This window comes from Numenius arquata, chromosome 6 (genome assembly GCF_964106895.1).
Source record: "Numenius arquata chromosome 6, bNumArq3.hap1.1, whole genome shotgun sequence".
Taxonomy (NCBI): Eukaryota; Metazoa; Chordata; class Aves; order Charadriiformes; family Scolopacidae; genus Numenius; species Numenius arquata.
The window spans coordinates 57,383,185-57,522,795 of NC_133581.1; the positions used below are offsets into that span (position 1 = coordinate 57,383,185).

General features: G+C 50.7%; 6 protein-coding genes across 9 annotated transcripts in view; 4 read left to right on the top strand and 2 right to left on the bottom strand.

The window, feature by feature from the left end:
* LIN52 (lin-52 DREAM MuvB core complex component) overlaps positions 1–6,538 on the top strand; it is a 48,353-nt gene extending 41,815 nt beyond the window's left edge. Inside the window, exon 6 of the mRNA XM_074149366.1 lies at positions 3,459–6,538. Within this exon, the coding sequence (XP_074005467.1) occupies positions 3,459–3,514 (56 nt within the window). The 3' untranslated portion in view covers positions 3,515–6,538. The remainder of the gene's footprint in view (positions 1–3,458) is intronic.
* A 42,934-nt stretch (positions 6,539–49,472) lies between these two features.
* VSX2 (visual system homeobox 2) lies at positions 49,473–70,542 on the top strand. The gene is made up of 5 exons (XM_074149837.1): positions 49,473–49,920; positions 51,208–51,292; positions 54,153–54,276; positions 68,981–69,161; positions 70,211–70,542. The coding sequence occupies exons 1-5, from the start codon at positions 49,473–49,475 to the stop codon at positions 70,540–70,542; spliced, it is 1,170 nt and encodes a 389-aa protein (XP_074005938.1).
* A 3,213-nt stretch (positions 70,543–73,755) lies between these two features.
* On the top strand, positions 73,756–84,647 carry LOC141466078 (acetyl-coenzyme A synthetase 2-like, mitochondrial). Of its 2 annotated transcripts, XM_074149798.1 has the most exons (14): positions 73,758–74,274; positions 75,684–75,780; positions 76,700–76,899; positions 77,353–77,528; positions 78,397–78,549; positions 79,857–80,004; positions 80,424–80,561; positions 80,745–80,837; positions 81,233–81,345; positions 81,843–81,969; positions 82,635–82,762; positions 83,296–83,359; positions 83,687–83,808; positions 83,897–84,647. In XM_074149798.1, exons 1-14 carry the CDS (start codon positions 73,959–73,961, stop codon positions 84,071–84,073), a joined length of 2,052 nt encoding a protein of 683 aa, XP_074005899.1. In that variant the 5' UTR covers positions 73,758–73,958; the 3' UTR covers positions 84,074–84,647. The 2 variants fall into 2 exon arrangements, with proteins under 2 accessions (XP_074005900.1, XP_074005899.1); XM_074149799.1 differs by lacking the exons at positions 75,684–75,780; positions 76,700–76,899 and having other exon boundaries at positions 73,756–74,274; positions 83,897–84,637.
* On the bottom strand, positions 84,559–100,019 carry ABCD4 (ATP binding cassette subfamily D member 4). Of its 3 annotated transcripts, none has more exons than XM_074149801.1 (20): positions 99,983–100,019; positions 99,322–99,441; positions 99,074–99,201; positions 98,727–98,866; positions 95,882–95,998; positions 95,466–95,591; positions 94,551–94,601; positions 91,767–91,861; positions 90,651–90,772; positions 89,732–89,823; positions 89,469–89,558; positions 89,385–89,396; positions 88,994–89,190; positions 88,603–88,694; positions 88,355–88,391; positions 87,376–87,425; positions 87,055–87,107; positions 86,660–86,736; positions 85,409–85,524; positions 84,559–85,243 (listed from the first exon to the last, which is right to left on the bottom strand). In XM_074149801.1, exons 1-20 carry the CDS (start codon positions 100,017–100,019, stop codon positions 85,097–85,099), a joined length of 1,899 nt encoding a protein of 632 aa, XP_074005902.1. In that variant the 3' UTR covers positions 84,559–85,096. The 3 variants fall into 3 exon arrangements, with proteins under 3 accessions (XP_074005902.1, XP_074005901.1, XP_074005903.1); XM_074149800.1 differs by lacking the exons at positions 89,385–89,396; positions 99,983–100,019 and adding exons at positions 89,282–89,284; positions 99,601–99,647 and having other exon boundaries at positions 88,994–89,199; positions 99,322–99,446; XM_074149802.1 differs by lacking the exon at positions 89,385–89,396 and having other exon boundaries at positions 88,994–89,199.
* Positions 100,020–111,273: 11,254 nt separating this feature from the next.
* On the top strand, positions 111,274–113,301 carry VRTN (vertebrae development associated). The gene has a single exon (XM_074149794.1). It carries the CDS (start codon positions 111,274–111,276, stop codon positions 113,299–113,301), a length of 2,028 nt encoding a protein of 675 aa, XP_074005895.1.
* An 11,224-nt stretch (positions 113,302–124,525) lies between these two features.
* Positions 124,526–127,815, bottom strand: SYNDIG1L (synapse differentiation inducing 1 like). The gene is made up of 3 exons (XM_074149745.1): positions 127,387–127,815; positions 126,018–126,155; positions 124,526–124,684 (listed from the first exon to the last, which is right to left on the bottom strand). The coding sequence occupies exons 1-3, from the start codon at positions 127,813–127,815 to the stop codon at positions 124,526–124,528; spliced, it is 726 nt and encodes a 241-aa protein (XP_074005846.1).
* Positions 127,816–139,611: the final 11,796 nt, after the last annotated feature.

A 139,611-nucleotide genomic window follows, 5' to 3' on the forward strand; every position in this document is an offset into this window, starting at 1 on the left:
TTGGCAGATCTTGTGGGGCAGCAAACTTAAATCACTCAGTACAGCATTCTCTGTTAATTATAATAGCCTGATACCATTTTTCAGTACATTTCTCTGAAAGAATCTATTCAAGCACTTAACTTCCATTGTAAGCAGTGCTGGTAACGTCTTACGGTGTTTTTTCTATGATCTTCAGTATCCTCTGCCTCTTCTGCAGTAGGTGAGATTAATTTGCATCCAAGCTATTGCGATCATGCCCATTGTTGATTTTTCTATTGTAGTAGATGCACAGCGCAGGCAAGGTTGTAAATCGTGACTTGACACGGAGATTCACGTTTCTGTTTCATGCTGCACAGCCTCTGTAGTGCCTGTTTGCTGGTACAATGAAACCTGTACTCAAGCCCTCTCTTCACTTGAAGTCCGTGGTTAAAGCAACCATGTTAGAGAAAAAATCCCTGAGGTTTTCACTACAGTTTTGTCCAACCTTTTAATTAAAAAATCTACCTCTGCTATGCAACTGGCTTCTGCTGGTCCCTTGGGTAGTTGCTTAAGGCAGGTTTTACCATCTCTCTTAGACTGCAATCAGATTCAGAATGTGGGTGATGGTTTCTTCATTCACGAGCTCTTCCCTCACTCCAGCAAGCTCCAAAAGGCCCCATTGGAAATGATATTCCCATTATTAAGAATTCATTTATCAGAAGCAATATTGAGCAGAGGAGTCAGTTTAATTTTAGAGGCTTTTCTGTGTGAAACCCAAGCTCAAATTGTACTCCAGTGCAGATTAAAGAGGAACAAAGGAGAAGGAATAGCCAAGACGTTTGAACGCACTACCATGTAATATGTATTTGGCCTGTGTTTACCAGGAATACATTGAACTGTGGTTCTTGGGCAGATAAGAGAAGCAGCTGAAGCAGGGAAAACAAGATTGTTAATGTTTGTGGAAACTTGCCCTTAGTTTGGCTGGGATTTTTTTTGTGATATGAGGATGTTATTTCCTGGCCGTTTTCATACATATACAAAGATGTAAGGTCCTTTCTTTCAGTTTGGCATCCTATCTTTAAAAATAAAGCCCCAGTGCAAGACGGAGTATGTGAGGAGAAGAGGAATACAGAATAGCAGAAGGCTGTCTCCTGCTCCTAATGGGATTTTGTAGCAGCATGTGCGAGTTTGTTTCAGAAGTCAGAAATGAACAGATGTTGGTATAAATTACCTCTGTGTCTGATGTCTTGCAAATTAAAAGCGCGGTTGGCATCACTAAACAATTTCACCAGGTTGGGGGGGGAAGCGGGCGGTGATTATTGTAGCAGGTCGGTAAGAATCTTTAAGCTGCAGCAGAACAGGATAGCAAGGATAAAGGAATGAAGAATAAAATGAGAGGTCTGTGAATTAATCAGAAATGTTAACATCTCCGATGACAAGTGAACAGGAGGGCACGTGCTCTGGAGCAACCCCCAACCCACAGTAATTTCACTCAGCGCGCAGAAGGAGTCTATGCTCTCTGCCTGATTTATAGGGTGCAGCCCTCTTTGGGGGAACAGAATTGTCACGCGTTCGTATATCTCCTATATGGGACTTGCACTCTGGAAAACTTTCCACTCTATCAACTACAGTTCAGCGTTGTGCTTTCTCCGTTAAGAGGGTTTTAAAGCCATGCGCTGTTGACGGTGCAAGGCAGGGAGGTGTCAAAGAACTGGTGCTGAAAATCTATTCCTAGATGAAATTTTAAAAAACTTGCATTTTTATTTAATCGTGCTCTTTGCGCATAACCACTTAGTTCCTGACAAAATAACAATCCCCTCTGCCCTTCTGCAGCACCTTCTATCTGCGTGTCGCTTCAGCAGCATTTAAGAGATACAGGCTGTCTTGTGGGTGGGGAAGTGGGGGTACAAATGAGTACTTCTGTGGTAGTTCATGCTATGAATCAGAAGCAGAATTGGGAATGGATCCCAGATGATATAACTCACAGCTGGAGGCATGAACCGAGGGAATACTGCAGGGATCTGCTTGAATCTGCAGCCAGTCTGAAGCATGTTCCACACAGGGCAGTGGAGACTTTGCAGCCTGTGAATATCGATACATACCAGACAGTTCATAATACCACTGATTGTTTTACAGGGATCTTGCTGATGACAATACCTTGTGGTACAATTTTGGGTAGGCAAATTATAATGTAATAATTCAAAGAAGAGCCTTTAAGGCACAAATTCTAACCTTTAGGTAAGGAATAACAAAATGTCTTTACCTGAGGGTGCGTATTGAGTATTTTAGGCTGAACATTTTTATTACATTTTAGTTCTGTTCTAACAGATAATCAGTAATGTCAAAAGAAAACCCAACATCAGCAACAAACCCACCTCCAGTTTTTATGCTAATTGTCACTTCTGTTGTTCCTCTCAGTAGAGAGGTCAGGAATTGAATGGATAAAACAGAAAATGAATTCCTGTCTCCTTCCAGAGTCTCTCTAGGCTAGGTGTGGGAAACACACACGCTTTCATCAATCCTGCGAATAAAAACCTCCAGGTTTTGATGACTGCCAGTCCAGCACAAAGCTTTCACCTTTATTTAAAAGAAATGAAGGGAAGCACTGGTGGGAAGATTGTCTTTCTCCAGGACTCAGTTGCTAATCACGTTGTCTTTGATGCATTGTATTGTTATTGCAAGACAAAGATAGTATTAGGGCTGCTCTGCCAGCTTGGGAGCTTATGGGCTCACAAGTCAGAAATGTCTCATGCAGAAAAGTGGCTGTGTAAACCCTGCTGTAATACAACTACCAGAGATTGATGGTGCCAGGAGTGAGAGAGAGACATATAAACCTTGCCTTGCTGTATTAAACATCGAAGGACTGACAATGCAGAGAGAGAGAGAAGACCAAAGCTCTATAAACCTTACTTTATTACACCATCCATAGATGAACTGCATTGAAGGAATATAAACCCCATTATGTTACAGCATCCAGGGACTGATGCTGCTGAGAGAGGGAAAATGCTGTCTAATTTCTGTTGAAGATCATAGCATCCAGGGACCAATAATCCTGAAATGGAGAAAGAGAGAGTTCCATAATCTCTGACGGATTATAACATCCAGGAACAATTGCTCTGAGACAGAGTGATGGAGATCTGGATTACACCATTCAGAGATGGATAGTACAGAGAAAAGGAGATGCTGCGAGAGCGTAACGCAGTAGGAATAGAAAGCATAGATTGTATGTAATGAGACAGCCTGTGGGAATTATTGCTGAGTTCAGAAGATTCCAGGCCCTGTGTGCATTTCTAGGATGTCAGGAATTCAAGCTGGAATGCGGTTTTATTTATTTTCCACTTAAAATAATTTAAATAAAATAATCCTTACTCACTATTGCTATAAGCACAAATCTAAATTAATTTCTTATCCTATGGCTAAAATCTGTAAATTATACAATTGTTTGGTTTTCTTGGCTTTTTAAATAATATTGATCTCTTTTTCCTCCCTTGTGATTTCAGCTAGAGAAATGACTCGAGGGAAATTCCTGAACATCCTAGAGAAACCCAAAAAGTAGCTGCCACATCTGGAGGATGGACAAAAATACCCCAACTAGATCATTTTATGTACTGCGGATCCAGATGAACCCCAAAACTTCTAAGAAGTACAAGGCTCTTGCTCTAGACCTTCAGAAGCAAACATCTCTTTTTGCTTTCACAGCTCATCTCTTTACGGGGAAGACTTGTTGCATGCACAGGTCACAGGGACCGCAGTTGGTTGCGTTGGAATTAGCTTCATCTGACCGTAAGATGTCCAACAGGAGTACTTGGCCCTGACGTGGTATGGCAAAGTTACCTGTCATAATCAGCTATTTAGAGTGAAGAGCCATACTGTCCTTATCCCGTTGCTCTCAGTGGCAGCACCTGTTTGAAGCACACAGCAGATCTGATGCAGGCCAGTGCGCATCGTGAGGCATTGACCCTTTTGTGTGTCTTTTGTCTTAAATGCGTTGATTTCCCATGGGCAGCTTCTGTGCTGAAAGGTTTGAGCAGAGTTTGGGGTGTAGAGTGACCCATAGCACTGGTTCAGCAGGAGAATATGCTTTTAGTGCAGAAGTTGAGTCCAGTCTGTGCGTTACATTCCAGTTACTCACTGCCCTCAGAGAAGCATATCTGAGAATGACCTCTAGACCTTCAGCGTACCAGGAGCTTCATCTCACCACTAAATGGTTCTCTAGTGAAATCAAGACTTACAGACCGGAGGGGATAAGAGGTGTTACTATATTATGGAGGAAAATATCCCTACAGAAGCTTCGGTCAGTACACAAGGAAGCAGCTTTGTTGGTCCACTGCAACTCTGCTTCTTACAGAGCTGAAAACTGAAAAAAGTTATAAAATGGAAAGGCAGTAATATTTTCAGTTAGCGCTCCAAGAAGGAGCAACAGGATTGTTAGCCACATTGCAAGGATGGTCTGCTAATACAGAACCTTAACAATTCTGAATATAACATTTTGTGGTATTTTTAATTATTTATAAAACAGCAACCTCGAAATTTTCTTCCCCTACAAACCTACAATTTTTAAGACAGAATTTTCTGTGACCTGGTCTCTTTCAGCACACAGTTTTGGGCTTTATTCATCTTACGGTTTAATGTCTTTTCCTTCTGTTAATGTATTTCTGCATGTTCACCCCTGAGAAGAGGTGAGGAGCACGTTCAGACTTTCTATTTTATTTAAGAGAAGAATTTTTTCCATTTCATCCTTTTTCCTTTTCATAGAAAACAACATTTTAAGCATTAGTAAATATGTCCTTTCTAGGTTACAAAATAATATTGAAATATTAGATGAAGAGCAGGGGTTTTTTTCTCCATTTAGAAATGGTATTTTTAGCATGCAGGCTTTTTGAAACTTGTCGTTTCCCAGGCTGCGGTCACATGTGAGAGGAGAAATTACTTGGAAATAGGCTGTCCTTAAGAGCCTTGCATTTTTCTGTCTTTGCAGAGAGAGGAGACTCTTTTCAGGTGCGTGTGCAATAAAGAGGAGGAGATCTTTTTTTTTTTTTTTTTTTCCATCGGATAGACTTCTCTGAACTTTTGCTAAAAAGCTGGTGGCTTTTCGATGTGCAGTCTGTGGTCTTGGTTATTACTGGTGAGAACTGGGCTCGTTTTGGACAGCTCCTGCTACCCAAGTGCAAGCAGTTAAAACCCACGTCCCGGAAAGAACCTGCACAAATACTGAATATTTAAGACTGTCAGGAGTCTGATTTTTAAACTTAACAGATTGATTTCTGTACTTCACATTTTAGGCAGAGCTAAGCTTATCAGCATCTCCATCCCTTGAGAACAGAAGAGTTAAGACAGATGAATGTGAGGAGAAGCTAAAAGTCATAATTCAGAAACAGAGAAAAAACCTGCTGGTGCAAACTGATTTTGATGTAGCTTTAAGTATTAAATTATACATTTTGAATGCAATTTAAAGTTTTTATACTATATACATAATATATGTACACATATTTGACATAATGGGATACTTCATCTGTATCACCAATATGAGTTTGTGCATTTTATAGCGGTTTGTGATCCAACACATTAAGAATTTGAGATCTGAAAGGAGGAGGAATATAGGAGAAGATTTGAAAGCCTGGCATGGAACTGTATGTATATTTTCTGATATGTTCAGTAAGGAATTTCAAACTATAGGTAGTTTTTAGTAACATACATGTGTTTAAAGAAAAAAAGAACAAAAAAAGCATTTTACTATATACAGTACGTACTGCCTTCTACAGGGCAGCCAGTAACATATGCTTTAGAATTGTGGTATTTATTGGCTTTGTACTTGTCATCTGTAGAGATGAGTCAGGGATGTATTTTTTTATTGGTGATATTTATATGTATTTTTGTGTGTTAGCCAGAGAATTTTAATCTGTCTGTTATTGCTTTGTGGTTTGATAATAAACAAATGCAAAGCTTGGAGATTCATCTGGGTTTCCAGAATAGCCCTTTGAAATGCAAAAGCTTTTGCTTAGCCACCTAGGCCATACTCTTCCTCGGGCTTTTCTTCACACTTCTGCACGCTGCCACCCTGGGGTTTGGCCTGTGGATGCTCCGTTCTCATCAGTAAATAAATATTTGGCAATATTCAAATGATACTAAGGGTTTTCTTACCCTTTTGAGTCCTATTTTTTCCCTCAGTGATGTCCTTCTTGATATCCCTGCAGTATCTATCTGTACAAGATAATCTGGGTGACTTTTTGTTGCTGATAACCTTCTGTATTTTGAAACAAACAAACAAACAAAAGCTTTGATAAATTAAATGATGGGAATGAAGAGTGTAAGAAGATCAAGATTTCATAATATTAATTGAGCTAATGCATTGTTTTATGAAGTGTTTCATGTCTTGTTATGTTAAATGTTACTGTGAGGTTCTTGGAAATAAACCCAATATGTATTTAGTTCCTTTTAAATGCCAGTGTTACATATATTCAGTTGTAAAGGCTGTTCACGTCAGTCTTGGAGTATCAAACACTTTGCTGTTTAATCCCACTGAGAAAATTCTTGTTTGTTATATTAATCATTATCAAAATAAAAGTGTAGTTGCACTGGCAATTGAAGAGTGTAATGTTCCATTTAACTCAGTGTTTTGCCATTATAAAAAAACTTTGGAACAATCCTATAACCACAGTTCTCAACTTTGCTTCATGTTTCCCTCAACAAGTCACCTAGAAATAACGGATTAGTGAAAACTGACTGATCCAACTTGAAGGTAATGTTTGAACCTTATTCTGGTTTATCTTACTGATTTTTGTGTTACATAAAAATGTTAGGTGCTATTACAAGTCAAATCACAAGCCCATCTTATCTGTAATCTTCTCTTTGATTATAAACAGTTGTAGACTCAGATGGAAGGATATAAACAAAAGGCTTACACAGAGTGATTTTGCTTTAGGGTAACTTACCCAGCAATCTGCTTTAGATGAATTTGATCCACAGAAGACCCTACCCTCCATAAATTTCTTTTAGTCCTGATTTGCTGTACTTCTGTCCTCTAAAATGCCCCTGAACAGTGAGTTCCATAATTCAGTTATACAACTAAAAGTTTAAGGAAGAAAAAGGGGGAAGGGAGTGGCGGGTGTCATTGTTTTAAACCTGCTTACTCTATAATTCCATTTGGAACATTTCATTTACTTTAACATCAGAAACAATTGTTAGTTTTTTTTCTTCTTTGCTGTCTGTGCACTGGTCATGATTTTTCAGCTTCTGTTATGTTTTTGGTTCCATGGTTATGTTCAGCTTTCTTATGTTCACAATGTTCATTGTCTGTCTTCTGTTACAGCCTGTCCGAGATGGCATAATCAAAATTGCAGTGTGTTCAGTGTGCGAGCGAGCGTACGGTGGAGGTGTATAAGTCCTAATTACAGCTTATATTTTGTTCCTCTGCTGTTTTCTCCCACATCATTGTGGGCTAAATCCTGCTTGGAGTATCTCTAAGAACAGGATCATGGCTTAGATTTGCAGTCTGTGCAGGCAGCTGATCTCATCCGCTGCATCTTCACCCATTCTAACTCAGCTTAGGCAACACTTTTTCCAAATCATGAGACGACAGTTACGCCAACCGCTTCACGTTGAAGAAGTCATACTGGGTAATACCATCATCAACCTATGCAACATATAAAAAAGATAAATTACATCGTTGCCATATGGTCTGAAATCCTGAACTCCCATCCTACCACAAGTTGAGTAACGTTGCATAAACATTTCTGTAATACTTATCAACTAACATGAATTTTTAGACATACGCAAGCAAAAGAGAGACAGCTCTTAACAGAGAAATGTGTTGTTTCTTTAAGTGAGCTATCTGAATACGGCGTGCAAACTTAATATAACATGAAAATAATCCTTCCTCCTTAATGTTGTACCCCCATTTTCATATACCATTCTATACTGACACTTCTTTAAAAGTCAGTAAATACTCAGTATATAGAAGAAGAAGAGAATTCATTGAAAGAAAATTTCCCAGAAGATCCTCTGTGTATCTTCAGCCCAGCAAAATCACAGTTGGACAGAAATATCCCATGGACCAACAAACTCTAAACTGAATCAACATGATTAGAACAACAAATGCAAATGTTGTAAACACATTTCTATAATCGCTATAGTAAAAATGGCCCACCACAGAAATACCAACACTGATGGTTCCTACATGCACGTCCCAGCATGTACATCTGCCAGTGTGGCAAATGCTTCCAAAGATACTGCATATCTAGTGCCAAATACACATTGACCTCATAAGAGATGAACCTTGGTATTTTGAAAAGAAAGGAAAAGAGGAGAGACAGACTGGATCCCTTTATTTTCATGTGATACTGTGATTCTTGGAATCAAAGCTATTCTAGAGATGTGTTATCTCTGCAAATCAGTCCTTATATCAGTGCTTTGAATTTCTTTTGGGAGGATGTGAAATACAAAATACTGAAGTCAGTTGTGGCCAATCATTTGAAGTCCACGTAAAGATACAAAAGCTCAAGTGGCCAGAGAAGTATGGACAGATCCAGTTTCTAAAGAGTGTAATTCACATTCTATATAGAATATGTGCAATAATGCCATTTTTCTTTAGATTGTGCTAGATTTTCAGCATGGTGGGATGTCTTCACATTTTGACTCCTTCATCCACCGAAACTGCCGATTTTTAGACTTGACCTTTTCCGTCATGTCCCTTTGAGCAGGATGACTGACTCCAGGCAGCTGATGCGTGTACAGAATAGGCGTTTTCTTGTTGGGTTTGTGTGGTTGACCTCTGGCTTGCCTGCTGATTCCTATAATACAGATCAGTGATCAGTGAAGCCAGAACGCTCCCTGCCTGTCTCTGTTATAGACACCTCAGGAAGGAACAGAAAAGAGGAAGAGGACTGAGCTTGAAAGCCCTTACTTAATTGCTAGTAGAAAAAATGGGTAATAAGAATGACCTTGCACCTTATTTATTGACCAGATCTCTGGGGGGACAAAGTACTTGACTTGGTTCTGTATCACTTGAAAGGCTGGCTCTGTGGCCAATAGCTGATGAGTAGCTGTAACAATATAGGGTAATTAAATTTTGTGCTTGCAGGCACTTGGATGCCAGCAAAGATTCCTTTCTCAAAATACCGGGCCCATCTAACAATTTTCCTCGTAATTGCAGAATTTTAAAGCTAATTCTGAAGCATCAGAAATTTGCCATTTGCCATCTTCCACTTACTACAATAGCCCAAAACGCAGCAGGTTATGTCGGAAAAGGCAGGAGGAGGGTTCATCAGCTACATGAGAACGAGGGAGAGAGGGACAAGGGACCAGCAGAGAGACCCAAGTGGGCATGGGTGCTCGGGCTGCCTGGTTATATGGACTTTATTTTGTTTTTCTCTCCCTGTATTAAAGTAACTTATTAGTTATAGCTAGTTTTAATTGATTTATATATATATATATATGTATGTATATTGATGATCCTAAATTGCCTTTCAAGGTAATCACCGGCACCTGTCGGTGTCTCATACACTGCATGGATTGGTTTGTCACCCTGTCTTAGGTTTCTCGCCCTGCTTAGCACACCGAAGCCGAAAGCACCTGTAAAACCGGGGGACAAAGCGCTTCTGGCGAGGCCCCTTGTCCTGGTTGGAGGAGGGATCCGCTTGTGGATCAGCTGCGCAGGAGGTAAAGGGGTCTGCAGGCCCTGAGCGTCCTTAACGGGATCAGCTGAGGTATTTTGCTCAAAACGAGCTTGTCGTCAAAAACTAGGGAAAATGTTTTGGTGAAAAATATTTGGTGGTTGATGGTTTCCCAACAAAGTGTCGGATTGAAGGTTAGAGGGAAGTGCGTGTCTGTCTTTGCCTTGTTTTGATCAGGGAGTTTGAGCGGGGGTCTCCTCTCCACCTCATGACTACTTCTGGAAGTTCTCGTGTTTTTAATCATGTTGTGTGCATCTGTAGAAACCCTGTCCTGTGAGACCCACCATGTGTTCCCTTCCACGGGAGCTGACAGGGTCTCCTGTACACCCACGCTCCTTCCCAGCCTGAACTCTGAGGCAGACCCACGGCGTGGCCTCACTGGAGAAAAGCAACGTACCAGGAGCTGCGTTTCTCTCAGGGTAGCCCCCACGAGCCTTAGCACAGACTCGAGGCAAATCAAATGTTTGGTTTTGATGGTGTGTTTCTGCCTGGAAGCGCAGGTACCTGTGTTCCACTGGAGATGAGAACGGAGGAGGCAGGCCAGAGAGTTCAACTTGGATTTTCCACCACGCAGGTGGACGGTGGGTGGAGAAGGCCCATGTCCCCAGCGATGGGTGGCTGCTGCCCAGCCACCGGCCCCGTGCCACGTAGCTGGGCCCCAGCGCCTGGGCTGCTTTTCTGGCTGTTTCTCCCCGTCCCCCTTCTCCTCCCGGTGCCCGGGAGGCGGCTCCCCGTCCCTCTGCGGAGCGGGGAGCGCTGGCTGCCGCTCGTTAGAAGAATTCCCCCAAGTCAGACCTATGGTACGAGCCGTGTGAAGCGGAAGACAATTAGGGGCTTATTAGTGTCCTGGGGAGACGTGTAACTTGTGTTGCTGGGACTTACCAAAACAGCGAGAGTCTTACCGGCAAGCTCCAGCCGAGAAAAGACTGAGGGATTGTCTCACCTAATTACGGGGAATGGGCCTCTTTGTGTTTGTGATTCGGTACGGTTGTCCGATCGCTTTTCTCTGGCTGCTGGCTCAGGCCGAGCTGGAAGTGTGCTAATTAGAAGAGAAATGGACGTAGTGATCCTGTCAGCTCTCGTTACCGGCGTGGACAAAGCCGAATATTATTCTGAGGCAGTGTTTTGTGAGTGTCCCCCTTCCAGCTCTCATTAAGGGCAAGGTTGGTGGACGGGGAGGGGACTCGACCACATGGGTTGGCTAATGGAGCACAGTTACCGTTACTGTGCTAATTAACGGGCTCAGGAGGCAAATGTTTCTCCAACCAGTGGTCCCAGCAGCTGCACCTGGTGCTTCCAAAACCCAGCCATCTCTCTGGGCGAGCCAGGCAAACGCTGTGTGTATGAAGGGAAGGGGATTTATGTATGATGCATCCATCAGACATCCAAAAGTGCAGAAGAACCATTAAAATGGCCAACAGAGAGAGGGAAAGGGCATGGCGGTGCTGCAGCAGCGGCCAGTTGAGCTCCAGCAATCCCTTCTCCCCAGGGCTCCTTCACATAGAGTGCAAAGTGTTGTCTTCAGCCCTGCAGAGGTGAGAAGTGGGCAGCAGGGAGAGACCTGAGGAATTGCCCAGGCCTCCAGGTGCCATCAAGAAATACATCTTCTGTGAGTTGTTGTGATCATCACAGGTCCAGGTGTGGCTGGGAACGGGAAAGGTAGAAAGACAAGAGGTGACTTGGAGGTGAATCAGACTATCCCTCTCTACACTGATGGTGGGATGCTTATGGTCTGAGGTGAGAAGCGACATATACAAATGTATGAGGATGTTTTCTTTTACCACAGACAGGCAGCTAGGCAAAATTGAAATTATTCATGAAGGTTAAGGCAGGTGAAGATAGTGACCAAAGGAGCCATAGGAAACACTAAAATAAAAATAAATGTGCACTTTCATGCCATTAGCCTAAACCTGCTACAGTTGAGAGTAGAGAGAGTGACAGGAGAGATGGAAGACCAAACAGGAGCCAGAGCAGGTCCTTGGTGTCACAGCAGCTGAGATAGCCTCAGCAGAAGGGAAGAACAGTGGGTGCTGAGGAGGGTCAGTGGAAGGTGAGGAGTTTTATTTACTTGTCACACAGACTTTCATTTTAATGCGGAAGTGTTTTTGTAAAGGAACACAGTAACTTGCAGAAGTAATTGCTGGTTGATGTTTCAAAGTTACGGGAATGCATTAGTGATTAAGTCTGATTTGGATGTTATGATCCTTCTAAATGTCCTTAATTAATCAGTGTCTTTGGACTAGATGTAGTAAAACATAATTATGTCTTAAAGCTTTCAATCTGCTTTCTCTGTTTTAACAGTGTACTAATTGCATGCACTCATGCATGCTTGGGTACTGTTTTCAGACATATTTGGTCAAGTGTTAAAGTTACAAGAGTTACCTTTATTTCTTGGGTTATTTGTCCCTGATGGTGAAGCTGTTCCAGCAAGAGGGTTAGCTGGGTCTTTCCAAGGCTCCAGCAGCAGTCTCCTGTCATCATGGATAGAGCTTGAACTCTGCTCTGTGCTTATGCCTCCTTATTTCTCTGCCTCTGATAGCTGTGAATCCAGGAAGGACACTTTCCCCATGGCAGCACATGCACTATGTCCTAGCCCTGTGGTCCTGCAGAGCTATAAAAGCCTTTCCCTTTTAACTGGGGTTCATTTCCTACTGGCTGCTGTGTTGGCTTGAATCTTAGGAGTCTTGATGCAGGGACTGATCTCCAAAGAGGGCTTGAGAAGTATCTTCTCTGCAAAGAGGTTTATTCTGGAAGGAGGAGAGATGTAATCCTCTTACTGAAACCCAGAGAGGGAAGGCAAAAAGCTTTATTGCTCCTGCCTTACCCCAGTGAGCTGGTGGCTTTTTGCTGCCTCACGAATAGAAAGACGCAGAGAGAGAAACATCTGAATGTAATTACTACACCTGACCTGAGGGTTTCTGGTGGATGCTCAGTGAAACCCACATCACCACTGCTTTTGAGTGTCCCAGCAGAACAGATCCATAACACCAGTTTCTCAAGCAGAAAAACTACTTTTGCTGCCTGCAGATGGCCACCGAGTGGCCACTTAACCTTGCCTTCCAGGTGCTTCAGTCTTGGTCTCAGGAGGAGTCCCAAATCAATGGCAGAAAACTAAAGACCATCATACCCACCTCCATTTTCATGCTCTGGAAGCTCAGGAGTTGAGTGACCTCCCTGGGTAGGAGTTGGTGACACTTCCCATGTCAAGCCTCCCTCACGAGATTGAACCTCACTGACAGACACCAGGAGAAAACTCTCCAAGAAGACACATTGCTGATTTTCCCCCTTTATTTCAGTTTCTTTGACCAAGGAAGTATTAGGGTCCTTGTTACACCTCTATTTTACTGGCCTGTCGTCTTGCTGTATTAATAATATCATGCCAAATTTCTCACTTCCAAGTGCAGATAAGGATTGACTGAGGATAAAAACGTGTCCTTGTGAGGAGGATGTTCTGATGAAGAACATGCTTCATACAGATTAGCAGCACTGGAGAATATTGTGAAGACAGGTGATGGAGGGAAAGTGTGCAATGGCTTCTTGTGTCCTTCATTAAGGTCTTCTCTCATTCACATACCACTTACTAATTGTACGGTAGCTGGCCTGTGGGCTGGAGTGGTGTTTGAAGGACATCTCTTTAGCAGTTTATCAATTGCATTACAGTACTCATTTAAGTCACAGTAACCTCATCAAGTATCAAAACTTTATTGTGCTGTGAAGCATAGAAACACATAATTAGGTGGAGGTCTGTGTCCTCAAGAGCTTGTGAGCAGATGAAGCAGTAAAATAGTAGGAGAAAAGGAGACACCAAGATGTAAAGAGACTTGTTAGAGGTTATCCAGCAAACACAGGTCAAACCCTGTAACTTCTTAGCCACAGTCCAGTGGCCCTTCCACTGCTTGCCATCTGCCTTGTTGTTTCATTAAATAGATGTGGCTTTAAAAAAAAAAAAAGCAAACGCCTAAGCAACTGACAGGCATTAGTAATTTAAGTAATAATAAATTACAGTGCAATACAAGTAATTTTAATCTTTTTTAAAAGACCTGTAAGAACTATTCAGAGAATTAAATTTTTTTAAAAGTCACTTTAATGCAGTGTTAAAGATTGAGAATTTAAAAACAGAACACTAAAAATGAAGGTTTCTCACAGTGCTATTAACTACCACAGTGTGCGTGGTGTACACATGCATTTAGGAGAGCTATGAGCATTACAGAGATCCTAATAATAATTATAACATCTTCACTGATGTAGAATACTTATTCTGACCTTTCTGAGCCTTTCACACTCGTGCAGAGAGGGTGTAAGTGCTACTTTTCCAGATTTCATGTAATTCTACACTTGCTCAGTGCAAATATTTGCTGATAGACCAGCGCAGGAGAAATGTAATTTTCCTAATTCTGCCGTGTTTAAATCCTTGTTCTTGCTCTGATGCTCTGTGGGTCTGATCCTGCCTTAGCAGAGAATGTTATTACAATGGTCGCTGCAGCTCTCTAGGGAGCTTAAAACTATTTGCTCTAGCAAAAGAGACATCGCTTCTCTCATTCACTTCAGTAGTTTGAGAAGGGAGGAACTTGCTACAATAAATATTAGTGTGCCCCATTAGTGTAATACATCTGGGTAAGGTTTACAGGAGTTTCACTAGTGAGTACCAAAATATTATTAGCAAGCTATTTTGGTGGGAGACGACTGTGGAGACGGAGTGATATGGAAGACTGAAAGAAAAATAGAGGGAAGCGAGAAGAATTTAAAAATAGGGACTTAAAAACAGGAGAGGCAACCAAGAGAGGTAAGAAAGCACAGTTGGAAGACAGTAAGGCATGGGCAGGAGGTTAGGGAGAATGCAAAAGAGCGAAGGTGGCAGACTTACAAATGCAGTTTAAGAAGAAATATAGTGAAAAAAGCAAAACAGAATGGGAGCAAATAGGAAGAGGTAGCGGTTTTCAGCAAGAAGGAGATCAGAGAAAAGCAGAAGTTTCATGAGCAGTGGAACCAGCCAGGGAAGTGTGGTTTTCCTTGTGGATGTGTCTCTCAAGGTGGCATCGTGTGTGGATTCTCTGATGCCTAGCAGAGGGTATGCTCGCACTTCAGTGAGGGCGGTCATTGGATTTCTTTCTTTTGTCAGCCAATTAATGCAACAACACATACAGAAATGCATTACCTACCCTCCACAAAATTGTCTGGAATTGGCTTACAGGTTCCAAAGTCATTGGGGCACCCACATACACCTGTGGATGGGTGCTAAGATAAGATGGTGAGTAGCTGAAATTGCAAATGGACTGAGCGAGTGATAGTGAAGGGGAAAACATTAGGAAAATGGGGATTTATGTCTGCTATTAATGCATTTAATTTGCTTTACTGCCATTTTCTTTACTGGTTTTACCTTTTAAAAAAATGAAATTAATGAGGATCTTCTTAAAGCCCTCCTCCCAAATCAGGCTAACTTCACTGTGAGTGTCTGCACTGGTTGTTTCTGGGGAGAAAAATCTCTTACTGTACTTTTGTCTCCAGCATGCAATAGGAGGGACTGAATGCTGTGGTTTGGATAATACTGGAATTTTTACTGGGATCCCATTTTATTTTCAGCTGGTCTATCCCACATGTCCTTCTATATTTCACTTAACAAAATTTCCTGATTTCCAGGCAGAAGGTGTCACATCAAGAAGTGTTAAATAGGACAGAACTGACTGCTGATCTCTGGGATGGAGGGAGAGAGACCCCTCCCTCCAAAACAATACCTTTTTATCCATCATTATCCTTTATTTGTAGGTCTCCAGCCAATTTTATTTTCCTGGTGGTGGTGTAGCCAAGCCAATTTGAATTAATTTTGAGTAGGATTTATGTATCAAATCTTTACTAAAATCCAAATTTATCAAATCCATTGTGTTCCCTTCATCCACTAATTTTATAATTCTCTTAAAAAAAAAAAAAAAGCAATCAGGTTTCTCCATCACAATTTGTTCTTTATAAATCCCTAGTGCTGATACTTGGTTTTTTATCCCTAGGTGGTTAGTGATTCTTTTCCCCCATTTTTTTATTCTATTATTTTAATGGCAATAAGTATTCCTGAGAACTCTAAATTTGTCTTTTTCCTCTTTTTTTATAATCACTGGCACAGTTCCTTTTCTCTAATATCTTGGCAGCTTTCTAGTCTTTGTAACTTAACAAAATTATTGTCCATAGTAAAAAAAAGTAACATTTGTTATTTTCCTTATAGCGGGTGGATAGATGTCTCTCTGTCATAAGCCCCCCTCCTGAGAACTTGAATGTATGGGCCGAGTGCTATATATTCAATGAACCAAATGTGCTGTCAGTGAAACAAACATGTGGAAATCATTAACAACTTAAGTGAATCCAGTCAGGCTTTTTGCCTGGTAATATCCATTCTGGGCAATTGTTATTGCCTACTGAAAAGTATCAGGAGGGTATTTGTACATGTTTTTTTATTATAGTGTTCATAAAAGTCTTAAACTAAAATGAAATAAAAATAGAACCCAAATAAGCTACATACATATTTATATATACATATGTAACCTATAAATATTATTGAGGGAAGCTCACAAAAAGAACACTATCTTATCAGATCAGTAAATTAATTTAGTCTCAGTATTGGATTGGAGATCAGTCATCAAACTAATGCCAAAATAATGAACCTCTCTAAATTCTGAGAAGCTGTCCTGCTAAATTGGTTATAACTCCCAGCTCGCTTGGAGTTATACCAAAGTAAACAGAATTTGTACTTTGAAGGGGTGAGTATCTGAGGTCTTTTAACATCTAGCACCTACACAACTTCAAAATACCTTTTATTTGGGAGAAGGTGTGGATAGATGCTCTGAATCAGCTGTCCCCGTGCTCCTTTCCTCAGACTCATCTCTCCAGATCTGCAGGAGGTGCTGTCAGTGCTTTAGTCAAAAGACGGTGCACAGGCAAACCTTTTACTGCTTGTACCTGACTTCTGCTGTTGGATGGCAGATCATTTGATACCCCCGTGCCAGTCCCATGTTTACCAAAGTGCTGTCTTCACTCTGGACTTGCGGTCCTCACTTGGATGTACAGAGAGGTGGATCCTTGGAAGGAGAAACTCGCCTGGTGGCTTGCTTTTTACAAGGTAACCACCTGCTCTTGGGGACTCCAGGAGGCCAGTCCTCCTGGTGGTTTGCTGATCTCAAAAGAAAGGTTTCCTTCTCTTTGATTCTTGTGGTTCGCACCGTCTTGCAGCACCTTCAAACAAATTAGACATGAGGTCACCCTTAGGACCATTCAGTTTAATTCAAACAGGTTTGCAACAGATCAGCACTTCTGTGCATGAACATTAAGTCTCATGTAAGCGAAGTGTTAAGAAATAGTCTTTATTTTCTACAGCATGAAACCTGATGGCTTTTGGTTCTCCTCTCACCTCAAAATGTTAAAATGCAGGAGACATAAGAATAAGGTGGTTTCTTCTTATTTGGGTTAAATGTCTTGAAAAATTCCAGCATTTTATGGAAAATTTAATATAAAATTCCTGTAGAAATAAGGGGGAAAATACTAGCACAAAGGTCAGTCATTCAACATTTATTCATCAGCAAAATAAAAATACAGTTGGGCTAATGATAAATTTCACAATTTCTATTTCTTCTACTAACCTAAAATGAGATAAATCTTCTTATTTTTCTTGCAAACAAGATAATTACAGTAACCCTGTTGCTCCTGAGCAAGGCAATCGATCAGGCAGCTTCTCTTCTGAAACCCAGATATTGATAGAGAATAGTTACGTAAAAACTCTTCAAGATGAAATATGTTCAAAATGGTATAAAAAGCCTGTGCACCTGTGAACACTCTTCCGCTAACTGGCTTCTCGGGCACATTTAGTTAAGCACGTGTATCAGTAATTTGGGCACTGTGTACAGCATTTGGGTTGGAAGTGTAGAATTTCGATCCTGAGGTCTCACTTAAGCTTAAAATGTGGGCTGGTTTGCTGGTGATTGGGAGCTATGTCACTTATGCAGGCAGCACTTGAAAAATGCCTTTCACAGAATCACAGAATGATAACGGGGTTGGAAGGGACCTCTGAAGATCATCTAGTCCACCCCCCCTGCCAGAGCAGGTCCACCTAGAGCAGGTCGCACAAGAACGTGTCCAGGTTCAACTTCAGAACTGGGAAGTTGAACTGGTTAGTGAAACCATGCACTGAAGATATTTGTGGCAGTTTTTGAAGCTGTTTACCAGGATCTTGACCTAGAATTCAGCGATGCCACTACCAGCTTTGTCCTTGGTCTGTGAGAGTTGTCATTCCAGCCCCTGCAGAGTAGGGCTGTAATGTAGTACATACACACGTACAAACATGAGCGTATATACATACATTGTCAGTATGATCTGGATTTAAAAGCAACATTTCATCAAGCTGCTGTCGTTAGCATCACAGCCTCATGTTAATTCACACAAACCCCATGTATCTAGAAAAAAATTACTTCTGGAGCAAGACTCAATAGAAAGAGCTTATTTTTGGTGGCCCTCCATATGTTACAGAAGAAATTATCTTTGGTAAGAAAAAGAAATGGAAGTATTTAAGAAAATTCAGATCTAAGAAGCCCTCCTTCTGCACAGTCATACTCCTTGGGCTCAGAGCAGTCCTCTTGTCCTATTGTATTATCTCACACCACGGAGGTACCCAAATTAAATAAAGACATTTGAGAATCAGCAGGTCACTTATTTAAAAGTCACTGCTTACAGATAGTGTTGTGAATGGGTTCACATAGGCACAGCTCCAGCTGCAAATGCACTTATGAGGTGGGCATCTGTGGGTGGGCATGTGGTCCAGGGATGTTTGTGCTGAACAATGGCTCATGTCTGCCAAATCAGAGAAGAACAGATGAAGATTCATAATATCTTAGCATTTTAGATCAAACGCTCTTCCTCCTGAAAGGACCTGAGCTATGTCCAAAGAGGAAAGCATAGGAAAAGGTATCCCCGAAAGCCATGTCACCAGTCCACGTCTGAGCACAGTTCTCATCCAGGCCACACAAATGACCGCTTCCCATGATGGCTGATGCAGCGTTTTGCACTGGCATGGGCATCAGCGACTGCATCCTTGCAACTACTTAGGTAATGATCAGAAGTAGGAAAATCTTACCCTCTTCCTTGAAATCTGGAGCCTCTCTGAAACACTCCAACATACTGGAAGTCCAGATTGCTTTTCAAAAATGGTACAGTTGCCTCCCACAGACAAACGATTTGCTGAGACCTCCCTCTCTTCTTTAGATTCCCAAGAGCCAGAGGAATCCAAAGCCAAAAATTCTGAGACAAACAGCAAATTAAATTCAAACAGGTTACCCTGTTTTTGATCTCAGCAATAATTTCCATTCTGTCAAGTTATCTAGAAAGCTTGCACATAGTTTATGTTGGGAATGCTTGCACTTCTGCTGCTGTAAAACAGACCACCAGTATTATACACTTCTCTTTGAGTACTGGTGACTCTTCGAATTTTTTTTCTCCGCAGACTTAGTATAGAAAGGGGATGGCCTAAATTGAATTAAATTCTGGATGTCCAAGAGACCTGTATTCAAATACGAATAAATTGTCATGAATATATACCAGTAACCAGTCTCTCCAGCCGAGATGACATCAGTTGAAGTCAAAATATACTTCTGTAGGGTGGGTCACTCTGAAGAACCACCTCTCGAATGAAGGATCCTACACCATCCTGATCCATTGATCTGAAGGGACAATCCCAGTGAGGCTACTTACAAGGATCCCTCAAGGATCATATCTGTTACTGCCTACCCAGAGCCTTACAGCTGTGTAAAATTTCCTCCTTCTAGAACTAACCCCCTAAGCCTGGACTCAGCAATTTCCTTATAGACAGAAGGAGATCTTGGCTCAGTTGAGTGGGGCTTCTGGCTTCTAGTGATGACTTGGGAATTCAGGCAAATATCCAGTATCAAAAAGCTTAGTTTTCCTAAAGCTTAGGCCTTGGAAAAGTCATGGTTCCCGGGGAACATTCCTTCTTCAGAAAGGCACTCAGCATCAGTGCAGTGCTCGGTGGGTGAGGCTTCCTATAGCAAGAGAGAGCTCTAAAGGTTCGGTGAGTTAAAACAGAGAACGTACATTTCTTATCTGGATCTACCACAGACCTCTTGTTAAACCTGGGCAACCACTTCATCTACCGGAGTCCTAGAACTCCGTATATGGTTAAATGTATCCCTGTTTATGAGACTCTTATGCACTATTGATGGAACCTGTGTCAACACAGAAAAGAGGAAGAAATTCACTACTAGGTAGGCCAGTGCTATGCCTAATGCTTAATATCATTGCACCAGTGTATAGTCTTGGTGTTCATACTAGAAGGCAACAGCCTTGTAATAGTCAAGATGAGAAATGGCTGAGGTTTAGCCAATTTCAACAATAGATCTAGAAAGAAAAAGAGGAAACTACCTGTCTGGGCTCCTCCAAATAACTCCTCTCCCAGGTTCTAAGTGATAAATGCCATAATAAAAGTTGTTAGGGTGTTCTGTCAAATACAACTTAAATTATAGACACCTTCTCCTGAAAGAGACAGACACAGGAGAGATTCTGAGTAGGTGAACAAAATTTATTTGTCACATGGGTCCATTTGGCCTCTGTACCATGAATCATCACCAAGTCTGGGTGTCTTTAGGGTAGAAAGAAGGAACAACAAATGGGAGAAGGGTATTAAATAATTACTACCATAAAGACCAGTCAGCTTTACCCAACTCCATGAAGTTTAAACAAGAGAGCTTAGAAAATGAAACCCTAGTGCATTTCAGAGGGATAGCGGGCAGTGTGCAAGTTAGCTGTGGAATGCAATAGCAGGATATCGAAGCGAGTTGTTTAGTCAGGCTTCTAAAATCCACTGTCAGCAGTATGCAGATGAGACACCTCTAACTGTTTTTCATCTCTTCTGATCACACCAAGACTGTGAGGACAGCACAATGCTTTCAGAGGAGCCACAGGCAGAAGCAAGGCCAAAGTAAGGCAGAGGGATGATGCCAGCGGGCGAAGGGAAGTGTCCGAGAAGGCGGCAGTTGCGATGCATCTTCCTTCGGCTGAAGAGCCCCAGTGGTCAGGTCAGTCTGTGGTTTAAGATGATTTTTGAGATTCTTCACCAGACTTCCATATGGGGACCCAGAAAGAGCTGCAATTTTGCTGTTACATCCAGGATGTCCCATGTCTGGGGCAAGACTTCCAAAAGATGAGATGGAGTCTCAGGGTGGTGAGCGCTCACACAACAATAAATCTTGTCCAACCTTTTGTGACCTTTCAAGTATATTTCTTCAGTCACATCCTGCCTGACGTAATTAGACAGCAGCAAGATACATAGTTTTAAACCTCTGACCCTCTTCTCAGCAGAGGAACATCCCAGACCTGTCTGTGCTCCACTGCAGCTGCCTGTCCCCCAGGAGAAGAATGCCCACAAGGCCAGACCTCTGGCAGGTGTCAGTCATGTTCATGTTACCTACCTTGTGCTTGAGGAATATGGTGAAGCTGGTTTCATGGCCAGGGTCCTGGGTTTAGGGCTTGAAAAGCTGGATTCAGCTCTTAGATTTTCAGTGCAACCTTGGTTATGTCATTGAGCCTCTCTCTATGCAGGGATCCCACCTGCTCCAGAAAGGTGAGATAAGGATAAATTTGTAAATCCAGAGGACCTGCCCAAATTCTCCATTGAGGGAGATTGTACAGGGTGTTAGGCAAACAGCTGTCTTGCTGTCTCATGGTTTCCACACAGTAAAGAGCAACTGAGAAAAGTCTTACTGGAAAAAAAGAATCCCTGTTTTCAATCACTAGTTGTATTCTCTGATGTAAATATGAAGTGACTAATGATGCCTTGCAATGACGTGCTGTACGGTGAGCATGGCTGCTTGCAGCCCACCAGCAGCTACTGTGGGCTTCTGTTGGGGTGTTGGACCTGTGGCACCCCTCTGCCACCATGGACTGTCGCTGGGGCCATGGGCATGGAGGGGACTGCTGGACAAGCCTACAGGGAGCCGCAGCCTTGGGAGTCCTCACCCCATCCACGTCCCCCTCCCCTCCTAAGTGTGTGCTTGGCTGTTTTCTCCCTGAGTTCCCACCTTGTCACTGACCTCCCAAACCCCTCTCCACACAGAGCCTTCTTTGACACCATGGGGAGCCCTCCCATCCTGCAGCATCCCTCATGCCATATCCCCTCCAGGGGTGTTTGTCCTCCCCGGGCGCCTGCAGCCATGGCTCCGCAGCATCCCGGCTCCCACCGGGCGGCCTCACTTGTCCCCATCCCTGGGGCCGCCCAGGTGAACGGGTGCCGGAGGGGGGCTGCACATCACCTGACCCCCTCCAGCCGATTCCCTCAGACAGGACGTCAAGTTAATGAGCCCTCAGGCCTGTAATTAGCTGTCAATTACCTCAAATTAATCAACTCCTCGCCTAATTAAGCATAATCGGCAGGTGGGCAGAAAACGGGCCATTGTGCGGGAGCCATGAGAAAAGCATGGCTGGCAAACTTGGTTAGGATCAGCGGCGCATTCCCGGACGCCGCGCCACCGACACCCGGGCGCCCGCCCCGTTCACGGGCGCCCCGTCCCCCGCCGCCCCCGTCCCCGGGCCCGCTGCTGTGGGGCAGGGATGGGGGGACATGCCGGGACGAGGGGACCTGCCGGGACGAGGGCTGGAGGCTTCCCTGCCCCCAGCAGCCCCCGGGGGTTCCGCCTGGGGGGCCCGGACTGCAAAAAAAACGTGGTTTGGTTTTAGGGTGGGGTTTGATTTTTTCTTGCTTAATATTGGTGCCACCGTGCCTTAATATCTCATCTCACCCTCCCCATTTTCTCTCCCTGATTTGCCATGCGTTCTGTGTTTGTATGCTCTTAATGTCTCTCTGAGAAGGGGGACAGAAACACACCCTGTGTTCGCTGACCCAGGCCCACCTCGGTTATAAGCACACCCACTGAACAGCATGTAGATACACGTAGATGGAAAACAGAGTTTCAACAGATATTAATTACTACCTATAAAAATGAGTCATACTGCATTAATTTTCTTGCAAAATTAACACAACCCCTCCCAAAAAACCCCCATCCTCCAGAGCTGTTTGGCAGAGGGGAGATGTTCCCCGCCGGGGCAGGGGTGGGAGTGGGGCTCCTGCCAACTTTCGGGTGTCACCGGAGCACGGGGCGAAACTGCTCTCTGCCGCGCCGGGGGCTGGATCCTGCACACTAACTCCCAGCAGACACGGGCAGAGTACAGTGTCTTTCTGAGCCACCAAGAAGAAGGGCTGAGGGAAATGCAATTTCACGGTAAAAGTATTGTGCGCAATATTAAAGTGAAAGGTTTTGATTATGCCTAGAAAGTCCTTTTTTTTTTTCCCTTTTTTTTTTTTTTTTTTTATGTAGCCAGATTATCACCCAGCGTGCTGGATTTACACTGCATTAGCGATCGTCAAGATTAGAGCAGAATCCCCGGATAACAAACAGGAACACAAGACGTCAATTTATGACATAATAGCAATAGTAATGGAACAATAATCACAGTCGAGAGGAGAAGGATGTGGTGGAGGGCGAGTGGGATCTCTCTGCTCTGAAGGGAGAAGCTGCTTGCAGTGGAGTGGCCTTGATTAAAAATCCCTCTGTTGTCTGCAGAAGCATGATTTTATACTTTATTCCTGACAGAGAGGAAAAGCAACAGCCCAGCACAGGTCTGGCAAAGTTGGTGCATGAAACAACCAGCAACTATAGGGGCAAGTTAGGAGATGCAACCTGCCCCCTTGACCCTGCTAAGTGTCTCTGGAGGTCCCAAAAGCCCCCCAGACCTCTCGACAGAAGGTGCACATCAACCGTGGCATTTCTGTGCCTGCAAGAAAGGCTGCAGCTAGCCCCTGCCCTGCAAAGGGTGCCCTCGGGTGAGGAGAGAGGGGCTGTGGCGCTGCCATGCTGGGGAATGAGCCAGATCCTGGCAGCTGGCCTGGCCCCGGGGGATTAGAGACGCCCCCACCTTCCCAGCTCACGCGGTGGCACACACGGCAGCCGGGCCCACGAGGCCCCTCTTTTTTTTTCTGCCTGCCCTGTTCTCAGTCGAGTGCTTATTACCGCAGCGGGAGGTTTGGGCAGAGACCCCTCTGCACACATAATGTAGGAGCCAATGAGGTGCTGGGGGACTCGGTGTCCCCTCTGTCCCCTTGGCAAAGCCACCACTTTCCAGAGGTTTCCTGCACCTGCCATCTCAGGGTGAATCTCTAGACCCTCCTGGAGGGAACAGCTCTTTTTTTTTTTGGAATCAGAACTACTCCAGTATCCTCATGTTCCTCAATTTATGAGTGTTTTTCTTCCAGCACCCTCTCTCCATCATGTGTCTTCCTTTGTCTGAAGCACTGGCCCTGCCAGTGATGGATGTGGGTCCCTCAGCACATTCCCGAGGACCAGCTTGGGAGGGATGCTGTGTGTGACAGTGACACGGATGGTTACGTGAGCTCTGGGTGAGCAGTGCTCTCCTGCAGCTCCCTGTTTATTTACGGGCATGCTGCCGATGCACATTGATTTCACCGGCTCATTCCCATTTAGAGCTGGAGCACTCAAATGACTTACATCAAGGTTGACTAAGCATTTCTATTATCAGCTGCCTTCTTAATCACTCATAACTCTTTCATTCTGGGAGTGTGAAGTTCTCCAGATCTGATCGCCATCCAAGGAAGCGACGGTTGCTTTGGCTGTGCTGTGTTTGAGCAAAAAGGGCTCAGGTGTTTACGAGGGTAAAGCGCCCAAGCCATAGAACCCTTATCCCATTATAAACCAAAACTCTATTTTTGTGGAAAATACCCCACAACCACCAACAGAGAAGCAGGCAGTGGAAATCTGTTAGGGCTAGACTGATGGAGCAGCTTTCAACGATCCACTGAAAATCAATTGCAACAGGGCTGAGTTTTAACAGGTCAAAAAATCGTGCTGAGGGATCTCCGTCTGGCCCTGGGCCCCATGGGAAGGTGCACAGCAGCCTGCCAGCATCAGGCACTTAAGAAAACGGTGGAAGGTGGTCAAAAATTTCATACCCATTCAGTGTCGTGTGGTAGCACCTGGTGAACAGCCTCACCCTGGCACTGAGGGCGCACACACGCGTGTGCAAGTCTGCTTAGCAAGGTGCAAGCGTGCTCCGTTCCCAGGCCAGAGCCACCTTGGGTCCAGGAGCAGCTGTGCCCGAGGCAGGAGCCCTGAGGGTGACCAAGACACGACGTTGGGTGTGGAGATGCTCCAGCACAGCTACACGCTGACAGGCTGGAGCCGGCTGCCAGCCAGGGCAAACCCGCGTCTGTCCCCGCTTGTCTGTGCAGACACACACTTAATAACCATTACTGCTTCCCCGAGCAAGTTTCTAGGCTTCATTATATTTTTACTTGTCTTGCAGGGGATACAGCAGGAGCTCTGATAAATGAAGAGAAACGGCTGCTTGCTTTGCAGGGGATTTATGTGACAGTCTCTCTCTCAGCCCAGGAAACCCTTCGTGCAGTTCCTCACGGTGGCATCGACGGATGAGCACCCCATCGCTGTCCCTGGGCTCTCACCAGCAGAGGGCTGGCACAAAAAGGCAGAGCAGACCAGGCAGTGTTGGTGGTTGGTGCTGTGACACCTCAGAGATGCTGAGGGCACCGGTGACATTCGCCCGGAGCCACGGCAGAGTTACACAGCTGAATCTGAGTGCTACTGAAAGATAGACACCGTGCCAGTTTGTTTCCAGCATTGCTCCAGTGACCTGAGCTACCTTCACAACCAGGGGTAGCTCCAGGAGACCCTTTCATGAGGAGCCCTCAGGGTATCACCATCCATGCCCATGAGCATGGCTGCTGCAGGATCCCTGCGAGTCCAGTCCCTCACCCACCGTGGTTGCTGAAGGGTCTGTTGGTGGGGTCGTGACACTGGATGGGGACATCAAGGCTAAGGGGACAGAGGGCATGGATGGCCCCAGGCTAGAAGCCACACACATGAAGGCAGCAGCCGGTGGCGGGGAGCGAGCAGGGACCATATGGAAGGTGCTGCCAAACGAGGCCGTTGAAGCAAAGGCTGCAAATGAGTTTAGTAGGCAGCCAGACATTTTGAGGAGGGGAAGCAGAAGAAGGAGTGGAGAAGAGCAGGAGAAAGGGAGAGCCAGGTGCGGTGGCCGAGGGGGACCCACCAGGGCACACAGGCATGGTGGGCAGTGCTCCCTTTCCCCCCACCCTGCACCTTCTCCCGGTGCCCTAACTTTAAGACCTCTCACAGGAAAGAGGGGACCAAGGTGTCGTGGCCCCTTCTTTGTTTTTAATTACTTCCCATTTTAATCTTGATTTGCACGTCGATCTCTCAGAACTGGGCCAGGGACTCTACAAAGCCCTCGTCAGCAACTCCCCCAATAATAAACAGGAAAAGGCTTAAGGGGCAAATCACTTGCATGTTAATGAGACTGTTTGCTGGAGTCAAGAGAGAAAACAGCAAACAAACAAATGGACTGAATTCCAGCGGCAGCTGTTTGCTCCTTAATCTCGGCTCGTCAGAGCTGCCCTTTGATGGGACACAATCTACACAAACGATTGTGCTAAATCTTCTAATCTACGTCCTCATTATTACATCCCTTCTTACGCATGTAAATCAGGGACAAACTCATTTTAATATGTAGATAGATTATGGAAGGGAAGGGGAGGGGATTGGAGGGGAAAGGAGCTGCTGGTGGTGTCTGCGCCTGCCGGGTTTGGAGGGGTGTTAATGAGGAGCACAGGGAGGGGAGCTGTCTGTGCAGACCCCCAGGGTACCAGGAGGAGGGGGAGGAAGAGGAGGACCTGTTGTCAGGGCAAAAGGAGGGGGTATAAAGGGACAAGGACACTGATGCTGGGACGCTGGAGAAGACACAGGTGCAGGGCAGCATCAGCAAGGTGATGTGATGGGGCGCTGAGGAAGACCTTACCCTGGCATCCCCTAAGCCCTCTGCCCACACATTCAGCCCCCAGCTTTGTCAAGGTGGGATGCTGGAGGAGGGCTTGGTGGTGGCATATCAAGAGGTGACAGGGCCACACTGCGAGGGCACGCTGGGGACCCAGTATTGTTCCTGGGCACCTTGCAGTGCAGGGACTCCTTGTAGCACAGCACTGTCCTCAACCCCCTCACTCCCAGAGCTGTTACTCAGTGGACTGAGGATCAGACCAACCATCTTCTCCCAGGCTGGAGCAGCAGGCTAACACCTCAGGCTGCAGAGTCCAAGGATGCACGTGTTGTTAGAGCTATGGTTATGATCTTTAATAATGTTTAAAATAGTTGCTTTACAACAAACACAGTTGTGCGGAAAAGAGGTCTCCTGCATTTCCCTGCCTCTGGCATCTCCTAATCCAATTGACAACCTTCAACCTGCTGCTGAACCTTCTTCTTCCACTGGAACAAGGTGGGAGAACAGCAAGATCATGCAGCACCAGCCTTATTTATCTGAGCAACCTCATCTTCCTCTGCTCCAGGAGGGGCAGCCTCCTGGTAACATAGGAAAAAATATTTCAAAAACAACCTGGTCAGTTCACAAATTCCCCATTGACCTTCTAGAATGCAGAAGTTAAGCAGTATGTTGGAGCACAAAAGGTGAGTATAGAAGAACAGCAGAGGCATGTAGGAACATAATCAAAATGGCCAAGCATAAAACAAGTTTGCAAGTAGCAGGTTAATCAAAGGGAACATGAAATCTTTCTGTATATTCATTAGTAGCAAGAGGAAGACTAAGCAAAATATTGGATCACTGCTCAACAGGGAGTGAAAATTATTGACAGAGGATAATATTAGAGAAACTAATAACAGTGATAAAGAGGTAAGATCTTGGCATAGAATAAGGAAAGAGTACGGTAGAAGTAACGTTATTGAGATAGATGCATTCAGATTTATTGGGTGTAATGAGCTCCATTGTAGGTACTTAGAGATTTGGCTACAGCAGCCCAGAGTCAGTAGTGGCTGCCTTCCAAAACCTGTAGAGATGTGGTGGAATACAGGAAAACCATAGGCATCGCTCTTTAAAAAGTGAAGGAAAGGGAGATGGGTAATTATGGACCGATCAGCTTAATTGCCATTCCCATTAAAATTCTGGTGTAAATCACCAAGTTATCTCTAAATATCAAAGGCAAAATGAAGCAATCAATTGCATTCAGTGTGGATTTATCAAGGATCAGTCCCTTCCAGTCACTCTAATTTATTGCTGTGGCAAGGCAACAGGTCTTGTAGATAAGGAAGGCCCAGAAGATGTTGTGTATCTTTACTTCAATAAGCTGTTTAGGCTCCGTTTCAGAAGCTGTCTTTATGAGAAAACCAGGGAAATATAAATTAGCAGAAACCACTGTTAGATGGATAAAAAATTAGTTGAAAAACTGTGCTCAGCATATAGTTCTTAGTGGTTCACTATCAAAATAAAGGATGTATTGAGAATAGCTCCACAAAGATCTGTTCTGGGCCTGGTACTGCTCACTGATTTAATTAACAACATGGATAACAGAAGAGAGAGTGGGCACATCAGGAAGACACAGACCTGGAAGACCTGGAAGGCACTTAAAGTACACTGAAGGACAGGCTTAGCATTCAAAATTGGGAAAGTGGTTGAAAAAACATAGATGAAAGTCAGTAAGAAACCATGCAAAGAATGTTGGTGATGCAGAAAAAATGAAATGCATAAACAGGGGTTGGAAAACAATTTGTTAGGCAGCAATTCTTCCCAAAAACCACCAGGGGTTAGAATGGATTACAAGCCCTGCCAAAAATAGTATCCTGTTGCAAAAAAGCAAACCTCCTACTTTAAGGAATAAATACGACTACAGCTGTCCAGACCTCTGGAAATTATCTTTCCTTCTAATCAGCATGGGTGCGACTTTAATTGGTGTTCTGAGCCCTGTCTTGGCATTGCCTTTCAATGTGGACCCATGGAGGGTGTCTAAAGGAGGGCAATGAGAATGATCACAGATCTGATATGAGTCCTGCAAGGAAAAGCTGGAAGAAGCGGTGTTGTGTAACTTGAAGAGGGAAGACTGAGTCGATAAAAGAAAATCCCCAGGCACAAAAATTATAAAGGGAGAGGGAAAAATTTTTCCTTTGTGTCCATGGCAGGCAGGTAAGTCCACAGGAATTTGTAGCAAGAAAGGTCTGTGTTAAACATTAGAAGCGAAATTAAGAAAAATGGAGGGGGGGGGAAAGACTGCAAAGAATACTCTGGAAGAGATTACTTAGGTGCTTGTCCACCTGCCAAGATTGAGACAGCTATGGCAAATCACACCATGAGGCAGAGAGGAGGAAGAGACAGCCTCTCCGGGTACCTTCCAGTCCTAGTTTTCTAGGAGTCCATCTCATCATTTCTGACATCCACCATCTAACCTTCAGCAGTATTGGAGATGGAAGTACACAGAGATGGATGAGGCATCAGGAAGTGCCACTGGTTCATTGAACACATCACTGCTCTCCTCACTAACACCCCAGTGTACACTCACTAACCAGGAACGATGACAGAATGGAGATCTGAGAGATGATGGAGACCTAAAAGCTGACCAAACCCTTGAGGTAGACAAAGCGCTGGCCCCCACCATCTCCTGGGATCTGGCTAAAAGAAAAGGGAAAGGGTATGCCACCCAGATCACTGCCACGCCAGCCCATGACTGACTGAGCATTGCTGTTAGAGTTAAAACAGTGGTGTGAGCATTGCCTCCCCATCACCACCAGGTAACCAACCTGACTGCTGGTACTCCTCCTCCTTGCTAGGAAATCTAAATCAAGCAATGGCTTCAAGACTTAGTATAAACTGTCTATATACCTTAATAGAAGTATCTATTTCTGCAGCATTTCCTTGGGGAAATCTTGGGAGGTTGGAAATGTATGAGACTGGAATGAGTATCCACCTCAAGTAATGGAGTTTCAAGTAAAGGCTGGAAATTGTTTCCTTGCCCCTTTTTCTCTATTCCCATCTATTTTCAATCTGTATGTTTATCCTATGTCACCTTCTTTCCTTGGCCCCATGCATTACTGTTCATAGCATAGAATCATAGAATTATTTAGTCCTTTAAGATTACCAAGTCCAACCATTAACCTAACACTGTGAAGTTAACCACTAATACATGTCCCTAAGTGCCACATTTACATGTCTTTTAAACACCTCCAGGGATGGTGACTCCACCACTACTCTGGGAAGACTGTTCCAATGCTTAATAACCCTTTCAGCGAAGAGATTTTTCCAAATATCCAATCTAAACCTCCCCTGGGGCAACTTGAGGCCATTTCCTTTCATCCTATCCCTTGTTACTTGGGAGAAGAGACCGACCCCCACCTCACTACACCCTCCTTTCAGGTAGTTGTAGAGAGCGATAAGGTCTCCTCTCAGCCTCCTTTTCTCCAGACTAAACAACCCCAGTTCCCTCAGCTGCTCCTCATAGAACCTTCACCAGCTCCATTGCCCTTCTTTGGACACACTCCAGCGCCTCAATGTCTTTCTTGTAGTGAGGGGCCCAAAACTGAACACAGTATTCAAGGTGAAGTCTCACCGCTGAGTACAGGGGGACAATCACTTCCCTAGTCCTACTGGCCACGCTATTCCTGATATAGCCCAGGATGCTTGTATCACACTTGATGTTCCACACATCCTTGTCTGTCTGAGGAGCACAAAGCCTTTTGTGCTTTCTGTTGAGATGAGAAACAGACCACAAGAGGATCATGGTCCTTTGGCCAGAAAGGTGGACAGATTTCCAGGCTCCATCTTTCTTTGGGCTCTATGAGCAGCTCACTGTTGTGTTCCAGCAGTGGTGCCGGATCTCACATTGTGTAGTCTGACAAGCCAGGATATTAACTCTGGTCTTCAAAGCTCTCTCAGAGTCAATTATGTCTGAGTCTGCATTTTCATCACGGCCCACGTGCTCCTTTGGGAAAATGCAGTTGACTAAGTCCATGATGGAGTGAGGGAAACTGAAGATGAAACGGAGATAAATGTCAAGGAGGTTTGGCTACTGGATAAGTTTGCAAAGGAAATACACTACTCCAAATTGGATACATATAGGACACACCGCAATGCTCCCTTTCTTAAGAAGCTTTTCCACTATAAGAGAAAAGAGGGCTTAATATTATAAGGTAAGATTAAAACAAAACAAAAATACAATAGTCCCTTCTTAACAGACTATATTAGCAGTTACCAAAGTAATTTAATGGTCATAAGGAAAAAAGGTTGAGGCCCTAAGACATTCAGCAGCCCCCGGAATGCTTAAGGAAGAGCAGTATCGGGAAAGACACACACTGTACAGAAGATTGCAGGAAAACATGTAAGAAAGGTTGGAGAGGCGGATGAGGAGGGCTGGGACAGGATGTGGTACCTGCTGTAGGAATTTCCTGCGATGCAGATGCCTTCACCAGGTCCTGTATGAGCCAAGCGTGCAGGGTGCAAGGGGTCAGCAGCATTGCACACCTCCAGTGTCTGGCACTGGTGACTACCACCAGTAAGAGGGCAAGTCTGTGAGAGTGAAAACGCCTAAATGTTCCCCATGACAGAGCTCCCACAGTCCTACCAGTTATTCTGGGGAAATGTCTACAGTCTAATGTCATCCATCCCCTGCCAGTGCTCACCTTTATCCTGTGCATAGGTGATCTGCGGTCTGCATTTCACTTAGTGCCTACCACTCTTCTTCCTGATGCTAGCCCAAATCTTTGGTCTTCCTCATCAGATTTTGCACCTTTCTGGTATCTGAGGGATTACTACTCCCCTCCTGTTAGTTATCACTTAAGCAAGCCAGGCACATGTATGCCTGGCTTTCAGACCAAAACCACCAGTTCTCAGTCCTTTTCTTTCCTCCTCTCTAGACTGTTCAGTTGGTCAGCGTTTCCTTAAAAAAACAAACATGCAAAACTGCCCAGAAAATTTGAGTCTTAATGCAGCATCAGAGCAATATAGCACTGATGTGCTGCTCCACAATGTCCTGTTTCTGAACGTGGAGCTGTCTCAATCCTTTTCAGAGCCTTGTCATATTGCAAATTTACATTCAATCACACCAAACTATTATTTCCAGCTGGTCTCACTGTCCATCTGTCTGTCTCAGGCATACTTTTGGCTCTGGGATTTTCTCCCTATGGCAGTTTGCTGAGTTAACTCCCACCTATGGTCTCTTCACTGAAGCATTCTGGTTCTCTCTGCCTGATGGGCACAAATTCTTCCAACTCAATATCATCTGCAAATGGCATTAATATGCAACTTGGTCTGCTTTCTCCATCGTTTATGAAGACTTGAAGAAGGGTAGATTTAAACTCTCCTTGCTGGAGAACTTCTATCCCAGCCTGACACTTACACTCAGCACCTATTATTTACAGTCATCTGGCCGCATTCTCATTTTCATTGATAACTCCCATCTGAAAATTCACAATAATTTTCCCAGTGGCAATTTTGCATTTTGCTAGTTAGGACCTCAAGAACAGATCTGAAAAGGGAATTTTTTAATCAACAAAATAAACCAAAGAGCTGAACAAACACCAGTGTATTTCTGACACCACGCAAGAAGGTCACTTGAACCAGCTTCATTTCATTTGGATTGTGTCTTTGGCAATTCAGCCTGAATTTATTTTGAGAAACAAATCTTGTGAGTAGTTTTCCCACACATTGAATGCATCTGTGGTGTTCCCTTCCTCTAACAGTTCCATAATGCTAAGACAATTCAGTATGCACAGAAAAATTCCTCCTGTTATGATAGAGTGATGGAAATTAAATTTTTGCCATAGCAATTGAGTCTAGCAATCTTTCCCTCTTTGGAAGATAAATTTATCTATCATGCTTCTTTCTTCAGCACCTAGCTCTGTGGCATCCAAACGTAGCAGAAAAATAATACAACCACAGCCCAGAACAAGGACTTCTTTTTAATCTTCGCTCTTCTTGTAAGGCAGGGGAATCTGCATTTTTGCTGTTCCATTACTGCAAAAGCAGAATAATACCTCGTCTCCCTTAGAGTGGGATCCATCTCTCCTGACTTTAGATGCCTACGCCTGAGAGAGTCATGGGCTAGTTTTGTAGTCAATATCAATCTTGTCAATAAAGTCAATGGAGATGCAATTCCTCTAGTCCAGTGTGGACAACTGTTTCAAGAGAAGATGAACTGTGCCCTGGGCTCTATTGAGCCTACTGACCAGAGCCCTCTGGCTAGAATGGGAATGTGGTCAATGTAGACTGCCTACACTGTAGGTGTGCACGCTGGGCCTGATGACTCCCGTTGTCACATTGTGTTCTCTCTCTGGCCATTATTTGACTGCAGATATCCATTTGCTCATTCTGGTCGTTCCCATATAGATGTCAATAAGTGTGAATTTTGGGGAAGGTTTTTCTTATTGCTGCTAACACAATGGTTTAGTCCAGATCTTCTGCGGTGCTCAGCTATCGCCTTTCCTCATGAAGGCTCTCTTTGAAGCCTAGCTACATAAGTTTCTCCTGATTCACAAATTCAAGGTTCGGGACAAGCAATGAGGGATTAGACCATGTCTATCAAAGAGCACAGAGGCATTTTTGAAGAGTAAGTAGTCTCCAGGGTTCAGATCGGGCCTGCACAAGGTACTAGGCTTGGCAGTCGGCTGGTGTTCATCCACCCAGCAGCACTGGTGGCAGGTGGCTAGCTGTTGAGAGATTTTAATTTTGCGAGATAGAGGGCCCCTGGTCACAGGGAAGTGACACTCAGTCGCTTGTGAAGCCTGGCGTGCCTGCGCCTGTGCCAAGCCTGCTCTGTCCCTCGGTGCTGGCTCAGGGCACCCAGCTTCCCCCAGGTGGGCTGAGCTGGGGGCTCACTGCCCCAGAGAGATCATCATCACCCAGAACCTTTCCCCAGACTGCTGGGCTCTTCCTGGGATAACTGAGATGGGGTAGCTCCCACGCTGCTGCCCCAGCCCCACAGACATGTCAATGCAGTGCTGGCGCATCGCAGTATAAATTGGGGTGGTGAAAAGATCTGGGTTAGAAACAACCTCTTCCTGGGTGAAAAGGGGCATCTTCAGATGCTGATTTGGCCAGTGTCTTCAGCCTGGAGAGAAATGATGTTCGATACAGGTTGGTCCCTTGGGTCAAGTGAGACGGCTCGGGCTTGATGGCCCCTTGTACGCGTGTTAATATCCAGCACACAATACCCAAATATCCTCAGCATCCCCCTTCGCACCTGAGTCCTCCCAGGGAGCAAGGGCAGCTTTTGGAGACTCCTCATTAGGTCACTGGCCTCAGGAGCCGAAATCTCCCCTCCCCCACCTCTGTACACAACTGTTCCTCATTTACATAAATTATCTCTATTCAATTATCTGTCCAGATGTCCGAATTGTGCCACCAGTGATCTGTGAATGAATTAAAAATGGAATATAATTTAATAATAACTGATTAGAAGGAGATTAGTTGTTATATAAAAAGGAAAAACCAAGAGATAGCTAGTTGCCCTTAATCCGAGCCAATCCACAGTAATTATAGAAATACAGTCTCGCTTGCTCGCCTTCCCCATTTCTCTTCTTCTCCCCCCCCCCCCATTTTCTCTCTTTCTCCTTTTCCCTTTTCTCTCTGTCCTTTCTTTCCTCTCTCTCTTCTTTCTTTTTCATTTCTTGGTCTCCGTCCCTCCTGGGCCTTCTCTCCACCTTCTCCTCCTCATTATACGTACCTACGTCAACAGAGTCAAAGCCCCCCCGGCTGCTGATACACCCGTGTAGCTGGGGATGTTTTGGCAGGTTCGACCAGCAAGAGCTTTCGGCTGCATTAACGTCCTGTCTTTCAAGCCATGTTAATGATGGTGTCTTTATACTCTCACTTTTCTGCTAAACATTTCTGGAATCGCTGCCTTTTCCCCAGATTCCTAAACCAGACTCTTTTCAAATTTCCCTCTCCGTGCCTTTCGGACTCGTGCAGAGCAGCTTCTACATTGTGCTGGATGTAATAAAATCATAAGCAGTGCAGAGGCTCTGGCTCCTCCTCTTGCACCAGGAAGAACCAGCAGCAAGACCCTGAGCCCCCACGGTGTCTCTCCCTGGAGAAGAGTGCCCAGGCTTTTCCAGGAAACTTTATTTTTTCAGTGATATTTTCTGCTGTCCCGAGCATACAGCCACAATACCCCAGAGCCAGGCTGAAAGAGAGAGTGCAGAACTTGTCAAGGTATTGGAGGCAGAAAAAATGGGAGAGAAATATACAGTCCCCTGCTACCTGAATGCTCCGTGGGGGTCCCCTGCCTTGTCTAACAGAACTCCCTCCCTCCTTCCTTCCTAGCTGTCACCCACCTATGTCAGCTAGGACTCCTGGTGTGAGCCTCCATCACTCGCTGTGATTTGCAATGGCATGAAGCTGAATAACTAAAAACCAGGATTAGCTTATTTTTACTCTTCTTGTAAATTAGAACAAGGAAAAAAAATCATTTGCTGATGTTCACTGCTGAGCTGGAGTGGACTGTTTATTTCAGTTAATTTCCTAACATGATTTGGAAACTATCGGTTAACAACATAAGTCAAATTTACCCCCTAGTTCAACATGGAGATGGAGCTTGTCAGATGCAGGCAGTGATGATTAGGGATACGGCTTAGAGAAACACTCTTTTACAAGAAAAATGAAGCTGAAAATGCAAACTTTTTCATTATCATAGACTCATCTACCTGTACTAAGGCACCAGATACTTAAAACCTTCAATGTCTTGGCTTGTTGTGTGAACACTGTCTCTTCCCCGACACCCTGTTTCTGAATGAAAAGCTCTGCTCCTCCTTCAGACATCACCAGTAGGAGAACTGCTCACAGCAGCAGGTCCACCTTTCCCACTTCTAAGCACTAACCCATTTGCAGTCCGTATCCCTTCCCCCAAATCTGGTCCATAAATGGTTGCTCCATCTCTCAAGGACAACTGCAGTGTTTGGAAAGTCAACTGATCCAGCTCCTGTGTTCCTCCAGCATCAATTTAAATCCACGTTCCCAAGCTCTGCCTGTGCTAAGATCTATCCTGTATCATTGACATTGGTGAGATCAGCTCAGGCTCAGCGCTTGCACTGGGATCTTGGCTTTGCTGCAGAGAGGTCGGAGTTAACAGGGAGGGGAGAAGGACCAAGCACGGCTCAGGCTCCAAAAGTTTCAGGTGCAGCAGTGTTCTGCATGGAAATATGTGCATATAATATTATTCACAAACATCTATCTGAAGTGCCTAATCTAGGCTTTTATGCTGTGTTCATTACCATGACGTCTGAGCAACCTGTGAATGTAATTCACTACAAATCATTTGATATAAATAACGCTTTGTGCGTTGGTGTTTTTGTTACCTTCTACACCGCTTAGTCAAAGAAAACTTTAAGGAGGAGTTTGTTTTACTGGCATAGTGATCAGTTCTCTGCCTTTTTAATTATTACAGACTTCCTCAGCTTAGGTAAAGACTGCACTGCCATCTTTACAGGAGCTGCTGCATTTCGAGGTATCCAGCCTGGCTCTGTGCAGCTGGAGAGCATTACCCCTGGTGGCTCTACCGAGGAGGAGCAGCGATCAGAGAGACCAAAGGTCTAAAGCCCAGAGAGAAAACTTAACATATGACTTAATGGGCTGCAGACCGTTTTGCTGAGGTCACGGGTGACACTGTGATGACAGTTAGTGGTTATTTTAACCTTTAATGCACCTTTTATTTCTTTAAAATAGAAAGGTGTTTCTATACATAAAGGAATTTAATGTTAGAATTTAGTTAATGTTACAGCTGCACCAACAACCAGCAAATGTTTCACAAAGTAAGTTTTGAGAATGTTGGCATCAGAAACCCCCAACCCTTTAAAAAGTAATTGAAATTAATTACTACAAAATGTGTAAAGTTTTGATTACCTTGCCGTTCAACCTCTTTCATTAGCACAAACGTAAATGTGAAGATTTACTTTGTCATTCCAGTAATACGCAGTCTGGGTCAATTATCTTGCTATTCCTGCGGAAAGCCCGCCTTGCTTTCCAAAAATATTTACGAAGGTTTACTCTAGTGAGCTGGTCTGTGTAAGCGCTGGAAGCAGAGGGGCCATATTTATTCCCTGTTTAGTCGGTAACTCCAGGAAGGATTGGCAGTTCTAAAGGAAGCTGATCAAGACCTTGTTAAGGTAACATGTCTCCTTTACAGGTCACTGCAAGCAAAAGAATTCATTAATTGTAATTTCTATGTTGTTGCCATATTTTACGATGTTACCCTGCATCTCACTGTATTTGTGGTTTTCATGAAGACCTCTAAGAATCAAGAGATTACAAGAAAATCTCAGCTTTTATTAAAAAGTGTCTCCACCACCACTGCTGCAAAAGGTTTGACAACACCAACTGGAGCCATTCTAATGCTCAAAAAAAGAAGCTTAATACATTATTTAAAGCCTTCCATAATTTTCAACCTAATATATTTATTTTTTATGGACTTAATTCAAAAACTTTGGTCTCTTGGGCTTTTGCACTGAGCATTTTTATATTTTGATAATTAAAATGTTAGCGCTCTGTGGCTAGAAGACGTGTTCAGCAGACTTTGAAGGATATTATTTACATATGATTTGGCTTTGATAGTCTTACCTTTTTGAGTAATATTTTACTCACAAGTAGTTTCATTGGCTTCTATGGGTATTATTCAATATGGTAATACGAGGAGAGGTAGCAAACCTGCCCCTTAGGTTAATGCAAGACAAGCCATAGTTACTGAAGGTATATTAATGCTTTATGTTTTGAGAAAAGTATTTTGTTCTGTTTTATAAATCCATCTCTGAAGCCCACATGAAAGCATTACACACCTTGGTATTTCTGATGCAGAGATTCAAAGTTAAAGGGATTACTGAAATGTTTCTATACCATTAATTTTCCCAGGTTTACATTTATGTTAGGGGATGTGTGAACTGGAAGCGTAATCAAACCCTTAGCACATGATACCTTTTCATTCTCCCTTTTTTTTTTTTTTTTTGCATTATTTCCATCAGGGTTTTGGTATCTGCTTTTCTAATGGTTATTAACCCCTGGAGGAACCTCAGTTTGAAGCTGTTTCTATTGATGGTTGTTATGGAAGTTTTCAGGGAAAAAATGTTCATTTACAACAAATCTAAGAACATATTGCAATGCCCTGAGTGATGTTTAGCTGTATTTGTCTGTGTAGCTTTTGTTAGGAGTCTGAAGACGAAGGGCAGTGCCACGGCATGAGCAGAGGGACCAGGAGCTCTGCAGTCCAGTCCTACCCTAACTTCATCAGAGGACAGTGGCTTTTAGCACCCCAAAGCCAGGACTTTTTCAGGCCACCTCGTGTGCAGGACCTTTTCCAGCTGATACTCCTGCACGCCACCCAGGAGAGGCAGTGGCACTATCCTGTGCCATTGGCTTCACCCACCTCAGCCCTGAGGAGTGACCACCGCTTTCCTTCCAGGGCCTCCAAAACCCTAGTTCAGTTCAATGTACCTCCATCTCTCTTTAACGTTCCCATCTACCAAACATGCCTGTGTCCTGGCTCTTTCCCCTGGGCTCCACCTCTGCCTCACAAACCAAACCTCCGGTAGATGGCTGGGAGCCAGCTTTACCCATGCTCCACCACTCCAGAGCAGCAGCACTCACAGAGGTTTCCCTCATCCCAGGCTGTCTAAATGCTCTTTTAAGTCTTCTAGGTTGGGTTGTAAAGAGCCTGGGGAGTGAGACTGTGGCATTTTCAGAAATCCATGCTGACCTGAAGGTGGGCTGCTCAGCTCCACACAAGGATGAAGGCAGAGACGCATTACTAAATAGAGGCTATTTTCCAACAGAACAGGACATGTTTTCCAACAAAATGGGCTGCATATTGGAAGATATTATGCAAGGATGTAAGATGAGAAAGAGGCCTGGGAGCATTCATAAACGATGGACCTATCCCAGGCAACCCCAAGTTGGGACAAACTCTCTGTTGGCTCTGTGGTTTTGGTTGGAGGTTTCATGGCTCTGTCTGCCCTGCAGGTTAGTAATTCATTAGGGGAGGCCAGGAGACACTAATGACGGTGCTGAGGACTTGGCACCTCCACTGTAGATATTTGGGGTGATTTCTTTGGATTAGCTCTTCTCTGGTGCCATGCACTGAGCACCCATTTGCAGCTGAAGGGTGCTGGGAGGAGGGGGCTCGAGCCACGTCATCTTCCCATCCCGTTTCATCCACAAGGGCACCAGGTTGCTTCTCCAGAGGCCCCTGTGCAACGCAAAGCACAACAATGGAAGCGATAGGGATCTTTGCATCCGGAGTGCACTCTGGATCCAAAAGCCATGTTCAACGTAGACAGACTCATTGGTCGCTGAGTCCGACCTGTGCCCAGGCCATAAGCTTTGTCAGTGCTGGAGCACATACTGTGGAAGGTCTAAGCAGGAAAGACCACTCCTCAGGTAAACAGTTTTAACACTGGAATATTAGAGGTGGTTGTAAATCAGATTTTCTCCTACTGTGGGAAATTCTAACATTTTAAAGTATTTTCTTTCCATGGAGAATTAACCTCGTAATTTTAAAATGCTGTTTTGTAACTTCATTTCATTTTTTTCCTTCTATTCTTACAGGTCACCAGCAACAGCTGACAGCAAGCGCTGCCTGCAGTATGCACACACCTATTGCTGGCAACACACCGTGACTGACAACAGACATAGTGATTCCTATTTTATATTTTAAAATCATTAAGGTCATCAGAAACTTCATGGCACATGAAATATGTCATACTTTTGGCAGCGTGAAGATTCTCTGCTGTGTTATAATGAAAGAGTTTTCCATCAATTTCGTATTCACTCAGTACTATATAGCAAATGTACCTACTTTGAAAATTAAAATGAAAATAGATTTCAATGATTTTTCATGATATAATGTGATGTTACAATAATATAAAATGAAAATGCATAAATTAACATGAGAAAATACATTTCAGAACAATATTGTAAAACAAACTGTTTCAAAATATATTGCTGTAGGAATTTCTGTAAGCAACTATTTTCTGTCAAACCCCCAAACATTTCCATCAAAACAGCTTTTTTCCAGCAAGAAGCTCCTTTAAAAATGTCTCGCCTACTCTACTAATTATCATCACTGTGAAAAATCCAGGCCTTATATTAATACTTATATTTAATTAAATTAATTAATTTAATTATGAATTAGTTAGCTTGACCTTCCGGTGCTGAATCCTGTTATGCCTTTGTTTAATAAATTAAAGAACCTTCCACCCTCCGAAAGCGTCTCTCCTAACTACTTACAGAGGGTGACCAAGCCACCTCCTAATTTTCTCCCTAACAAGCTGAATAGATTGAGCTTCTTAATTCTCACTGTATGACAGGTTTTCCAGCTCATGGGTTGTTCCCGAAGCTCTTGTCTGAATAGTTTCCAGTTCTCCAGTGTTATTTTTGGAAATGCAGACACCGAAAGTGGACACAATATGTATCTGTCTTGGAATGCCTTGGGATGCCAAGACCATCCTCATCCTGCTAGGTAATATTTTCTTGCCAATACATCCAAAAATTGCATAGCTCTGATAGAGCAGATTACACCAAAAATCCACGTTTAGTTTTTATTATCTGTCACATCTTCTCCATCCTCCTCAACGCCACTGCTTCCCATGACAGCATCCTGTGACCTTCATTTTCTGCTCCGAGATATATGATCTTGCATTTGGCTATATTAAAATCACATATTGTTCAAATGAGCAGAGCCTGCCAAGTGATCCAGATTGCTCGGTGTAACTGACCTGCTCCCATCATTATTTATCACTCCACCAATTTTTATGTCAAGTAGAAATCATTACCAGCATTGATTTCATATTTTCTTCTGAGTCGCTACAAAGATAGTACACAGTATGGACTGAGAACCCATCTCTAGGCAACCCATCCTCAAAACTTCTCTGCCGGCGGATGATTCCCTGCTGAATTGTTCAGAACCAATAATTATTCGGCTTTTAATTCATTTAATGTGTGTGATTCCGATTTCACCTCAAGCTAATTTTTCACCAAGAAGGTCACGGGGTGCCAAGCGAAGTGCTTGCTCGACGCTTAAACGCGCCGTGACAACGAGCTACCTCCACGCCGCTTTATCTCTCCTTCTCCTGGAAAACACGCAGCTCTCCCTGCAGTGTTCCCCTTTGGGCGCGCATCCCCCGGGATTATTGGGATTGGGGATTTGGGCACTGTGCGAAGCGGCACCGCAGCAGCCGGGACCTGGTCCGGCTCCACGGGGGCTCGCCCGTGGTCTGGCCCCGCGGGAAGATGCTCGCCCGTGGTCTGGCGGCCGCGGGAAGACGCTCGCCCCGGGGGCGCGGGCGAAGGTGCGGGCGCCCGGCAACGCGGGGGCTGCTGCCGGCGGCACCCTGCCCGGGGGGGAACCGGGAGTCCCCGTGCCTGGGATCCCTCCTCGGCCGACGCCGGAGCTGCCGCCTGTAATTAGCGGCATTAGCGGAAGGAAAGTTGCCTGCTCTGATCTCCCGTCCCGAGGCCACAAGGTCCCCGGGTGCCTCCATCCCTCCATCCCTTCCCTTTCCTCACCGCTCTATTGCACGCCGGGGCGGCCGCCCCCTTCTCCCCCTTCTCCCCCTTCTCCCCTTCCCTCCCCTCCCCTCCCCGCCAGCCCGGGAGGAGGCTCCCGCTTGTATTTACCAGCAAATGATTAATTGTTGCTCGGCGCTGGCTGCTAATGCTGCTAATCCGGGCGGCTGCGTGTTCGGCCGCTCGCCCGGTGCCAGGCCCCGCGGGCGGAGGGGGCGCAGCGGCGGCCCCGGGGGCCGGGCTGCGCCCCCGGCTGTAATTACTCCCCAGACAAATCTCTGCAAACAGAGGAGCGGGGGAAATCTCTGCCCATATTGCAAGGGGCTGCAGCCCCCACCCGCGGGATAATTTTGAGACTCAAATCCCAGCAAAGACCTGCTACAAATTGCTGCAAATTAAGCTGATTTTGCCCCGAATGAGGGATTTTCTGCTGCAGATCAGCCCTTCCCGGAGCTGATGAGGTGGGGATTAGAGAAGGGACTGAAATCAAAGGGACAGGATGGTGCGGGAGGGGGGAGCCCGAGAGGGGGGCCCAGCAGTGAAAGTCCTGGAGCATTAACACTTATTGATTTCTACTTTGCTGACATTTTATTCTATTACCAAGTTTCCGATTAGCCTAAACTGGGATCCATGACAGCCAAGGCAGGGTGCGGAGTCCCTGGGGACGAGGGCGCCCACTTTTTGGGTCTGCACCCGCCCAGCCCCGCAAGCATCAGCTCTGAGCAAATGCCACCTTCCAGGGTCTCCCGGCTCCTGGCGCTGGAAGGGCTGCAAGGTGAGCTGGGCTTGCGGCCCTGGGAGGGCTGCGAGCTCCTTTTGCTCACCAGAGATGCTGGTGATTTTGGGGGAAGAAAGAGAGCTCTTTCCAAATTTGATCTCCTTATAAATCCCCAAATTTTTAACAATACATGTGATGGGGAGAGCCAGTTCACCCTCTTTTCAGCATCAGTCTGTCTGTCCGTCTCTCCATCCCTTCCCCTCTCCCTCCCCCCTCCCTCTGGATCCTCATTTCCATCTGTTTAAACAGCAACAGCAATGTATGTTGCAGGTATTTAAAATTGCACCATTAAAGATTTTATGTTGTGGATGTTAAAATTAAAAAGATATATGTGCAAATAGTCACTACGAATTTAATCAACTTGATTTAATACTAATAGGAAACAGCAAATGGAATTTATGACTCAAAAAGAAGTGAATTTTTTTAAATAAATACAAGTACTTTGTGCAAAACAGAAAAAAAAAATCCCAATCTGAAGAGTTTATTAGAGTCTAATCCCCCAACAACAACCGAACCCGGGGCTGCCCACCCAATAATCCTGGCTGCCATTAAAATATTAAAGATAAATCTAATCGTCTCTTTATCCAAAATAAGCGACTTTTATGTGGAGAGAAAATGTCTAACCCTTTGGGAAGAGAATTACTCCTAATGCATCAAATGGAATTCAGTCAGGATGGCAAAACTAGGTTTAAAAGCAAATGAGATGGTAATAGAGATAAAGGCCAGTATAACAAATTAAAAACACTCATTTACACGAATTAAAATCCCTCCTAAAAGGGTTCTGAGTAAGGAGGCCACTGGACGGTCTTGGTCCTTCTTGGTACGCGGGGGTTTACGCAGCCTCTCTGGACACGGGGGAAGGCAGGATGCGGTGATGAGTAGCTGCAGGGAAGAAGTTTTGCTCCTGACCCCACCTCCCAGAGACAGTTTTTGGCCACATCTTACCATGGCCCTGCACTGCAACTCCAAACCCATGTGCATCTGAGATTACACCAGCCCTCATCTTCCAAATAATTGGCTCTGGCCCCAGCATCCCTGCCCCAGCTGATGCCAGGGTCCCGGGATATCTCTGGTCCACCCACGATCTTGATTTTGGATGCGGTATTCCCCCGTGCACCAGAGTTGTTGTAAGCTCCCAGTGTAACCCTGCACTTATTCTGGGCATGGCAGGGTGCCTAGCTTGGGACCTGGGTGATGTCTATCTATGGGAGCACCCTGCTGAGAAGGAGGGTTCCCAAGGAGCTCACCCAGCTGGCCTCCTTGGGCAAAGCCATCTCTGGGACCTTGAAAGACAGCTTGCTGCACCTTGCAAGGAGGAGATGGACACAGGGTGGTTATGTTGAGCACAGAAACTCTGAGCAGAGGTCTGGGGCCTGTGAGTTTCTTCTCTTTTTCAGCTAGCCGAGCAGCTCCAAAGGAGTGGAGCAAGGCAGAGAGGAAACCTGCCACCACTGCTGCTGGGGCACGCTGCCCTCTCATGCCCCCAGGCTGGACAGACTCAATGTCCTAGCCACAGTGCCCCTACCCACAGCTTCACACCCTGCACATGGAAAAGCAGCTCCCAGACATGACCTGCGCTCTGGCCCCACAGGATGGGGCAGGAACCCGTGGCAGGGGCATGGATGTGGGCAAGGGCAGCACCACAGTGGCTGGTGGGGGCTGCCACAGCACCCTGCTGCCTTGCACATGGTCCCCATAGGCACCGGGTACAGGGAGGAAGGTTGCAGCTCGTCCCACCACTTTGTTAGATTGTCTGTGTGCCCCAGTTTTGGAAACCCCAACTTCTTCGTGGGTGGACTGGAGGAAAAAATCCCGCCAGGGGTACTTCTTCCTGATGCTACAGCCACAAGTTAAATCTAGCCCATGGCACACTCCCAGGCAAGATGCCGTTTGCAATGGATTATAGCCAAGCACATTTGCCAAAGCTGGGAAGATACTGAGTTCCTTCACAACCTAATTCATGAAAGACATCTGCTAAATCCATAGGAACAAGCTTTTACCTGCTCAGGCTTCTCCTTCCACTATGAAACACAACTTCTTTCGAAAGTGAGAGTGAAATTTGAACTGTCCCCATTAGCAATGTGTAACATGAATGAGAGCAGATCTCCACAGCGCTGGAGCTTCAGGCTGCTTAGCTTTCCCAGCATCATTTTATGTTCGCTTTGTAATTTTAAGATTTTTGATGCAATTCTATAGGTAAGATCTGTCCTGACGCTCAGTACCCAGAACAGGTAGAGCAGGGTGGAACCCAGGCCATGGACTGGCTAGGAAGGTGGTTTAGATACTTGCCTTTATCTTTTATACTGTCCTGAGTATGGACACTCACCTATGGGCAGAAGCTGGGTCTAGTAATATTTTCCTATATATTTATTTTCCTTAAAGGCTCCATGCCCTGGAACAAAAACAGATCTCCCTGGATTCCCCCCAAGCTCCCTCCTCACTGTTCTTTAAGCAAGGCTGACCTTTTTGTCACCTGATGGTGGAAAGGACATCAAAGTGATTCCCAAATTTCCTCTGTCTCACAAACCAAGAAAAGGGAACACTTAATAGTTAAAGGACAATGCATCAGAGAAAATCCTTTGGCACAGTGTACAATTTACCTGTGGTACTTATATGCCAAAATGTTATTTAGAACTGAGCAGGACATCCTCACCCAAAAATTAGTATTAGAATTAAATGGGTAATGAGGTGGCCAAGAGTCACTGTGGATGAAGCTGATTTTTATATACATTCACAGCAGCTTTATTTAGGATGTCCAGGTCAACCATCATTACTTTCCTATGTCACATTTTAGCTGCTTTAAAATTATCTCTGCTGAACAGATTTTGGTCCGTTTGCTTGCACCCTGGTAGAGCCCATGTCTGCTCGCTCTGTTACTTTCTAATGAATCAACATCAGAAGCACTTGAAACTGGTTGAACAAAAATAAATTTGGTTGCTCCAGAACAGTTGAAAGCATGTCTAAACTATGGGTCTAGCTTGGTATAAAGTCACTTTTAGTAAGCTTCTTTCAAAAGGAGATAGAAATATTTATTCATTGCATATTATTCTCTTCTATTTTAGGGGATGGGAAAGAGTGGCAAGGAACCTCTGGTGTAGCCCCATCCAGCACTGCCCACTATTACAGAGAGGAGGTGGGATCTCATGTGACAGGGCACTGATATGCAGTACCCACTCCAAAATAGCCCAAAGGGTTAAAATTTTTCCCTCTGATGCACAGGTAACGGGGAGTAGCTGATATACTCGGCTGACAGAAAGCCTTGGTGTCCAGCCCTTGCACCTCAGCAGCCCCATGCAGAAAAGACGTTTTCTAACCCCTCGTCCCGAGCTGGGCAGAGCTGCCCAATGTCTCGAGCTGAAAGACGCCAGAGGAAACGCATGGTGAGTTGCCCTGTCCTTGCCACAGGAAAACTGCAGGACAGAAGAACGGCCTCTGGTGCGGCGTGGTCGAGTCCTAGCAGCTGGTGGCATGAATGGAGGCGCTCAGCCACAGGAGAGAAACAACAGGAGAAATATGGATGCGTGTCAGTCAGGAGAGATGAGGTATAATGGAAAAAAGCAAAATGCCAGAAGAAGTGCTAGGCAGAGTGAAATCCTAGCTCTGTTTGGTGCCAGTAACCAAGGTCCTGCTGACTCCAGTAGGGCGAGGATTTTACCCAGGGGTTAAGAGGTGCAGCTCGAAACTACCAGGATAATTCAGAGGAGAGAAGCAGAGAGGTCTGCTCGGGGCTGCAGTAACTCAGCCAGCGGCTGCCAGCTGAGAGCATTTAGCAATGGGCATGACAGGTGCCATAATCTCCTTGTCATCATGTACTTTGTATCTCCAGTGATTATTTAGAAATCAATATACTGACATGTAAAGAAAAAGATATGTTCAACGGGACACTGGAATAGACATCAGAAGCTTCTTATATGTGAAGGCTTTTTTTTATAAAGAACGTATCTAACAGACAACATGAGCTCCATGGAATCCAACATTTTAGGGCCTGAGGGCAGCATTACAACCTTCTAGCCTGAACTTCAACATAAAATAAGCTACAAAACTTCACCAAATAATTTCTGCATCAGGCCAATAGCTGCTGGGTGAGTTATAGATCATCTCTTGAAAAGATTCCAGCCTTGATTTGAAGACTTTATGTGACAGAGAGAATCTACAGCATCTGTGGGTAGGTAGCTCTCGTCACTCTTTGTGTCTCAGCAGTTTTTATTAATACAGCAAGTGTTTGTTCTCGTCATATTAGCATTATCATGTCCTATATCCATCTACAGTGCAACATATGGTGGAAGGATAATGTGAAAATGCCCGATGCCTGTGACTTCTGTAGATCACCAGTGCTCCCCAAAGTTAAAGAACACAGCTAAAATAAAAATGTACTGGGAGAGACTTTTATTCAAATTATTTTTCCCCATATAGGATTTGAAAGGAGATAGGCAGGACATGGACAGGAGCTGCGTGGCCACTTCCACTGGGAGAACATGCAAAGGAGACCAAGACAAGAGAGGCTGTGCTGCAAGGACCCAAAAGCCATTGTGGAGGAGGTGGAAGAGCACAGGGAGATCAGGTCTGTGACCTATCGGTGTGAATCCACTGAGGTTTGTCTAAACAAAGGGCAAGGCAGCTTTGAACCAGGTGCTGAAAGAAATGGCACACAACACACTTATATGTTAGAAATGGAGGAGAAGTGACACTTCTTTGCAGACTGAAGGGGTGATTACAAACATTGCTTCTATCGGGATTCAGAAGAAGAAGGAGAGAAGGAGGCTGGGAGAAAGCCAAGACTGGATGAAGAACCAAGTCAGCCCAATATGTATGCCCTGGATGAAGGAGAGATTTGCAAATGGCAATGGGAGAGATGGAAAAGTTCATCATCAAGAATAATGCAGCAGAACGATGGAAGAAGGTAAAGGATGAGCTGGATGAGGAAAATGTGAGAGGATCTGAGCTTGCTGAGTTTCTTCTCCCCAGGAGAGAATCTGAGACATTTAGCTGAGGAAAACTCAAATAAAGCCAGAATTTCTTCTGGTCAAGACAGGTTGAAAATGTTGCCAGAAGTTAGTCACAGAGATATTGAAATATAAGTAAGTATCAAAATACAAGTTCAGTTTCCTAATCACAAAAGCTTGCAGAGAGGCAAAGAGGAATGAGAGAAGGTGTACTGAAGAGCAGACAGCCAAGCACCGAGTTTTGCAGCTCAGCAACCAGAGATTCACAAAGAACTTGGCAGAGGGGGACAGAGCTGTCCTCACAGCTTTGGAGGCATGGTCAGGAGAATGGAAGGCCCTCCAGCGCCTCGAGGTGAAACGGAGATGAGGATATGCAGAGCACCATTGCAGAGCCAGCAAGACACCCCAATGGGCAGGTGATGAAGTGTTTGGAGCAAAGCAACGAAAACACCAAGAAACTCCAGTATGTATCAGCAAGACCCTATGTCCATGCCTCTGCAGCCTGGCACTGCTCAGAGCATTAACTTTGTATGAACCATGGTGCTTGCTTCAAACTACCAGTCAAGGAGGCACAACATGACAGAGGTGACGCGTGTTGTAGAGTGGACCTCAGGCTGAGAAGCTCTGATGGGCTTGCCAAGTTGGGCTCTGTGGCAGTACTGCTTGAGCTAGAAAGTGTCGTCATGCTTGAATAACCCACACCCCTGTACCTGTCCTTGGGTAGGGATGCAGAGCCAGGTCTGAAGGAAAAAGGGGAGCACAAAGAGTGGGTGGTGCACAACGAGCGACGAGAACATGGGCTCAAATTGGAGAGCAGCCCCTGTGCATCCCTACACCCTGTGTGAACCCTGGGCAATTCTTCAGGCAGAGCCACAGCGTGCACCTCCTCACAGCGACGCTGGGACCAAAGAGAGGTAGTTGCAACATTTCAGAGGGCTTCAGAGCTGGTGGTCTTGGTTCTGCAGCAGACTGCAGCTTGGGGCCATGTAACCCAGATAATGCAGAGCTGAATCAGAGATCTGTGGGGAGGAAATGTTTCTGGAGAAATTTGAATCAGTTGCTGGAGAACTTGAGAATTAAAAGAATAATCGGAATAAAGTTCTGAATAATTTATTGGCAATGTGATAGCTTGAATTTTTACCTTAACAGACCCAGTCATGCTGAGACAGGGTTTATGTAACTCCAGGCTGAATGCTGGGGAAGGAAATTGCGTACCATACCCAGGGAGCCCCAGCGGCATGGGACAGAGGGCAAACCATGCATCAGCTAACACAGGCAAGACACAGCCAAGGTTTGAGGTGGTAGGATGGCTTGCGGTGACCCTGTCAGGGCCTGTAGCACAGCTTCCCCACCTTCTAGCAGTGAAGCTGGATGCTCAGGGCCAGGTCACTGATAGGGGCTGCTGTTAGGAAAGACCTGGAGGGAATCTCAGTAGGGGTTCCCCCCTCCTTCACTCGGCAGCTGTTTTTAAGCTGAGGGTTATCCCGGGCTCCCACCTGAGCCCCACTGCAGCCATGCTTGTACCTGGCCATGCAGCCCACTCATCTGGGCCCCCACCCGGGAACCTGACTTCCCGGCTTGAAATGGGATCTGCCTCATCCCCATCGACTTGTCTGGTGAGCTGGACTGGCGGCTGATCCTGGCCACTGCCCACGTACTGCTCAGCTTGCCTTGCTCAGGGACGGTGGGATGAAGCCCTGGCTGGCAGATCCCCAGAGGCCTGTAACGCTGAGAAGAGGAGAAATGGGGAAATTCTTCCCCTCGGAGCTGAGGTGGAAGATGGGCTTTTGGTGCTGATCTGGAGCTGCAGTCCCAGCCCCAGCTTGGTGTCCCATTGATTAACTGGTCCCAATGAGCAGACCTGAAGTGGCTGTAAGACTATTTACAACTATCAAAGTACTTGCTGTGGTGGAGCTTGTGCCTCAGGTTGAGTGAAACAGGGGATGCCTTAGCCTTTCCCTAGTTTAATGTCTTTGGCTGGGGTAGTGCTGGCAGGGATGAGGTGTGTGGTATCTTGCCCATGGGTGGTGAAAGGTGCTCTCAGTTACCAAAGAACCCTGTGGCTCAGAAACCATGCTTGTGGGCAGGGGTGTCCAAGAGAATCCAAGCAGCTACTTCACCACCTCCGATGGCGCAAAGCCGTATGTTTCTCCAACATACAACGCTTCCAGCTCTACACATTCAAAGCACACTGTTTGGCTTTAATCTTTAAATTTTCTCAATGCACCCTTATTTCCCTGCTGAGCATGTATTTATCCCAGAGTACAGGATGAGCAGGAAGGCTGGGGACGCCGGTGTTTCCCTACACGGCTGTTTCGGGCTTCTCTCCTCGGGGGCCAGTGCCCCGCACCTTGCGTGGCCAGGCTGGAGCAGTGTTTCCGAACGCAAGGATGCCTCCATCCGTCCCTCCTTAACCCCACCTCCCCCAGCACGGCTGGAGGCGAAGCGGGGCCGGGGCCTGCCCCGCCGGGGCGGCCCTTCCCGGCGCGGGGGCGGGCGGCGGCCCCAGCCCGCCGGCGGGCACCGGCCTCAGCCCGCCGAGCAGCGGCCCCGCCGCCGCCGGTGCCGGCTTTTTGGCATCCCTAATCGCGACTGGCCCCTGTGATTGGCTGCGCGGCTCTGACCCCGCTCGGGCTCCCGGCTGGGCGGATAAAAGGGGCCTGAGCCGGGGGCTCCCAGGCATTCCCGGAGCGGGCACCAGGGACCGCCGGCCGCAGGATGACGGGCAAAGCGGGCGCGGCGCTGGCCCCCAGCCTGCCCGGTAAGCCCAAGCCCGACGGTGCGGCCGCCGCCCCCGCCGCCCCGCCGCCGCCGCCGCCGCCTCCGCCGCCCCCCGCGGCGGGGGCCAAGCCCGGCTCCGGGCCCACCCCTCCCCGCTGCACCGGCTTCGGTATCCAGGAGATCCTGGGCTTGAACAAGGAGCCGCCGTCGCACCCTCGGGCCGCCCTGGACTCGCTGCCCGCCGGGCACCTGCTGGCGGCCCGCTCCGTGCTCAGCCCCGCCGGGGTGGGTGGCGTGGGCATGGGGCTGCTGGGGGCCGGCGGCATCCCCGGCTTCTACACCCAGCCCACCTTCCTGGAGGTGCTCTCCGACCCCCAGAGCGTCCACCTGCAGCCCCTGGCCCGGGCCCCCGGGCAGCTGGACAGCAGCCAGACGGCCAGCTCAGGTAGGCACGTCGCCGGCCCCCGGGGACCCCGCCGCGCCCCGCCAGCGCCGCCGCCCGCCCCCGGCAGCCGCCGGTACCCGCTGACCCGGCGGGAGGCCCTGTGCCCGGCGGCGGGAAGGCGATTTCGTTTCGGTTCCGAGGAGGAGGAGAAGGGCGGGCGCGCGCGACCGCATCCCTCCCCGTCCGGGGCTGCAGCCGCGGTGTGATGGCGCGGCCGGGGGCGCCCGGCCCGGAGATGCGCGGAGCCCCGGCGGAGCGGCCCCCCCGCGGGCCCGGCGGCCCCAATTCGTTGCCGGAGAATTAGAGGCCGCTCGGCATCCCTTTCCTAGACGGCAGCAGCCGCCCGCAACCCTGCCCGCAGGCCCCGTTCCCCGGCCGCCTCGGGTCCCCCCTCGGGACGTCAGGCAGCAGCTCCCGGCCCCGGGGGCAACCCCCAGCCTCCTCCCGGGGGCGGCCGGAGCCGTCCGGCGCGGTGCAGTGCCCGGTCCGGGCGATGCCCCCCGCCCCCGCCCGCAGCACGGCCCGCCGGGCAGCGCGGCTCCGGGGCCGGGCGGGTGGCGGGGAGCTGCGGGCAGGGACCGGGCTGGAGCGCGGGGCCGGCCCCAGCCGCCGCGGGGGACAGCGGCGCGCATCGAAATGCGGGTCCCGGTTCCGTTTCCCAGGCTGCTCCTTCGGGGCAAAGGCAGTGCCGGCCCTGCCCTTAACACCGCCCGGACCGGGCACCCCTGGGGAGCGGGGGGGCTGCGGTTAGACACCATCTCTTCCCGGGATTATTTTTTTTCCTTCTGGCTCCATAAACCTCAATTTTTCCCTCCCCGCTCCGGTGTTTCTGCGGGGAAGTCCGGGGTCCCCGGGCTGGGGCATGCGGCTCCGGGTGCCCGGCCGCGGGGACCGGGCTGCAGCTTCCCCGTTTTCCTACGGTTTTGTTGTGCTTGCCGGGCTCAGCATTTTAGCAGCGCGACCACAGCAGCCCCAGCAAACGACTCCGGGGGAGAGAGGGGAGAGCGAGAGCCCGGTCCCTACCCAGAGCCTTCCCTGGCGGGGCTGCATCGCCCCAAGCCGCTCGCACGGGGAGCGGCACCGGGGCCGGGACCGGGAGCAGCGTTGGGGCCGGCGCCGCGTCGGGCTGGAGGGAGCGGCCGGCGACGGGCCCCGTCCGCGGCGCGATCGCAACGAAAGCTTCGGCCGGAGCCGCCGGAGGGAGCAGAGCCGCCGGGCCCGGCCCTGCCCGGGGATCCCCGGCGGGGAGGGAGCCCCAGCCCACGGCCGCTGCCTGTCTCTCCGCAGATTCCGAGGATGTCTCCTCCAGCGACCGCAAAATGTCCAAATCCTCCCTAAACCAGAGCAAGAAACGAAAGAAGAGGCGGCACAGGTAAGCGAGCGGCCGCTACCCCGCCGGCTCCCGCCGCCCCCCCACCCGGGGCACCGGGCACCGGCAGCCCCGAGCCCCGGCGGGCCCGACCCGCTCCCGCCCCGCTCCGGCCCGGAGCGAAATACTCCTCCCGGCACCGGCCGCCGGCGAGCCCCGGCGCCCCTGCGGCTTCTCCCCCGGGCCCTTTCCTTTTTTTCTTTCTCCCCGTCCAAAATAAATCGGATTTGGGGACGTGCCTTTAGGCAGGGGGGGCATCGGCCAAAGGTGTCATTTTATTTCATTTTTCTGGCTGCGGATCCAGGTATCCCGAGCTGCAAACCTGAGCAGCCCGTGAGGATTTGGGCAGGATGCAGGTCGCTGGTGTTCAGGGGGGCAAAAAAAATCAACCTGTCCGAAACTGAAGCAGTTAAATAATCAAAACCATTCCCTGCTCCGCATAGAGCAACCTTAATATCGGCTGTCAGCAAGAGAGAATTTCTATCAATCATTTAAATATTTTATTACTTACAAATAAATGTTTTGCCAATAGATTAAATAGTTGGGAATCAGACACAGCCTGCAGAGAAGCTGAAGAAGGCTGGAGAATTGGTTAAGGAAACGAAGATCCGCTTTGGGAGATCCGGAGGGGATTTGGTTTCCCCCCGGGAACAGTCAGGGTAATACACTTTGTCTGACTTCTCCCACAGTTAAAATGGAGTTGGATTGTTTGTGCCTTATAAACAGAAACGAAAAATCCCGTGCTGAGTTCTAGTGTTGCTGTGGCCAGAGAGTCAGGACAAAGAAAGGCCAGACACCATCCACCGAGGGTGATTTAGGAATAATTAAATCAATCCTGCCACGATGCAGGAAGGATGGATTATTAAAAGATGCCCCAGTGAAAGCTTAGTAGGATGCGGGGTGGAAGGAGACCGACTATCCCAGGAGACATCCCGCTATGCGTGCAACAGGATGCTTGGGCTGGAGGGCTCATCCCAAACCCGGGGTCCCTCTCCAGGCAAATGCTCCCAGTTTGGGTATCTGGAGTAAATATGGGTTCGTTTTCTTTGTGGACCAAACGGCTGGGTGAAAAAAACACAGCAGGGGCTGGTGTACAGGTGACGGTCTGGGTGGGAGAAAGGAAACGAAATTCAGATTTGTTTTGAGTTCTAGACAGAAACAAGCCTGCAACATTTGGCTGTAGTTGTGTATTCTGTACTAAATGGTTAAAACCTCTAGTTGTACCAAGAATGGGGAGGGAGGCCAATAGTCTGTTGATATCTGCAGGGTAGAAACACCAAAAGGGAGAGTGGGTTGTGTATTGCAAAAGAGACAGGGGCTACCCAGGGGCGAGAGCTAAAAAGGGAAAACTTCGGCTGAAGGTTAGGCAAAACCCTCCCGGCGGTGAGCCTCGGGTGAGTCTTGCGGGGCTTTGGTGCCCTGGTCAGAGGAGGGTGGAGCGGAATGCTTGAAATCTAAATTGAATCAAAATTGGAATAATTTTTCCTGTGGTCCCAGAGAGACAAAAGATGCGAGTTAATGTGCCTCTGCTGTCCCTAGAGTTCACAGATTTGTCGGGACCGAAGGAAAACTGTTTGAAAAGAGAATGGATTTAGGACTGAATTTAAAGAAGGACCTGATTGCAGGCAGGTCCCTTGCATTTGCATGCTGCTTTTGTTAGTAGTGTTATCGATCCGGTGGAATCCTTTTGATTCTGAATAGCAGAGGCTATTTCTGGGATTTTCTGTTTATGCTCTCTGGAATTGTAGGGCTTTCTGAAATTCATATATATTTTAGAAAAATGCTTTTTTTTTCCTCTTTCCTTCCCACTTCTGGGAGCTACATGTTTCTTAGTTTGATAATCTATTTATGTTTACTTTGAACAAAGGCTGCAATCCGTTGGGTTTTTTTTTGCCATTGGAGTGTTGTCAGTTTTTATCGAAAATTGTGTTTTGTGTACCGGCAGTTTGGAGGGTGGGAGTTTTAACCCTCGGGGGAGTGGAAGTGGTCTGAGACCTCTCATCCATCCCCTGGAGAAGGGCTCTCATCCGTCTCGGCTTTCCAGCTGCTGATTTTTCAATCTGGTTGTCCCGAGCTGAGAACTGGCTGCGCAGAGGCGGGTTGGGCTGCTGCCCGCCCAGGGCGGTCCAGAAGGATTTCCAGAGGATAATGGGGTAATGCAAACTGGCAGAGAGCAGCTAATGGGATATAGGAGTGGAAGCAACCAGGGTAAAGGCAGAGGAATGGAGCTAGCACTGGCTATCTTGGGAAAGGACTGGTGAAAAACAGTGGGGAACAGAGTGGATAAAACCTTTGGAGGATTCAGCTGAGGACTGGGGATACTGGAGAGGCTAAGGACCAACAGCTGGGGAATGGCTCAGCACCTCTCCAGGTGCGGTGCTGAGGGCATGCTGCTTTATCTCAGCGTGACTATCAAAGGGTTAAGAAACCTCTGGATGCAAGAGGAGGAGGCGGGTGGGTTTAAGCCAGGCTGGTGGGGGGGTGTGTGATTTTGTAAGGGGGGTGAGGGATAGGGACACCTCCAGGATCCTCTCAAGAGGCAGCAGGGTCTGAGATGTAAGAACAGCTGCCATCGCTGCTGGTTGCATGTTCTCGTTTCTGGGGAGGGACAGTCTCCAGAGGGAAGTCCCTGCAAGGGAAGGTGATTTGTAACTGTTTAAAGTGCTGTCTTCTGGCATTTTCTTGTTCTCCTTTCACCCTGGCACCTGACCTTTTGTGCACAGAAACATAGGAGGTGGGGGGAAAAGCTATGCATTAGCAGGTTACCCAGATTTCTGTAGCTTCTGTGTCCATTTCTCTGGCTCTTCATCATCTTTGCTTCTTCTTCTTGTGTTTTTTGATCAAAGAGTTTTACTCCCCTCAGGACAATCTTCACATCCTACCAACTGGAGGAGCTGGAAAAGGCCTTCAACGAGGCCCACTATCCTGACGTATATGCTAGAGAGATGTTGGCCATGAAAACAGAGTTGCCAGAAGACAGGATACAGGTAACCATATCTCTTGGACTCCATTATCCTGCCCCTCTCAGCCATGTTCATCCCTCCCTGAAGAAAAGGTAGCAGCATGGGAAGGCTGATGTTGCTCTGAGTAACCTTCCTCAGGCTGTCCGCTCCCCTGCTCTCAACGGGTAGGAGGCAGATCAGCTGTTCTGGGCAGATTTGTGTTTGGTGTTTGTATGTCGACATGTGCTGCACGTGGCATGTTGTATGGGTGTTTCGGGGTGTGTGTAACAGAGGGAATCCAAAATCATTGATGGGGCACTGGTGTGCAAAGAAAGACCACAGCATTTCAAGAACTTGGTGGTATAGGCAAGAAGAGACCCTCCCAGAGACCGGGTCTGGTGGGCAGTGTGGGAAGGAAAGAACCCACCTCTGCTCCTTCGGGCGCAGGAGGATGCACAGGGATGTTGCAGGTAACTGGTACCGCTGTGGGTAGGACCACAGTGTGGGGGTGATGGGTGAATTCCAGTGAGGTGTTTGCACCATCTCTTGTACTTTCACTGCATTTGCCTCCTCAAGTGAAACTTCCCTGAAAATTTCTGGACTTATTTTTTTTTTTTAAATGATTTTTAATGCTTGGGGTTTGTTGTGCCATTGTGAGGAGGCAGAACGAGGCGGTGTGGAGTATTGCCGCTGTGTGGTGAGCCCTCCAGCAGTAAGGAGCAGCCTGAGCTGCCGGGCTGTGCCAGCACCAGCGTTTAGTGTTCATGGTGGCCAGGATGCAAGCAGTCATTACAGCCCAGAAAGCTGGAGAAGACTTACAGCCGCTGTGTACAGCATGGGAGGCACAATGTACTTGGACAGACCAAGTGTGACATTCACAAGGGTGGACTCCAGCAGCTTCTGCTGCCTCCCTTCTCCCCATGCCCTGCTCCCGTCAGGTTGCTGCAGAAGGCACAGGGCTGTAGTGGCCAAGTCTTGAACTCGTTTTGGCTGGTGCAGGTGATGTTTCTTGGCTGGCTGGGGGTTAAACCTGAGTGCCACATGGTGTTGGGAGGGTCCCGGTTTCCCTGGGTCCTCCTTCTGCTCAGTCCCTCATGCATTCCCAGTACCTGTTGATCTGTTCCTCCAGCCTCTGCTCTTTCTTTGCTGAAGAGAGGGCCCAGGAGGCTGTTCCCTTGTAGGTTTGGAAGGTAGCTCAGAGGGCACTTGGCAAGATAACACTGGTGCTGGAAGATGCTGAGAATGACCTTGGGCAGGGACAGGGAAATCCTCCCAAACAGAAGTGCAGCCCTTTTTCCCTCAGTCCTGAGCCTCTTCACCACCCTCATTCTTGTGCTCAATCAAGAGTGATGTTTTTATATGAGCAAGTTTTGCTTCTTATCCTGTTCTGCTGGCAGGACTCCTACTGACCTAAAAGCTTGTAGATAACCTGCATGCTGACAGGGTTTCCACCGGTCTTCAGACATAACAGCCCATCATCTGCAATCCTACCTGATGCATTAGAATTTTGCTCTGAGCAACAGGCCCTGATGCTTTGCCTCTGGAGAGAGTGAGCTGGATGGAGGGTCACTTCTCCACTTGTGACCCCGTAGGACATCAAGAGGGGAGAGACCTGTTGGGAGTTTAGTGTTACCTACGCCAAACATCTGATGCTGGGCTGGAAAGAAGATCCCTTGATTTCCCATAAAGGGCCTTTTCAAGGAAGAGGTTCATCTGGTTGCACAGTATATGCTGAACTGCAGAGGCACCATCTCTCTGGCCAGAGCTGAGGGCCTTCACTATGGGTGAGGCAGAGGGAGATGATGTGTCAGACAGTGCAGAGCTGGACACTGCCATGTACTGTTTAAGCATCCGGAGCATCCTTCTAGTGCTGAGACTCGGTGTTTTATCTGATTTGGAAGTGAAATAGCGGCTAACGTATCTTAGCTGTCACTGACTTGCTGCCAGCATATCATTCTGCAGATGGCTAATCAACAACTGCCTACTCTTCCTGTACTGCAGTTTTTAAACCTAGGAGTGCTCCTTACTGTGGCCCCTCTGCCTTAGAGATCAGGTTAGACTTGGACAGCAGAAGCACCGCATGGTGTGGCTGTTCTGAACACGAGCTGTTGCTAATGGCACATGTATTCCTGGAGAAAGTGCTTGTGAGCAACGCTTTTGCTCGTCATGAAAGGGGAAATCATGAGAAACAGCAGCATTTCTGTTGCATCTGTTGTGTGAGAGCATGAGCACTCTGCCAGAGTGGGCATCAGGGTCACGTAGGAGTCCCAAGCACCACTGATCTTTCTAGTGGGTCAGCACCCAATTGTCCTTAATCACATATTCTATGAAGCTTCCTTGTCCATACTTTTTTGTGTGTGTCACAAGCCATGACAAGATGATTCTCAGCCTTGGTCATGCTTCTTGATTTTTCACTTCATGTTCCTTTTCAGCTTTAGCTCCTTTTGTATGAGCCTAATTCTTTCCCCCTTGTTACAATGTTAACACTCTTTAAATAAATCTAAGCTATTTCTTCTCCTGGATGTCACTTCTGGTTTTCATCATCGCTTAAGCAAGCTGTGCAGGTCTTTTCTTAAATCATTCTTCATAAATCACACGCTAGTCTCTTAATCATGTGGTTGCTCTTCTGTGAAGCCCATCCTGCCTGTCAGGCTTCCTGGAGGTGAGGGACCACATGCCTACAGCTGCACACTGGGTGTGTTCACCCCAGTTCAGCTGGAGTCCTTGCAGAAACAGCCTGGTCTACATGTTTCCATATTTATTTCTTTCTATTTATCTAATTCAGTCACTTCAAGCTTTTTTTAGGCAGATTTTTTTTTTTCCTCAGGATTTTCCCTTCAGTGTTCTGGGTTTCATATGGCATTTTATTAACTTTGGCTATCAAGCATAATAATGGCCCTACCGGCTCTGGCACTGGCAAGAGGTGGATGTTAGAGAAGAGTATGAGAACAGAGCAGCTATCTAGTGATACTTACCGACCACTTCGACAGCCTCCTGGGATTTTGAACGTATGTAAATATCTTAATATCCCGCAGCAAGAAGTTCTGCAGCAGAGCTGCACAAGTGAAGTAAATCTTGTTTTGAATCTGTTAGCATCATTTAATGCCCTTTGGAAGAGACAGCTGATAATGAATCTTTATTCCCTTCTTCATAATGTTTATAATTTCAAGTCATCTTTCTTTTTTTTTCCCTGCATGTGTTTCTAACTGCTAAAGGGAACTCTATATTTTTGCATTTTCATTGTAGCTTGCAGTTCCCCCCATCTTTCAACATTGTTCTCTCCCTCTTGTAGGTCATTAATGAAAGCGTTTTCTAAGATTGTTGTGATCATCACATGCTGTAGACTTTCACAGCATTTCTTGTGGGTTCCCACTGGATCCACACCTAAGAGTGATATCTACCCCTTATTTTCATTCATGGAATTATTTCTCAGGAGGTAGTAGTCAAAGAGAAAGTAAATCACCTATGAAATTCAATATGAAAGTGAAATTCAAAGACTGCAGTTGAGAAAATGATGTATAGGAACTTCTTGCATGTAAAACCTCCAGCAGAACACTACAAATAGCCATCAGAGGCCAAGAAAGTTATTGGTTTGAGAAGACATTGAATTCAGGAAAAAATATTCAAATCCTCCAGTTAAAGAAAAGATGAACATGGTTTTTTTTTTCAAGGCAGCACTCTTTCACATGGCATGCATCTTCCTCCCGTATTGAGGTGGCTGCTCCTGGAGGGAGTGTGAGCATCCTCCCATTGGGCAACATGGGAAAAAAATTTAATTTTCCTAGTGAGACACTTTGCACAAGTCAGACCAGATGTCACTGTGGCCATTTTGCAAGATACTTGAAAAAGACTAGGTTAACCAATGCATTTGGAGAGTTGAAGTGCCGCTATTAGAATAAACCCAGACCATTCTGTAAAATCCAGGTAAGGTAAGTAGATTCCCATGGGGAAGTATATCCTTAACAGACAACTTGAAGTATTCAAAATGGCCTCAAGCTGACAAATATTCTGACACCTGACTTAAATCAGTGTGTTTCTCATAACAGATACTCTTAAGTGTAGACTTTAGTTCTATTTAGATTTTAGAAGTTACCCCTATTGAATTTATTATTATGTGACAGTTCCAAACTTTAAACACCAGTATCTATAATATTAAAGTTCAGTACCACTTTGATTTGGGATTATTGAAATGACTGCATATGTTTGTCGTTACAGTGTGTCTCCTACTGATCAAACAAATCGATTAATCAGTCCAGTATTTCCAAAAAATAAGATCCTGATTGCCATTGTGGGGACACTAGATTCACTTTTTAAGGGAATTAATCAATTAAAAAAGAGAGTAAAAGTGCTAAAAATTGTCAGTTCTTGTTGTTAAATGATTGTATGGTAATTATGTGGATTAAGAATTTTTGGACAAATAAAATTGCTCATGTAAGCAAAAGGAACCCCAAGGAGGTGCTAGTGCCATGTGTGAGGGATGGGGATAGTCTGTATATTCAGCAAGCTTTGTCAGGCAGCTAAGAGGTCTATTTTGGCTAAAAACAAAACAATGCCAACTAAAACTCTAACTGAAAATATATTGTTTTAGCTGATATCAGATTAACACTTTGTGATTTCAGTATCGCTGTGTAGCCCTTTAGGAGTTGAACGGGGATGGTGAAATCAGGGGGGGTGGTCATTTGGAGGGAAGCATTCATACCAATAGTAATTTTCCAGAACAAGACACTTACTTCAGTTCTGCAAAACTGTTCTGTATTGAGAGGTGAATCTAATTTGGAAAGGCCTGAGGAACCTGTGTTGCGCTGAGCAGGAGCTCAGGAGTGAACCCATGGAGTCCCCTCAAGAAACATGATAGGAAGTATGAAGGAAAAATTGGCTTTATGCAGCCTTAGCCTGGCTTCTCCCCCTCCGCCAGCTTTTCCTGCTCGCTGCAGAGTTGAATTGTGGTCCTAACCCTGGGGTATATGTGGAATGGGGCTGATTACTCCATGCAGTTGCTGACCTTTCCTGAATCTGTGCCTGGAATGGCCACCGAAGAGATTTCTTAGTGCGACAGAAAGTAGTGGTGGTGGTGGTTTTTCTAAGCTTATGCTTGTTACTGTTACTCTCATTAAGTGAGGACCTGTATATTCTTGCTAGAACTTTGGGTGACTCTTACACTTAGGAGAGAAAGGCCAGCGTGAGGCATAGTGCCAGCGGGTTCCCACCTGTATCTCTGTACAGCACATTCGTGGAGATCATGTTGCTGGAGGGAAATTACTAGAGGGATTAGGGTGGTTGGAGGTAGATCACCAAGGTGATGGAGAAGCTGAAAAGTGTTGCTGCTGTGTGAGCCAGCCATTTCAATATCTTAATTTTTTTTTAAGAACCCTGCAAACCCTGCAAGAAGTTAATAATGAAATAGAGTTGAGCAGTTAGTGCTGGCTACCTTTGCCAATAATTCCTGAGCGCTGGGGCAGGCCACGGCAGAGTGATATCAGAGGAGTGTCATTAACTTCCCGTATGCTTTTAGAAATGCAGGAAGTGTACAAGTGAGAGTAATAAAACTAATCAAACTTACTGGCTTGGTGAGAATATTATTATGAGTGTTTCTCGTGGCGTATGGTGCATCTCTGCCTCCATGTCTTTAATTGGTATGTGAGGAGTTCATCCACTTTGCTGCCTCTTCAATAACATGCTTGTTTAGTTGATCTAAATTCATATTAATTTCCATTTTTCAATTAAGAGTTGTTTAATTTGGCCCTTTCTGTAATGGAGTGTTTTCATTACCCTTTATCTATGGCCCGTTTTCAGTCCATGTGCTAGAACTTCGTTTACAAGTTAATTACCAGAGCTGCAAACAGAGGGGCTGGGTGATGAGCGAGAGCAAGGGCCCAGTCAAGTCTTCCCAAAGGGCTTACTGTCTGAAAAATCTCACTCCGTGTGCCTGTGGACAGAGGAAGAAAATGCGGCAGGAGACAGGAAGGAAAGCAGAGAGCCGGGCACATCTCTTCAGCTTGCTGCAAAGTGGGGACTCTCCTGCTCGTTGCTGGACCATGAAGGTTACTTGCCCAGCTTGTGGGATGTGCCCCACTGCAGTGAGGCTGTAGGTGCAGTTTAAAAGGTATTTTTTAGTGCAGAGATGGAGGTACAGATTTACGAATATTTTGTATACCCAGGTACTGCTTTATCCCTCGATGTTGAGTCCCTGAGTTGCTTCAGCCACTGACCCATTTTCTAAATGGGACAGAAAAACAAATAAAACCAAACTTGCCTGTCCTTGCCTTCTGCTCTGTTCCTTGCGAAATGTTTATGGCTGTCACGGCGTAAGGGACAGTGTGATTTTGGTGTGTTCCTCCACAGTATCAGGAGGGAAATGGGGCTTTGCAATGACAGCTCCTTCCTTGTTCTCTCCATGGTTTGGAGACACTATCACTGAGAGTCAGATACTTTCAGTGTGGGGGCACTTAAGCTCCCTGCGAGAGGAAAGACAGGCAGGCAATAAAATACACCATAGCCCGTGGCTGTGGAGTGCCTTGGCAAAGCCTTTCCCCATCATGGCCAGGAGAATGAGGAATGGCTTTGCAGGCCTGATGCCAGGCTGTGACAACTCTTCCCCGCATTTATCCCCCTATTTTCTTAACAACAGTAGGCTAAGGGTAACACTTCTCAGAGTTAGTTTAGGCACTGCAGTTCCTTGATCACTTAAGCTCTTCTGGAAATGCTACCCTAAGTCCCTGTGCTGGGAACACTTGCCTTCACTCCTTTTAATGATAAACTTTCTTTTCTCTCTTCTAGTACCACTGCAGTTTTTCACAACTGATTTTTTAAAACAATAATTGGTCAGCCCACCAAGTTCAATAGATAATTCCCCTCCAGCCTTAGGATGTCTGGCAGAGGGATCAGCTTGTGGTTGCATGTTCAGGTTTTCCTTTAATGACCCTTTATTATAAAGTTTTCCTCCTTTCCTGACTTTGAATAGAGATTTTTTTAACAGTTCAATAACACAAGCACTTTAGAGACACGGTTAATTTACTCTCCCCTTTATTTCTTAATGGATCTATTTTTCTCTGTAGTGTTTATCTTTTACCCTGATAGATCTCAACAAGTTCTTCTGAGTCTTTTCTGGCAGCACGAACCTCCTCTGCCTGCCTTTTCATTGCCCTTCTTTGTGGGTGTTCTGTGAGCCAGGTTTTGCACTGGCCTTTGCAGTGTTGAGTAGTCCTCAACAGACGTACAGATGACCCTCATCTCCTCACGCGTGAGGCTGGCAGGTCCTGCTGTGGAGCAGAAAAGAGGAACTGAGTTGGAGAACACACTGTTACTGCAATATCCTACAGCAAAGGTGGCTTCCAGAAACCACCTTCATCAGAGGCTGTGAGAAAGCATGAGGTGCTCTCCTGTCTACTCTGAGTGGCATTGCCCTGGGAGCAGCAAGAGATGTTCAGTTTAGGACCTGTCTGGTGTCAGAAGTTTGCTCCTTACTTTCTGTTTCAGTGGGTTTCTGTTCAAAGGCAGGGCTGAAACTTTGGCTGGTAGCTATTAGAGCTTTCAGCTGCATCTTTCTCTCCAAATTCACAGCAAGGGAATGCAAGCGAAACATTGCTTATACCTGGTCACCTTCCTGTGACTTATATAAAGGCCCATGTTGCACATTCATAAACGTGGGTATTATGTCTCCTCCCTGGTCTAGAAGTAAGAGGCTGGGTCCTCAGAGGGAGGCTGAGCTGCAGGTGTTGTTGGGACGTTTCTCCTCCGACTACCCTGACTCGCCTTGCTCTGACGTGAAGGTGATAATATGGTGTGTCCCCTGCATGTTCACAGAGCGCATTGCATATGGATGTTTATGAAGACCGATGCCAAGGTTTCCTCTGTGCCAGAGCAGTGTTAGTGGGGGAAAAGGAGGCAAAATGAAGTTATACAGGCAGGGCAGCAGCTTGGTTAATGGAGCCAGGCATTGTGAGCACCCAAAGGGTGGATGTGCAGTATCACCCTTTGTGACAACGATAAATGTCTCCCTGGGTTTGTGTGGACTAGGACGATGGGTGCACTCTTGCCAGCTTTCCTGTGACTGTCATGCACCCACGATCCTGATTTTTTTCCTGTTTTTCAGTCAGCTTGTTAGGAAAAGAGGAATTTGGGAGTTTATCTGCCATGTCCCAGCATCTGGCAGCCTACATGGAGCCGTAGCTCCAGCTAAGCTGCTGGTCAGCTGGCATCATGGTCTGGCCATGACGAAGTCAATGTCTCAGGGATGCATTTGCTGTGCAGATGTGTTGCACACATGAGTGTTTGCTGGACCACTGATCTCACTATACCTACCATGCACATCGTGTGCACATTTGTTTCCTTTGGGGAAGATGGGAGCCCTGCGCCTGATGAAGTTCTCCACTTTTTGAAGGTTACAAGTGAGAAAACACATCGCCGCCACATGAGGTGTCGAGGCCAGGTGAAAACCCCAGATATGCCAGGGGGGGACAGTTTAGGACATGTTCCCTGGTCAAGAGGGATTTTACAGCTGTGCCTGCACAAGTCAGATAAATTGCAACAAGTAGCTATACTTGGTCCATGCAGTGCTTTTAAGAGCAGGATTCAGGATCCCGGCCAGCGGGACCAGTGGCATGGTAATAGCATGCAGATTTTTGCTGCGTGCCATATTAAGCCCGTATTCAATGTGTGCCCTGTGCTGGTTTAGCTGAGAGGTGACCCAAGCTTGGATGAACCATCATATCTTCACTCAAGAGGGATGTGTACAATCTCATAGCTCATCTCAGTACATCTGGTAGGACCTGTTAGCAGAGTGGGTCGGACACAAGCGCAGCTATTACCAGGAAAGGCTCTTGCCAAGCTGTGTATGGGAATTGCTCTTTCTAATGTGAGATTAGAAAGCTCTTTCCCAGTGTTTAGTAAGAGGAGGGGTGATGAGTCCTGTGATCAGCCATGCAGCCCATGTGCAACCTTTACTGCTCTCATTTAACTTCATACCCACTTTACACCAGCCGTAGAAAGTGATGTCACCATAAACAGTGTCAATAATTTTGACATTACATTTGAAAAGACAGCAATAAACTGTTTCCAGGCTTACACAAGTGGTGCGGTCTCCACCAGCAGCCTGGGGACAGGAAGCTTTCCTGGGGTGATTGCTACAGGGGAGGGATTTGGAGAAGCCCCAGGACCCAGTCAGACCTTACACACTTGTGGCAATTCATTATAGAGCCCCAAGGCCCTGAGTGTGGATGGGGGCATGCTCCAAGGAAGATATGAAGCTCTTCTTTGCAGTGCTCACATTCTCAGGTTGGGCCCAGCCAGGGCCCATGCCCACTGGTTGATACAAGAGTGAGGAAATTGCTATTTTTTCAGAGGAGGTTTTCATTTTGACTACTCTCATTGTAGAGTCCTGGGTTGGAAAGGAAGAAGGTAGAAAGGAAGACATGTAGTTGTCAGGAGGAACTGAGCGCTGAAACGGCAGCAGGGCCCAGGAGTGGAGGTGAGCTGGAGGTGTTCTCTGGTCTACAGTTGGACCCACCAAAGGGCTTCAGGTGGGAAATGACAGGTATGCCACTGGGCATAATTTTCGGAGCAACTACAGGGTGTTGGTATAGATGTCTGGATGTTACCCATGGCAGTAAATGCCACAAAGGGAAGAGGTCTGGAGGATGACGGTGAGAAGTTCAGCTTCTGCATGGTTCAGCCTGAAATAGCTGGATCCCTAGAAGAAGAGCGTGGTGCTGGATGGACATGAGTGTGTTGGGTCAGAAAGCCATCAGCACCATCATGTCAGGTGGGACCATGACAGGGGATTACAACCCAAGGCAACGTCACAGGAGAAGTCCAGAAAGTTCCCGGGCTTCCTGGCTGGGCAGGAGGTGGTTTCTCTGCTGTGTCCTCTCTTGAAGAGCTCAGTATCGGAAGTGGCTTCTTTGCAGGGATCATACAGAGTGACAGTTTGGCTCCCCGAAGCTGGAGGTTTGCACCAGGGGAATTGTCAGAGAGAAAAGAAGATATGCCTGTTAGTCCATGGGTGGGGGACATGATGGTCTCAGCGTTGCTGCTGGGGGGACTTGGGATTTTGCCCCTTGCCTTAGTTGCTGGTTTGCCAATAGCCGTGTGTGGCTGCTCCCCGCAGCCTGGCAAAGGCATGTGCCGGTGGGGCGAGCGCTGGTGTCTGTGTCTGTGCATGTGTGGCCGAGCATTTGCCTGTGGCCATCTAGTGGACACTTCAGCATGCACTGCTTCGGGCTGGGACCATCTTGTGCTCCATAAAGCTTGTTACTTGAAAGACCCCTGTTGAAATGCTCTGGTCAACGGCAGTATGTGAGATCTGGCGAAGCAAAAATTCCCCATTATCTAGCCTGGAATTTTCCTTTAAGAGATGATGCAGGCTTGAGCAGGGAAAATAACACTTTTTTACTAGAAAGACAAAAAAGGCCACTACCAATTCTCCCGCCTGTGTCCCTCAGCCTGGAAAGTAGCAGCCAAGACAATGAGTGTAACCAGTGAAAATGTTATGTTGAAACAATACAGAAACAATGGACAGTAACACCCTAGATGCCTTAAAATATCCCTTTGCTAATTCAGATTCCTGGCTCACGGCCAACCTCAGGGAGATTTCTCTCTCCAGCAGACAATGTTTCAGGAGCTGATTAGGTAAACAAACTAACTAATATGATGAATACAGATAACAAGGACACATTGAGTCTCACGTCCCTTTGCAAAATGAGAGATTCCTCCTACTACAATTTGCTCTTCTGCATCATCAATAATCCGAAGCATCGGTCATCATTTGTGATTCAGAGGAGGAAACTGGCAAGAATAACCTTGCCCGTCTTGACTCTGAAACGCTGCAACCTTGCGGCCGAGCACAGGGTGCCTCCAGTTTTACTGCCTTGGGGCAGTGGGCACCAAGGGTGAGAATCAGATGATGATTAAGGTTAGAAACACCCCCTTTTATAAGGTTTTGCAGTACTGCTCATTTTGGTAGGAGGGCCTCAGAAGAACAGACACATGGAACAAGGCTCCACGAGATGACACTGAAGGTGCTGGTGTTTGCTGCTGTCTTGGTTCATAGGCTGTGGCTGCTCTTGGAGGAGACAGTGTCCATGTGACGTGCCCAGTGGGGTGAGAGAGATGAAAGCCAGTGAGAAGGAAGGTGTGTGGCACACAGCCACGTCAATAAAGCATTTCACAAAGTTGAGCTAATCTGCCTGATGGGAAGGGGCAAGAAGAAACATGGGCAAACCTAAATGTTGCTTGAAGCAGACTGAATTTTACAGAGCCGGAAGAAGTTGTAGAGTAGGTATCTCCAAGCAAAGACAACAAGCAGCCAAAGAAGACACGGAATACCAAAATGGCGAGTAAATGTAAGGGTGAAACCCTGTCCAGGAACAGTGAGATGCCAATAATAAATAACTGCATACTTGGAAGTTGTGGATGATGTACCAACACAGCCAAAAATACCTCAGAATTGCTAAAACTGGTGTGTAATTCAGCTCCAAATCAAGGTACAGGAGAAGTTTTGTAACATGTCAAAAAATTTGAAGAAAGCAGTGACATCTCCCAGAAGAAAGTCCCACTAATGGAGCCATCCGGATGAGGGAAAAATCCTGAGGATGGGCCACGGGGAATAATTCTGCTGATCTGGAATGGCATGGGGGCTGCCATTGCCATGCTGGAGCTCTTCCCTCCATGCTCCTCAGGATGGGCTTGTGGCAGAGGTGCTGCGCTGGGGTCTGATCCCAGCAATGGTCAGTATTGAGCACTGCTGGTTTCACTCGACTTCATGCCTGAGATGAAGATATGGATCCTGGTATGAAAGCAAGTCCTCCAGATTTCTGTTTTGCTAGAAATTCTGGGATTTCAAACTTCCTTTTTTCCTAGTCAAAACCAAGAGGAAATTCCCATCAGATGACAAAAATTGGTTTAGGAAATCTCAGAATGATCTCACTGAGGTGTTGATGTCATTTTGATTTTTCCCATTTGGCTTTAAAGCATAGTTTTTGCATGTCGTAGGTGGCTGAGATTAAAATAGAGCATTCAGAAGAAAGCCATAGATAATTTTGATTACACTTCCAGTGGCCGGACACAGTTTTTCTTGTGTGATTGAATCAGCATTTTTTGATTGAAATTTTTCCACTGGCTCTAGTCAAAATCAGGCTGCCAGCTGGCAAAGCTTCTGCTGGCTCCAGCATTTGCGTGGCCTTGCCGTGGGAGAGGGGATGCTCCAGGGCAGGAGGTTTAGTGGCAGCAGGCAGCGCTGGGGCAGGCTGAGACCTGGCCGGAGAGAAGGGCAGGGGAGCATGAGGCTGGGGGAAGATGTTTGGGACATCAAGGCAGGACGGGGGGGAAAGGGAGAGGTGGTAAAAGCATCAGAGAAGAGGCACCTGGATAAAAGAGGATTGAGGAGAGTTTAAAAAGATGTCCACTTGGTACTTGATGGAAAAACCTGTTCCTGGCTTAGATTCCATCTGTGGCAACTGGTGACAAAACAGCTGTTCAGAGCCAAGCCCTGCAAGCACCCTGGGTACATGGAAGGGTGTTGCTGCAGCCCCAAGCCAAGGCAGATTTGCAGGAATTTCTCCCTGAAGCCAAGGGAGACAGAGAGGAGCTCTGGGGTGAGGGATATAACTGTACTGGTTTATCCAGGGCAGAACAGACAGGATCCCTCTCCTGGCCCCAGTGGGTCAAGCTGCCTGCCACAGCATGGAGGTGGCGGGGGTGGCTGCCCCGCCGCCCTGGTCTGGTGGGTGAGGAGAAACCACAGGGGTTTGTGCTGAGGCTGGAGAGGGAATGAGCCAGTATCCTCCAGCTCTGCCGTCAGGGCTGTGGGAGTGGGAGGAGCACTGGGCTGGAGTGAGAGACCCTGCCAGCATCCTGCTGACTGCACCACCGAGTGCACCCCTGTGTCACGCAGGCATGGAGGACCCACAGAGAGAGGAAGCTGTGCGCTCCTGAGGGTCCTTGCTCAGGCCCCAGTGGATTCATAGCCACCCATGGTCCAGGGGTTACATATCGGCAGTATGAAAGTGTAAATCAGACTGTTTATCATGCAGAGGAGGTGGCATGTGTGGCGAAACAGCCCGGCCGTAAAATCCCCTCTGACATGCACAGAGTATCTTCTGCTGGGAGTAGCTGGGATCACAGCCGCTGGGACCACCACCCCACTCACCCGGCAGAGCTCCCTGCGGGGCCAGGCCAGCCGGGCTCCCAGGAACAGCCAAGGCTGGCTGTCACCAGTGCTAGCAAGCCAACCACCTACCCTGCAGCTCTGTCCCCAGAAGGTTTCCCTGCTGGGCAGTTCCCCTCCGCACAGGTAGATGAGGCGAGCTTGCCTTGCCTTCTGAGAGCCATCACTCCACGGCATCAGTCTCGTGGTCCCCACGGCAGAGCTGGGGGTCTGCCCCAGTCCCCCAGGGCTCCCCACTGCAGCCTGAGCTCCCCCATGGCTGTGGGCAGTGGGGACAAGAGAGGGTTAAGCTGTCAGCACTGTAATGTTAAACAGGTGTCAAAGGCACCTCCATATATCTGCAGATTGAAATCAAATTCTTTGCAGTATAAAAAGATAAATTACCCAGGCGATTCCCGCCTCATCCCACTCATCAGGCCAGCGCCAGACGGCAAGCAATTTTTTTTTTTAATGTGCTAACGACCTAATCAAGCAATCAAGTCGGAGAAGATTGCGGAGTGACCCCGAGCATCCATCTGCCAGCGAGACCCCGCCATTCATTTCCATTCTGCCGTGTACTTTCCGGGAAAGGGAGGGAAAAAAATAGAAAAGAAAAAAAAATCCTAAACAAATTAACACCCAATTTTCTGTGAGTCTAATTAGTTAAATGAGGAGGTGTTTGGGGTGTCCACGGGGAGGGAGGGGCTGCCTCTCGGAGAGGGGCCTGGTAACTCCATGGCATTAATTAGCGCAGGTCAATGGCGTGGTTCCCTGGGGACCAGCTGCTTTAATTTCCCGTGATATTTCAGTGCCTGAGGCCCATCGATTCAAACTGAAATTAACTTATTTTTCAATCAGGCCTGGGCTGCCCCTGGGGCTGACTCTTCCTTTGCCTCCTTCTGAATAGACCTCGAGCAATTTTTCATCTAAAGCTGATGCCTCTGCTCGGCGGGAAGGGAGGGGAGCCAGGGAGGGAGGAGGGCGAGGGAGACAAGAGGAATGGAAATCGGAGAGAGAGCGCTAATAGATTTCTGTGAGCATCCCGCCCCCCCTCAACCCCCCCGCCACTGCTGCCTGCCTCTCTGCTCGCTGCCCCCCAGGTCACAGCTCAGAGATTATTCTGCCAATTTTCTGAGAAGATGAGGGGCTTTTCAAACTGGGAATTCAGGACGAAGCACACAGATCAGCTTCCCCCTTCTCCCGCCTCTCCAGAGCATCCACCCCCAACCCAGCCCTCCCTGCAGGCACCGCTACCTGCAGCCCTGCACCGCAGCTCAGACACCCAGTAAATAATGAAAGAAAATCCCAGGCACGAGAGCCAAAAGCCACTAGAAAAAGATGCTGCGATGGCAAATTAATTACATCCTGCGGAGAGGGATGGGACTTGCTCTTACACTTGGCCCTCGCCTCTCCTGCAAGGGAGGGAGGGAGAGATACCCAGCGGCTGCTGCATGGGGGAAGAGGTCACAGTGCTTTCGGGATGAGCATCCACATGTCTACCTTCATCCTGCTGCACAAGCACACGTGTGTTCCCGTGTGGGAAGGGGACTGACACACTTTCTCCGCCCTCCAAAAAAACCCATATTCCTTCTTGTCACTCCCCCCCAGGTTTGGTTCCAGAACCGCCGGGCCAAATGGCGAAAGAGGGAGAAGTGCTGGGGCAGGAGCAGCGTGATGGCTGAGTACGGGCTCTACGGTGCCATGGTGCGTCACTCCATCCCCCTGCCCGAGTCTATCCTCAAGTCTGCCAAGGATGGCATCATGGAGTCCTGTGCCCCATGGCTCCTGGGTAAGAGAGCAGCCGCCTTCATGGGGGATGGCGAGTGGGTTGAGACAAAGCCGGGGGATGTGAGAAAAAAACCAGACCTGTGTTGAAAACATGGGTGGAAGGCAGAGGGGCAAGGTCCCCTCACCCTGCTGCCCTCCGCCCTGCCATCCTCAATGGCCCTCATCAATAAGACCTGACCACTCATCCCAAATGCATGTTGGTCCTTAGATCCTGACCTGCAGGATCTGCCTGGGGCAGGAATTTGTCCCCCATGCTCAGGCTGATGTTAGCCTTTGACTCCTGTGGCATGAGCATCCCTCGTGCCCAGCCCTGGAGCAGGGGCTCCAACGCTTGCCCAAATCAGATCATCCCACTCTGACTCAGCCAGCCCCGTGATGCTTTGTGGGGTGTCGGGACCCACAAATGCGCTCTCCTTGCCCCAAGTCCCAGGGGAAACATGCTGCTGCCTCCTCCTGCTCTCGACACCTGGGGGAGGTATATTTCTGCCTGGTTTCGCTTGGTTTTCTGTGCAGACATGGAGGTAGCAGCTACCTTACCACGCTCCTGCTCTTTGCTTCCTGCTTTCTGACCTTTGAGGCTGGTTCTGCCCCAAAACTAGTGTCTGGCATCTTGACGACGGGCTGTCCTGTCCTTCTATCTGTGTGCAGCTGAGAGAGGCAGAGGGGTGGGCTGTGTGAGGAGTGGGTTGATACAAGAATGGGGCAATGGGGGATCTCCCTCCCCAGCCTTGGTGAAGCTCAGGCAATTGTACTGCTGTCTGAGACCCTTGTCCCCATGCGGGGACAAGCTAGCTTTAGGTTCACAGAGAGAAATGAAGGGGAGACTAATTATAGACCTTTGCGGGCAGCCCCGAGGCCACGGAGCTGCCTTGCCTGGGGCTGCCCTCGCGCGGGGGCCAGGGCGAGCGGCTCGCCGTGACTGCTGCGTGGAGCGAGGGTTTCTGCTTTTCCTTAATTCTGGCCTCTCTTTATCTTTGCTGTTTTCAGTTCAAGATGGCTTTCCCATGCCCAGGCGCTTTTCTAAACCCGAATACCAACAATTCTTTTTAGGGATGCACAAAAAGTCTCTGGAGGCAGCGGCTGAGGCGGGGAGGAAGACGGAGGTGGAGCGCCAGGCCCTGCCCAAGCTTGACAAGGGTGACAAGGAAGAGAGGGGCCCGGATCCCAAAACCACCATTTCCCAGGAGGAACTGAGAGAAAACAGCATTGCCGCCCTCAGGGCCAAAGCTCAGGAGCACAGCACCAAAGTCCTGGGGACCATCACGGGGGACGCCCCGGCCCCGGGCAGGAAGCCGGAGACAGGGGAGGAGGCGGCAGCAGCAGAGGATGAGAGACAGACGGAGAAGCTGAACTCGTCGCAGAAGGAGGAGAAGCTGATCTAGGGGGGGAGAAGAGGTGGCGGAAGCCAGCCCCAACAGACACTGTGTCCTCCGGAGGCTGCATTGCCCCTCAGACTGCCAGACCCCCCCAGCCGCCCCTGCCCAGGGAGCAGGGCCCTGGTCTCCGTGTTTGGGGTTGCCTGGCAGGGGTGCCCCCCACTTGCCCCCCTCGAACATATCCCTGCCCCTCGCTCCTTCACCCCGCTGGGCTTTCCTCAACCCCCCCAACCCCTTCCTTTTGGGGGACTGGGAAGTGTCCCATCATCGTCACCACCCAAAAGGACACCGAGGCTCTGGGTCCCTCCAGCCTCGTGACGAGCTCTGGGGTGCCCTCCTCCTGCTCCAGCCTCAGACCCCATCTGCCATCTTGGAGTGAGCCCGTTCCCTGCCACCATGCCCCTCCTTGGTGCAGGTGTCTCCCCAGTGCTGCCTGGGCTCCTTCCACTGGCACCCCATTCCACCATGTCCCAGGCAGACCCACCACCTTCCCCTGGCTGACACCTCTGCCCCTGGCCCAGGCCGCAGTGGGACAAGGCCATGGCAGTGTCTGCATGAAATGGCGACTCTCCATCCAGGGTGGTTTGCACCTTCCACCCATCTCCCCCTGCCCGGCACTGGGGTCTGCTGGAAAGGGGCTGAAGCTTTATAGGGGTTGAGTTTTGCCTCCATTTGGCAGGAAGAGGCAGGTTTAACCCACGGATGCGACACCCTGGTCCCATCTGGCACCTTGAGGTGGCCCCAGCCCACGTCGCTGGCTCCCTTAGGGCTGGCCACCACAGCTGGGTCTAACTGCCCCAAACACCAAAGTCCTGCAGCCTGTGGAGGGTCCGAACGGTGAATTTGTTTACTGAATACATTATTCCAGGGGAGACAACAACATCTGCCCAATGTATTTATTGAATTAAATTTGTCCAGCTTGCCCTCTGAGTGTTAAAGGGAATGACAGCCATGCACATCCACCCTGATACACCCCATAACGTGTACATATGTCTCCCAGCCAGCCCCACATGAGCACACACAGACCCACGCAGCCAAACCTGCTCCGTGGTACCATCACCTTCCCATCCCGGTAAGGCGCTATTCCCCTCCCCGAAAGCCGTAGGACAGTGACTTCCAGGCGACCCTTTCTGTCCTGCTTTCAGCTGTGAGCACCCTTTCCCCAGAGCTACTGTATTTTCTTCCGTCAAAGGTTCAGCCCCTCCATCCAGCCCCCTGTTTGTCTTTGTCCCCTGGTCTTTTGACGTGTTAGATGATAGCCCATGGTGTGTAAATAATGTATATACAGTGAGAAAAGAATTCAGTATTGAGGTGTTTGAGATATGGAGCTGTAACAACTTCTAGTCATCCAGCATCTGTGATTTATGTGCCATTTTCTGTAAAGATATGAACAAGAATAAAACTAAACGGGAATACTGTGTATGAGTCTGGTCACCGATGTTCAAGGAGGGTGAATTCAGCCAAAGCTGAGAGGGGGTTGGACTTCAGGCCATAGCCAGAGAGGTGGGAGCTCCAATGCAGCACAGAGAGAGGTCTGCACCTTCATCCCCACCCAGGCGTGGAGAAGATGGGGCTTGGGTGCTGCTCTTCCTTTGCAGTGAAAGACAAAGCTGAAAGGGGTGTGCTTGTACCTGGGGCAGAAGTTAGGCATCATGGCACAACCAGTCAGAGAACAAGTCACTTCAGCATCCAGGACAGCCTTGGTGCTTTGGGTCATCCCATATCACAGGCACCCTCGTGTTAGAGAGCCAGCTCAGCCTCTGCCAGGAGCAGGATGCAGGGCCCAGCCAGCCTGAGGAGCGGAGGCAGCAGCCAGATGCTGCAAGTGCAGGGGAACTTGTTGAGAAGAAAGGGCATTGAGAGGAATTTCCAGCAAGGCGAGCTCCAATTTGAGAGCAGCAGGAGCCCATACTGAGTCATCAGAGAGGGAACTGAGATTTGCCTGCCCTGCTACGGGCATCTGGGCAAAACCTGCTGTCTTACAGGGGAAAAAAGCTGAGGCAGAACAGACACGCATAGGAAATGAGAGACTTTGCTTGTGGAATGATGAGGCTGCTTGGCCTTGACTTTGTGGACTGGCTGTAAGCCCACAGGACTGCATTCTCCCAGGGGGGCAGAACCCTTGTAGGTCCTCACATAGCTCTGGGGGCAGCTCTGATACAAACCAGGTGTGTGCTCTGGGATGAGTGCACCTGCTGTCAAATACCGCCTGTCTCCAATACTGGTCCAGCCTGTTCACCAAACATGCCACACCTGCAGACTATGAGTGGTGTCACACTCATAGTGAAGAGCAAAGAGGAGATCTACCAACACTCTCCTCCTGCTGTTGATCCCATTGGTGTGCCTGGCTGAGAACAGCCCTGCTTGCAGGGGGAGCCTTATTGTGCTCTTCTCTTGTGCCCTCTGGGAAGGGAGGAGAACCAGGTCAGTATCTATGTAGGGCCTGAGGAAAAGGAAGGCAGAAAATACTGTTTGGAGGGAGAGCCGGCTTAGCTCTGCTACAGTGGGTAGTGGGAGGTCTCAGTATGGGGAGATGGGCTGCAGTGTTTCATTGCAAGCCATCACCTTCTGCTCCACCACGGCCTCATTTAGTGCTCCCAGTCCACCCTGTGGTACAGAGTGGTCTGAAGTGTTTGGGAAGAGGCAGAGAGCCCAGCCCAGCTTGCTGGAGGGGACAGCTCTGATAGCTGCCCAGCAGTGAGGTGGCATGGGCTGAGATATCCCACTTGCAGCTGACAGCTGCAAGAGAAAAACCTTCCTTGGCCCACCAGGGACACTACAGTCTCCCTGCCTTGCAGGGAATGGGCCTTAATTCTGGGAAAGGGATGGTCCCATCACCCAAGGCTAGCACAAGGGGGGACCCTAACTTTCACAGGTGAGCCACTCCAGGCTGTCCCTGTGGGTGGCGGAGGACTTGGGGGCTGCAGTGGGAGCTGTGGGGAGAGAAGGGATGGAGATGAGTGGAGGGAGGAAAGCAGGGGTGAAGCAGAGAGGTCCAGGGACACAGCACAGCCCTGGGTGAGTGGGAGCAGGGTTAGGCTGGTAGAGCCTGGCTTGGGCACTTTGTCCCCGCAGGGATCCCAGGCACCCGCTGAACTTGGCTCCTGTTCAAGAGCAGCTGTCAGGACACAGATTAGCATGAAGGTTATTTTCAGTCAAATATTTCTACAGCCCACCCCTTTCCCCTCCCTTAAAGGGATTGAATTTCTTTTCCCTGGAGTGCTCTGGGAGAGAGGAGGAGAGGATCGAGGTGGGTGAGAAGGGGCACCCTGGCTCCCTGTGCAGGGGAGCTTTGTGTCCGATCTGCCCAGGATGACATAGCCCCAGCTCCCACAGGAGCACATCTTGCCTAAGCTGGGTGTCCCAAGCAGCCACACAAGCTCCAGGCACCCATCTCCTTGGTGAGAGGCAGGCACCTTGAGATGATGGCCAGGCTGCTGGCCAGGGCTTGCTGCCCTAAAGCTCTTCCTCAGGCTCCCAGGTGCTCCCCTGGGTCAGTGGCTGCCCGAGCCTGGAGCCATGGGCCCCTCACCGCCTACATGCCTGAAGCCATCGCCTTCCCTGGACCCAACGACCACCAGGGCTTGTACAAGATGTCGGTGGAGCAGGGAGATGCCTTCTGGGGAGCATTAGGGAGGAGCCGGCTCACTTGGATCACCCCCTTCCACTCTGTCCAGGACTGTGACCTGCACCAGGGCAGGGTCTCCTGGTTCCTGGGAGGGAAGCTGAACGTGACAGGTAAGGAAAGGAGAGAGTCAGAGGACATGGGAGCCCACCACGTGCCTGCAGGTGCCTCTTTGTGAAGGGCTTCAGCCCTGGGAGCAGATTGGAGGAGCACAGAGTTAAAGGGCTGGAGCGAGGGGGTTCCCCAAAAGTTCTGGTTGGTCCTGCAGTGGCTGTAGTGTATGGATGCGGCTGGTCCTAAGGGAGTAACTGGGTCTTGCTGGAAGGACTGCAGCTGGATCGGGATGTGCTGGGATCCAGGCTGCTCTGACTCAGCCTCTGTAGATCCCACAGCAGCACAGCGGCTCTGGTCTGCAGGACCACAGGCAACAGCACTGAACCCTGTGCATTCAGCAGGCAGCGTTGCACTAGGTCACCCGTGCACAGCAAAGGCAGTAAGTATCTATGGAAAGCAAAATATGGGAGCAATGAGCAGTACTGGAAGTCCCTAGAGCTGTGGAAGGCTCTTCTTCTGTGGGCTGGGGCTACTGCCTTAAGGGGGCTACCAGGGGAAGACATAGGTGCTGGTGATACCGTGTCGTACTCACTGTGGTGTTGGTTCCAGTGTCCAAATTATGAGACAGACCTCTCAGAAATCAGTCTCATGTAGTCCATTTGGGCAGAAGAACGGGAATTATTTGCCTTTGGGATTTGAGATTTTATTCTTCCCCCTTTTGTGTTTGTCTCTTTTTCTCCTGGAAAACTAGAAATGGTCAGGAGAAAAAGGCATTTTGGTATGCAGATTGGGGCTGCTGCATCATCCCATGATTTCAGAAGCAGTTTTAAGGAAAACACAGAGTGGAACAAGGCTTCTGATGAAACTGCAGCTGCCAGCAACATGGAAAACTTTTCTCGGAAGAATTACAGCCAAAGCCTCAGCCTACCATGTCCCTGGAAAGCCAGGGGCTGCGCACTCCTGGCCCTGGCTCTCTTCCATCTTGGACAAATGCACCCTGTGGCCTTCCTGCGCAAAGCTTTGCTTTATCCTACATTTGTTATTTATGACCACCGCCTCCAAAAAACTGCTCTACTCCACCCCAGAGGCAGCTGCAAGGCAGTGCTGGGTGGAGTGATGGCTGAGTTAATGTTTGCCAGGCCCACAGAGGGCATTGGGGATGTGACCTCCAAAGGGACTTCAGGCAGTTTCTGCTCTGGACTTTGTTAGGTTGCAATTAAGGGGGAAGGTGGTAGTGGGGATTCGTGGGTATTGGAGTGGTGAGGAGTGGAATGGGCTTGGGAAGGTGCTTGTGATCTGCTGGCTGGTATCCACAAAGGTTGTTTCAGTGGATGCACAAGGCTAATGCTGAGAAGACTCACACACAGCCCTGACTCCAATCTGGAAACAGGACTGCCAGTGCTGGCTTTATGGGATACAGGAGGCACTGAGGGTTGCTCTGGCAATGAGACTGGGTCGTTTTTTCCAGTGAACTGCCTGGACCGACATGTCCATGCAGCCCCAGACAAAGTGGCCTTAATCTGGGAGAAGGATGAACCAGGAGAGGAGGTGCGGGTCACGTACAGGTCAGTACTTATATCTAAACGGTCTGCAAGAGAGGCCATATTCAGAGCTACATGGGTGTTGGGAAGTCCCATGCTCATCTGCACATCAGCAACGCTGCTGGGTTTGGCTCTCTGGGGGGACTGCCTGTCCAGCCCTGCTAGGTCGGTCTGGGGCCCCCCCACCTTCTAGCTCAATTTGTCTGCTCTATGAGTCTCCACGGCAGAATCCACTTAAATCCCTCTGCACACAGAACAAGTCCCTCAGTCGTCTCTGGCTCCAGACCTCATGCGACAAACACGACCATTCACCCCTGCCAATCTCCCTGCATGGAGAGCCCTTCCATGAAATGAGTCATTGGCAGCCAAGCTGTGGTTTCTGGGAGGGATAGCTCTCAGGAGAGGCATCATTTTGCTCACCACTTTCCTACAGTTGTTGCTCTTGCTGGTGGGCACAAGCTCTGTAGGATTTGACCTTCCCAGCTTTAGCAAAGCGTGAAGCCCTGTTTTCATGGGGGAAGATACCTAACCTCTCGCGCGCAGCCTCCAGCACCGCAGGGTACAGTGTGTTGCTCATGAGAAATGTGCAGTTTGTCATTGGAAAGTCAGCTGAGGTGATGCGGGCTTGCTGAGCCACAGGAACTGCCGGTGGCCATTGCTGGCCCTATGGCTTGTTCCTCATACTGGCCAGTGAGAGTGTCAGGCTCTGTACAGAGGCCGTTCTGATTTATTTCTTTTCCATAAATAACAGGCCATGTTAGTGACTGTCTCCTCCTTTCCTTCCCACAGACATTTTACAGCTCTCCCATGGACTTCCAGTGTGGGGGCTTAGGGTGTGTAGGGATGTAAGCTGCATCCCTGTGACTCTGAGCCCCGCCATCTCTATGCACACAGATAAGATCTGCAAGAAAGTCTCTGACTGTGCCATTGCTTCTTTGGGCAGGGAACTGCTGGAGCTGACGTGCCGCCTGGGAAACACCTTGAAACGGCAAGGGGTGAAACAGGGTGACAGGGTGACAATCTACATGCCCCCGTGCCCGCTGGCAGTGGCTAGCATGCTGGCCTGTGCCCGCATTGGGGCTGTGCACGCTGTGGTGTTCGCCGGGTTCAGTGCAGAGTCCTTGGCAGATAGGATCCGAGATGGTAAGAGCCAGTGGGTGACAGGGACATGTCCAGTGTTTCCCTTTGGGCACACTGCTGAGCTTGTTGGTTTGGCAGCTGGGGGGCTCAGGATTGTGCTGATGGCAAAGCTTTTCTGAGCCAGGCTCCCTGGACTAATGGAGGGTGTCATGCCATGATATATGGCCATGGAAGAGGGATTAGCACCCCAGGAAATGGCATGGGCTCACTAAATATCTTTCAGCCCATGGAATGGACCGGTTCTCTCCTTCCCCCTCAAGGACTGGGGTACAGCATCTCCTCTGAGGGCATGCAACGCAGGCAGGAATGAAACAAAGATGTGAAGCTGCTGGTTTTGTTAAATGGTGGACTTGGTAGAAGACAGAGGGAGAGGTGCATGGTCATGGTAGAGCCAGACTGCTGTGTGCCTGACGGAAAGGGACAGAGTTGCTGATGCGGCTCTTCTGCCTTCTGCAGCCCAGTCGGAGACAGTGATCACAGTGAACCAGGGGCTGAGAGGTGGCAAGGTTATTGAGCTAAAGAAGACAGTGGACCAGGCTGTGAAGCAGTGCCCAGGAGTGAAACGGGTTCTGGTTTCCATGAGGACTGACAGCAAGGTTCCCATGACAGCCCTGGATGTGCCGCTGGAGGAGGTGAGAGGCTGCACTGCACTACTGCCACTTCCCCTGGGCAACGTGTCCACTCTGGGAGCAGGGATGGAGCAGGGAGAGAGGGTCCTGGCTGGCCATGACAGTTTTGCTGGCATTGACACGATGCGGGGACACCGTCCTGCAGCAGCAGTGGCAGCTGGAGCTGCACACAAGTTTAGGAGAGTCCCAGGAGCCATCAGGAGGGGTAAGTGGTGGCTCTGCCTGCAGCACCAGCCCTGTACTGTCAAGGGCTGGCGGTGCAAACCAGGACTCACAGCAGAGTGGACCAGGGGCTAGAAACACCCCAGGCACAGGCTGACACACTGTGAGCGCAGGCTTGGACTGCCACTGCACTGTCACACAGCGCTCTGCTGGCAGGCCTGGCATTCTCTGTGAGTGCTGCTGGCAGCTGGCATCCAAGGAAGCAGGCAGTGAGGTTGCTCGTGTGCCTGTTATTTGTGACACGCAGGATGGCCAGGCTGCCAGCATGGACCACTCTTTCTGAAGAGGTGAGTGCCTGCCGTGCATTTCTGTGAGCTCCCTGGAGCTGCACAGAGGTCTCCTTGCCTCTGCTCATCCCATCTGCAACCAATTAGTGCTAGAAAGGCTTCCTGGAAGACTTCTGTGCTGGCCAGAGCAGCAGCAGCATAAAAATAGCTGCCTCTTACTCAGCAGGTCTGCTCTGGCTGAGGAAAAGGTTTGCCAGCTCAGCAAGGCGAGAGGGAGTCCAGGCTGGTGAGCAAGGGGAGCGGAGGTGCAGAGGATGGTATGGGGGGTGCAGGAGCTTGGGGGAGAGGTGTACAGGCAGGTGTAAGGACAACTCAGGGAGGCCTGTGAGACCCTGAGACAACTGCCATGCTCTCTCCCGCAGGAGATGATGAAGGAGGATGTGTGCTGTCAGCCTGCTGCCATGGACAGTGAAGACATGTTGTTCCTTCTCTACACATCAGGCAGTACCGGCAAACCCAAGGGTCTGGTTCATTCCCAAGCTGGTTACTTGCTGTTTGCTGCTCTCACACATAAGGTAATAGATCTGACGCGCGGAAACAAACCTTACAACTTGCAGAGAGTTATAAAGCAGGTATGTTTATTGCGGCGCCGGGTGCAAGGGGGATCGCTCCTCCAAACTTGCACACCGGTTTGTAAAACAAGCGTCTATTTATGATGAAAAGCATACATATTTGTTAATGTGGGCTGGGTTATTATAATTGATTCTAAGAAAAGGCATTACTATTCTAATTATTTCTAGGAACTCATTATCATAAGTCTCCTCCCCTTGCCGCATGCGTACTGTCGCCTGGTGGTCGTGGGCCGGGGTCTTCTGGAGGAAGGCTCGCAGTCTTCTTCACCGTGTACCTTTACCTTTGTCCTAGAATGCTGGGTTGGCTGGACCCCAAACCACGAAACTGGTCCCGACCAGATGGACACTTTACCCAGACAGTTAGGTTCCTCCTTAGCATGCAGGCAAGGCCATTTCTTTATCTTGGAATGCTGGGCTCCTAGGCTCTGAGCTCTGTTCTTTGCCAGGCTGTACTAAATCCACACTAACAACCTTTAACCATTCATTCTCTGAATCAGATCCCACCCACAAAGCACTCATGAGACAGCAGTTCATAGCCAGTGCAGGGAATAGGTGTGCTGCCTTGTTGCACCATGAGCACATCTTTATCCAGAGCAAGGTCTCTGGAAAGCCCTCCTTCGGCATCAGCCCAGAGGAGCACACCTGCAAACAGGTAGCAGGGAAGAGCAATACATCTCCAGAGCAGGGCCTCCCAAACACGTACTCCTCTGAGCTACCTCCTTGGCTTTCTCAGCCTTGCAAGGGTAATTTTATATTACTGGGTGAGGAGGAAGAAGCCAATTTGCTCCTAAAACCTCTGGCTTCCTTTCCCCAAGTGTAACTACCCCAACTCAGGTGGGAGATGGAAGGCAGTACTTCTGGGATGACCACATTTGAGGATATCTGTAAAAGCTGGTGAGTGCCTTCAAGACAAAGGGTCTACACCTAAAGAGTGTGGGTCATCTTTGGGAAGAGGAATGCTCTCTACTTTTGGAAAAGCAAATTTGGCTGTGGTTTTGTTTGTTCTTTTGTTTTTTTAAAGTCTCTTTCCTCCTGCACCTTCATAAAGTGTCCAACATTTTATTTTATTTTATTCTGATAATGTTTTAAAAAACTGTCTGCTGGAAGAAGGTGTTCCTGCAGGGGTAGTGGGAAGAGAGAAGGATGCAATAACATTGGGGCTGAGAGAGGGTACACTGCTCCTGGTTGTCCCCCTTGCTGGGAGGGCAGGCCCAGGCTGTACCCCTCACTGCCTCTCCTCTCTTGCGCAGTATGTGTTCAACTACCAGGACAGGGACATCTTCGGCTGTGTGGCAGACATTGGCTGGATCACGGGGCACACCTATGTGGTCTACGGTCCCCTCTGCAACGGAGGCACCACAGTCCTTTTTGAGAGCACTCCTGTCCATCCTAACCCTGGTGAGTGAGAAGGTGCCCCAGGGGAGCACGGACATGCCACAGACACCCTGCAAGACCCCCTAGCAGGCAGGGAGCTGGCAGCTTGATGCCAGGACGCAGGCAGCAGACTGCAGGCCATGCCCAGCAGAGAGCAGCAAGGGGAAGTCTTTCCCGCTGGTTAGGAAGCCACTGCTGCTTCTCCAGGGGTAAAGCTGTGTCTCCCTGTCCCCCCCTGCAGCGGAGAGAGTTAGGTGGAGGAAAGTTAGAGAGTTAGATGTGGAGGAAAAGGGGCTGCTGCTGCTCCTGGACTTCTCAGAGTGCGGTTAGCTTGGCTGAGGGTCCAGAGACTGCTAGATAGCTCTTGCTCTCACCTCCTCTCCCTCTAGGTCTTGGGCTGGCAGGACCTGTGTGGATAGTTACTGGCCCTGTTTCCATTCCAGGCCGCTACTGGGAAACAGTAGAGAGGTTAAAAATTAACCAGTTCTATGGAGCACCCACTGCCATCCGCCTGCTCCTGAGATACGGTGATGAATGGGTGAAGAAGTATGACCGCTCTTCTCTTAAAGTGCTTGGCTCAGGTAACGGCTGGTGGTGTGAGTTTTGCTGGATGCAAATCCTTGGGCATCCAGTTGTGCCTTTTCCCATGAATGCCAAGAGAAGCAACAAGTGGGAGTGGAAAAGGGGGAGACTGTGCCATTTGGGGGTGGCTCGCAAGCAGGCCCTGGGAAACTGTCTCTTTGACCTGATCTTTCTGCTTGCAGTGGGGGAACCCATCAACAAGGAGGCGTGGGAGTGGTACTTCCGTGTGGTTGGTGAGACACGGTGCCCAGTTGTGGACACATGGTGGCAAACTGGTGAGATGGATACAAACCCTTGTTCAAGCTTCTGCCCTCCCAGGCTTTAGGAGTGACCTGCTGCTTTGTTGGCCAAGTTGGAACGCTTGTTAGTGACACTCTGTGTGAGCAATGCTGTAAGGGGATAAACACCAAAACACTAAAGAAAGAAATGGCTTTAAAGCTAACCTGGAGAAACACAGGGGAGTTGACAGTAGGGAGCAGATCTCTGCTGAACTAAATGAGCAAGATCATCCTTCTGCAAAGAGCCTTCCCCAGCTCTGGCACACCCAGCCCCAGCCTGTGGTCCATCAGGGCACAGTGAGGGCCAGGGCAAAGGCTACTGGCCAAGTAGTGCTACCTGGCTTTCCGCTTGTCCCTGACTTTGATGAGCATTACAGTTTCTTTTGCTTCAGAAACAGGAGGCATCTGTATCTCACCCCGTCCTTCTAATCCTGGAGCTGAAATCCTTCCAGGCATGGCTATGAGACCCTTTTTTGGGATCAGCCCCTCCCTCATGGACGACAAGGTACATTTATAACCTGCAGCCCAGGCACTGGCTCAGCCCACTTTCCCCCAGGTACTTGCAGTCTGTACCAGCTGACAGGAGTGGAGATCTGTAAGCATGTCTTTCCTGCTCACCTCTGCTAGATGGCAACCTTCTTTATTGAAAAGGGACTAACAGTGAAGCTGTTCTTTCAACTAGTGCAGAAGCTGAGTTGTTTTCTAGCTTGCTCTGTCCTGACAAGATGGTCTGTGCTTGGGCTCCCTGGCACAGGTCTTTCCAAGCTGAGGTAGCCGGACAGGGACAGCCAGCCTCGCCAGAGGGACCCTGCGTCCCATCATGGTAGGCAGCTGGTTGCAGACATCTGCTGGGAGAGACGGAGCCTGTCCCATTAAGAGTTGAGGGCACAGGACTCTCCTCACTGCCTTCCCTGACATTTCCATCGCATGGCTGTTAAACAGGCAATGACTAAACAATCCCAAGTACTGTCAGCTATGTACTAAAATGTAACTATTTTACAGGGAAATGTTCTTCTTGAAAACAACACTTCTGGAGCCCTTTGCATCTCACAAGCCTGGCCAGGTATGGCACGAACCATTTACAACGACCACAAGAGATTTCTGGAAACCTATCTGACTCCTTATCCAGGTAAGGAAAACACACGGCAGGTCACTGCAGAGGTGTTTGGTTGGATCTGCCTGCTGGTTTTCTGCACAGGGGCAGGACTCGAGAGCTGATACTACTGCTTGATTCCTCCACAGGGTCTCCACAGTGTTTAGGCCCTTTATCTCCCCATGCCCAATACCTCAGCACTGCCCTGGGAATGTGTCCCTCTCACCCACCTTTCCCATTGGATCACATGTGGTTTTAGGGCGGTGGATTTGTCCTTCTGCCCCCGGTCCCTCGAGCAGAGAGGCCCCTCAGTGCACCTCTTGCAAACCCTGTCAGCTTCTGTCACTCATCCAGAGGCAATAAGCAAGCCCAAGTGTGTGTGTCTTGACGTGAAGCAAAGGGGAGGAGCAGCAGGACCACAGGCACCTGCACTGGAGCGAAGTGCTCCTGGCTTGTGGCAATGAGGCAGGCTGGCCATTAGCCAGCACACTGCAGAATGAGGGAAGGAGCTTGATGATGGAGCAGGTACCAGCAGAAGACTAACAAGGAAGGTAGGTACCTTCACCCTGAGCAGTTGAGGAAGGAGCAGAGTACACAAGCCCTGGTGACAACAGAGAAAAGAAGGGGGCAAGAGCACAGCTGGTGGGCAGTTCACATGCTTACTGCAACAAGTGACCTCGGCATGGTTCTGGCCACTGCAGGGTTTTTCTTCACTGGGGATGGTGTGTATCGCACCACTGAGGGCTACTACCAGCTGACAGGACGGCTGGATGACATCATTAACATCAGCGGGCACCGGCTGGGCACTGCAGAAGTGGAGGATGTTGTGGTAAGAGGTGGAAGTGGGAGGTAAAGCCAGCTGAGGTGGCAGCAAAGGCACGCTAGTGGTGCTCAGGGAAGCCTCTTTGAAATACCCCAAACCATGTTGCTGCTGTAGCAGCAGGGAACAGTGTTGGACCCGCAGCCTGCCTGTGGGAACAGCTTTCCACCCTCTCCTCTCCCTTCTCGCTCTCTGCAGCAAAGCCTGATAAGGGTCATGCTGCAAGTGGGTGACTCCCGAAGCAGCAGCCAGGCATGTTAAGGAGGAGCATCCATGGGCCAGTAAAGACTGCGGGACCTGGTGGAGCAACCTGGAGGCACACAAAAGGGTCTAGAAGGTGCAAGCCTAAAGCAGCCAGGGGGAAGACTTGGGTTTGCAGACAGACCTGCTGAGGCAAGAGAGAAAAAGAGCAGAGGCCACGTGAGGCCCTTCCTTAGCTCTCCATATTACCAGGGACTGTAGCAGCCAAGCCAGGGCAGCTCCCAGATGGCAGCCAGCCTGCCAAAAGCACCGAGCCAAACCTCAGCCCTGTTCTCTTCCAGAATCACCACATAGCAGTGGCAGAGTCTGCTGTCATTGGCTACCCACATGAGATCAAGGGAGAAGGTAAGATGCCTGCTTTCCTGTCCCTGAAACATCTCTCCTGGGGCTATTGCACTGCAGTGGGAAGTGGCACTGTCACATCAACCCCTGGTAGCAACACTGTGCCAACACTGCACAACATGTTAGTGGGGAATCTCAGCACAACCATCACAACCTACAGGAGACCAGCTGGACTTTGCATTAGGCAGCAGCACCATGGCCAATAGCTCAGGCTACAGAGCATCCCCTGAGGCTACCAGCAGAGAGGGACCTCTCCCAGCACTAGGTCCAGGCAGGCTCTCAGGATCACACTGTGCATGGTGCTCAGTAACCTGCTGGTCTTCCTGCCAGGAGCCTACGTGTTTGTTGTGCTGAAGAAGGACAGTGGCTACACGCAGGAGACTCTTACTGCTGAGCTACGGGAGCTGATCTCAAAGAAGATTGCCAAGTATGCAGCTCCAGAGTATGTTCAGGTAACACATGCAGGCCAGTCCAACACCCACCCTGGCAGCTTGGACAACCCCTTTCCTTCAGCCTTAGCTCTGCTCCTCCCTTTCACAGGTCACACATCGGCTGCCCAAGACACGCTCGGGGAAGATTATGCGTCGGGTGCTAAGGAAAATTGTGGAGGACAAGATCAGTGAGCTTGGGGACCTAACAACCCTGGACGACCATGAAGCTGTGCAGCAGATCATAGAAGGACGCAAGCGCCTGGTGGAGGGGCAGAAGAGCTGCTAGGCTGGCTCTGCTAGCAGCCACCTCCTGCTCCTCCACTGCAGAACCGGGGTCACGTCCAGAAATGTCACTAAGCAACTGGTGACCAGTAAGTGTTCAGAGACCATACCTCCACTGCAGTCTCAGATTGACTTCTCTGCAACACAGACCCTCAAATCCTGTCTCCACACACCGATGGGAGGCAGGGGAGAGAATATGACTTGCCATAGGCAGAACAGGAAGGGGAGGCAAGCTCTGTTTTCTCCCCTAAAAACAGAGGGCCATAAGCCCTCTTTGGGCTTCCTTGTGCTTTGCAGTAGCTGTGGAGGTAGCAGCAGGGCAGGATGCCCAGCCCTGGATAGGTACGTTACTCCTATCCCTGTTCTGCTCTTCAGCAATAGTCTAGTCTGGGACCACTGCCAATATATAGGCATCTCCTCCAAAGCAAACCACAGAAGGAACAGATGCAGCAGCCTGGTTAACAAATACTGACTCTTCTCCATAAACATAGATGGAAAACAGGCCTCAGATTTTAATACAAAAATGTTCCTTTGACCTGTAAACCTGTGTCATAAGAAGAGCAGAGACATGCCCCTTCTCTGTGTCAGCATTTTCCTCCCCTTACAGTGCATCCTTTGGCTCCTGCTGGGGAGCACAACCCTCAACAGAGCCACAGGTACAGAAGAGTGTTCTGCAGAGCTGTGTATCAAAGAGACAGAGGTCCCAGTGAGGCACAGAGGGCAGAACAGGAGGCTGTATCCTAGCCTCACACCACTCCATCCCGGACAAGTAGAGGTTCCTCTGGCCATTGCTTCTACAAGCCCCATGAGGCAGCATCTTCTCTTCGGGCTTTCTGGCAGCTCAGTCTTTTCCCCCATGAGTGGCAGGGAAGCAGGAGAAGGGGGCTGGAAGAAGGATGGCATAGATGTGTCTGCTCCTGGCAGAACCCCACAGACTTGGCTCTGTGTCCGTCAGCAAAGTCCAGAACTGGTCTTGCACTGGATGAATCCCTTGTTGACAGCTGCTGACTCAGCAGCTCCATGTCTGCTATTCAGAGCTCTCCCACGAGTGTGCAGGTTCTGTGGCTGGCCAGACAAGTGCATGTTTCTCAGCATCCTTCCCCGGCTTTATCTTGTCACATCGAGTGAGCTCCCATCTTCCCTCCCCATGAAGTTTCAAAATCCAGCTGTGGAACTGCAATTTAATAACACAACAACTGAGGGATATCTCTATGAGGGCATGTCCTCCCACAGTGAGGCTCTCCAGCCTCACTTACTCCCTTCTGCTCACCAGGGACTCTCTCTACCTCTCCTGTCTTGCCACCACCAGGGAGGTGTGGAGCGCTGTCTCCCATTTTACCTTTTCCAGGCTGGCCCTGTGTCCCACGCTGATCAGTGTCATGCCCAGCTGAAGGCACACCCGGTACATTTCATGTTCCACCTCTTCTGTCAAGGCACTTGTGGCTTCATCTAGCACTGAGAGAAAAGTTTTAAGTCCCACAAATCCTCTCCCAACTAGTTGTCTCCCCCCAAGCAAAAGAGCAGCAACTGCCCAGAACATTTCACATATTAACTGGAGTTCATCAAAAGTATCTGCAGAAAGCAAGTGAGGAGAAGCTTAAGGACTCTCATTTTCCTCTGGCACAGCTGGTGTCAGTCAACTGGAAAAGCTGCCCTTTCCCACAAGCCCTCGAATCCACCCAAACAGCAGCATTCACCTCATTCCTCTCCCTCAACAGCTGCCAGCCACTGCCTCATCCCCTCTGTTGTGAAAGCCAAGACACAACCCTCTCAAGGCAGGCTGTGTGCCAGAGTGCCGGGCTGCACAGCTGCCTGTGCACCCCTCCAGCCCAGACCCAACCTGGGGCATGCAGGACAGCCTGAGGCACCCAGGTCAGCCAAGGGTAAATACTACAGATCTCTTAGTTTGCAATCCACAGGTTCCTTCTGCCCACACAGCACTGAGCCATGCCACAAGCTTCAGGGATAGAGAGATACTTACCTGTGACTACATGCTACTGACACTGGCTCTGTTCAGGGACACCCACCCTGGCCCTCATGACAAGTACTCCAACAGCTCCCCCAGCAGTCACTAGCAATCTAAGGCAAAGGAATTAGCCCCATCTGCTAATGGGAGCTGCTTCTGTGACCTTTCAGGAATGTTTCTCCTTGTTTTCTCTTACTGCATTACATCTGAATTTCCCACATCACTTCCACAACCCTATAGAGTTCACGAGCTTCAGATATGGCAGCTGTCCCTACGCTCCCTAGCATGCATGCTTCTTTATGTGATGACTGGTGAGCATGCTGAGAGGGGGCTTCTTCAGGTGTCATCGGACATGGACCAAGAACATTAATCACTAGTTCCCTAAGAAAAGAATGTATCATATACAGCCTCTTGATTTACCACCCTCCACACAGATAATGAAATATTTTCACCACTGAATTCCTCTGCATGCTACACTGCTAAAATAACAACCAAGATGAAGCATATTCCTAGCAAAGAAGAGATTTCATGAGCTGTCTCTGTACCACCTTCTCTTTACACCAAAGGCCCTGCCTTTTCTTTCATTTTTTCCTCCCCTTTTTTCTTTCACAGTTACTCACTCACCTGCATATTTTGGCTGGAGGTAGAAGAGCCGTGCAAATGAGAGCCTCTGCATCTCCCCTGGGGACAGGATGTCATACCTGCAGCAGGGTCGAGATTCAAAATCTCCCTCAACAAAAAGAGCTTGTTTGCTGAAGAACTTATGGTTGCTGATATCAGAGACCCCAGCAACTGTCCCTATGTGTCCCCCTGGGACTGGCTCTGCACCCCTGGGCACAGACAGCTGCCTGCAGAGCAGCATGGCTGGTGCTTGTTGCCATTGATGCTTGGGGCATGAAGGCTGTGCCCCTGTACGTTGCCCACCTCCCACAGGACACAGCGGGACACAGGTGTTCATCAGTTCAGCAGCAATGTGCGTCTGCTTAGAAGTGATCGCTGCAGAAGGCGAGCTCCCTTACCAGTTCCAGTCCACTTGCTCATCCAGTCCTCCAGCCCTTGCCAGCAAATCAGTCTGTAGAGAGCACAGCAGACTTGTGAACGTAGCCCCCAGCCCTGAGCAGAACCACCCACTTCCTGCTACTCTCTCTTTTCCCGATTGAGCTGTAGCTGCTTTGTATCCCTTCTCCTCTGCCTGTCCCATGGACAGTCCTGTCCCAGCTGCAGACAATGTCCCTCCATGTGTCCAGCACACAGTCACGCTGTGCTGCCACAAAACCTCATCCCTTCTTCCCTCGCTGGCAGGACCAGGAAAGAAGGCAGCAGTACCACGGGGGACTCACCAGCCCAGCCAGCTCCAGGAATCGCACAATTCTCTCGTCATCCACAGACCCTAGGGGAGAAAGCAATAAAACATAAGTAGAGGCAATGTGTGCTGAGGCCACAGCTGCAAGGAGGAGTTGGTGGGGCAGGAGGGAAGGTTTGGAGGATCTCCTGAGGTTTGGTGTAGATGACTTGACCATTTAACTACATCAAGCCCTGAGCTTTGGCACAGAGAGCTCCCAAAGACTGACTTTCCTTAAAAACGTTAACCATGCCTGTGAGCAGCATGCCAGGAGGCAGCTGGGCTCCACATATACACCTGAGACTTGGCTCAGTTCATGGTCACAGACACAGCCAGAACACAAAGATCCAGGCTTCAGTTGCCAAGGCCCTGCCCACCGGCTGCTCTCTCATGGCTGACTGTCCACTGCAGGTGGTGGAGTCATGGGAGCAGGACTCAGGTAACAGGCAGCAAAAGGATCTTATGTGGGATGGGAAAAACATGAGGGTGAACCAGCTGTGGAGAAGATACACTTGAGCTGGTACAGTTAGCAGCTATGGAAGCTGAGCTGAAGGGCTGTGCATCTGCCATGGACCTCTCTGAAGCTGCTGAAGAGCCACAACAGTAGCTGATGGCTGCAGTTACTCTCTGCAAGGCTGTGACTCCCAAGTGTTTGAAAGCAGCACGTAACACTGCTTCACTCAGACAGAAACTTAAACCTGGACATCTGCAAGCTGCAGGGGACCATGTGTGATCTGGCTTAGGAAGAGAGCAGGGGAGAGAAAGGATCCACGTAGCCCGACCTCGATAGCATGCAAGGCCCTGGGACACGGAGCTGACCTTAACTTATACTAAGGTAAATCTTCCAGGGAAAAGCAGAGAGCAACAAAAGTGAAACGGATGAGGTCTCCTGATGGGGCATGGTAGGGGAGAATCTACACTGGGTACAGGACACAGAGCTGACACCACAGGGTTGGCTCTAATGAATTTCCACATACCTGAAACTGGATAGATCTCCTTCAGGGGATAGATCACCTATTTAACAGAGCAAAAGAAGCCATGTCAGAGGGAGTTGGACACAGTCTGTCAGAGATGCAATGATGGTGGCATAAACTCAGGCATGAGGGAAGGAGCAACCACAGACATCCTCCCTCTTGCAGGCCTTTCTGCAGCGCACAGGTTGGCAGGGCACAACCACAGCTGGGAGCAGAGCTGAGGCCAGAGCAGAGGCAGCCCCTGGGCTCACCTGCTCACGCAGGCTTCCGTCCGTGAAGAAGGGCCTCTGTGGCAGGAACACCACTCCCCGGGGGCCAAAGCAGGTCAGCATCTTGATACTCCCTGCACAGAGACACACTCATGCCAAGCCTGCAGCGCCAGCCAGCAACTCCCCACCACCCCCTGGGTAGTCCTGCCCCATGAAGTAGCCAACAAATCCCAGAAAAGGTATATTTGCCACACAGGGTGAAGCAATGAGAGCCAGAGCAGAGTATGTGACAGAGATGGGTGGCTCCAATGCATCAGTGACAGGTTCACCATCACAAGGTGGCACTGGTCTCACAACTCCACACTGCCCCCCGCTTCCAAACTGAGGGTAGCTGGTTGAGAAAGAGAAGGCTGTGGCAAGCAGCAGTCCTTACCCTGCGTGCTCTCCCAGAGCCCCCCAAGGACCCTCAGGAGAGATGTCTTCCCTGTGCCAGTGTTCCCCACAATCATCACACTGTTTCCCTGTGAGATCTTGAGGTTCAAGTCCTTGATGAGTAGCTTGCCAGAGGATGGCACCGAGAGTGTCACTCGCTCCAGAAGGAAAGCTGTGTCCTTTGGCACTGGGTCCTCTCTAGAACAGCTGTTGGGCCACCACCAAAACAAAGGAGGAGAGATCTGGGGTAAGCGTTCACACTGAGACTGGCAAAGATCAGGCCTTAGACCTCCTGCGCTGCTGTGACAGCAGCCCTGGCCCACATGCCCCGGGAATGACAAATCACTGTGAGCACTGCCTGCTCCAGTCAACTGCATGCAACAGGCTGCGACACCAAGGGCCACCTCCATCCCCTGACAGCCCCACACTCTGGCACATAAGCTGCCAACCCAACCAGTTGCTGAGAGGAGACTCACCCGTCCAAATCCCAGCTGGCTTTGGCTTCTGAGTAGTTATCATTTTTTTTCCTGCCAAGGCTCAGCAAGGTCTCTTGCAGTTCACCAATCCTAGATAAACACGAGGTTGCATGAATGCCAGGGACAATGCCAGCAGCCTCCTCACAATATCCAAACTTGTCGGTGCTTGTCTGTCTTGCTTGCAAGCAACTGTTTCTTATTTATTTAGCACAGACCTAGGCAGAGTCTTGTCCTGCACTTCCCTTTCCTGTGGAGAAGCTCACCTGTGCGTGTAGCCAGCTACATCGGTCACAGTGCTGGAGAGATCTATGAGCTGGCTGAAGCAGCCGATGAGGTAGATAGAAACAAAGGCATTCTGGGGAGAAATCACATGTCAGAGCAAGGATCAGCGCTGGGGCACTGTCCCTTCCTCATGGCTGCAAGGAAGCAGCCACGGAGTCCAGACATTTGGCCATGTCAGCAGTCCCAGCAAGATGAAGGAGAAGTCACCCAGGGCAGTAGGAGTGAAGGAGAAGATGACCATATTTGGATGGGCTTTCCTGCTCTGTACCGCATTTTTTGCCAGGACACATTTCCTGCCACCCAGGGATGGTGTTTGCAAAGTGCCTGCTGGCCAGCCCAAGGCCCAGCACACTCACCCCATCTAAGTTGCGCAGATCCATGCCACCAGCCCTGCCCCAGCACCATACAAGGCTCAGATCAGGGTGCCTCAGCCTGCAGTGCCCATTTAGTTATTTTTAGCTCTGCATTCTCTATTCACAAGCCAGTTTTGAGTATGTGGGAACAGGTCAAGTGAGGAAGGTGAAAGCAAGCCAGCTCAGCCTCACAGGTGGCTAGGGTCACCAAGGGCAGCAGTCCAGGGCATAACCTGGACTTGCAGCACTGTGTGGACCCAATCTTCACCCACACTGCTAAAGCCAAAAGCTTTCTGACCTCCCTTTTTTTTTTTTAGACACAGAGGTCTGAGCTAGGAAACACTTACGTAGAATTGTCCTTGACAGCTCTCACCCCCAGGTTAATCATACACCAGCTGGCTCCAAGCCCCACGGGCAGGGGCAGTCTAACCCGAATGCAATTGCTGCAGGTTATCCAGCCCCAATGCCACCAGCCCAACATGAAACCTCCATCTTCAGCGACCACTCACCCTCCACAATGGGGTCTGGGAGATCACCCTTAGCTCACCTTGCTGACAAGGGCGCTGAGCTCTGCTGGACTCAGGTCACCATAGACCCCAGAAAAGATGGGAATAGCAATGACCACGTAGCTCAGGATGCTGCCCAGGTAGTCAAAGGTGTTGATCCCAACTGGGCAGAAGCACATTGAGAGAAGACAGTGAGTTAGGGTGGGAACCTCTGTCCCAGCCAGGCTCAAGTGCAGTCCATGAACCTGGTCAGAGGAAGATCCATGGTCTTGCCTCAGCTCTTCACAGTGCGCCAGAGCAGAAGAACCCATTTAGCAGGACAGCACAAGCACCAGGGTGAAAATCCATTTGCCAAGCAAAGAGCACGTTAGGACAGGGCCCTGAGCAGAGAAACATCATTCAGACACACAGCTCAGGAACCACCATGGGGCAAAAGCCACTTTACCTACTTGTTTCTGCTCTTCAGGGGCCTGGTTGACCCACAAGAAACAGGGGGGGTGCAAAAAGGGAGCTCTGGAGCAAGATGGGGTTGGCTGTGAAGTCTGTCTTGGAGCACAGAATGGGCAGAGAATGGGCACAGAATTTAGACCCCAAACTCCCACAGAGACACCTGAAATCAGGGCTATCCCTCCCTTATGTTGCTCAGAAGCTCACTGGGCTGGTGTGATGAGGAAAAGCTGTCTTGATAGTAGTCATTTAATGCCCAAATCTGGACCCAGTAACAACAGGAGAAGGGAGATTTTCAGGGAACAACTATGCTCAAGGGATAGCCTCTATAGGAAAGAAGTTTCCACAGCTCCCAATCACATATACAGCATCTTCTCCTTCTCAAAAGCTCAAGCCCTTTGCCCTCTTCCTGGCCATGGAACACCTGCCCCACAAAAAGCACAGATTCTCCTTTTGGGGCTTGTGTTCTCTGACTCTGACCTAGATGGGTCCTCCACAGCCTTGGTATCTATGAGGCTTTTTCACAACATGATTCCCTTTTAGGACTGCAGAAGGCACTCTCTGTTCACCCTCAGGGCTTTCATGCACCAGCAAGAGGTGGGAGAGGAAAATCCAGCACTGCTGCTCTAGCAGTAAGGTTCTCAAGCCTGTAGGCCACCACAATGGAGCTACCACATGCCCCTTTTTCACCTCCCAAACTCCCTACTCACTGTATAGCCACAGCTCCTTGCCTATCAGCTCCCTCTGGGTCTGCAGCAGCCTCTGCAGCCTCCGGTCCGTGCGCATGTGCTCCACTCGCCCAGCCCTGTAAAATAAGATTGCAACATGCCACAGATATCCTAGGAGCACTACAATGAGGTCAAAGCATGGGCTTTAGGACTGAAGCTTGGAAAGGGTCTGGCACCTGAGACTCCAAGCAACAAGCTCTTTGTTGAGCAGGAACTGAACAGCCAATAGCACCTTCCTGAAGAGCTTCACCAAGAAACTCTTGGCTGAAATAAGCAGCCCTGCATGTTTCCCAGAGCCCATGGATGCTGCTGTTGCATACAGGAGGTGAGGCAAGGGCAGACACTGTCAGCGAAGCCCCAGCCTGGAGCAACGCACAGCCAAGGTCACACACGCTTTCCAAGCAGAGCCTGGTTGGAAAAGAGGCATGGCACTGCTACACAGCTGGAACCAGAACAGAGAGGGCAGAGGTGAGGTGACAGCAAGCCAACACCACCTGCACGGCCAACAGCCCCACTCTGCCTCTTCCCATTCCCCACCACAGAGAGTGGGACACAGACAAGCCCAGAGCAGTGCAGCCCACAGCATGGGTGAGCCCAGCCCCACAGCCCCCCCTTTCCCAGGGGTATCTCCACAGGCATCAGGGGGTCGCCCACCACCTGAGCTAGCGGTGATGCTCCCACAGCCAGACTGTGCCAGTAGCAAGGAGGCACATTTCGGCTTTAAACCACCACCTTCAGCAAGCGTGGCAGCTCCTGCTCCTTCGCAAGGGCTGGGCTGCCCTCAGGTGGCAAAACACAGAGAGAGCTTCACGTCTCGCTCCAAACTCCCACCTGCTGCAGCAGCTATTGCCCCTGCCACCCAACACACGCTTGTGCCCAGCACACACCCACACTCCCACCATGGTCCACACAACGGAGGGGAGTCACTAGGGCCCCAACACATAGGGCCAGGAGCTGCACAAAAAATACAAATTAAGATTTTTGAAGAGTCTCAATTCTAAAGATTCTCAGTTCTTAGAAATTCTAACACATTTTCTTTCTCAAAAATGCCTCCAGTTAGAATTCAGTTTGTCATTACTGCCCTACAAGCCATCTCAGGTAATTATTGAGCTACAATCTTTGCTGCTGAGCATTTGAAAAGGACAAAGCCTTGCACACAAGGAATTAAGGCAAGGAAGACACTGGAGACCAGAGATATTTCTTTTGCAGATGAGGAGAGATTGCTGTATAGGTTTCAGCTTTTCCTCCCATCCAGTTCACTTTTAAAGCAAGTTTGCCAAAGGCTTAGAAGCCAAAGAAGTAAAAAGGTGACAGTGCTCAGGTTTTGTTTCTTGCTTTACCAAAACGATGGTTAGGCAGGTGCAAAAGGACAAGATCTAACAGCTTCTACAAGCTAGAGGAGTCTGGCAACCAAAACCAGCCACCCACCACATGCTCCTCCTCTTGCAGGATTCTAGGAATGCAACCTTTTAAAAAATTCCTTTATTTTTAATTAAGATTCATACCATGAAATTGCCTGGTTTTGTGTAATTAAATTAAATTCTAGTTTCCCACCAAGTAAAGCTTTTCTATTAATGAACTGTATTGAAGTAAGACACTCTGTTTTCTGGTATAATAACTCACTTTCCATTTTCTACTTAGCAATAGAACAAAACACTTCAAAATTGCAAGGAAAAGTACTGCAGCTTAAATAAGGGCACGTAGTTAGAGTATCTCCTCCATTAAGAAAAATTATCATCAACCAATAAGAATCAGCCAGGCCACAAAGAAATAACTCAAACTTGCCAATGCAAACCAGGATTGATTTCAGTTATTTAAATCAAAGTTTTGTGCCTGTCAATATAAATCTTTATGAAATTGGTGATTTTTAATCAAACCAATTTGGGGACAGCACCACAACACTTTAAATGCTCAGTCATTACAGCATGAAGGAGCCAAATACAGATCACAGGCAGGGAAGACCAGAGACAGGACAGCTGCTGCTTGCTTAAATTCCTGGAAGAAGTGTGATTTCACAACACACAGGGCAAAGGCAGACACGTGACAAGAAAGAAGCAAAGACCTCCTGCCACCAACCAGGCACCCCAACACAAGCTACAGTAAAACTGTGTTCCTTTTCCTGGGCTATAGCCATTTCTGTGAAACACCTTAAAGTCTTCAAGCAGCAGCTCAAACAACTAAGTGGGGAGGTGCTGCTGTGCTCCCAACTGTGTGCTCAGATGTGGAGTAAATGGCACCGAGCAAATTCAGAGAGCAGCAGTGCGGTGTTGGCAGGGTCAGGGCACAGCCTGACCTAGAGGAGCAAGCAGATATAAGGAGGCCAGGCAACAGCTAGCATACCCACAGAAGACACATAGGTTAGCAGTAACGGGATGGGGCCAGAAACAACCTGTAACAAGTCCCCAGGGGAACATCCTGACAAGACGTAATGAGACCTCGAGCAATCTTCCAGGTAAGAACCTGACAAAACATCAGCAATGGGCTCTGAGCCAGCACTGAATCTGTATCAGGCCTCTGGGGATGTTAGAAGGAAGACAGAGGAAAAATAGTTGTCTCCATCTGCTGTGGAGTATTTCTGCAGAAGATGTGCAGAATGCAAAGGAGAACAGAGTGTCAGGGCTGTATGACACTGCAGTGGGATGGAGGGGACAGAAAGCTCTGGCTGCAGCAACAGGACTTGGACTCCCCTGGGATACACAAACACAACAAGGATGCCCCGAGCTGGGAGGATCCTTATGAGGACATAAAGAAATGAAGGCTACTAACCTGTAGAATGCAGCTGGTTCCGCATTGACACGAATCTGCATGTGTTTGAACCTGGCCAGCCAAAAAAAACATCATCAGGATTGTGCACAAACGCCCAGTGAACTATGTAGCCAACATCATTGCTAGAGGAAACTTGTCTTGCATGCGTCAGAGCACTGACCCGAGGCGTCTCTTGACAGAAATATTCAACAGGCTGAAAAGGGCACCAGAGATCAAGGCTTAGCACAAGGTCTAAGCTGGCCACATTCTGGGCCAGCTCAGTGGCGTATCTGTTTGGTATCCTGCTCTCCGCGCTCATCGTCTCAGCCCTTGGGTCTCCTGTTTGCTAGCTCAGCTTCTCCACCCAACAGAATCACCACAACCAACTACCCTGATCTGGGCTCCCTGTGCCACACCAGGTTCTGCTGCTGCCCCTGAATGCCCTGAGCCCCAGGGAAAGCTGCAAAGCCCCTGCCACACACCCAGCCAACCCTGCAGGGCAGGGGAGGGGATGAGTTCCAGAGCATACGGAAAGACTGTGCTGTTTTGGGCACTTCATGAATGTGATGGTGAAGCAGAAACCTGATTTCTGTCAGTAAATGCAGTTCACTGACCTTGCACCTGCACCCAACGAAATTTAACGTGCAGTTTTCTTCTACACATGCAATGCCCTAGCAGAGGCACCAGCAATGACCAGGCAAGCAGCCTGGAGACTGAACCAAGGGCAGTGCCTGACACGATACAGAGCAGTGAAGGGAGTGGTGGGGGCTCAGCACGCAGACTTTGGGGCAGCACCGCACAGGTAGGTTTCTCTGAGTGTGGGGAAAGTCACGGATAAAAGAAGTAGCTGCCTACATAGCACTGAACTGGGACAAAAATGCAGCTTTCACAGGAGCTGCCAAGAGGCAGTGAAAACGCTGCTCTGCTGGGACTCACCTGAAATCCCCCTCCAGTTTTTCCTGCTGCACAAGTTTAGACACAATTGGGCTCATCAATACCTTGTTCACGATCGTCCCAATGATGAAATATCCAAAGATGCTCACTGGGCCTAGCCATCCTGTGCTACAGAGGAGGAGAAAGAGAGGTCAGCTAATAATCCAAGCGAAAGGACACCATATCATCCTCAGGCTTAAGCAGTCAGAGCCCTCAACTGTCACCTCTCTTGGCTTTCACAGAGGTTTGAGGACCAGCACTACACACTCCAGCACTGCCAAGGCAGAATTCCCTTTGGCGTGCAGAGACCACTCACTCACATGTACAAGCATCCACCTAGGGAGCTGTAACATGGGTGCCAGGCTCCAAAAACAAGTATAGGAAAGATGCATGAAAGCAGGGCCAGGATGGGTCTTTACCTGTGGAAGCACTGGTACGTGTAGTAGGCCAGCGTGAAGGGCGAGATGATGATCTTGCTGGCCATGGAGCTGAGCTGCCTGCAGAACCTCTCCACATCCTGGCTGATACGCTGGTCCCTGCTCAACACAAAGAGCCATTGACACTGTTAAAGCCCAGAGGCAAGCACCAGTACTAACTCCCTAGCAGGGCATAAGCCAGGCTGTTTCACTGCCTGAACTTCAGACAGGGCGCAGGTGAACAACCCTGCCTGGGAGGGAACTGCACCTGTGACTCCTGCTCCCCCACAGGAGAAAATTTCCATGGCCCAGCAGAAGCTCAAGTCCCATCCATCCCATTGCTGAGCCAGAGTTGCACTTGGGTTAACTAGAAAGGATTTCAGCATATTTACTCCCTTGGCACCTCATCTGTTCAGCACACATGGATAGGGGATTCAGTCTGATGCGTTAAGCCCAGGTGGAAAGGCCATGACTGTGAATGCTGGAGTCCAGAATGAAAAGCAAAGCTGGACTCCAGCTCAGCCACCAGTGCAGACATAACCAGAAGGACATTCATCTCTCTTTTGCAGTCTTGGAACAGCAATGGCTGTAATTTCAGGGCAGCTCTCACCCTGACTGACCCTACAGTCATCATTTTCTCCTTCTCCTCAGACTGTAATTGTTCCCATAAAATTATAATTTCAGTTATGCTATAGACTCATGGCAGGATATTGCTTTTTACGAGCTATTAAGCAACATGTAATGATAACACATAAACATCAACTCAAATGCTCTGCTAGGAACTGCAAGTGTTTGTATGCCACTCAGAACCCACTCTTCATTCCTTCCAGATGGATGACACCGTGCATCTAACACTCAGTTTGGTTTGCGCTGCATAATGGGAGGTCACTTCATCACTCTAGTTCACTCTAAGTGCCTGGTGCAAGGAAAAAATTCTCATCAAGGAAGCCCAAGATATAGAGATTTTTTTTGTAGTGGCACCAAAAAAGACACTAAACAATAAGATTGGATGTTTGAGCAGAGGCAAGGTGGTAATGAAAAATACTCCACAGCAATCCCACACATTCGGTCTGCTAAGGTCAGGAGAGCTGGCTCTAATGCTGCGGAGCAGAGTGACCCAGTTATCTCATGCATTTCACTGCACAATGTGAACACATCCCCTGGTTAAAAATAAACCTGAGCAGGATAGTCATGTGGTGAGGGGCCTCTGTCCTCCCCTTCCCCGCTCGCCCCCAACCCCTTTCCAAAGGAAAAGGCAGGCGTGCAGGACCTTCTGGCCATGGCCAATGTGCTACGCTGCCTGGGAAGTGCTGCATGCCTTGGTGACAGGCATGGCTTTTTAACGTCTCCTCACAACTCCATGCCACTGCAAAGGACTATCAGAAATGAGCAGTTAAGGAGGCTGGGAGTAACCTCAACAGCAGCTGGAAAGTGCATCAGCATCACGAAGCTGTGATTTCATGTTTGGCAGTAAGGGTGTCTGACCCAAGCTAAGCCCTCTCCTTGCTTGCTGTTCCCCCTGTCCGCAGCCAGCTGCTCTTACTTGGGCTCCCTCCTAGCACTGGGCCTGCAGAAGCAGCCAGAGAACAGGCCTGGCTGAAAAACAATACAGACAAAAACCAAACCACCTGAGATACCCAACACTATTTCACTGTGCAGCCACACAGACCACGATGCTGTGCAATGAAGGGGCAAGGACAGGCAGCCAGGAGCACTGGGCAGGAGAAGCACAGAGGCTGCTTCAATTTCTTGAGGTCACAACTATTAGCAACAGTTAGGAGTTCCTGCAAGACAGCCATTTCTCACAGGGACTTTGGGCTTGGTCTCCTCTGGAGCCATCAACATGGGAGATGGCACCAGTGCAGCAACTAGACCAGGGGTGCCCCCTCCAGAGGAGAAGTGCTTGGAATCTCAAAACAACTGTATAAAGCCACACAATTTGGAAAAAGTTAACCCCTGATTTCTAGTTTTTCAGCAAGTATTTAATAATAACTTTAAACCTTGGAGGGAAAAAAAATAAAAGCTTCTACCTCTCATATGAGATGCCTAATGTAGGATCTTTAACTCTTTAAAGTGTGTAATTAGCACAGCAGTTTCCTGTGTGCACGGACAGGCCAGTGTCACCAGGCAGTTGTAAGGAAGGGAGGTGTTTGACCTTCACTACACAGTCTGGGTAGATCAGCAGCTCTGCGTGAAGCAGGACACTGCATGAAGCAAACTGGAAGGGGATCTCAGGGTGGGCTGAGATAAGCAAGGAGGGACTGAATGTTCCTCTTTCTCTCATATTTCAAGTCACCCCTGACATTTCCTCCCTAGGAAGAGGAAAGGAGAAATGCAGCCCTCATACAGTGCAAAGCAAAGCCCTTCCTGGATGTGGCTCCCATGGGTTATCAAGACCACTAAAAACTCGACTAAACAAAACTGTGTTCAGCTGGAGACTCTGGTGGCTGAAGTTCAAACAGAACTAAAGTGCTGGCTGCGTGAAGGCAGGGAGAGGCAGTGCTCTCTGACTCCAGCCAGGCCCTTTGCAACGTCACACTGAGTGTCAAGGGTTAAGATTGCCAACAGCATGTTTTATAGCAGCACTAGATCCCTGTTCTGCCAGGCCTCCATCTTTCTCGCGACAGAAACATCCTACCCCTAAAACCATCATGACCAGCAGTCATGGATGTTCCCAGCAACAGGTACCACCTTCACCCAGGGCAGATGAGGGTATTTGTGCCTCAAATGATGGAAAAAGCTTCTAGGGCTCAAGCCCCTACCCAGAGACACAGGGAAGTCAGGAAAAGGCACGGAGCAGACCACGAGAAGCCAAGCAAGAGGCTGAGAGAAGCCGCAGGCAGCCTACGGGTTATCGATGTCCTCGCGCAGCACGTGCAGGCTGTAGTAGACCTGGCCCTGGAAGTAGCAGCTGTGGAGGTATTCGGTGAGGGATTTTCTCCAGCTCACGTACATCATGTTGCAGATAAACTGGTCGAAGCTTTTTAGCTGGAATGAAGGCAAGGAGACAGACACGAAGAGATGAGTGAGAACAAGCATTTCCCAAAATGAAATCAAAACGAACAGTTTGTATCAGCGATCTGTCCTACACATAGCAAGGGCAGACACAGATCCTTTGTCACCAGGGTCATGCCAGGAGCCACGGGCAGCCTTCCCCCTCTCTCCCAAGACCCAGGAGCCTGTGGCCTGTCTTACCGTGGAGTTCACTACGATGAGAGTCAGGGCCACGGCAGTCAGCGTTTTGAACCCGGCAAAGTCCTTGTTTCCTAGGACCTCGTAGTACTGGCTGGGGATGACGCCGACCTGGTAAATAACCAGCTGCTCTGGAGGAAAGAGACAAGCACAGAAGGAAATGAAGGACCATGGTGGCACGGCAAAGCAGGGGGGAAAACCGGGTAGCAGATAAGGGGTGCAGCCCCCCATCCCCTCCACCCCTGGCTCACCCAGCAAGGCGACGCAGAGCAGCGTCAGGAACATCAGGACACCCGGGGAGGGCCAGCCGGGGAAGAGGACGGCCTGCAGCCGCAGGAAGCGCCGCAGGAACAGCCCGTCCAGCTGGGGCCCAGGCCTGCAACAGAGAAAGAGGAGGGGGCCGGCGGTGAGCTCTCGGGGATGCCCATCTCCCCTCCGCCCCGCCGAGATCCCGGCCGCGGGGGCACCCCTGAGCCCGCCCCTCCGGCACCCCTACCCCTACCCCTACCCCTACCCCGGCCCCTCCTCACCGGCCGCCGGCCCCACCGCCCCCCACACCGACGCTGCCTCTCGCCATCAGCCCGCGGCTGGACCTCGCCCGGGAGAGGTCCCGCCCGGCCGGTCGCTACGACATGAATATTCATCACCTCTCCTCGCCGTACATCAGCCCCTCGCCGCCCAGCGCTTCCGGGTGCGGCCTCACCATAGAGATCCCGCCCGCCAGCGCCGCCCCTCCCCGCGGGGCCACAGCGCCCCCTGGCGGCGCCGAGAGGTGGGTGGTGGCAGCGGCCGGGGGCGCCCGGATCCCGCCGCCTCCCCGCGGGGTGTTCCCGCATCCCCTCCTCGCCTCCTCACGGCCTGGCTGCTTACACAGCCGGCCCGCTGGATGAGCTGACCTGTCCCGGCCAGCCGGGGCAGAGGCCCGGAGGCTGCAGCCTGGCAGGGCCATGGCCCCCGGGCCGGCTGCAGGGCCAGAGAAATAGGGCACTGCTGCCTCTTCTCCTGAGGAAGGAGCTGGACAAGCATGAGCTGCTCCCCTGGGAGACCCCAGAGGTGGAGGGACCAGTCCCCATGGAGGGCCAGCATTGCCTACTTGTCACAGGGGACGCGGGAAAGGAGGAGCAGGGCTGATTCCTGCATGTTTGGGTTATTTTGGGGTGGGTGGTGCAGTTTCGAAAGGGGACACAACTTGTGGTGGCCACTGTCCGCGGTGGATTTCTCAAGCCGGGACCTCGGGATAAGGCAGCGGTCCCCAGCGTGATGGTGAATGGCAGCGTGTGCTCTCCTCTGCCCTGCAGGAAAGGGAGCGGGGCAGAGCAAAACCCCGGGCAGAGCAAAGGGAGGGACTTCAAGAAAGCGGCAATGGGCTGTGTCAGTGAGCTGACCCTCTCTGCCTTCTTGGTGATCTCAAGTTCAATACAGGAAACAATTTTTTTTTTTCCTCCAGGTTTGGATAGTCACCCAAACTCTGCGTTATTAAATGTTTCAGCACAAGTTTCTAGACGAGTCTGATGATAAGAAGTGAGGGATCCCACAAACTGGAGTCCTTTCCAACCTCAAGAACGTACCATCCTGTTTACGCTGCTGCTTATGTAGAGTCTTTGGGCTTCTGCACATACCCTATGGGTCCCCCTTCCCATACACCAAGTAGCTTCGTTTTCCTGCCAGTTCCACACCTCCCAGCGCTCTCTTTCTTCTCTCTCAGCCTTGTCTCCCTTGTCATTGCTCTGCTGCTACCTACTCATGGGTCCGAGCACTTCAAAACACAAAATCAGAGTATATGCATTCAAGGGATGAAAGAAGGGACATCAGTCTGTTTCGTCAGCAAATGGCCGTGTCCCTAAGTGGTGTCCCTTTCTCCTTGCCCTCATCTCCCTTCTCTCGGCTCTTTTACTGCTGGAATTCACAATGCTATCAGTCATACCTAAAGGTTAAGCTCCAGAGGGCAGAGATCAGCCCTCTGAAAACCTGACCTCAGTGATGACTAATTTTTATGTTAAAAGAATCGGGGTTTTTTTTCAGCTGTTGCATCAGACCTGGGTGACGGTAGCTCCTAGGCAGTCACATCCTCTCACAGTGCAGTACTGCAGCTGTGGCAATTGTGTGTTACCTTGTCAGTGGTTACCGGGACTGAACTTACTCCTTTGCTCTCTCGCCCACCTTGTGGCAGGGGGATATTCCTCCCCTTCCCTCCCCTGCTGATGAAATGGCTTCCTGGCACCAAGGGAGCCAGGGGATCTGACAGAGATGAGATGACCACAACTGTCTATCCCAAATCCTTCCTCCTACCGCCTCCCTGCCCTTTGTCCTGTCCCTGTCACCCCATGTCCACCACCTGATAAAGCACATGCTGTGAGCTCCCTTCAGTGAATCAGCTCCAGGATTTTTCCTGGGACCCCTTCTAAGGCAGCCAAGATCACGAACAAAAGAGAAGTGCCTTTTCGGTGTCTCTCCATCCCCCCACTGATGCTGTGCCCTAGACACTCCGCTGCTCTCAGCACCGAAACATTTACATCTTTTACAGCACTCTGGCTCTACTTCTCACGTTTCTCCCCCAGCAAACACCATGGCCATTTCAGAGTGTGCCTGGGGGCAGGGCTTGGGAAAGGACTGGGGAATCACAAGTTGAGCAGGGTTGTATGGCTCTGTTTACACTGCAGGGCCATATCTCTGCTCCCTGACTAGCTACAGACCCAAGAGAAACCCCCTCCGCATTGCTGACCCATCACCAAACAGCCTGCCCTGGACCCAGGGAAGGGAGAGCCGGCCATGGCTTGCAAAGTCCTGAGCTCCTTGTAGCAGTGCAAGTTAATTCCTCGTGGTGTTTAACCCCAGCCCCATCTGCTCCTGCTTGCTAGGTGTGAAACGTCCCATCCCCCGTCCTCCCCTGCCTGCTGTCCCATGCCTTTTCCCCCTGGGACCGGTGGGGAAAGACCCGGTCCAGACCCTCCCGCACCCCCGGCTTCCCAGCCCCTGCCTCCCGGGGGTTCCCACTGCCCCCCAGAGGGGCTGCTGCTTCACTCTGCTCCCTCTCTGCCTGTCCTCTGGCTGGGATGTAGGGAGCTGCCCGACAAAGCCATCTTTCAGTGCCTTTGCGGAGTAGGTGGCTCTGGGCGCTCTCTGAAACAAGCAGCAGCTGCCGTGACCACCGAAAGGAACACAGAAGTGCAGCCTTGGCTCTGCAGCTTTCCCTCCGGTTTCCCATCCCAGGTCTCTCTTAACACTGCCGGGTTTGTGCGATGTTGCGTAATGAAGCACTGCCAGAAGAATATCACCTTCCCGGGCTTTCCAAAATTGAATCTGCCGTTTCCTGCCCATGTTTCCAATCTCCAGCCTCTCGGTATGTGCCTGTCCTTACTGGAGCTTGCAGCTTCTTCAGTCTGGGATCACCTGCAAGCTTTAGCCTTCTCCATGATCATTAGTAAGGAAGGGGTAATGGAGGCTCCCATCCTGAGTTTCAGCTCTGTCTGTACTAGGGAATGAACTAAACCAACTAACTTTCAGCTGGATCAGCAACCTGAACTGACTGACAGAGTCCCTCACACTCCTGTGCCACCCCAAAGCAGAGGGTGGGAATGGAAAACCGAGGGGGAGCGAACAGCAGAGGCCAGGCTCAGTGTGGCTTAAACCTCCATGGAGCCCCACCACCAGCTCCTGCTGTGATATCTTAATGATTCTGCCTTTTCCTCCTCCACGGTCTGTGCCTTAATTAGCCTTTCCCCCTCCTGTGGGCCAAACTGCTCTGCTTTCTTTTCAATCCTCCTTCCCCCGTGCTTTGCCTCTAACAGTGTCTTTCTACTGTACACTTCAAAGGCTTTGCTCGCTGCATCTCTCCTGTGCAGGCACCAGCTGGTAACACCCCAGAGCAGGACAGGTCTGCCATGAACTACCAGTCACTGAAATGGCTTCAGGCCCTTTGGATGTGGGCAAGAAGCAGGCATGGGGGAGGAGGGGTGGAAGGATTTTCACCATTTCACCTCTGGGAAGAGTTATTTGTGACACAGGAAAAGCGAGGGGGAAAGCAGCCCCCTCCTCCACCCACCCTCCCCAGCAGAGAGCCTGCTGAGGGCAGAGTGCTTTTATGTGCAAGTGGGAGGGAGGGAGAGTGTTAGGGCTTCAGAGGGAAATGCTTTGATCTTGACTTTGAATCTCCTGCAGTTCCCAGCTCTTCCCCACGCCTCCCACCCATGGCCGGGACCCCAGGATATGGCCAAGACTCCTGGTCCTTGCCCAGCGCTGTGGTACTGCGCTTGGTGCTTCATGCTGGATTCCCTCGCATGTGCCCGGGAGCCTCGGGGAGCCTCGGGGAGCCTTGGGGAGCCTTAGGGAGCAAGGGAACGGCACCAGCACCAAGTTCAAACCTTCCCTCCCCTCTCACAGAGCAGGAAGGGAGAGGGAGCCCAGCTGATCAGAAGCCAGAAGAGAAAACAGCCCTGAGTGAAGCATAGGAGAATTAGAGATGGGACCTACTGTCAGGCCTCTGCTACTCCAAGGCAGCGGACAGGCTCTCCCGTGCGCTCCTGGTCAGTCCTGAACATCACCCAGAAGGTGAACTGGGAGGCAGCCACCATTAGGAGAGGGAGAGGGTGCTCTGGGTGACTCTCAGGGGACAGAACTGAGGTCCTCTGGTCCCACAAGGAGGGAGTCAGAGAGAGGAGTACAGAAATGGGGACCCCAGAAGTTTCTATGGGATGGGAAGGAGGTAGCACTGAGGGGTGCTGGAGGAAGGGGAACGACCCCAAGCTCTGAGACACTGAAGAGGAAGAGGGTGACAGGGTGTGGGAGAGACTTAGAGGCCTCCAGGCTCTTGTCTAAGATGGGACCTCATGCCCAGACCAGCTCCCTCCTTCCTTTGGAGAGATAAAACTCTTGGCTGGCCCTTGCCACCAAGCTGTTCTTAAGTTCAGGCCACATGCTTCTGCCCTCTGTGCTGTCCCTCTGTCCTCGGTCACACAGCTGAAGTCACCTCTGTTAACTGCTCTTGCCCTCTGCAGTTGACGCACTCAGCTGTCCCTGCACACCAGTTCTCACTTCAGCACCACTAAATAGATTTTGCTCTTCGCATCGTCTCCTGTAATTCAGTCACTCCAGCATCGTTTTTCCTGGCTGAAAACTCCCTATAGTTTGTCACTCTCCCTTTCGGTATGATGTGAGCAGAACTGAGCAAAATTGTAGTCATCTGTCTGCTGGCACCCAGCATCATCCTGGGGCATGCAGAGATGTGAGGGTGCCTCACAGGACCTCTCCACAGAGCCCGGCAGTCTGTCTATCTGAGCATCCCTTTATGGGCTCCAGCACAGGTACAAAGCGGTGGGTTCAGAGGTGGTTTCAGGGCTGGGAATGAGAAGTACCAGACAATGTGAACCCCAAAACAGAACTTCTGTCATTCAGCCTGAAGAAGTTACTAGAAAAATTGGAGCGGACTCCATGTTTTCCAGGTCCCCAATGGGAATAGTTACACCACAACCACTTGCCCGCCCTTGCCCCTAAAACTGGTGGGCAGACTGCAGCTGCAACAACCCCATTTCTGTTGCTATCTCAGGCTGCAAGCTCTGCTCTTTCCTCCTGGAGCAATGCCAGGCACAGGGGAGAAACCCAACCAAGACAATAGACACTTAGGGCCCTCCTGGAAGCCCCCATGCTCCCAGTCCTGCCAGCCCCTCAGCAGTCCCAGCTCCCCCAACTTCCCAGAAGGAAGATTCTGACTCTGAAGTTCTCTGGAGGGAGAAAGATGCCGGGGCACCAACAACGGCTTTTAAGGGATGGACATGTCAATTTAGCAAATTTAGGTCAACCTGTTCCAGCTCCAGAGGTGGCTTTGGCAACTAATCCACAGTCTGACCTGCCTGAATGGCATTTAGATGCCCCAGGTGTTTCAGCCATACCCCATCCTATTTTAATGTTCTCCTCTGGTCCAGCCATGGACAATGCTGCAGTGGGTAGGGTGCTCTGACTCCCTCCACTCCTGGAGGTCCCCTAGGTGGGAGCGGAGGTGGGACTGGGGAACTTTCCTGCTGGGGGGGATAACCGAGTGTTTGAATCTTGTCCCCATGTGTGGCATGGTCGGGATTGTCACATTGCAGTGACAGAGCCAGAGGAAACCCTACCTTACACAAGAACCCAGCGCCAAGTCCTTGGGACCCTCTTTCTCATCAAATTCAAACCAACGAGAATTTTATCTGCTGAACAAGGAGGTTGCTCTTGACCTGGGAGAAAACTCTGTGCCCAAACCTGGAGCAGTAAAACCTGCCTTCCAGCGTGGCTGGAAACGTGGTGCCCTGAGACCCACGTACAGCTGGACATCTCTGCGCCTTTTGCTCTGGGACTCTTCTGACAGCAGATGGGCTGCAGCAGGCAGGTTAAAGCACAACAGGCAGAAAAGCTTCTGGCAGCCAGAGCTAAACTGCAAAGGTCTCCACGGCCTACTGTCACGCTGAAGCATCCTGCACTAAATCAGGGAGCACTCTGGTCCCCCACCCAACTCCTCCAAGGAACAGAAAAATGCTAACTACTTGTTTATATGCTGGAAGCCGGTGTGTGCAGTCATCTGCATAACAGAACTGCCCAGGCTGTCTCTTTGTGTGTTTTCCAGCTCCTATGTTAATCACTGACCCTGCTGACTCCGGCATTTACCAGTGTCTCACTGCCCTGTGAGCACCGCTTTGCATTTGCAACCAAAGAAGTTAAAAGGATGAAGGATGAGAAAGGGAGCTCAGGAGCTGAGGATATGAACACCAGCCTGCTGGGGAAAAGATCCAGGACTGGCCAGGTTGATAGCAAGAGCGGAGCTGGCTTTGGAGATACAAAGACTGCCTGAGGGAGACAAAAAAGCTCATCAGGGGATAGTTTAGGTCTCATTTCCTTGCACTGTAGCTTTTCTGTGTCCAATAAGAGTGACTCCTGTGAGCACTGAAGGCCAGGGTTTGGTGTCAACTGGAGCGCTGGCTCCTAGCTGAGGCTGGGGGGACTCACAAGCAGCCAGTCCACAGCTTCGAGGGAACCCCATTCCTCCTGTCAAACCCTCTGGCCCAGCCTCCCCCTGTGCTCCTGGGCTCAGATGTGAGCCAAGAGAAGGGGGAAAAAGTGCTCTGGGGTATGTGCTTCTGGGGGTGGTAGGACACAGGGTAGCAAAGGTGTGCCTTGATGTGTGCTGTGATGCTTGCTCACAGACTACCATGGAAGGGAGGGCGGCAGGAGAGGGAGCTGGGCACATTTCCCCTGTTTGAAAGGTCTGTGTTTAGTTTTCTGCCCAAATTGCACAAGAATCCCATACATGGTGTCTCCACGAGTCCTCCTACCCTCTCCTTGCCAAATGCTGCAGCAGAAATGAGTGACCCCTGTGAGGTTCCCCTGCAGGTGGTGGCATGCAGGGAAGGAAGCTTTGCCATGTCTGACATCAGGAGTTATTTTGTGTCCCTCACTGTGTGAGGGGGTTGTGGTGGGGCTTGGGCTGGTCCCCGAGGGTAGGCTGGGGAGAGGAAAACAGATGCTGCCTGCAACTGGAGCTACAGTAAACCAGGGGACATGGAGCACCAAGACCAGTTGGTGAAGAGCCCAACTCTTCCCTGTTGTCCAAGCTGTGCCCTCCCTCGTTAAAACACACACAGCCCTCACACCCAAGAGCAGATGTGCTCCTCGAGGACCTGTTTTGGGGTGACATAGATTGAGATGAGGCAGGTCCTGAAGGAAGCTCTAAGGATTCTGGGCTTGTGAAGAGGACATGGAGTGGAGCTGGCGTCGGTGGCTCAGCGATGCTGGAGCGAGGTGCCTGGCGTGTGGGCTGTTTGCACAGCCACACGTGATGTCCTGAGGGACGGGATGAACTCATTGTGCGACTGGGAGCTCGAGACCTGGGCCCTGAGATTAGGCTGGGGAGGCAGCGCGGGCAGACATAGCAGGGAGGAAGGCTGCTCCACCGAGGGCCCAGGCATGGCTGGGCAGGCAGGCAGAAGCAAGCTGTCCAGGAGGCTGCCCAGAGCCCAGGGCAGGGAAAAGGCTGCTGTCATTTGGGTGCTTTCTACAGATGAGAAGGTTTTGAAGGGCAGCACAGCTGAGCTTTGTCAACCCTATGAGCCCGGGGGTCCCACCAGCATTTCCTTGCCAGGGGGAGGATGTGCACCACTTAGGGAGGGGAGAGGAAAGGGTACCGACCTCCTAGCTAGCAGCACGGAGGAAGGACCACGGCCTTGGCAGGGGCGAGTGGGGAGAGGCACAGACAGCACAGAGGCGGCACCAACCCCATGGGCCACAGAGACACCCACTCGGGACCTGCCTGCTCCCCGTGGGGCACAAGGGGTTGCCCCACGCAGGCACCCAGCTCCCATCCCGCATCCCCAGCGGGCTCCGTCGGGGTGCACCGTGGGGGTGCAGACCCGGCTGGGGTGCGGGGCAGGAGAATGCAGTGGGGCAGCAGGGTGCCGGGGAGCACCGGGAGGCGGCGGGCCCTTTAAGCGCGGCGGCGGCGGGACAATGGCCATTATCACTTTAGCTTTGGAAGTGACCCCCGGCCCGCTCCGCTTTCATCTGGGCCGGGGCCGCGGGGATGGCCCGCTTCCTGGCGGGGGAGGGGAGAGAGGGGGCAGGCGGGGAGGGGCGGCCCGGCCCGGCTCGGCCCGGCCCGGCGCCGCACGCTGCCGCCCTGCTCCCGGGGGTCACTGCGGGGCTGGCACCGGGGCGGCGGCGGCGGCAGCAGCGGGTCCGCGCCGCTTCCTGCCGCCGCCCTTAAAGGTGCGGGGGCGGCCCAGGGGCCGGGTGGGGCGCGACCCGACCCGCGGAGCCAGGTGAGTGCGGAGCGGCGCCGTCGGGGCCGCGGCTCTCTGCCGTCCCTCCTTAACCCTGACCCCGCGGGCTGCCCCGCCGCGGCGGGCACCTTCCCCCTCGGGCGACCGGGAGCTCCGTCCCGCCCTGCCCTCGGTGGCTGCCCGGGCACCGGCCACCTCTCCCTTGCCCCGGGGCTGTTCGTCCCTTTGTCTGCCGGGCCGAAGGGAGCGGCCGCCCGTGGCCCCACCGGGGCGCGGGGCTGTCCCCGTCCGGGGGGTGGCCGCAAGGAGCCGCCTTCGGGAGAGGCGTGAGCGGCCGTGGGGGCGGCGCGGGTGGGCGCTCACGGGTGGACGGGGCGGGAGGTGGCTGTCAGGCTGCTCGCACTGGAGCGGTCAGTGCCCCCGAAGCCGGGCTGAGCTGCGGCGCTTCGGCCTGGGTTAAAAGCGGGTCCGTGGCTTTGCTCTCTCCAGGGGAGTCTTGCCCCATTTCTGGGCTTCGGTGGAGATGCGGGTGTTGGCAGATGAAGGAGGCTTCTCCTGCTGCCTGGGCTGCCAGTGCTGCTCGCCCACCAGAACCCTCCCCCGGGTTTTCTAGTATGATATTTCTAGCCTAGACAGTTCCTTGAGCTTACAGCTTTGGTGGTTCTGTTGTGTGGTTACGGTGGTTTAAACCTTTTCCTTTCAAATGAGAGCCTTTAAGGCCAGGATGGCCTGAGCCTGCAGCTGGGGCTGGGAGTTGAGCCATTTAACCCAGCTGGGGTGCACAGATACCCCTGCTCCTGCAAGGTGCTGGTGTTCTTGAGCAGCCAGGCAGTCCTGGATTCCTCCTGGCGGGAGCGTTTTTGGGGCTGGCTTGGGGAACTTGCACTACTGGATGCCACTAGCCCATCAGTTTAGGTGAGGGGACGTGATCTGCAAGTGCTTGCTTATCTGTTACAATGCAAAAGCGGCCAGGTTAGGTAAAGCCTCCTTTATCAGTGGGGAAAAACTCCCTTGGTTGACTCCTTGTGCTGAGGTGGTTTAGGGAGCACTTGTCTGTCGTGTTCAGCTGGCTTCGCTGGGGGTGTGTGGGGAAAAATGTTCCCTTTGCGGCAGGTCCTCTGTGTTAAGAGCTGCTGGGCTTGATGGCGTGATGAACCCAAGCCCCTAGCTTCACTGATTTCTGCTTCTGGCTTACCTGAGCCCCTCTCCGTCCTGCCCCAGGAGCTCATCTGTGCTGCTTTAGCTGTGGGTTTTGCCTTGGGATTGCTTTCTAGGTCCTGTTGCTCTGGGCAGCAGGAGCTGGCAGTGACATTGAGGTTGTGGGGTTAATGCTGAAGGAAAGGATTAAATCCTGCGCCTCTAGCTCTCCCTCTCCCCCAAGCTATAAGGGGGTGGGAAATACCCACCAGGCCATAAAGACCATGGTTGTTGCTGATGCTTCTTAGCCTGTGTCAGCTCCTCATCCCCTCCAGGGGAAAAGCTTGTATTGCCTTTCCTGGCTCTGCTGGGGGGCAAGTGGTCAGCTGGGCTGTGGGGGCTGAAAGGGGAGGCAGTGGCTGCTGCAGGGGGTGCGTGGCCAGCCCTGAAATGGTTTGTCAGGCCAGGGAGAAGGAGGACTTGGGCTCTGCCAGCCCTGCAGCTCTCCTGAGGGGTGCCTTTGCTTCAACTTCTTGAGCATGTGTTGTTCACCATCGGCTTAGTGGAAATTTCTATAAGCTTCTCTGAACTTCCAGGAGAACAGCAATACAGAACTGACAACTCCATGCTTACTCAGACCAGGATTTTAGGCAAGTTTATTTCCCCTGATTCACAGCTGTGTGCATTCTCCCGTGTTTGTTGTCTCTGATACCTGATGCTCCACAGCTGTGGGAACAGCTGTAAGAGGGCCCTGGCCTCTGACATGCAGGAGACTGTGGAGGAGTTTGGAGCAGGGGAAGGGAGTCGATTTGGTGGCTGACTAGCTGTGGCCTGATTAAAGGCAAGGGGCAGCAGCAGCACGGAGGCTCCCTGCAGTGAAGTAGCCCGCATGTGGCCGTGTGATTCTGTGGCACCTCATCTCATTTGCTGTTTGGTCATGGCCAGGGGCTGTAGGTGCTATTCTCAGCAGGGCTGAGAATTGTGAGAGGTCAGGCAGGACGTCTGCTTCACTTCAGAGCTGCTGCTTTTCCTACCTGGCTGTGCTGTTTCATCTTCTCCCCGCAGAGCTGTGAGCCCGTAGCGATACCTGTGGAGTGTGGTGAGAAAGTGGGCTCTGGCTGGGATGTGAACTCAGTAGACTGCAAATTGATGCCCTATGTGTTGAGGGTGGCGTATGAACGAGCCTTAGGAGAAAAGGGAAGAGATTGGGTTCCCTAGTTGAGTGAAGTGTTGTAGTCCCTGGGAGTAAACTTGTTCAAAGAGGGAGGGGCTGAAGAGGGTTGCACTGATGGATCCATGGGGTAAGGACTGTGCAGTTGTTATGAAAGCTCCTAGAGCGGTGTGGGCAGAGCCACATAGATCTCAAAAAGCTGACAAAGTCTAGGGGTACAGGTTTGACCCTTTGGATTGCCTGAATGGGAACTGGCATACGGAGGGAGGGAACCCAGAACTGGGATGGGCATGGAAGAGGGCTCCATACAGCCTTGGAACTACCCACCTCGTGCTCATGCTGTGTCTGCACTTCTGGGTTGCCTCCCAGCTGGTAGCTCTGCTTGGAGAAACCCTCCTTTTGCGGCTTCTCCTTGGCTGATGGTGTGTGTCTGCTGAGCAGCAAGTGACATCTAGTGTCAGCTCAGGCAGCAGTAACCATGGCTTGGGCTGGCTTCATCTCCTCCTCCCATCCCGGGTTCTGTGACAGCAGTTTTCAGTGCATGTAGTAGGGGCGGCTGCAGTGCCCTGTTCTGAGGGAGGGGGCAAGCTCCGTGCCCCTTCTTCTCTTGGGTTTGAACACCTTGAGCCAGGTCCCTCCACACCCCCACTCAGTGTTGCTCTGTCACAGGTCCCTTCCTGCTGAGATGGGAAATGTTTCCCCTTTGAGGCTCTCTTCTCTCTGGGCGCTGGTAGCAGGATGGTAAAATGAAAAAGATGGAGCTACTGGTGGGAGAGACGGGTGTAGGGGTGAGGCTGGGTGCAAAGCCAGGCATGCAGGGGTAGGAGGTGACCTGGCTTCCCACCCCGATGGATGTAGTCACTCCTTAGTTTCACCTAGACTCTGGAGGCTGTGTGCCATGTGTGCTGCCCACAGGAGGTCACTGGAGAGCAAGCTGAGCCCATGTCCCTGTCCCAGGTCTGCCTGTGGGGACCTGGCCTTCTTACTTTGTCCTCGTGAGTGTGGATGGAGGGGTGAGCAGTGGCCTTTCCTCTACACTTTTCCCCTATCCTGTCCTTTGGGTAAGAGCTGGACCTGGAGGCCAGACCGCTGGCAGTCTGGAGCGTGCACTGCCTTCATCTCCAGTGACTTCTTTCTTTTCTCCATCCTTCAGGATGATCCAGCGGCACCAGCTGGTGCAGTCTGTGCTGCAGGAGCTGCAGGAAGCCACCGAATGCTTTGGTCTGGAGGGTCTCACCAGTGCTGCACTGGAGGCGGAGAGGACCCTGTCGTCTTTCTCCCTGCCTGGCTATTGTGGGAGGCAGTTCCAAGAGGAGCTGGAGGTTGACCGGGTAGCCAGGAGCCTCTATCCTGAGGATGCCCCAAGTAACATGCTGCCTCTGGTTTGCAAAGGTGAGGGCAACCGCCTCTTTGAGGCTGCCAGTGTGCTGCTCTGGGGCAACCCCAGCCTTAGCCTGGAGCTGCAGGTGCGTACGGTGGTGGAGATGCTGCTCCACAAGCAGTACTACTTGAATGGCATGATAGACTCCAAGGTGATGCTGCAGGCTGCCCGTTACTCCCTATGCACTGAGGAGACCCCAGAGATGACCAGCCTCCCCATGGCTATCCTGGAGGCCATCTTCGATGCTGATATCAAAGCTACCTGTTTTCCTGGCACCTTTGCCAATATGTGGCATGTCTATGCTCTTGCCTCAGTACTGCAGTGTAACATCTACTCCATCTACCCCATGAGCAACTTGAAGATTCGGCCCTATTTCAACCGGCTCATCCGGCCCAGGAAGTGTGGTCCACGAACCTCTACGCTCCATATCATGTGGTCAGGGCAGCAGCTCTCCCGACAGGTCTTCAAAGCACAGTACTTTGTGGCCGTGGTTGGCCTGGAGGAGCTAGAACCCACAATGCCTTCACCAGAGCCTCCTGTCCAGCCCATGAAGACCCTTGAGCTGCTGAACAGTGACCCCCAGCTGACCTACTCCAACCTGCGTGACCGGTACAGCATTACCAAGAGCACCTTCTACCGCTGGAAACGCCAGTCTCGTGAACACCGGCAGAAAGCAGCTGCCAGGTTTGCAGCTAAACACTTCCTCCAGTCTTGCTTTCAGGAAGGCAATATAATCCCCCTCCAGCACTTCCGGCAAATGTTTCCGGAAATCTCCCGGTCCACGTATTATGCCTGGAAGCATGAGATGCAGAGCATGGTCAATGGTGATGCCTCTGCTCTGGCTGAAGCCCATGGGTTGCAGGAGCTTCACAGGGATGTCCCAAAAAAGGCTGATGTGGATGAGCCAGCAAATTCACGGGGGAGCTTAAGATCCCCGAGTCCTTCCTTAGACCCTATCCAAGCAGGAATCTTCATGCAAGGAGCCAAATCCTACCTCGAGAAATGCATTTCCATGAACACTCTAGTGCCTTACAGGTGCTTCAAGCGCAGCTTCCCTGGCATCTCCAGGTCCACTTACTACAACTGGCGAAGAAAAGCAATCAAGGAGAACCCCAACTTCAAACCCCCCCAGTCTCCCTTGGGTAACCAGAAGCCTCTAGCATTAGGAAAGCCATTCCTGCAGTTGAAGCCAAGCAGTGTGCCTGTTAGGAAGAGGCTGAATGGAGACCGGCCAGCACCCAGGAGTCTCCTGCAGCTCAAGCCCTCTCTGTGCTGGCGGAAGCAGCTGCGAGATGTGGCCAGGAGGCAGGTCCAGCAATGGCGGCTGCCGTTCTGCAAGTACCGCCTGCGCTACCCATCTCTCTCCTCCACAGCCTACTGGTTTTGGAAGGGCAGTGGCCGGGCCATCGGGCAGCATCGCCTGTCCTGGACCAGCTCCGGCCAGCCATTGAACCGGGTGGCTTCCCAGGCACCTCTGAGAGCAGAGCCAGGCCTCAAGCCTCAGTGCCACATGGAGGTAGCCACCAAATACCTAGATAAGCCAGCACCAGCCATGCCATATCACAGCACCATTTCGGGCTATGCCATGTCAGAGAGAGCCAACAGCCGGATGTTTGTGATGGATGTGATCGCCACTGCCCAGTTCAAGGCACAGGCCAAGCTGTTCCTGCAGCAGCGCTTCGAGTCCAAGACCTTCCCCACCTACAAGGAGTTCAGTGCCCGTTTCCCGCTCACAGCCCGTTCCACCTATTACATGTGGAAACGTGCCCTGCACGATGGGCTGACACTCGTGGATGCCTGAGTGCCAGTTGCCAGCTTGGCTTGGCCACAGCTCCTCTGCTGAGGTGCCCTTTGGCTCTCCGGTGGGGTGCCCGAGCTGGGGCCCTGCTCTAACTTTTGTTCAGGTTTTGTTTTGTTCCTAGTCTCTGGCTTTCTTTTCTGTGTGGTTCAATCAGGTATGGGAGCATCCTTGCAGTGCCCATTCCCGGGGACGGGAGGAGTGGAAGGAGAAGGCACTGAGCTGCCCCAAAGAGAGGGGCCAAGGTCTTGTCCTCTCTTTATGCCCGGAGGATGACCAAGGGAGGCAGTACTCTGCCAGTGTCATGGGATGCTGCTGGGCCTCTTGAAATGGAGGATGTGAAGGTTTCTCTGCCCCAGGCACTTGCTTGAATGAGTAATGTGGATGTGCAGGATGAGCATGGAGGTGCACAGCATCCCCTTGGTGAGCAGAGCCAGCTCAGCTGTGGGTGAGGAGGGGATCAGGGATTGCTCAGCTCTATGGGAGGAGCATCTTTGATCTGGGTTCTTCCCCTATTAGGAGAATAAAAGCTTCACTTGGCTTCAGCACCGATGCCACCTTGGCTTTCTGGCTCTTAATACCTGCCGCTGACTGCCTTGATTTTCCCTAGAAGGAGCAGAGGCTGGTAGAGAAGGGGACTTGTTTGTGTCCCCACTGTAGTCTGTCTGCTGGGAACACTAAGCTAGGAGCCAGTGTCCTTTGGTTCCAGAGAAGTTGTCCCTGACCTTTCTGGTCTTGTAGCAATAACCTTTCACCCAGTCCTGTACTCTCTCCCAGCTGGTAGCTGCCTTACTTTCCTAGGGTCTCTCTTCCCTCGTGCTTGGGAGAAAGCAGAGAGACTAAACCTTGTGTGTCCAAGTGTCCCTGCATCCCCTGTGCTCTGCTGCAGGTGGAACACAACATGGGTGTCTCCTTGCAGCGAGCCTGGATGCTATATCTCCTTGTAAGAAACCAAAGCAATAAAGTCTCTTCCATTCCTAGGCCTGTGTGGTTTCTTACTCTTGCTTGTGTGATTTCTGGGCAAGGCTTTTCCATCCACGTCTGCTTCTAAAACTGGCTTGCTGGGTGGGAAGAGCCTGTGCACACCTCAATCCCTGCTCCTGTGAGGGTCCTCTTCTGCTTCTGGGGACCTGGTGGGGACCATCTGCTCAGTGGTGCTCTGGAGGCCTGGCAGGAGCTGTGTTCTGCCCAGATTGGATCCAAGGCTGGGGACAGTGCAGCTGTCTGCGCCTCTGCCCTTCCAGCATCTCATGGTGCAGAGCTGTGGAGGTCCCTGCCTGCCCAGGCTCTGCTGCGTGTCTCCAGAAAGCTTTGTCTCCTTAGTGTGTGAGCTCCCCTGTGGTGTCTGCCAGCATGGCCGTGCAGGACTGAGCTGTGGGGGGTCTGGGGCTGGCTGCTACCGCTGAGGAGAGTGGTTACAACTGCAGTACTTGCTCTTATTTCCCACAAAGCTGCTGGAACTTGGAGCGTCTTACAACTGTGAGGGGAGAGCCTCTTGAGCCTTGCACCTACAAGCTCAGCCTCAGTCTAACAGCAGGGCTGAGTCTTGTCTTTCTTAGCCTCAGGCCTTTGCTGAGCTTTCCTGGGCATCAACCTGCAGGAGAAAGGGATGCTCAGGGTTGTCCTGTGGCATCCTTGGGCCTGAGCTGTGTGGTGGGGCAGCCCCAGAGTGCTGAGCCAGTGGGGCATCTCTTCACATACCACTTAGCTCCACATCCTTGGTGCCAGTGGGTTCTCACCACCACCCATCTACCCCAGTGTACCCTGTACAGCCCCAGAGGAGGGGATCTGAGGCAGCAGGTGCCCCGGGGGGGAGGCACATGGGGAGCTGGGAGCTGCAGAGCAGTGCTGTGTGCTGCTGCAGAGAGCCCTGGGTGCCTGGGCTGTGTGTGTCAGGAAGTAATTGGAGTAATTAGCTGCCAGCAGCTTCTCACCAATGAACTCTTCCAAGGGAGTAAGCTGGTAATTACTCCAGAATGATTACCCGTGTCTCCAAGCTGCCGGAGGCTGGAGATAGCTGCTTTCAGTGGCAGCAGTGGCTGTGAAGGTGGAGGTGAGACACACACACCCCCCCCCCCCCCCCCCCCAAAGGATGTCATTCCTCAGCTGAGCCGAGGGAAGGGACAAGGAGGGTGCATTTTCTGAGCATAGGTGCTAACACAGGCCCTGTTTGGGTGGCCCTGGGGCTGGGGCAGGCTGCCTGGTAGCTGGGCAGTGGCTGAGGCATCCATTGGGGTGGCACAGCATGGTGGGTGGCTGCCAGCAGCTGTTGGGGGCAGGTGGGCATCAGGAGAGCCTGGGGGAGCTTCTGTGGTGGAAGGTTCTGCAAGGCAGAGGGATGGCTTCTCCTGCTTTCCATCACCCTACTCTCCCAAACTGGGAGTGTTGCATGCCTCACACTGGGGTGCAGTTGCAGGATGAAACTCTCCTGGGTGCTGGCCTTGGGCTGTCTTCCCCCATCCTCCACCACCCCCTTGCAAGACATTTTTGAGGAGCTCCGGTGAAGAGATGTAGGTGTGATGGTTTTTCTGCCCTTAGGTGGATGGCATGGTGGGAAAGTAATACGTACCCCTCCGAGAGGTTTTACAAGTGCCCTTACATTTCTCCCTCCCCGTGCCTTGATGGTGGCAGGGTCATGGTGGGTCTCTGCCAGTTGGTACCACCTAAATGGTGGGTGTTCGTTATTTGCTGATGTAGTTTGTGGCTGAGCAGAGTTTAAATGGTGGGGAAAGGGTAGCACTTGATTCGTACCTGTCATGCTGCTCTCACATTGAGCTGGTGGTGGGAGATGAATCTGAGGTGGCCTCAGCTGCTCCACAGTGTACTGCTGGGCACCACCTGGTAAATCTTACCTTAGCTCAGATGCCACCTGAGCTCCCTCACAGGCGGGTACTTAAAAGCGCTGACCCCAGCAAAGATGGAAATTAAAAGGTAAGTGAAACACAGAGGCTAGGGGGCTGCAAAGCCCATGGGGAGCAGCCCCTTGCTTACCTGCAATTTATGGCTCTGCTCTGCCACTAATGCAGAATCCACAGCCCATTCATGTCTGTGGGAGGGGGTTTGCGGGTGCAGGAGGTGGGAAATGCAGCGGAGCCTGACTGGATGCCATGCCATGGGAGTAGTCGATTATGCCCAAGCAAAGCTCTGGGGCACTTGGCTGGTATTTGTTAGCTGAAGTATTGCTGTGCCTCCAGATCTTGCACAGGCAGCTGGTTTGTTGGTGCAAAGAGCAATAGTGTTGGTCTTAAAAGCATCTCAAGGTAGTGAAAAGGTTGGGGTTTACAAGACAGTTCCAGTGCTTTGCTGGAATAATCATAGTGGAGATGTAGCAGTGGCAGGAGGACAGAAAAGTCAGTGCCACCATTCAAAACTGCTCCTGAGCTGACAAGCACAAAAGCAATTCATTATCAAGAATATCTATGTAGGGAGGGAAGGAAAGAAGATGAGGAGAAAAAGGAAAAAAGGGATCTTTTGTATCAATGCCCTGTGTAATTTGCTGCATAGGTCTGGGCTACAAGCAGCTAGCGCTGCTGAGCCAACCCAGCTGTTGAGATGAGGGTCCTTTTCCTCCTTTGCCCCCAGGGTATTTGTGGGGAGCCATCTGCCTCTGTCCTGGGAGGTTACACCAGCCATGGCTAGGTCCCCATTCCCTGTTCTCTACCACCCTCTCTGCCTCCTTCCCATTAAAACCCATTTCATCCCATCTCCACCCCTCCTGCCTTGAAGGTAGCTCAGTTTCTTTACTCTTCCATATTTCCAGACCCTCCTGATTTTGTCTCATTAGCAAGGGCCACCAAGGTGCCCCTCCTTCCTATGCCAACTTGCTAGTGAAAATATGGATGATCAGTCCTCATATGGATCCTCAAGGATTTTGCCCTCCAGCCTAACAGATTTTCTTCTAAAATATTAATAACCTGTTAATACCCATCTTAGCTATCTTGAAGCAGCCCCCACCTGACAGATGTCAGTGTGGCTCCATCCCAGCTGTTTGGCCAAGGTCCAGATGCTGCATTTCCTGCCTTTCCTCTCCTAGAAAACAAGTGAGCTGATATCTAATACTAATTTAGCACAGTCAACATCTGGAAAACTCTGGACTTTTGGAGAAAGTTCTCAGATATAAAAGCACTTCAAGAAGGAAAACTTCTATCTTTCTAGCCTAGTACTGTCAAGACTTTACTGCCTGCGCCTAGACTTTGATATATTACTTTGAGGATGGCATTTTGGCAGATATTGCATTTATTTGCATTTCATTTCTCCTTCCCTGGCTTCTTCCTTTGCCCCTCTTCCCACCCCTCCTCCATCACTCCAATAACTGCAGCCCTGGGGGAATGCAGGAGAGATGTGGCAGGATGGACACATCCTGCCAAACTCAGACATTTAAGAATAAAGTTGTATCTTCCCAGCACTTCTGCAACTGCTTGAGTCTGGGCAGGGAGGAGGCAGGGAGCCTGGTGTGCAGCGGCAAGGAGGGTGCTGGCTCTGGATTCCTTGCCTGTGGGGCTCTCCCTCGGATCTCTGGGCCAGGAGCCACCTCTTTGTGGGGCACTTGCAGGGATGAGTGTCTCCAAAGGTAGGGTGATCTTGTTTCCACACCATTATGGCTTGTGAGGGGTTAACTGCTGATAGCTAGATTTCACATGCCTGTTACACATTTGAATTGCAAATGATACACATGACTTCAAGCACAGTGGTTTGCTTCCAGCAGGGGCATAGTTAAAACCACAGATTTTGGCCATTTTTTGGCCTGTGGAGCTCTGTAACACTCGTCCACCCATCCATGAAGACACAGAGATGCTGCAGAAAGCCTTTTCTCACTGTGCAGAGCTGTCCTGCTGTGGCCAATAATGTCATACATGAAGGTGTAGGGCAGGTAAAGCACCCCTTGCCTGTGAACCACAGAGCCACCAGTCCAACTTCACAGCTTCTCCGGGTGAGGCTGAGAGTTTGGTTGCTAGAGGTGATGGTGTCACTCTAATGCACGCCGACTTCGGCGAGAAGCTGGGTTTGGTCCTGCCTAACATTTTGATTAAGCAACAAGATTGATTCAAAAGTTAAGACAGCAAACACTGAATGGATTAAAATCCAGTCAAGCACCATGTCTCCAAAAGTAAAGAGGGGACGGAGTGGGGGAATTTCTGCTGGGAAGCCTCTGAAGGCTCTCAATGATGGGAGTGAGCTGAGGGCAGCCCTGCAGCCAGAAAAACTGAAATTGGAGGAGAAATGGGGGGCAGGAGGGTTGTGTTGTCTATGTCCAGCACTAGAGCAGCTGCAGAACACCACAACATTTTTGGAAGTGAGTAATCTGGAAAAGCTCAGGTGAACCACAGAGCTTCAGAGAGGAGCAGTGGTTGGGAAGATGTGCCGTACAGGGAGAGAGCCCAGCAGCTCAGCCTCTTCAAAGCAGCAGAGGTGGCACCGCAGGGAAGGGAAGCTGGGCAGACCTTAGTGGCACCAGGGGCTGAGGGCTGGCAGCAGAAAGGAGCCCTGCGTGTGTGGGGCTGAAGCAGGGTGTTTTTAACATCAGTGGAAATCAGCCATATGCATCACTTCCCCAAGGCCCGTGTGGATTCTTCTTTTACTTGCTGAGAAAGGGAGGTGGAAAAATTCCCGGCCATGCACAGTGTGGCGGGGAGGGGGAGAAGAAAGGCTCTTCCACCAGCCACATGTGAGCCCATGTCCCAATCCCATCCCAGTCCCATCCTGCTCTGGCATGGCTGGAGAGGCTTGGCCCAAGGGGAGCTCCTGCCCATTTGGGGTGGGAGGACACAGGCTCTGTCTGGCTTAGGAGCTCACAAGTGAGGTGCTTCTCACGCTTGTTAGTCACGAGTCTCCAAGGCCCCCAAAGTATCACTTGTGAGGCTATTTAAATTGCATTTTAAAGATAAAACTTCTAAACAGAGTGGTTCCCTTGCAAAGCCCTTGGCTCTGAGATACAGCGCGGGCACCAACTGCAGCAGAACGGAGGTCAGCTCAGAGGAGTGGCACGTCCCTAAATGTCCCTGTGCCTGGACACCGTGGGGACACGGAGGGGGACAGTGGGGACGGGGCCGTGCAGGGGTACAGCCCCTCCACGCTGCAAGGGGACGGATGAGCAATGGAGGGTGATGTGAACACCCTCCAGTGTGTCACCCTCACCAACCAACACCTCCCGTGGCATCACAGCAAGCCCGGTGGCTCACCACAGGCCATGGGGACAGCATCTGCCTTGTCCCCAACAAGGTGTACTCACCTAGCGCTCTGTCCTTTCTGGGCACCGCTTGTCCTCCCACCCTGTGGGGACAGCTTGGCCCCACCAGTGCGCTCCTGCACGTGTGGCTACCAGAGGCTGTGGGAGAGGGAGCTGGTGTCTGCATCTGCGGGGACAGGAGAGGTAATGAGCCTCCTGATTTCACAGCAGCTGATGCCTGAGTGATAGCTCTTAATTGGCTTCTCTCTGCAAAAATCCTCTCCCGCCAGCCCCAGGAGAGATGGCATTGCCACAGGCTGTGCCTCTCCACGCTCTCTCCGCTGCAGGCTGTTTTTTGGGGAGCAAAGGGGAAAGGATAAGCCAGGTGAAGAGATGCCACTGCTAAATTCTTTTCTAAATTTTTTTTGGACAAGAATAGAAAATTTGCCCTGTCTCAGATGATTAGCTATTTCCTTACTGAATTGCTGTGAAGGGAAAACACTGGCTGTGACATTAAGTGAGGCAAAGGACTTACTCCACTTTTATTTCCCTGTGTCTCTTTTCTCACCAGCCTCCAGAGGACGGATGGTGGGAGAATTGAGGCATTTCTGCCCCACCAGCGCTGGCTGCAACCTCACCCCACTGACAGACACTGCTTGGAGAGCAGGCGGCATCTTTGGGCTGTGTCCTCCCAGGCAGGTGAAGGAGCACAGCAGGAAGGACACCCTGTGTCCTGCCCCAGTGGTTTCCATATCGCCTGCCTCAGGGATGACCCCAAGGAGAGGCAGGTTGGCTGGGATGATGCAGGAGGACCAGTGACCCAGTGGATCCCTCCAGCTGGGAACAGGGTCCCACAGGGTCCTTGTCCCCCACAAACCATCTTCTTTTCCCTTTCCTTCTGCCCTCTCGCCTCATCCCTGTGGGAAGAGGAGTGAGATCCAGCACGGCCTCATACCTGCATCCGTCGTCACCGCTCCCCAGCCCCTGTCTGTAGCTGGTGGCCCCGTTTCAGCACGCTGCAGTGATTGCCGAGGGGCAAGCAGAGCGAGCAGAGCCTGAGGAAGCAGGCAGTGGCTCAGATGTGTCGGTCGCTCAGATGTGCGCTGAGACACCGGTGCTTTTTTCCTCAACAGCTTTCTCCCTGGCTGCATCCCAGAAGGAGGCAGGACTCAAAGGCCACCCCTGCCCTTGGCACAGGCTCCATCCACCCCGTCCTTTGCTGCTTCCAAAGAGGAAGGCCCGCCAGGAAGTGCTCCCCTTGATGTTGCAGAGATTATGAAAGGAGCCTAAGCTGGGAGCAGGGCTGGTGTGGTCCCCAGGGTCTTCTCCTTACAGTAGGGAGGGCACCTGGGACACCTGGTGATGGCACTTCTCACAACCCAAAACCTCACAAAACCCAAACCCATGCAAACCCAGCATGTGAGAAGAGAGAAGGGTGCGGGGAAAGGGGCAGGAGATGTGCTTTCTGGTGACTTTGTGTGTCTGTCTCTTGGTGTCATCAGCTTGGGGCGAGGGCTGGGGGTGCTGGCAGGGCCATGGGGCCAGGCAGGGGCATTCGGGGAGCAGTGGGCAGGAGAGCGATGGGACAGGGTTGCTGGGGCCAGGGGGGTGCAGGACCAAGCCTGTGCTGGGGTTGTCAGACAGCACCTGCATTCACAGGGACAGGCACCTGCAGCCGGCTGGCGAGGAACTCAGTGGCAAATAGATGTCCCAATTATGGATAACGAATTACTTGTGAATGGAGAAGGGGGAGCTTGATATATTATTGTGATATATCATAGGACTCTTCAGCACCTCTTGTGACTGTTTTTTAGAAAGCTCTGGTGTGCAGGGAAGGACACCAGGCAGCAGGTTGAGGTGTACACCCTTGTAGGACATTACTATTTAACACCCCCCCCCCCTCTACCCCCAGCTCAGAGAACCCCAAATCCTCCTTCACCAGCCACCAGGAATCTCGTTCCACCACCACCTCCCTGCACTTTGCATCCCCTCCCACAGCTGTGACATGCCAGATCCCCTGTGCTCCCTTCTCCTTTCTGGGCTCAAAATGTTGCCAGGCCGGAATTCAAGGCTATTCCTCCTTCACCCCAAATTTCTAAGTATCCCCCGTGGGATCAGGACCATTACAGCGCTTTTCCATGGGACTGGAGGTCCTGGGTGGGAAAGGGATCCCTCCTCTGGGAAGACAGGAGGGAGGGGGCAAAGAGTCACCCCTTCCACACCCACTGGTGGGATTTAGTTTAACATTTATAATTTTTTTAGCTTGATCAAATTTCCGGAGCTTGCATCTTCCCCGACTGCTGTGCCTTGTTGCCTTTTTGCTTCCTTCCCTTCTGCTCAGGCGACTGCAGCAGACGCTGTGAGTCTATAATAAGTTATTCAGCAGCAGTCTCCATGCTGGTCTTCAGATTTCAATTTCCACATGTTTCCCTTCAGGCTGTTTCCAACTAATTTCTCCATTTGCATAATGCCCCCCTTAGGGATGCTCTGGCACAGCCTCTTCCCCCCTCCTTTGACAAGATCATCAGAGATTCAGGCTATTAGCAGAAAACACTTTAATTCTGTTGGCCCTTTAGTCCAGTCCTTCCCCAAGTAAAAAAAGACAAAGAGGCATGTTGGGGTGCAGGGGGTTGGGGTGCCCACGAGGAGTGGGCTAGGGGCTGCTGGTCCCCCACCCGGGGGAGCCCCTGGAGGGAACCAGCCGGCAGAATTACAAATTCACAGCAAACACAGTTTCTCATTGCTGATTCTGGTCCAGCAGCCCTGATGGTTCAGTCTGGACCAGAATCACTGGGGAGCCCCCCACCCCTGCCCCCCGGCTGGGGGTGCTCGAGGGGGAGAGGCAGGGACAGCTTTAGCTGGGACAGCATTGAGCTTTGGGGCAGTGGGTCTGGTTGCCCCTGCTGCACAGGCACCCACGGATGTCCTCTCTCCTGAAATAGGGCTCCTGTCCTACTCAGTGATTTGGAGGGATGGTTGCCCAGGAAGGCTGAGCACGTGCAGGAGGGGGGGGAATGAAAACTATCCCTCAGCTGCTGGGTGAGGGTGAACCTCATCTCTCCTCTCTAAGCCACCTCATCTCTTCTGGACACCCCAGACCTTCCCTGCAAATTTGGTCTCTCTCTGTCCACCACCAGAAGCAAGACCTGCTTATTCCTGCCTGATGTTCATATTCTTCTGCCCATCTTCGAGCACATTTTATTTTATGCCTCTACCACACACAGAGCTGTCTGAACATAGATGATGCTCTGGTCTCTCTCTCTCCCCCCCTAATTCTTGTCCATCCACATATGGCAAAAAGCCTACATCACGATCCCGCTCCCAGCGCTAGCTGCTCGCTGTGATCTACATCGCAGTACATCTCCCTCCAAGTTGCCCAGACACCAGCCGGATTATAATTTCCTCCGGGAACTGCATAAACACCTCTAGGTTTAAGTGAGCTCAGCACTCCTGCAAAGCTCACGTCTTCCCTAGCCAGCTCCATGTCCTTACAAACAGAGTCTTTTTTCCTGCTTTTTTTTATTAGCTCTTCCATGTTATAAAACATAATGGGAACTTTCAGACCAGCTTCTGAGCAGGTCTCTGATGTGCTTCTCTCTTTTATGGCTCAAGTACAACAGCAATCGCAGACATCAACATGCTTCTTTAGGACGAAATGTACATTTGAATGGCACCCAGTTGGAGGAACATGCTGCTCCTCTTGCAGAGTTGGCTGCAGCCTGCCCAGAAACCCCGGTGAGGGGCGATGGGTGCCCAGAGTCTGCCTGCAGCCTCCTGCACATGGGAGAAGGAGGTGGCAGGGGAGCCATGGCCAGGGTAAAGGAGGGTCAGGGGTGAGGATGCTAGGGAGGGGGGGTGAGGCAGGGCCTTTTAACACCAGCCCTTTGGGGCAGTCATTGCCTTCACACCCACCTCCGAAGCACTCAATGTGTCGCTGACAATATGTGAATTAGCGAAAGTAAGATGTAAGCGGGGATGCGTGGGATTTCCTTGTCAGCAGAGCCTTTGGATGGAGGCATGGGAAGAAGCGTGTTAGGGTCACTCCTGTGTCTCGGGCTTCCTCCAAGTCTTCCCCTTCTCTGGACCTCATCCCCTGGCAAACAGCACTCCCACCCCAGGCTCTGCGTGTCATGTCAGCCTTTTCTTTCCGTCCCTCTTTGTGTGCGAGGCCATGACCTAATGCTGAGAGTGGAGTCCTTCAGGCCCTCACCCCTCCCAGGTCATTTCTTGGTTAGAAATTAGCATTACAAGTCTTTTTAGGGCCCAGCACTGTGTGACACCAACCTTATGGGGACTCTGACTTGCAATTATCATGACAGTCATTATTAACACAGAGAAAACCTTGTTGTCTTTGCCAACTTGCTCCAACGATGGGAATGATGGTGTGCAACAACCAGTCTGCCTTCCTCCTTGTTTCTTGCCTGGGATGGGCCAGCAAGTGGGATGTCCCTTGGACAGAGGTCTGTCTGCACAGGGATGCAGAGAGCATGCCCTTCGGTCATGTCCATGCTGTGGCCTCCTACTTCGCTGCAGCTGAAGGGCCAGTTGCCGCCCCGTGACACTGAAATGAGAATGTTGTCCCCATCATGGGAGCCTGGAGAATCCACCAGGACACCAGCCTCCCAGGGTCATTCTCCGGCGCCATATCCCCTCTCCTCCCTGTGTGCCCCCTTCATGGGTCAAGCCTGGGCACCAGTGGTGGATCTCCCAGCTGTGGGACTGGGAGGGGAAGCGATGTCCCCAGAACAGGGGTGGTGGCACCAGCCCAGCAGCAGTATGCAGCATCTCTCCTGCATGTCTTCCAGCAGCCAAATGTGCTCCTCCTGGTCCCAGCAGCCAGGCCGGTGCCCAGTTCCCTGCTGTCAGATGGTGGTACCCCACAGCCTCGGGAAGAACGGGGGTCTGCTGTTTGTCTGAAAGGGGAAAGAGCCTGCGCAGGGCATGCATGCCGGGGTCCTGCCATGCAAGCAGCCCTTGCAGGCACGGGTGCCCTGTGCTCCGCAGGAAAGCTCGATCCCAGGAGGGCTGGTGGCCGGGGCGGCGCTGTCATGTGGGTGTCAGCTATACGTGGCCCCCTTTGGAGAGATAAGCGATCAGCGCTACCACCACCCCGACGTACACTCCTGTGCCGATGGTTATGGAGAGCGCAGCGAGGAAGAGAGCTCGGCGAGAAGCTGAACTGGCCAGGTGGAAATCTCCTTTGGAGACAGCCTTGCTGGTCTGGAAGGAGAAGAAACGCTCATTGCTCGCAGCCCCACCAACCTGGCCTTTTAGCCTGCATCTTTCACTATGGAGTCAGGCCCCCTTCTCCGGCCACTGCATCCCGTGAAGGCTGGGGACAGACAGCAAGGTGTCCATCGGCCCGGGACAGCTGAGCTCAGCAGTGCCACCTACACACATTTCCCTGTGGATTTTGCCTCCAAGGAAAGCGTGGGCTTTGGCTGTTAGTCTGCAAGCCCCAGCCATCTGGGTGCCAAGCCGGAGCTGTGAGCGGGTGGCTGGCCCCTCGTCAGCCCAGGCCAATGGTGGGTGCACAGGGGCGATGGCTGCATGGTACCAACCAGATATAAATATACCCTATACATATATATAAAATGAGGAGTGAACGAAAGTGGTTGTTATAGCAAATGGAGCTAAATTTAAATTGCACCAAGTACATCATCACGTGGAGAGTGCACTGTGCTACCCTGCACCACATGGAAAGATGTGAAATCAGCCACTCCTCGGGCTCCTAATCAGTTAAAGCTTCCCCTGCCTCTCACCGCCTCTGTGCCAGGTACTCATGTTATATACTTTTCCATTTCTGTTTCTATCATCTTGATTTAACTTAATGCCTCCCCCCCCATCTATTCTTGGTACAGCAGCATCTATGCAAACGTAGAGTAAATCCCCTGGATCTGCATGAATTATTCTGGGTCAACAGTGATGTAAGTGAGCCCAGGCTCTGGGCTAAGCCCTCAAGAAGGCAGCAGCTCCTCTGAGTTTGTGCAGTCCAAGGGCCACCACCCTCTCCAGCCTCTGCCAGCCTGGTGTTGGCTCGCACAGCTTAGCCAATGAGTCTCAGAAACAAGTGCAATGGGGGAGCTATAGCATGATATGGAGACCAGGCTGCCTGTTGAGTCCCATCTGCAGAGCAGCCTGATTCCAGGGCATGAGCTGCCCCAGACTGGGTCGTGGTGTAGGACCTCTGCACTACTGGAGAATTGGAGGACAGGTGGGAAAATGCTATTTTCCTGAGCCTGGGCGGAGGGTTAGAACTTGGGCAAGGGGCTAAGGGGAGCCTCAGTTCCCTAAATAAGACCCAAAAGACCCAAAGGAAAAGCCTGACCTCCAGTAACCCACACAAGATCTGGAGGACTTGCAACCCCACAGCAGTCGTGGAGACATCCAGGAGCCAGGAGCACCCTTTGTCTCAGCCCTCAGGGGTCTGGGCATGGCACAGAGACGAGCCTTCGAACCAAAAAGATGCCTGATCCCCTCTGAGGGCTGCTGTGGCTTGCAGGGCCCTTGCTCCAGTGCTCAGTGCACGCAGGCAAGCAAAGGAATCTCTTACCCCTTGGGAGAAGTAGAAGGCAGCAATCCCCAGGGGCCAGAAGCAGCACAGCATGGAGAAAAGGGCCAAGCCCAGGTGGTCCCGGGGGGGAAGCATCAGGAAATGATCCTCACTTTCGCTGTCACTGGAGGAGTCGCTCTGCAAAACCAGATGGATTCAGCACATGCCCACCTCCCCGTGCCACCCTGCAGGCTGTCTCAGCCCTTCTCCTCCCAGCTTCTGCTCTCTCCTGGCCCCATCACATATTCTCACGTTTCCCACCTGAAAATTCAAGGAGTGAGTTGCAAAAATATTTTAGCTTCCTCAGCCCAGTTTGATGAGAAAAAATGTAGCTCAGCAAATTCAGGAGCGGAGTGGATTCTCGGCTCCCTGCCAGAGCAAATGCTGAGCTCGCTTGCTGGGGGTCTGGGATTTCCCTGGGAGATAGATAGTCTTAAACTGAAATATCTTGAGCTTTGGCAGAACTGGCTGTTTGTCTGCTTAAACAAACTTAAACAAAGTGCCTTATCCCCATTAGGGAGTAGGAGATCAATATCCTGCTAAACTAATTTAGCAAGTGAGGGAGAGTGGTTGAATCGGAGCCTCCATCACAGGGGCGACGTGTCCTGTCCCCTTAGCGAGCGCATTTCTCAGAGCAGCTGCAGTCAGCCCTCCTGCCTTTGGGCACCGCTTGGCCAGCCATAAGCCAGCCTGGAAGTGATGTGTCCCAGTGGGAATGGCACACAGAGGTGGGGACACCCCTGCTGCCATCTGAAAAGGCCCCCCCCACCAGCACCAAAAGCAGCAGAGCTGTGCTGAGTGATCAGACATCAGCTCCAGCAGGCTCTGGGGACCTGCTCCCACCTCTCAAGGTGACGTTCCCAGCCTCTGCACCACCACTCAAGCTGTGGTGGGGCAGAGAGTGCAGCATGAGGCTGCTTTGCCAGCTCTCATTCTTTATGAGATTCATCCTGTCTTTATATTAAGCTTTCCCTCTGCAGCTGCCATCAGGCACGTGAATTTTGCTGTTATGCAAGGATTGCTATTTCCCCTTAACTTGAGTGCCACAAGCTGCCCTTGTCAAAGGGCCCCCACACCCCAAGGGTCCTGCAGAGATGAGCCCACCTCCCCTTCACTCCCAGTGGGCATGCAGCCAGGATGCCCTCAGGGAAGCTGACCTCCTTCTGAGGTCTGCGGTGAGGAAAAGGGAGGAGAAATGAAAAGGAGGAAGAAGAAATATTGGGTGCACAGGGAGAAGCTGGCAGGAGATGGTAGGGTCTGGGAGGAGAAGCTCTAGGGAAAGAAGGGAAAATAAATGACCAAGAACTTGGGCAGATAGCCAGAGTTACCAGAGGAAGAGTTTGGTGCCATCCCACCTGGTAAAGCTCACCTCATACTCCTGGAGCTCCTCTTCCTCCACCTCGTAGGACACAGTTTGGATGCGGATGTCGCTCTCTACCAGGCAGGACCCTTGAGCCTCGTGCCCATCGGAACCTTCAGATGGAGCCTCTTTGCTTTCCATAAAAGTGGTCTCGCAGCTTTCCGTCTTGCTGTCCTTGGCCTTGAGAGTGGTCTCATCCTTCACGAGGATGAAATTGGGGCCGTACAAGGCTTCAACAGCCAGCTGCAGGGAACTGGCATCCAGCAGCTGGTGAGTCCTGGCACCACCCGTGTTTTGGAAGATGTAGGAATACAGTTTCCCTTGGCAGCGATGACTGGGGTAGTCCTGGCTGTGATGCTGGTGGTAAGAATAGCTGCTGTGAAGGTGCCCATTGGCCTTGGCCAAAAGTGGGTTTTGGAGCTCACGTACGCTCTCCATGCTGCCGGCGGTGCGGGGGAGCGATCCTGCAGGAGCAGAGAGAGTGGGAGGGAGGAGGCTGTTATTTCAGCAAGGCAAGGGAGCAGAAAAGCTTCTCACCCATGCAGAGCTGATCTCAAGACAAGGCTAGTGGGAACAGAAAGATTTGGCCGTGCTGGAGAAAACAAGAGCCCTCCCTGCCTCTCCACAGCCTGAATGCAAACTGAGCATCTCTTCATCTCTTCCCAGCTGGCAGTAAGATAAGGATGCAGCCCCGCAACAAGATGATCTGATTCAGGCTGGATTAAGATGAGGATTTGCTGTATCTATAATGCATCTTGAGATGGCCACGTGCAGCCTGACAGGAAAGGACCTACTGCATCTTTTCTGCTGGTTCATAATGTGTGCTGTGACAAAGCCTAACAGACAGCATAGAAGTAGATAAGATGCTGACAGCCACTTGAAGGGCCTCCCTGTCTTCCCAAAGCAGAGGGTTGCATAGTGAATTACAGCCCTCCAGGCATTACATATATACCTAACTGGCTTTCAGGTACCCAAGAGGTTTTCTAAGACCCTTTCAAGGCTGAGCTGGGGCTGGGGTGAGAGTAGCTAGGCATTGAGGGAAGCCAGGAGGCTGCTGTGAGGACACGGAGGTGGCTTTTAGGCTGGGGTGGGGAGTGTCGGATGCTCAGCTGGCTGTGGAGAGGAACAGAGGGATGCGGAGGTTCAAGGAAAGACACCACGGGGCTTGGTTCACATTGAAATTATGACAATTTAAGTAAACGACTCATCACATCAGACCTCTGTTTAAACCAGCTCCACCCCTGGGTACAGCTGGCAGCCGAGCACCCTGGCTCTGGGCCACTGGCTTCAGAAAATGCTGAGTCCAAATGGCATCCTCAGCTACAAATGTCAACATGGGTTTCTTCCTCAGGAAAATTCACCCCTCCTCCCCCTTCCTCCATTTCAGAGTGCTGAAACCTTGTGCTGATTTTTTTTTTCTTTGCATAAAAAATTCTGAGATGAAATATTTCAACCCCTTTTCTTTGGAGGAGCATTTGCTATTTTGGCTTCCCAACCTGTCTTGGCACAAAGAAAACGTGTAGTGAAATATCAGCGTTCCCCAGGAGAGAGAAACAATTACTTTGTGCTCTTCGGTACCCAAGCCCCGTGTTTTACAGCTGCTCTCTAGCACGTTCCCGGGTCCTAGACCATGCCAACTTATTGCCTCACAACCCCAGATGTTCCTGGCCTCCTCAGAGACGTCTGTCACTGCCACCTCTGCAGGATGCTGTGTAGCAGAGACACGCTTCCACCTGACATAGGGTACCCTGAGGTGCACTAGGCTTTCTGACAGAAAGCACACCACCTTGGGTTTAAATCTGTCCTCAGGAAGAAAATATAAATAAAGAAGTTTGAGCTAAAGACTCCAGAGAGTGAAAAGCTGAAGTGGTACCATCCCCTTGGCCAAACTCTGCTGACCTGCACAGGCCTGAGTGCCGTACCTGGTTTTAAATGGCCTTGTCGATGGGCTTTGCTCTGGCAGCAGTCGTCACACTTTGGAAACCTGCTCAGGAGAATGGAGCCGTTCAAAAACACTCCTGCGCTGCTAAAACTCTGCATGCTTTGGTGAATGCTCTCCACTTCCCCCTCCCCAAAACCATTCTCTGCTTTCTGCAGTCTCCCACCTTACTAATAAAGCCTGTAATGGCTCGTACGGCAGATGGCCGTTAAGTATTTTCAAAATATTTAAGCGAGATGTGTATTTGTAGCACAGACGGTTTTATTTCCCGCACAGACCCAGAGAAGCACAAAGCTTCACGCTGGTTTTCAGGCAAGGAACGCACAAAGCTCTTCTTTGCTTACCTCAACATGCAAGTTACGTTTCCAACAAAATATCTTGCTTTTTAATGAAACAGTAAGGAGAGACCAGTCACCGAGTGTCATTTGAGAGCAGCAGCCCAAGCAGGAACAGAAGCCCAGCTCTAGCAAGAGAAAGTTGACAGTGTTGGGAGGATGTCCACGCCTCATCTCAAGAAATGTTTCTGGCAGCAAGCTGGGGTAGGGAGGGATGGGATCTTGCTGGGAGCTGCTGGAGGGAGCCAAGAAACGCCAGCAGACGGGCTGCGGGCAGGCAGCTGGACGCTGGGCAGTGGGTGCTGCCTGTGAGGACGTTGCTGCTCTGCTCACTTCAGGTCTTCGGTGGGAGGAGAGAGGGGGAGAGCTGTGCAGCAAAGCCATATGTTCACAGCAGCAAGCACTGGGAAACACTCAGAGCGTGGCGCGGTGGGGGGCAGGAAAGAAGGGAAAGCAGCCAGGAGGAATTGGAAACCTAGAAGACAGCTTGGGAGGTGGGAGGTATCACAGACCAGGGTGGGAAGAGAGTGTCTATGCAGCTGGACTGCTGCTGGACACGGACTCTGCTGGCTTTGGGCATCCTGAAGGATGCTAAAGGGCCAGCTGGTGGGAGGTGGCTGGCTGACCTGACCTGGGCTGGGGGCAAGAGGCAGGGAAGGCTTGCAGGCAGCAAATATCCCAGGGTGAAAACACCTTAGAAGAGCAATGGTGTGGGTAGCAAAAGAAACAGCAGGGAAATACTGCTGAAGCACGGGGAATTCTCTATGAATGTGGGCTGGGCAGGGCTGAAGGCTTCACCCCAGGGGAGCAGGGAGAGCCCAAACCTCTCTGGTACCTCAAACTACCCTGGAACCATCCCTAGAGCAGGGCCAGAACCTTGGAGGCTGCTGCACCGCACAGTGTGGACCGGGCAGGGCTACAGCTAGGAACTTTTAGTCCATGCTAGTTTCTATAATTCCAGAGGGTTCTGGGATTATAGAAGGTTTACTTGTACTAAAGCCTCTTTTCCTTGCTGCCTTCCACTCTCAGGAGTTGGGGACGAGCTCTCCCTGGGAGTAGGATGGGGCAATAACAGGGCTGCAGGGGGAAAAGTGCAGAAGGAGATCTCACTGGGCTTCTCATAAATAGGCAAAGGGACCAAGAAGTGCAGCCCTAGCACCCAGTCCTGGCATTTGTCGGCAGTGGGGAGGGGATGCCGAAGGCCAGGGTCACAGCATGCCTACAGCAGCGTGCTCAGCCCTGCTGGAAAGCAGCCAGGCTGAAACCTCCCTCTCTGAGAGCTGGTGTCAGGAGTCCCAGTGCTGGAGGGGTTAGAGATGCTTCCCATTCCTTAGTCACTGCATCTCATAGCGACCATGCCGAACGGTCTGGGTTTGCAGGTGTAGACGGGGGCTATCAAACCGCTAGAGATGGTATTAGAGAGGGAATGGCAGGGAGGGCGAGGACCAGCCCTGCGTCCACAAGCACACAGAAGGACAGAGTCAAACCAGCCCTGCCATCGTCCCCAAACCCTGTTTGGATTATCTGGATCCTGCAGTAAATTTGGCCACACATGGATTTAATAAAGTAAGCCTGGTAACAAATAAAGCAAGCCTAGTAATAAAGTAAGCCTGGTAATAAAGTAAGCTTGGTAATAAAGTAAGCTTGGTAATAACCAGGCTTGGGGTAAGAGGAGCAAAACCAGCAGATGACAGCAAGGAAGCTGTAAAAGACAAAATTAGCAAAGAGTGGCCGTTCTCTGTCCTCATTACCAGCGTGACCGTATGGCGTGCATATCTATCAGCCCCACGGGGCCAGTCTGGGCAGTACCGGCAGCAGGTAACGGTGGCACGGTGCTGTTGGTGCACAGGGAGGATGCACACATACAAGTGTACACGCACAGGGTGAGCCCAGGAAGAGGGCACACCTGGGAGGAGGCAGACTCCAGTGCCCTGATGGAGCTGGACTATTGCTGCAGCCCTATTGCTGAGACTAATGGCTGCTGGCTCCCTAACGAACTACTTTCCCCACCACACGGCTGCTCCTTTAACCACCCAGCAGGGCACCCACGCTCCCCAGGCCACTTGCAGCGGTCCCCAGCAGAGTGGGAAAAGCTCAACTGCGTTGTGTGTACTCTCAGCTTCTCAAGGCAGCTACTGGATAAAAGGAGCCAAAATAAGGCAAAAAAATAAGGAGGTAGCAAATTCAGCTTTGTGCTTCATGGATCTCACCTCCACACCACATCCCCTGGGGCAGTCCAGGTCCCTTCAGGACCATCCTGAGTGTTTTCTCCCCCACATGAGAGCCCCCGCCAGCAGCAGCACAGCCCTCAGAGGGACCCTCGGCACAGATGCTGGCTGTGATAAGCCCAGATAATGATGAATTAAGTAGCTGTTCCAGGAATCAATCATCATTTAATTGCCCTGTCAGGCAAACACTCTGCCTTGCTTCCCGGGCTCATTAGCAGGTTGCGACTGCATTGCATGTCCCCAGACTCCCAAGCGAGAAGGTTAGCCCACCCTGGCCAAAAGCTCATCCCTTCAGGACAGCACTCAGGGAGGCTGGTGCCCTCAGGGAGCAGTGCCCCGCTGTGCTGCTGCCCTGGCTGGTCCGAGGGCCAGGGACAGCACAAACGCCTGTTCCTAACCTGGATGATGGGAGGCAGCATCACAGCCAGGTATAGCTGCCGTAGCCCTGGGACACAGGTGGGCCCACTCCTGATGGTGCAGGAAAGCATAGGAGATGAGGCTAGCACCCTTCCCAGAGCCCAGGGCCTCCTGGAAGCTCTCAGGAGGTGCCTTGGAGCTTCTAGGCAGAGGCCCAAGTCCTGCCAGGGCACAGTACGACTGCCTCTTGGCATGCAAGCTTGTGATTCTGCCCAAGAGAAAACCAGCTCACAAGGGCTGCTGAGAAACAAAGGCAGAGGGAGGGAAGTTGGCATTTTGGAGATGGAATATGGGGATGAAGGAAGGGCTGTGACGGCTTGTGGACAATGTGTCTGGCAGGTGTGGACCAAGCCTTCTCAGCCCTAGGAACCTGCACAGCAGTATACCCGCCACAACCAGCCCTGAGCCCCGCAGGGTGAAGCACAGCTCAAGGGGAGAAGGAATCACTTCCATCAGCCCCACAGACATGGCTGCAGAAAGCAGTCGTGCTCCAGCCAACACACAAGCCCTCTTGTGGGTACTCGTCTCCACTCTGCTTCTCCTGCCTCAGGCGCAGCACCAGCATGCAGAGTTGGGGGCTGCTCATCCCTGGGGTGCAACAAAGCCTTCACTGGTCCTGGGAAAGGTTGCTGTGGCAGGAGCATCAGACGAGGAGGTGGCCGGGGGTGGAGGGGAAGGGGCAGAGGAGTGGTGTGGGAGAGGCAGGTCTTGGCGTGGGGCAGGAGGGGAGGGGAGTATGGTAGCCCCAATGGGGCTGGCAGAGGTGGTACCCAGAGAAGAAAAGGGGCAGGATAGGGGCTGCAGTGGAAAGGGCAAGAGGCCTGGCACAGGGGAAGCACAGTGACATCTGAGCCAGGCAGAGTGCTGGGCCCTGGCCACTGGGATGGAGAAGAAAGGGACTGTGGAGCTGCTGGAGGGGGAAGAGCTGGTGAGGGCCAGGAGGGGAGGAAGAAGGTGACACAGAGCCCATGGACATGGATTAGAGGGAGGATAGCTGAGGTGTTCATGATGTAGAGCATCTAATTCACAACTTTGATGCAGCCGGTTTGATAAAGCTGGAAAGGAGTGAATAAAGCGTTTGTTCTGATGTCCTGACAGGTGGAGAGCCAGTGCCTCGGCAATGGGCTCCTGGCTCCAACAGAGACTAAATTGCTCTGAGAATTGGGATGCGATGGGCTGCTTTTCAAGGTTCGCAAGTCAAATTGGGCAATTTCCAGGTGGAAATCGAGTCTTTATTCTCCCTGATAAAAATGTTTCTCTGCAGCAGTGCTTCGACCCAGCTGTGCTCAGAGCTAAGGCGTTGCTCCCTGATGGTAAGAAACAGCAAATCCATCCCCAGGGCCGGCAGGGAAGAGCCAGGCTGCTTCTGGAAGAGCGGTGCCAGGGGCTCTGCGGGGCTGTGGGCTACCCCACTGCCCTGTCCCCAGCCCCTGTGCCAGCAAGCCAGACACGGGGCCCGTGTGCATCAGCAGGGGAGCAGCGTGAGCCTCCAAACACTGGAAAGACGTGCTCGTAACGCTCAGCCTGGAACCGGCAGTGCCGGCAAACAAGCTGCGCCCGGCCGCTGTGGCACCAGGGGCTGCGGGGCTGCCAGGGCGCTGGTGGCCCGCTGCCACCGCGTTCCCCATCCCCGGCCGGGCACCCCCTGCTCGGTACCCACCCCCGGCACTTGGAGAGGTGGCCGCTAGATGTCCCAGGCACTCCACGCAGCGCAGGCTGCCGTTCCGGCCGCCGCACCGCCCCGGGGCCGCGGAAGGCGGGGGGACCCGACCGGTGCCGACCGGCCCCCGCCCGCCTCTCTCGGCAGAGCATCCCACAGCACCGCGGGTCCGGGACGGCGCCTGCAGGGACAGGGTGGGCTCACCGCCTGTATGTCCAAGTCGTCGGGCACGGCTATGCCTCCCCAACGCCCCATGGCTGGCGTTAGCCTCGCTGGTGTGACCCCAGCTCCTGCCCAGACTCGGAGCTCACCGGCAGGGATGCGGCCACGGCATGTGTCCCGGTGGCACGCACCCCTCCCTGTCCCTCATGCAAGGGAGAGGGGAAAAGGACTCAGCGAGCTGGCAAGGGGGGGAAGGAGGAAGCATGGAGCGTGATGGTAATAAAACACATGGTTGTGTGGGTGGCTAGGTGTATAATTAGCAGGTTTGGACTCTCTCGGCATCCTTTTTTTAGCTGGAGATGTAAACAAGTAAATAAGGTGACTGTCAAGAGTTTCCGCAGGCTGTCCTGGGTGTGGGTCTCCTGGGTGTACGGGTTGGTGGAGGAGAGGGGGCAACACAGGGGAGCGATTCCTGGGGGCTGCCCCACTGCTGGTGGGCAGCAGAGTGGCCACAGGGCAGCCAGCTGGGTCAGAGCAGAGAGGATGACCTGGCCAGCAGTGTTGTGCCAGGGAAGTAGGCCAGGATGGGATCAGAGATGAGAAAGCGCTGGAGGTGCCAACAGCCACACAGGGCCTGTCTTCTCAGCCCTGGGGCGCTCCTGCTGGATTTGCACCCAAACAACCTTCAGCCCTGCAGCACCCTCAACAGCAAGACCTAGTGAGGGGCTTTAAAGGGGTACCTGATGTCAACCAAAACTGATTGATAGCTTTCATTGGAGGCTTCTTCACATTTCTATTTGGGGACAAACATGCCAGTTTAGGGGCAGGGGAGAGTGAATTCCCCTGTCTGCTGTAGCATCCAAATCACTGGCCTGTGGAAATGTGAGCTCAGACTGGGAGGTTCAACCTCCTCTTCCTCAGCTCAGGACCATCCTACGGAAATACCCTAAGGCTGCTGCACACAAAGCTGTCTGAACAGAGGAGTATTGGCTCCCTACCCTCACTGCAGAAAGCCATCTTACGAACGGCAACTCCTGTAGAGCTACCTACTGACCCCTGGGCTCTGAGAAGCAGGAATGCTTCCAGCACAGATGCAGCCCCATCCCTCACCGAGACCAGACTTCCTGCCTGGGGTGCCCATATGAACACCAAGACCATGCTGTCAGGAGCATCTCACAGAGGTCCCCCAAGATGTATTTACTACCAGGATATTTTCGCTGCCACTGGATGCTCAGAAGGCTCATGCTTGCAGACTGTAATTTTGTTCATGGCTGATTTTCCTATGCTAATGGTTACAGTCCTCAATTTCACATCAGGTTTTCTCTATTGCTATTTATATCCAGTATTGAACCGAACACAGTGGGTATCCTAGATGGCTCCAAGCTTTTCTCCCTGCTTCCGCTATTTCACCCATACCCTTTTCTCCAGTCTCATCATCTCCACTTCAGGGCCATTCTTCTGCCCATGAAGTCCCACAGGCCATTGCCCCTTCATGGTTGGTGTTGCCCCAGGACCCTGCACCCCATCCTCCCCACAGATCGCTCTCGGCTGCCTGGTCCTGTGGCACAAGGTGAGCATCACCCATGGGGAGCAGCAATACCCTGCACTGGAGCAGACCTGTGTCTTGTGCTCCCCTCTGGGACCAGCCCTGAGCTCCTCAGCCATCCTGCCCAGCCTGCCCCAGGGCTGTGCCTGGGGTCTGCACCCCAGGGATGCTCTCCCTGCCACAGCCTGTCACTCAGCATGGAAGTGATCTGGCAAATAGGACCCAACTTTCTTCCAGGTGAGAGACCCGCACCAGCCAAGACCAAGATAGGGACAGGGACTTAGCATGAGGTTGGCAGCCGGCGTCAGGGGGTCAGAGAGATGTCCTCCCCTTCACAGCTGTGCCTTACTGATAGAGCATCTTAGCTGCAGCGCCTAACTCCATCATTGCATCTCTCTGCAAATCCCCCTCCTATCAATCGAAGCCGGCAATGTAAAGCGGCTGTTAAGGACTGCTCATTTGTCTCTGTTTAAAACATATCCGTACTCAAATGATTCATAACCGCCCCGAAGGCTAGCGCATGCCGGCACCCTCCTTTCCCCACCGTCCTGTTTATTTTATCCACTGTCTGCCTTCCTTCAGCTCAGGGCTATTTCCACTTTGCTTACCGTGGCCTGATTCTCCTGGGGATTCACAGAGCTCCTCTACAGTTCAGATGTTTAATTCATTTGCCAATGATCTGTTCTCTCTTTAAAAATGAACTTATGCTGTGGACATGACACCTTTCTCGCTTACTTTTCCAAACCCTAAGTTTCCAAACACAGCCTGTATTTATCAGGAGTAAGCTGATCTCCTCTTCCAGCACACTCTGGCCAGCATCCACAGCCTGAGATAAACTTCAAGGTGTTAAATTATTACCTGGGTCAACAGGTGCATTCTGAACCAAATGTTGAACCTCTTTTTAATATTTGTTATTGCCAAAGAAATTGAATCCTCGGGTGGAGATGTGCTCTCTGTGTTTAAAGAGGCGCAGTTCATGCTGGCAGCAGCTATAGGAGAGGTTTGTTCTGCCTTCAGGAATATAGCGAGAGGAAAGGCAGCAGCTGCCCCTGGCCTTCCCATGGCTCTTGTCTGTCCCATGGTCCCAGGGGGCCAGGAGCATGCAGAAGATGATGCTAAATTATCTTCCATAAGGTATGCAGAGAGATGCTACAAAACCATGTCACGTTTTTTTTTTCTCATGGCCCTGTCAAGTCCTGACCATGCCTGGCTGAGAGGCACTCTGGGCTGCTCCTGCCTCTGCCATCTGGATACTTTCCCTCTCTTCCTGGTCTGTTTCTCTTCCTTGCTCACATCGCAGCTGGATTTAGACCAGCCCTCCCTGGGACTGAGCTCAGGTTGCTGCTTGCGCCCATACGGTGTTGTAACGTGTCACAGGAGGTGGCTCTGCTCTTGGTGAGCAGCACCTATGGTCCCGCACCGGCTGAGCGAGGACATCCCACTCACGGCACTTCCCTCTCAGCACATCCCTGCTGCGTGGGGATGAGCTCCAGCACCCTCTGTCTCACCCTGTCCTCCCACCTTGGAGGCTGGGATGGTTTTTGGAGAAACTGCCACTCAGGAGCAGCAGCACCAGCACGGCCACTGCACGCAGCGTCGCATCTGAGCTGCTGCACAGGTGCCCCAGGCCAATTTCTCATGCCAACAGTAGAGTCCCCAGACGCAGAGCTTGGAGAGCAGTCCTGTGACCAGCTCTGCTTTTCAAAAGATACCTGAAGGGTTTCACTCCAAAACAAAGCTGATTTAAATGATGCACCCAAAAAACAGTGGGGATCAGCGGAGCCTCCCCTTCCAGGCTGAGCAAAGCATTTGGACTCTTTTGCTGCCTTTTTCACTTGACAGAGGAGCAGCAACGGAAAGACAGTTTGAAGGAAATCTATAATGGACTTTTTTTTTTCCCCTAATGCTGTGGCTTGGCCCTTCAGCTGGAAAAGTCAATCATTTGCCCATCTCTAATTCTACAGACAGAGAAATAGTGGCTGAAGACCCTGCCTGAAATTACCCTTGGAAAGCAACAGTGGAGCTGCATCCTGTGAGCAGTGCCTGGCAGTGCCAGACTCAGGTACAGGGCTTTAGAATATAGGCAGAAAAGAGTCAAAATCTGCCTGATTCAGAGACCATGCCTGCAGGGGAGCTAGAAAACAACTCCAACCATGGATATTAAATGGGAAGGAGTGTGATGGAGTCAAGAAGAGGCAAGACAGGCTTTGGGAAGGGCAATGGTGCATCAGTGTCTGAGGTCTAATGCTGATGGGGACAGGGTGGCACCAGGGACACCCAGCAGGGAGCAGGAAGGGCAGAGCTTTGGGCCACCCATCAAGGTCGAGGATACTCCTGGGAGGCTGCGAGCACATCCCATCCCATGCAGAGGGGGCAGCTGAGCCATGAGGACTCGAAGCGCCCATGCCCGTGTTGGGGGACCATTCTTTACAGCTCCCAGGCTGCTTTGCTGCAGGCTGCCAGGCCAGGCAGCACTGACCCCTTTGGGGCTTTCTCCACAGAGCTTGTGGGTGGCAGAGGGGGATTTTAAGGGGCAAGTTTTTACCGAGCGCTCGGTCACCTCTCCGCAAGCAATGGTGACATCTGCAGGCTGGGCTGAGGGCAGGGAGGGGTTGGGTACCACGCAAAAGCACGGATTTGCTGTACAAATTCACCGTGCCGGAGCTGCAGCAAATTACTCATTCTTTAATAATGGTGTTTATTACCTGCCTCTGATGGTGGTTCAGGGAGCTAAAGTGAAGCGGATTCAGCTCCCCAAAGCTTTAGCTCTGCCAGCCATTTTCATGACACAAGAAACTTTTGCTGAAGAAATGCAGTCACTACATTTTGGCTTGGGTAATTCCTTCTCCTGACAGCCTACAAAGTAACCAGCTATTATGCCCCAGAGACCAAGGCTTTTTTTTTTTCCTTGTGCGTTGCAGGCAGGCTCAGACCCCTCTCCTCTGGTTATCCCTGGTATTTACACAGTGCTATCTTCCTCCTGGGAAACAGGTTTCTACTGGTGGCAGATCCCGAGTTCAGGGAAAGGGAATTTATTTTTTCCAGAAGCAAAGCAGGCAGCCCAGTAAAGTGGGTTTAGGGAGAGCAGCACGGCTTTTGTGGAACCTGCAGCAGCTTTGAAGAAGGAATTATAAACAGGGCAGAGATGGAAAGCGTTTCCCTTCGAAACTCCTGAATGTGTGGCTCTTCCCCCAGATACAAGCTGGGAGGGCGTCTGCAGGGCTATAGGGAGATGGTGCTGCTCAGGCGAGTCATTTCCTTGGCATAATTTATGACACTGGCAGTAGCCCCCTCGACCGAGGTCCCTGGATTGCTCCCCTGCCTGGGTGCATCCCAGGGATGTGCACCCAGAGCGGCCGGGTGGCTCCCACTGGCTGCTGAAGCTTTTCAGCAGAAGGAAAGCAACCCCCAAACTTCAGCCAGCAGCTGAGCTGCCTCCTGGGGAGGGAGCCCCAATGGCTGTCTGGGTCCGAGGTGCCATTGCAGTTCGTCTGACGTATCCGGCCTCCCAAACTTTTGCTGAAACCCTTACATTTTGCCCACCCCAGACCCTCCGATCAGGTAATTCTGTCCTGGTTTCTCCAGGTTCCAGCTTTTCAGCTTTTTCAGCCCCTAACACATTTTCTGACCCCCCTGGGGCCAACCCGAGCTTGCCGCCGGGCTGGCTTTCCCCGGGGGGAACAGCCAACGCTACGGGAACAGCCCGGGGACGCCGGGGACGAGCGCCGGGACCCCCCCAGGAAAGCCACCCTCCCGCCGGCGAGCGGGGATGCGCCCACCCGAGAGCGGTGCGCGGGTCCTTACCTGCGTGTCGGGGAAGGGCTCAGCCGCCAAGTTGGAGCGGCGGCGGCAGAAGTGGAACGGCGGCGGCGGGCATGACGGCGGCCGGGCTGCGGAGGGGGGCGAGGGGGATCGCGGCCTGTCCCGTCCCGTCCCGTTCCCCCCCA

Excerpts from the sequence above, each read along its gene's own strand:
- VSX2 (XM_074149837.1), top strand. The coding sequence starts at position 49,473 with ATGACGGGCAAAGCGGGCGCGGCGCTGGCCCCCAGCCTGCCCGGTAAG. Across the intron at positions 49,921-51,207 it reads CAGCCAGACGGCCAGCTCAG|ATTCCGAGGATGTCTCCTCC; the intron begins GTAGGCACGTCG and ends GTCTCTCCGCAG. Across the intron at positions 54,277-68,980 it reads TGCCAGAAGACAGGATACAG|GTTTGGTTCCAGAACCGCCG; the intron begins GTAACCATATCT and ends ACTCCCCCCCAG.
- VRTN (XM_074149794.1), top strand. The coding sequence starts at position 111,274 with ATGATCCAGCGGCACCAGCTGGTGCAGTCTGTGCTGCAGGAGCTGCAG.
- ABCD4 (XM_074149800.1), bottom strand. The coding sequence starts at position 99,647 with ATGGCGAGAGGCAGCGTCGGTGTGGGGGGCGGTGGGGCCGGCGGCCG. Across the intron at positions 99,202-99,321 it reads GCTCTGCGTCGCCTTGCTGG|AGCAGCTGGTTATTTACCAG; the intron begins GTGAGCCAGGGG and ends TCTTTCCTCCAG. Across the intron at positions 86,737-87,054 it reads GAGCAAGTGGACTGGAACTG|GTATGACATCCTGTCCCCAG; the intron begins GTAAGGGAGCTC and ends ACCCTGCTGCAG.
- LOC141466078 (XM_074149798.1), top strand. The coding sequence starts at position 73,959 with ATGATGGCCAGGCTGCTGGCCAGGGCTTGCTGCCCTAAAGCTCTTCCT. Across the intron at positions 76,900-77,352 it reads GGCAGATAGGATCCGAGATG|CCCAGTCGGAGACAGTGATC; the intron begins GTAAGAGCCAGT and ends TGCCTTCTGCAG. Across the intron at positions 83,809-83,896 it reads CAGCTCCAGAGTATGTTCAG|GTCACACATCGGCTGCCCAA; the intron begins GTAACACATGCA and ends TCCCTTTCACAG.
- SYNDIG1L (XM_074149745.1), bottom strand. The coding sequence starts at position 127,815 with ATGGAGAGCGTACGTGAGCTCCAAAACCCACTTTTGGCCAAGGCCAAT. Across the intron at positions 126,156-127,386 it reads AGGAGCTCCAGGAGTATGAG|AGCGACTCCTCCAGTGACAG; the intron begins GTGAGCTTTACC and ends CTGGTTTTGCAG. Across the intron at positions 124,685-126,017 it reads CCTTCTACTTCTCCCAAGGG|ACCAGCAAGGCTGTCTCCAA; the intron begins GTAAGAGATTCC and ends TTCTCCTTCCAG.